This window comes from Patiria miniata, unplaced genomic scaffold (genome assembly GCF_015706575.1).
Source record: "Patiria miniata isolate m_02_andy unplaced genomic scaffold, ASM1570657v1 HiC_scaffold_22, whole genome shotgun sequence".
NCBI classification, from domain to species: Eukaryota; Metazoa; Echinodermata; class Asteroidea; order Valvatida; family Asterinidae; genus Patiria; species Patiria miniata.
In genome coordinates this window covers 14641704-14752048 of record NW_024037061.1, presented here as the reverse complement: position 1 = coordinate 14752048, position 110345 = coordinate 14641704, and the positions used below count along the sequence as shown (strand labels likewise).

At 41.7% G+C, this 110345-nt stretch overlaps 6 protein-coding genes and 1 pseudogene across 7 annotated transcripts; 1 reads left to right on the top strand and 6 right to left on the bottom strand.

Moving 5' to 3' along the window:
* Positions 1-1011: 1011 nt before the first annotated feature.
* On the bottom strand, positions 1012-4987 carry LOC119730257 (annotated as a pseudogene).
* Positions 4988-8331: 3344 nt separating this feature from the next.
* LOC119730256 (retinol dehydrogenase 12-like) lies at positions 8332-11907 on the bottom strand. Its single transcript, XM_038203063.1, has 4 exons — positions 11482-11907; positions 10655-10897; positions 9701-10097; positions 8332-9059 (listed from the first exon to the last, which is right to left on the bottom strand). Exons 1-4 carry the CDS (start codon positions 11639-11641, stop codon positions 8864-8866), a joined length of 996 nt encoding a protein of 331 aa, XP_038058991.1. The 5' UTR covers positions 11642-11907; the 3' UTR covers positions 8332-8863.
* A 4952-nt stretch (positions 11908-16859) lies between these two features.
* On the bottom strand, positions 16860-63054 carry LOC119730255 (ATP-dependent RNA helicase DDX55-like). Its single transcript, XM_038203062.1, has 18 exons — positions 62921-63054; positions 62259-62309; positions 59337-59423; positions 59093-59244; positions 57463-57612; positions 56980-57127; positions 55683-55724; positions 55421-55477; positions 54844-55001; positions 41884-41976; positions 41091-41205; positions 39956-40041; positions 39618-39706; positions 37771-37897; positions 36620-36707; positions 34924-35019; positions 33702-33770; positions 16860-18707 (listed from the first exon to the last, which is right to left on the bottom strand). Exons 1-18 carry the CDS (start codon positions 63014-63016, stop codon positions 18636-18638), a joined length of 1776 nt encoding a protein of 591 aa, XP_038058990.1. The 5' UTR covers positions 63017-63054; the 3' UTR covers positions 16860-18635.
* On the top strand, positions 21908-24492 carry LOC119730254 (E3 ubiquitin-protein ligase TRIM56-like). Its single transcript, XM_038203061.1, has one exon. It carries the CDS (start codon positions 21946-21948, stop codon positions 24292-24294), a length of 2349 nt encoding a protein of 782 aa, XP_038058989.1. The 5' UTR covers positions 21908-21945; the 3' UTR covers positions 24295-24492.
* Positions 63055-64605: 1551 nt separating the features above from the next.
* On the bottom strand, positions 64606-69997 carry LOC119730907 (60S acidic ribosomal protein P2-like). The gene is made up of 3 exons (XM_038203972.1): positions 69878-69997; positions 66284-66456; positions 64606-65227 (listed from the first exon to the last, which is right to left on the bottom strand). Exons 2-3 carry the CDS (start codon positions 66453-66455, stop codon positions 65064-65066), a joined length of 336 nt encoding a protein of 111 aa, XP_038059900.1. The 5' UTR covers position 66456; positions 69878-69997; the 3' UTR covers positions 64606-65063.
* A 6231-nt stretch (positions 69998-76228) lies between these two features.
* On the bottom strand, positions 76229-80328 carry LOC119730906 (elongation of very long chain fatty acids protein 6-like). Its single transcript, XM_038203970.1, has one exon. The coding sequence runs from the start codon at positions 79640-79642 to the stop codon at positions 78716-78718; it is 927 nt and encodes a 308-aa protein (XP_038059898.1). The 5' UTR covers positions 79643-80328; the 3' UTR covers positions 76229-78715.
* Positions 80329-83819: 3491 nt separating this feature from the next.
* LOC119730905 (TRAF-type zinc finger domain-containing protein 1-like) lies at positions 83820-104325 on the bottom strand. 2 transcript variants are annotated; one of them, XM_038203969.1, is made up of 15 exons: positions 103949-104325; positions 102089-102181; positions 100466-100601; positions 98412-98465; positions 96916-97399; positions 95825-96073; positions 93971-94044; positions 92980-93119; positions 91904-92021; positions 90891-91077; positions 88878-89165; positions 87980-88183; positions 86279-86567; positions 85253-85367; positions 83820-84841 (listed from the first exon to the last, which is right to left on the bottom strand). In XM_038203969.1, the coding sequence occupies exons 2-15, from the start codon at positions 102136-102138 to the stop codon at positions 84788-84790; spliced, it is 2442 nt and encodes an 813-aa protein (XP_038059897.1). In that variant the 5' UTR covers positions 102139-102181; positions 103949-104325; the 3' UTR covers positions 83820-84787. The 2 variants fall into 2 exon arrangements, with proteins under 2 accessions (XP_038059897.1, XP_038059896.1); XM_038203968.1 differs by having other exon boundaries at positions 104181-104325.
* Between the last annotated feature and the right edge of the window lie 6020 nt (positions 104326-110345).

Sequence of the window (110345 nt, the reverse complement as noted above, 5' to 3'; positions counted from 1 at the left end):
TGCTTAAGTTGTTATTGATTAGATCTGTATCCTTAGCCAGTACTGTATTTGTTTGTCAATGGATGAGAGCTGATTGAAGAGCAATAAAATGTTATCCCCGGGATAAAAAAACAAAAAACAAAAAACATAACCATGATAACGCATAGCACAATATCTTTAGCTTTAAGATGAACAATGAAATGTCGCTTTTGTTTCATCGGTTCGGCATCCTATCTCTCTAAAACTTTTTAATAAAAGCCTAATTAAAAACGAAATTTGGGTAAACGGTGTTCTCCTCGAAATTTGACGTTTATTTCCCGGGTAAATACTTCATCTATGACGACAAAAACTGCACAATACCATCCGTTATATCCTGAAGTATTTTTTTTTAAAATAATTTGGAACAATTATATCTTAAATAAGGAGTAGTTTTGCTTACAGTTTTATGAATATTTCCGTTTTAGATGTCATGCAAAAAAAAACCCGACAAAATGGCACTCGTGAAAATTCGCGATTGCAAGCCAACGGTATTAATGCCGGTTATCACGCGTATAATATAACCAATTAAGGCAAGTCCGCTCGGTGCATTTTGTACTGGAGCTCAAAACATTTGTTTATCCTCGTTTGTAGGATCCGTGGTCTAACCATGATCTGCAGCAGTATTGCTTATGGCACAAAGGGCACCAGGTTGCCGAATGTGCCATTGTATCACACCAACAGCCACAACGACCATGGTCAGTTGTTTTGCTGCCTTTTGCAATTGCAGCATCGCCAGTGCATGGTCAAGCTCTTTCCAATTCTTAGCAAGCTTTTCTACTCTTTCATCGGAGCCTTAATGGCTCTTCGGGTTCTGCGATACTGTTATCCTGATTTTTGCTTGCTTGACGAGTGCACGTCTTTTGGGAGTGCCGTCAGATTCCCCAGTTAATATCTTGGTTTATTAAATAGCCCTTCCCAATTTTCTTTTTCGGGGGGGGGGGGGGATGTCTGGCACCTTATTACATATCTGTTGCCGGGGTGTAGCAGGGGGGTTGGTTATTATTATTTATTCACACATTTACAACGAAAGCCTTGAAGTTTTAATTATCACATTACACTTTCACAATTAACTTCAAAGGTACGTCATGGAACACAAAGCAAATTAACATTTTTTTTTAATTCTTTCGAAGCTTAAAATGGACTTATGACGAAATTTGTCTTTCGACCCTCTCCAAACCATCCCTTGCCATCGGTTGCACAGCCCTGTTTGGGCCACAGGACTTTCGGCATTCTGTTCAAAATAAGTATACAATTAAAAAAAATGCCCACCCCACACAAACAGTCTTACTGGCTGCATTTTAGTTTTAAAATGACTGACTTATTTGACTTGTCTGGCCAGCTCTCAAAACTGCAGAAATGTTCCACCGCTGCACGCTGCGCACCCCATGGACACATTTCTACCCAAGTTTCAAACGCCAGCGGTAAATTTCATGAGAAGACGTGCACAGTATTGGTCGCAATTGCATTCACATAATAGCTTGGGAAACATGAGATTAACACATTATCATCATCGTCACATGACCAGAATTAATGTTTGGTAGATGATCACTTTAACACCGGTTTGCCCCCTTTTCAACATTTCAATCCCGTGGCCTGGCAGCTAACCTCCCACAGTCGTTTGGCGAGATGGTCGTCCTGAGCCAGCGCTGCCGGTTCCGCCACTGCACAGTTGTCGAAATAACCGCCTGAGAATTGTTGGACCGACTCATCCAGTGCGCAGTGGATTGTAGTCTGAGCTCCACCCTCTTCGTCCAAAAGGAACAACCTTGAAAAATATTGAAAATTGATAAAGAAACAATCGAATCAGTAAAATGTCCATGACTCGAGGCGATGGCACGACTTGAGTCCAACTCGAGTTGTCCATTTGGTGCACATCTCTAGTTGTCTCTAGGAGGGCCTGGCCTTGTAGCCGAGCGGTTAGAACGTGGAGCTAAGGAGTGGAAGGTTGGCGGTTCCATTCGGACCAAAAACGGGACAACTCTCTCTGACGACCCAACAGTAAAAAGGTATCTGATTCGTTAAGGGAAGGTAAGACGGCGAGAGGAGAGGAGATGGGCACTGCCACTCATATGCCGACACAGTGGACCTCTAACATCCCACTGCCCCTTCGGCCAGTAATCGCTATGGGACCTTAACCTTTACCTCTAGTTGTGCATCCTCCGTTCGTACCAAACAGCAAAAGCTCACGGGCCTCTAAAAGCAAAATGGGCATTCTGGCCCAAGAAAGGATAGGCCCAGTAACTTACCGCATGGCGCCTGGTGTTAAGAAGGTAGTGATGCACAGTGGCCGTGATGAGGGAAAGGTGCCGGTGTGCACGGTTCACCTCCCTTGCCTACAATTTTGGGAAAGCAAATTATCGACAACAAATAACTCACCACAACAAGGGAGACAAAACGTAGTAAATCTTGTCCCATACTGGAGAGAGCGTCATGGATTTATGCCATATCGGCGTGTAGATGAACCCGGGGTGAAGGGAGACCGAGACGACACCGGCCGGCCCGGCTCGCCTGGCCAGCTCCCGCCCGAAGAGGATGTTGGCTACTTTGCTGGTGTGGTACTCCTGGAGGCTCGGGTAGAGGACGGGGGAGGCCCCCGAGGGGTCAACCCGGGTCATGTCCATCTCCGTCTCGTTGGTCACGTGGTGCGCGATGGACGAGACGGTGACCACCCGGCCGGGGGCGCTCTTCTTCAGCAGGTCCAGGAGGAGATTGGTAAGCAGGAAGTGGGCGAAGTGGTTGATGCCGAAGACGGGATGGAAGTTGTCCTCGGTGGTCGAGCCGGGCACTGCAAACCCGATACCTGTTGCGAGGGATTTTATCATTTTAGCATGGAATTTAATTGTTAAAGATATAAACACAAACTGTCCCCGCCACTGACATACGTGTATCACACAGAGCTACATAGTGCGTGCTTAGTACTGTGGTTCTGGCTGGCTAGTGCACTTCATTCCAATAATTATTACAGTGCCAAGGACTAGTATGCCAAGCTCCGTTCTAAAGAAGTTCTAGTGTACCAGACGGGCCAGGCATCTTCATGGATGGGCAATGCAGAAACCAGTGCTTTGCAAATTTGTATTTGAAGTGATTTAAGAGTACATGGGCACGCCCTCTGTACGTCTTTGGTTGGTCATGCGACAGTCCCGCCATACAAGGCTAATGCTGTTCCAGTTCAGGGAGCTCTAAGGACTATTCATTTGATTCAGAAAATTGGCTATTCACTGGACGATTTATCATGCATGTGGCATAGACATTCAATGACGCTAGTGGTTAATCCTATATTTCATACTTTAGGGCAAGGGTGAGACTAGCAACATGAACCCACAAGTGACAGTGAATGAGTGAGTCAGTGAGTGAGGCCGTGTCCGAAACGGGCTTCCAGAGCTACGGCTACGTCTATTGTCAGCGCGTCCCCGCGTATTTTCAATGGGCGCAGACCTAGACCTAGCTCTAGACAACTGATTCGGATGCAGCCTCAGTCAGACAATTCGGGCGATTCACAATGCAGAGCGGCACCAATAGTTTGCCACGGAGAGTTCATTTTTCCCAGTGCATTGTGGGAGATGGTCGACAAATTCGCAGCGCGGGACATTTGAAATTGTTCGTTTTTTCCGGTCAGTAGTTTCGTAAGCGTATGATTCGAGTATATGTTTGCCCTTTTCTTTTCTTTGTAGCAATAATGGTGATTTTTGGTAAGGCGGCAGAACGCTCTGCCCCAATCTATAACAAATTAGCTCAAGTGTCTACTGACACTCATTCAAATGGGCCATATTTTGTCGACCGTAATCTTTAAAAGTTGACTCTCCATGGCAAACTCTTGGTGGCGCACTGCATTGTGAATCGTCCGAATTACAGGACTATAGGCCGGCCGCTGATGGACCAGCAAAAGTCTTCTTTTTTTTGGCTTATTAGTTACAATTGGAAGACGTTAAACGCTCTCTGTACCTGCATTGTTAACCAGAATGTCTAGCCTTTTCTCTTCTTCGGTGATCTGTTGAGCGAAGTCCCTGACAGAACGCAAGCTGGATAGCTCCAGCTTACGCGCCACAACCTCCGAGTTGCCCGTGCGCGTCTTGATCTCCTTGGCGGCGTCTTCACCCTTCTGGAGATTGCGACAGGCGAGGATGACTCGGGCACCTCGCCGGGCAAAGTCCAGGGCCGTTACTTTGCCGATGCCAGAGTTTCCTCCTGTTTATCATTATACAAAATTGGTTAAGTATTATTAACTTGTAAATAAGCAATTTAAGAATGACCAAAATTATTGTGATAATCATTGTAGAAAGTTACCGTCTATAACATTACGATAAGTCACAAAATGGCGCCTTAAGTCACGTGACATTCTATTGTCCAATCACGTTCAGTATCCTGATACCTTTTTATTTCCTTTAGGGCGGGGGTGGGAGGATCAGTTTAAAATTAATTATTAACTTGGGGTCTTACGCTGTGATGTTGAAATTGGGACGAATGTTTTTGGACCAAATTTCGAGCGGGGGCACACGGGGCGGGGGCAATAGCCCTATCTGAATTGAAGGAGGGCTAGAATGCTCCCTCCGTGTCCGCCCACATCCGGTTATCCTTGGTTTAGGCATATAGGCAGCATTACAAGTGAATTCTCTGGACCCAAGTTTCAAGATTCGAAATTGTTTGTAAAGTCTCAGTATTCAAAACATGTGAGCTTTTACCTGTAATGATGGCGGTCTTGCCATGTAGTTTCACGTCTCCAGTGTACACGCATTGCTTATGGAAGAACGACCAGTAGTACACCGCATACAATGCCACCAGGACCGTCGCGACCCATTTCAACTTTCCCATACGTGAACCGTTATTGGACTCAATTTAGTCGACTCCTTTCAATGAATGAATGAATGAATGTATTGATGCAAGAGCTACGAAACCTCCACGGTAATTTTGAGGTCAGTATCATAGGTTACAATGTCTGTCAGAATAGAACTTGGACCGACACCCTTTCAGAAAAGATTTTTCTAGCCTTCAGATTTTTGCATGATATAGACTACAATGCCCGTATAGACTAGGCTATAAATAAACATCCAGTTTTTCATAATCTGTCAAAGATTAGTGATTTGCCCTTTGGAGTTGTCGTCCCACGTGGCCTTGTGAACGTATCCTGCGAAATTCGGCGAGGGACTACGAGATCTAAAAACATGGTGTCTTTTTTGACACCCCTGTTTGTTTATAGTCTGGTTCCCACACCAAAAGATTCTGACTATTCCTGATGAATCTTAGGTCAGGCAGCCTCCGTGGCTAAAAATAAACATGACGACATTGATGGCCCTTTTCAAAGCTTGGCTTCGTTTCCGATTTCGCTTCATCGCTTGTAGCTTTTAATGTTCTGATCGAATTTTTAAATAAATCACTTGCTTCGTAATATCATACAGTTATGATAATACAGTTTGATGTTTCTGTAAGATAACATTGACTAATGTTGATCTGGAATCTTTAAAATTAGGCACCTAAATAGCACTGTTATAGCAGGCGGAGCCGAAGGAAGACCGAGTTTTGGAAAATCTTGGTAACGGTTGTCAAATTTAAAATTGTACATGACGCAGCAAAAAGTTCCCCCATACGATCCAAGTATATTTGATGCACATAATCGGCGTTGAATTTCAAGTTTTCTAAATGAAAGCAATGAACATTAATTATCAACTCATTTGAAATAAAATTAATAAGCAATTAGCAGTTAATTAAACCTATATTATATACTCGGAAATACTCGGGCGCTATCCGATTGTCGACGAAACGACTTCGGCAAGCTTCGGAAATTTTCGGAAAAAGGAGGAATTCCTCCCGTTTTAGTTGCACGCTCAACATTTTGGATACGTATGTGCAAATTATGAATAGTCTGGTGCCGTCCTGTGCTTTACTACAGCGTTTTGGGGTTTTTTTTGGTGGTGTCTGGGGTAAAAAAAGAATAAATTCGTCGCGGCTTGAGTTACGAAAACACGATGCTTTTCAAAGTTTAAATGTTACAGTTTTAATGTTCTCCAGCCAATATGCAGTATCATATTTCATATTAATATGAGCAAATTAGAGAGGAAAGGATTATTTTAGGTGTGAACGTAATAATTACAATGAACGTGAAAACACGTTATACACGTTGGAAATAACCACACTTCAGACTAACGTTCATTTATTTGCACGTGACCTCCTACCGGTATACAATGCATTATGGAGATCCATTTTGGTAACATTACTTTTTTGAGTACAAGATGTGTTTTTTTAGAACATTTGTTTTATTTATTTGATTGTTTGATCGAGTTTGAATATAGACACTTGTTTTGATCATATGCAGCAGGACATTATGGTGGGCTTGTTATTGTGTAAAACAAATTTTGAAAAATGGACACATTACGTTTAATGAATAACGCTTCACGGCAGCTTTTATTTCTTTTCGTAAGTGAAAACAGGAAAACTACTCTGCAGTCTTATTAAGAAGGGATTAGCATTAATTAAAACATTCTAATGACAGAGATATTTCGACAAAAGTGCCTGCACTTGTACTTGAAATGTATGTATATACAAAAACTGTGAAATAACATTTCTTACAGCAACAATCAAGATTTAATCGTCCTATTTAACAAGTATTATGTTATTGAGTATGCGAACTTGTCCAAAGCATCTAAACTTTGAATACAACACACACTTATTTGCGTCAGTTCTCTTCGGCTTTCTAAACCTACTTTTGTTATTTACACTTTTTACATACAAAATAACTTTCGGCTAACAAAGAAAATTGAGTACTGATAAAAGTGAGATTTCCCTTGCAGTTCACTAGGTACCAGATACCGACCTGGCCGTCTTCACAAGTTCCTCAAGTAGTCTCTAAGATTTAGAATCGAGCTTGAGACAAACTTGAGACCTCAGACAACACAGATGCTGTATCACTGTGGATGGCTACACTGGTCCACGTTACACTCTTAAAACTCACACCCTTTGAACATTGTGACTTGGTCCCGCATTCGACTTACTATTATAGCAGCCATTTTGAGCCAAGACTACATAGTGTAGTCTCCTCTTAATTCGCCTTGCACGGTTCAAATCAAATTAATGTTAAACTTCAAAGTCAAGGTGGCCTTGTTGAAAGACCACTGTCTGCAACTCGTGTTAAAGTACATCCGCGTGACAGAAATTGCACAATACATGTATCCCGCCATGCGCTTCTTTGAACTTTCAAAGGCAATTATTAACACATCTCCCTTGATAGGTTGTATAAAGTGACTGTCGACTTTGGAATGATGTGTGATTTACACAAACTTTTCAATAAGTTCGTGTCAGGTTGATAGTAGTGCAAGTCCATATCCGAAAGGTCGAAGGTCAAAATATATATAAAATCCTTCAAACAATCTCTAAATGTGAAACATGCCTTTTTACAATGTGTCTATCATTCTATAGTGCCACCGTTTGACAAAACAAATGGTAGATGAATGTTCAGCAACTGGTGTAATTTCTGATCTGTTTGTTTTTAGGAACTTACGTTTCTCAATAATTGCATAAACTTCATGGGTTTAAGAATAAGGCAGACAAGGCACTTCCATTTGCAAAAACAATTGCCAAGAAATGTTTCTAATTTGGGTTCTTTTCAATTTTCAAACGGAAGCAATCCCTTTTCTAAGACTGATTAGCATACAATCAGATTAAAAACAGATGTTGCTTTAAGGAATGAAATGAAGATGTTTTGTTATACAGGTGTACAAAATAAGAACTTATTATAAACACGGAATTTGCCATTATTTTGCACAGGGCGTCCCAAAATACCTGCAACATTTTTTTGCGAGGCTCGAGTTAGCGTCGCCGCGGAAACACGTATACGCCATTATTTTTACTTCATTTTAAAGCTTGGTATCTTAACTTTATCCCTGGTAATTATCGGTTGGATTTTCAAAGGGTTTTGAAATGATTCGTGTTCTAACAAAGGCATGTCAAAAACAAACTCAACCGAATTCAAGGAAAATCAATCATGCACATTTTTTCTAACGTGGAAATGCTTCATCATGTTCATGATGTGACGATCTCGTCGCCTTTTACTTTCTGTGTTTTCTATTCTTTTCGATTCACGCCGCGGACAACACCTTAAATGAATTCACAATATAGTTCTTTGTTTCAAGTTCAATTTTTAAATTCACGTGCAAGTATATACATGTTGTATGTACCTATTCAAAAAGCGCGCTCCAGTTTGCATCTGATGTACCGCATCATCGATTTTCCTTGAAAACTGTTTAGTTTGTTTTCGACATGCCTTTATTTGAACACGAACAATTTTAAAACTCTTTTAAATATCAAACCAATACTTACCAGGGATAAAGTTCAAATTCCAAGCTTTAAAATGATATAAAAATAATGGCGGTACGTGTTTCCGCGCCGACACTAGCGCCTCGCAAAAACAAGTTGCGGGTATTTGGGACGCGCTGTATATAAAGAGGGCCATCACAACATTATACAGTAAGATTGTTTTAACTGGAAAAACATTAGTGCAATAGTCCGTTATTTTATTAAACATTATCAGTGACGTATCCAGGAACAGAAAGCGCAGTCAAACACCCTCGTCCCGCTTTTAACAACATTTTTTACGGACGAAAATATCCAATGGACCCTTAAAAGTCTTGATTTAGTATGTTAAATCAGAGACTCAGTCAGTCAATGACTCAGGGTTAGTCAGGAAACACATGATGACCTTCCGGTCTATCCAAATTATTGTTCCTGTATACCCCCAAAACCTGGACAGGCCACTGAACACAATGTGCATCACATTATACAGGAAGTTCCCATCAGAGGTCCTAGACCTATTAAGGCTACTGCTGGTTTTTGTTTTCAGTACTAATAACGTGAATTCTCAGTAATTCTCGATGCCAGTGGCTTTACAGCTGATATCCCAGAGCTGTGAGGCGACCTTCTCGTCCTGGGCCAGCTTGCTCGGCTTGGCCAGCTTGCAGTTGGCGAAGTAACGGCCCGAGTAGGATGTGATAGACTCCTCCAGCGCGCAGTAAAGAGTCGTCTGGGCACCGGCTTCTAGTGAGATGCAGAACGGTCTGGAAAGTAATAGATCAAATAAAAAGTTAGAAAAAAGAAAACAAACTTCTGAACACAACTTTTGAAAAAAAAATCATCAATAAACTCGAAATATTGACTGATTTCTCTAGTTCTTGAGAACTGACTGTGATTCTAATCATTGCGGAAACAAACACACGCAAGTGTGTATTTGCCTGCAATCTGGGACTCCCTGTTGTCCCTCTTTGTTCTTTGTAAAACTTTTTAGGAAGACCTACCATAGTTTTTGTATACGATCGCCAACTAACTTTTTTTGTAACAGGTCTCATTGGTTTTGTACACGTTTTCTAATCGAGATCGTCCTCAATTTGGTTCCTGTCCTCCATTCATCGCTGATGTTGCACGTGTGTTTCCTCGATTTACACCATAAACACTGACATATTGTTTGAAACTTCGCCTCCACTCACCATAAAATGATCAGTTGGTAATCAAGACATCCAAATAAACAAATACGTAGCTCAAAACACAATAAGATTCATTAAAAACAAAAGGTGACAATGCACCTTATTATAAGCTACATTTTGTTTGCAAAATAAACCAAAAACAAATTCAAAAGGTCTGATGATGCACCAAGCACTGCAAAGAGACTGACTCTTAAAAAACAATCCACAACAAATCCTACCTCAAAATGTTTCGGGAGAAGAAAAGCAGCAACTCCCCGTGCAGTCTGCTGGAGCGCGGATGCAAGATACTGGTGTCGACCATGCCAGGGTGCAGCGAGTACGCCGTCACGCCCCGGCCTTCCACCTGGCGGGCCAGCTCGGCAGCGAAGAGGATGTTGGACAACTTGCAGGTGGCGTAGGCCACGGTCTCCTCCCACGCCTGCTTGGACTGCAGGTAGCAGAGAGTGTTGACCATCTTGTGGGCGATGGAGGAGACGACCAGGACCCGGCTGGGGGCGCTCTTCTCCAGCAGGGGTAGCAGCAGGTGGGTCAGGAGGAAGGGGCTGAGGTGGTTGATGCCGAACTGCAGGTCGTAACCGGACTCTGTCTTCTCGTCACCATGGCAACGGGAAACTCCTAGGATAAACAGACGAAATTCGAAAACCTCATCATCGATACTTTCATCGCTGAATACTGCAAATGAAAAAGCTCTGGTAAAAAAACTCCTAAAAGAGGCGAATAATTTCAAAACAAGATTTACATTTCACGGAGCTACCTCTTATCAGTAAATTAAAATGGCTTGTCGAAGTTTGACTACTTAGAAAGAAAAACAAATCCGTGTTTTAAAAAAAAGGTGCCATTCCGCTCTCTAAAAAAAATACTGATCTACATTACCTGTTTTACTGAATCCACAAGCGAAAGGATACACTTCCAAGTTGATCAAGTACAGGTATACTGAATTTCCGAGACTGACAAACTCGAAATATCCACTTAATAAATATAATGTATCTAACACATGACACTCGATAGTGTAACTAAGACAAATAATGATGGGGCAAGCTCGCTCCCACCCCCGCCTTTACCACCCCGAGGCCTGTTCAAAATTAGTTGGGCCCCCACCCCTTCCCCGAAACTGAGGCACCCCTAACTCCCCCTTGCATAATGGACCCTGAGTTACGCTGCTCTATACTCACCGGCGTTGTGGACGAGGATATCCAGCCGCGATTCCTCACGGAGTATCACCTCAGCGAACTGCCTCACGGACTCCTGCTTGGCGTTGTCGAGCAGACGGAAGACCGCCTGATCGTTCCCCGTCAGCTCTCTGATCTTAGCGGCCGCTTCCTCCCCCTTGGACGGGTTGCGGCAGGCCAGGATGACCCGGGCGCCGCGACGGGCGAAGTTGAGTGCCGACTCGAAGCCGATGCCCGTGTTAGAACCTATGACACCAAGCAAAAAAATGTCCAGAAATTGGGCCCTTTTTGCATTAAGTGAAATTCAACGTCCAACAAAAAAATGTCCGGGATTGGGTCGCCTTTAAACCTACATTATTTCAACAAATACGAACTTACATCACGTTCATTTGAAAAGCCTCTAGGAGCATGACATTATTTTGAGGCCCTTGTTCTTTCAAAAAGAAGGTAACATTGTGGTTTCGAGATCTGCTGAATTTAGAAAAAAATTATCCACAACCTTGCAGGATTTTAAGTGGTAGCGACAAACTTCAATACCGACTAAAAAAAACGAAGAAATGTTAATCAGGCCCAGAACCATGAATATTTATTATTACGAACAAGAATCACAAATAAATAATTTTCAAGTTTTAAAAGAACATTTGCCTATATCAACTAGAGACACCATTCATCCTGTTACTGGTTAAAAAAATCATTGCATGATCGTGTCTATGTATTTCGTTAATGAAAAAAGAGAAACTCATTATGGTACCTTTTGACCACAATCTCCGAGATTCCAGGCAGACCTACAAGCTCACGATCATTTAAAGAGTGGACATGTTTCCCCTTACCTGTTACGATGACGGTTTTCCCGTTCAGTGTCGCTGTGCCCCGGTAGAACGCAGGCGTGTTCCACCGCCTGAACGAGTAGACAGCCAGACAGACGACCGCAGCGAGTCCCACGTAAACCTTCCAAGTGACATCCTCGTACAGCTGCCAGTAAAAAGCCATCTCAACACGATCTCAAGACACTCAGTGATGCTGTCAGGATACGCCGCAAGTAGTAATGTACTGCTCATGTGGTTTTCTTCTCTCTCGAATCTCCTTGAACTCTTCTTGAGATATCCTTGAGAGTTTTTGGCTCTTTGTTCTCAAGATACCGTTTTAGTTGCTCAGATTTTTGTTGTTCTCCGAAGTTACTTGAGCACCACACTGCAATCGACGCTATCGGGTTCAGACTCCAATCTGCACCTCAAGTTTTTAACACAATGATGCTTTCGTTCTGTCGGAGTGCATTTGACCAATATTTTTTCCGTGTTTTCAGGCCTAAAAATAAGCGTCTATCTGTCTTATCGTTACCAACAGCACTGAGCAAACATACCGTGCTATTTTAAGTGCGCTATGCCGTGGCTAGCGGGTTGAATCAACCTTAGAGGTAAAGTTGAGAACGCCCTAAAAAAAATTATTCAAAAGTGCACGAACAGAAGTATTTTAAATGAGGCCCGCGGGAGGACGTGAATTTTTTTTTTTTACCGTTTTACACTGAAAAGTCCGGGTCAGTTTTGACACGGAATCATATCCCGTCATATTTGACCTGATACTTTTTAGGGTCAAATGGACACTTTTCTGGGTCAAATATGACACAATTTGCCAAGGTATGGCGTGTCAAAATGACCAGAAAATTTTTGCCCGGAAAAAGTGTCAATTTGACCCAGACGAGTATCAGATCAAATCGGAACCGGATTCTGGTTCCAGTCTGATCCGGGACTTTTGAGAGTGTTGACGTATAAACTATCTTTGAGGCGAATGCAAAAGGGGTCTGATGCTTTGTGAATCCCCGTGTGAACCAAAAGCACTGTGCCCCAAAGACGACTGCCATGCAAAAGGTCTGTGGCGTGGCAGGAAATCAAAAGCGAGGTAGACCTACCTTTGGAATGACATTCCAAGAGCAATAGAAATTGCAAAACACAAGCAAATTGTAATCGGTTATTTAACAGTCTTCCCTTGCCGTACTGTGCCTTTAAAGCAGTATTAATCAAGTGCTTCTGGTGACAACGTCAGCTGATGAAACAGAATGGCAAAAAGTTTCTTGAACTTGACCCGCGCTGACCGCCGCTTTGGTGCACCTGCATGCACGGCCCGAGAAAGTTCGTGGACCTAATCTCTTTCGTCAGCGCAAATTTCCCCAAAAGTTTCTTCGCCCATACATACCTACTGCACATAACTTCCTTCAGTATTCCATGACGAACTTGGCCGTCGTTCTACGGGTTTGCACTTCAAGATAAAAAGCGTTCTATAAATATCGACCACTGATATGAAATCTAAACACATCGGAGTCCACAGGAGCACAAACAATAGGACACTATAGAAAAGCGCACATCAGGGGTTAGAAAGTTCGCAAAGTTTGGCCGCTTGTTGGCCAAATATAGCTCATAATCTCTACGCGCAGATAGCAGAATACGTGGAGCTGTCAAAGATTCAGCATCGCTAGATCGCGTTAAAAGATGTGGGCCACAACATAAACGGATGCATTATTACACGACCAGATAACCTTCAAAATGTCCTCATGTATTCAGAAAATCAAAAATGGTACCCTTTTTAGAGAGATAATATAACGTCCCCCTAAATGACCAATGTCTCCCTACTGTTAAATAATTTACTAGACAGTGTCTCCCTAAATTGCCATTTTGGTAATATTACTCTAATTGAACTTCGAGCTAAAACAGGACCGTTTACACATCGGGTTGTTTTTCCCGAAGGCAATAACACTCAAAATTTGACACACAATCTAATGATGTTAAAATAGTGTCCAAAGTCCAAGTTCACGTTTATGGATTCTCAGAGTTCGTTGAACCTGAACCTGAAATTGTAGCGCAGCAAACTTTTCTTCTACGCGGTACTGTATGAAAACTGTCAATCAAAAATGTGCAACTATTTATGTGGCATTATTGTTGATGACCATGAAGCACTGTATATGCCATTTGCAGGTTTCCCACACAAATCTTAAAATGAAATTCCATGACTTTTTCCAGTACAAAATTGGGGTTTCCATCTTAGGAGCCTATATATGTACAATACATTGGCCAATCATCACACTAAGGCAACTGAAGACCACCACAAAAGCATCACAATTATGGTGCACTGAGCATGCGACTAGTATAATACATTCATAATGAAACATGTCTTGGTAGAGTCAACTTGAATGAAAACTGTCACAAGTCCCTCAAATGCACCACTTGTTTCCTTATAATTATAGCTATACGAATGTTCGATAATTCAAAAATGTTCGAATTTCCCTGTTCTGTTTGTGTCTATTAAATCATTCCAATTTTGATTTCTATACGTTTGATATCATTACAGTAGCCAGTCACCTGCCACAAAGACACTATGAGAGAACACAAGGTAAAATGGATCATTGTCAGATTTGAGGCTTTGCATGGTGGAGATACTAAATGATGAAAGGTTTGCGGAAACACCATGTGCAAATAATTTCTCAACGAAGAGAACTGAAAAGAACCAGAGGTATCAACTCGACGTTCCGGTCAGTATACTCTGACCGTCTTCAGGAGAGTGCCTAAACTCTAAATCCCATCTACTTGGCATCCACACAGGATGCAACTTCACATTTCATCGATTTCGCTTTTGCTACTTAAGTATTTACTTTCTTAGAGTTTAGGCACTCTCCTGAAGACGGTCAGAGCATACTGACCGGAACGTCGAGTTTATACCTCTGGTTCTTTTCAGAACCATTCTCTTAGTTGAGAAATTATTCGCACATGGTGTTTCCGCAAACCTTTCATCATTTGGATCAATGTCCATCGTTTATTTCGTGTAATCCTGTACTTCGACAAAATTCTGCTTCTTCTGTTCTCCGGTATTGTCGACTTGCCTCTATCAGTCCATGAAATAAAATCTTATTTACAAACTAGAAAATTTCAAACGAACTGAGGTATGTGCAAACTGAAAAGCACTGAAATGCTCACAACTGTGTGACAAACTGTATTGTAGAGTCAAATCAACATGGCCAGATGGGGGCGCTGTGCATGTTGCCATTAATGACCCGTCGTCAGCTAGTCAGTCGCCATGTAAATTATTCAGTTAAAAAGCATCGAGTTACTGTATTAAAGTATTAATTGAACTCTACTGTAAAATGGCACATAAAGTAGTCCTTGGATGTTGAAAAGACAGTCAAATAATTATATTATTTCATTTTTTTTTCTTAAAAAAAGGTTTTTGTTTCAAATTTATAGGACTCGTGAGAAATGTATACATTATATCTTGGAATATATTTAACATCAAAGTTGAACAGGCGGGGGGGGGGGGGGGTAACCTGAGACTTTCGGATTTGTTGGAGTACCTCAAATTTCACAGTAAGTAAAATTTCATTAAGCTCTTAACAGTCCCGTCGAATTAGTGCGTCACGTTATATAGGGGACTCCATTATATACCACGCACATAGCAAGGGAACACGCCCAAAGTCACGTGCTAGCAAATATCACACACGGAAATCCCTCAGATTGCATCAGGTTATATAGGGGACTCCATTATATACCACGCACATAGCAAGGGAACACGCCCAAAGTCACGTGCTAGCAAATATCACACACGGAAATCCCTCAGATTGCGTCAGGATATAGGGGACTCCATTATATACCACGCACGTAGCAAGGGAATACACCCAAAGTCACGTGCTAGGAACATGAGCAACGCTAGCTGCAAACCTAGGAAATATCACACACGGAAATCCCTCAGATTGGACTACCGCGTGTTATTCAGGGGGTAGCAAAGTGGTGCGTAGGGATATCAACGGGTTGTACACGCGGCAGCTATAAGCGAGAAAGTCCCTTCTCTCTTCAAAGTTTTGCCCGGTGAACACTCATTTTGGATTCCTTTGGATACCCGGAGAAAAAGAATGCGCTTCAGAGAAGAGGAAATAATGCCCGAGTAAAGGAAAGTTGTGCTACATCGACTGATGAGTGTACATTTGGGATTGAGGTTATTTAGGAGGTATTTTAAGGCTGCAATTTTCATTTTAAAAGTGCACCTTGAATATTTGTGACTGGTTGACTGGAAGGGTTAGACCCACTAACTGGGGTGCTGGAACTCCTTTTTTCGAATTTGGGATATGACCAGTCGTACTGTTTGGTCTGTCATACTAGCTAGTGCGACAGACCAAATCCCAAATGAAATGTTTTGCCTCGCAGCGTTTAAAGCCCGCAGCACACAAAATGTACAAAAATTACGAATTTGTTTTATTTGATTACATTAAATGGAATAATTGTGTAGCCTGTGTTTCATGTTTAAAAACACCTCAACGGGTCTTTTCTTTATTGAGAAAGAACATGGTAAAGAAAGAAAATCAAGTTGACAAGTTGTTTGGAGAGTCCCGATCGGGTCTCAACATGGTGCCACCCGCCCACTCTTTCCTTCTCATTACTGAGGCCCAGCTGTAAAATTCATCAACTATGCAATTTAAATTGAACCATAAAATGTGCAAATTTGATATTTATAGATCAGTATGTGGCGGTCTTGTCACATTTAACTTTGCACAGATGACTACAAAAAAATGCATACTCGTATAAGATAACAGTGCTAAGTCATTAAAGACACGAAGCTGTAGCAAGCCTACAGTGTAGGCCATAATAAATCGAAAACTGTAATCCCCCCCCCCCCAAAAAAAGCAACAATTAGGCCAAAAAAGAACAATATTCGGTCTCTGGTCAGACCAAAGTTCCGGAATTGACGCGGCCTTTTTGGTGCTTTTTGGGTGTCCTCATGTACATTGGTGTCCTCCATAATTTGCCTTGATGCTTTCGATCATTTGCCTTGGTACAATTTCCCATTCCTTGGTGCTCTTTGGTAAAAAAAAATTGAGGTGCGGAAATAGAGGGCGCTGTTGGAGCTACCGCGGAACATTTTGAGGAAAAAAAAAACGACGCGCATGCTTAAAATCGACGCGCGCGCTGACCAGAGGCCGACTTATTTTTTTTTTGGCCTTAGGCCGAGTAAAACTAAATGGGCACACACGTCAACTTTGAGATACAAGAATGCGAGCACAGTGACGTATTGTAATGACATTTTTTTAATGCAGTCCTTGTAACTGCACATTTGTAACCCATTTAACCTTATTTTCGAAGTTCATTTTGCCATTTTTTTAGGGCATTTTGGTGCCTATTTGGTATTTACACTAATGCAAATGTGCATATTCATGATCAAAAGTGGGATGTCATTTAAAGCAGAAACCTTTAATAATGTTAAAAAACTTGCCAGAATTTTGGATATTTGGCTGTCGTAAATTTTCTTTTCTTTGTTGATTTGTTGTTGTTTCAGTGTATGACAGTAGGCCAATGAGCAACGTTTTCTCACAAATGTTTTCAATGAGCAAATTTTGGGTTCACAATTGGAACAGAAAACCCTGAAACTAAACAGAGTCTTCCTGAAATGACATCACAGCAACAACGCCCTCAGTTGTCATGAAAAGAATTGGACATCCTTCGCAACATAAGTATTCCTGCATTAACCATAATCACCCAACCCTTCAAAATCCAACTGCATGTTTTGTTTGATTCTGTTGGAGTGAGGACTGCACAAGTAAACTGATTATGCTTTTATACATGGGGGTCAGGCAATACCAACAGTTTAGGTGCTGGGTTACCATAATGCATGTAGGTGTTGGATTTTACAAGAGTGAGGAAGATTCCTAGTAAATCACTCATCATGAGAGTTAGGGTTATGCAAGCCCTTTTATACATGAACAGGCTCTGTGCATGGGAAACAGGTGTACATATGTATGTATGTATTCTATTTTCAATGACAAGACTATAATTAAATCAGTAACATAATTTTTAAATTGAAAACTTGCAATGCTTCAGATCTATGTAAAGACTGGGAGTGTACTCAAAAATCAATCCTTCAGTTTAACAGGTTATTAATATTATTATTATTATCTTTTATTTTACCAAGAAAACCCATTCACATTAACTTGTGGTCTTCCATGGGGTCCTGGGAAATATATAATTAAAATTAAATAAAACATAAATAGAAGTTCTAATATACTAAATGTATAAAATAAGTGCACTTTTCAATAAATTTAACCAAAAACGGATGTCAAATAGTTTTCACACATTTAAGTGGAGTAGAAAGTTGCACAAAATATGTTCCCAAGTACAATTCATGTCATGGGCCCTTTCAAATTATGTTCGACGGATTAATTTATCATCCAGGTGATGGTATTTGTAAAATATAAACTCGATTTGGACCATGCTGGATCTGTTTGACCATAAAGCACCATAAGTGACACTCAAGGGTATCTAAAATGAAACCGAACCCTCAAAAGCGCCCTCTTCTTCACAGTTTGAAAAATAAAGTACATTGCAAATATCTATACATATATAGAGAGTATTGTCCATTAGCTTTTCAACAACGAAAAAGATTTCCAATGGGGGAAATATTGATTGAGTTATGGCCAATTGAACACTTGAAAACAAATACCGCTGTTTCATTTTGTCCACGGCGACTGATATTTTGACTGCCGCAATAAGAACATGGGCCCAAACTTGCCGAGTAGAGGGCAGAGACAAAGCAACACAGTAAACATCTAAGAAGTTAATCAAACAGTCCTTTTCAGTTTTACCATTACTTCAAAAAGGATAAATGACCATTGTTGTAAAAAATATAAAATAAACTGAGCCAAATAAAGAAAGAAAGATTAAAACATTAAAGAAAGCAAAACTACCCTTCATTACATTCCTAACAAAATGACAATTGAGACCGTGGACAGATTGAAAAATCGGCACTTATTTTGAATTGGCCATAGCTCAATAAATATTTACCCGATTGGAAAGATTTTTTTCGCTGTTGAAAAGCTCATGAACTATACTCTCTAAATATGTAAAGATATTTGCAATGTATCTATTAAAAGCTGTGAAAAAGAGGGCGGGGATGAGGTGGTTTTTTTCAGACACCCTGTACATGTACAAGATGATGACTATCCACAGTTCACATCCTACTCAAGGGTTTCTGCTTCTGGCTTGTCGTCCTCCAGCCCCATTTCTTTGTCAAAATCAGCATCCGTTATCTGCAAAACATCACAAAGACAATAAAAACTTTTAAACTTTCTTACAAAATGTGTTAAATTTTCAGGCTAATACTGATAAGGCAAAACAGTCATATTTTGTTGCCATGTAACTATGGTTACATGTCGCTATCAAAGCAGAGAGATAAATTGTGGTCCGACATTGGACGTTTTCCTGAATGTTTACCAAAGTTTGCACTGTAAATTTAAGTTGCAGCACACTTAAAATGGTTCTACCTGATCATTCTTAAAATTTTGTCCAGGGATTATTTGTGTCTTGCTTCATCCTCTGCAAAACTATCATGCAACTAACAGAAACACCAAATAGTCCATGGACTATTCATCCTGTTTTTGATCTTACTGAAACATTTGGATTGGTTTACTCCTTTTTGTAATTTAAGTTTTTCTTCAGATTTTAAAAATTACTGGACAGCAGTGTCGAATTAAAATGTTCAGAATGGCATTTAACTTGTCCAGACCACACAACTAACTGTTGGTGAAACATGTTCGACCAGTTTCTTTTATGCAAAGACTCCCACTATTCACAGCTATTTCAATAGCATTGTATAAGGTCAAGTGCCTTTGGGAATATCACTACATTATAGGTCACGTTAGCAAACCATATTGACCTTTTTATGAACTACCAGACTGTAAGGTATGGTCCTTTCAACTGGAGCTGCACACAAACAGCACCATATGTTTAGTTTGGTACATGTATACACGTACACCCAAAAGGGAAGCAATGGTATTATTCAAACGTTTTTGTAAGTGCAGTTTCTAACCACATACATGTACACGTACATAAAAGGGGGGAAAAAATGTATTCGGACTAGCTATACCCATTCAATATACATGTAGCTCAAGTCAGCCAAAAATACACAGATTTACAATAAAATACAAACATGTACACTTTAATGTCTTTCAAATGCTTCTGCTCAAAATCTGGTTGAAACTCCGCTCCATACAACGTCATCCTTCGCAACATAAGTATTCCTGCATTAACCATAATCACCCAACCCTTCAAAATCCATCTGCATGTTTTGTTTGACTCTGTTGGAGTGAGGACTGCACTAGTAAACTGATTATGCTTTTATACATGGGGTCAGGCAATATACCAACAGTTTAGGTGTTGGGTTACCATAATGCATGTAGGTGTTGGATTTTACAAGAGTGAGGAAGATTCCTAGTAAATCACTCATCATGAGAGTTGGGGTTATGCAAGCCCTTTTTATACATAAACAGGCTCTGTGCATGGGAAACAGGTGTACATGTATGTATAACGTGTATTCTATTTTCAATGACAAGACTAATTAAATCAATAACATACTTTTTTTTAATTTAAAACTTGCAATGCTTCAGATCTATGTAAAGACTGGGAGTGTACTCAAGATCAATCCTTCAGTTTAACAGGAGATGGAGACATATGCTATTAACAACCATTATGGATTGTATAGTGCAGCATGTTTGTTTTGTCCCAGTTGAACACTGCATGTGCATTGCAAATTTAATTATTTACTTAAAATGCGTGGGCAGTAATTTATGATTGTACACTACAGTGACACATCATATCCGTTCAAACTCAAGAAAATAAGGAACAGGTCATTTAAAGGGCATGTACATGTAATAGACTATTTATTACATGGGTAATTTTTAACTTTTTAAATGCAAGCCTTTTAATTAATGCACACTTATGTCCTTATTTATAATTATTCTTATTTAATATTTAATGTTAATGCAATTTGCATATTCATGAGCAGAATCAACTTCAACTTCGTGATAACAAACATCATGATATTTTAAGTTCTGCATGTTATTTTTTTCTGTAAAATGTGAACCTTTCTCGCTGCATTTTACATTTGAAAACAAGATTCCAAAATAACTACCTAAAATTTAGAATTTATCCCCCAAACCAGGTATTTTTAAAGCAAATTTCGTGCTTTTATCTACTTTCTATCTCACTGGGACACCACCCAAATAAAGGTCTTGTTGTCTCCTTTTATTTGATACCACATTTGAACTTGTGATGCTTCTAGTTTTGAAGATTTCATAAATTGTCCACTTTTCAGCCACGCCCACTCTCCGTGGAATGGCCCGCATCTAGCATGTCTAGAAGCTTAATAACATTTTTTTAAAGGTAAGTTCAGTCATAGTACATTGTATTCCTGTACTGAGGACTGTACTTTGCAGGCAGGGTCCATAAAAAAAATGTTTTGAAGACACATCTTGTCATTAGAGAACAGGAGCCGACCGAGCCGTTGGTGACTGCTCTATGTTCCGACACCCCTATGTTCCGACAACCTAGATTGTGTTACTCCTGGTTAGGGTTAGGGTTAGGGTTAGGAATAGGAATATGTGCAGTCGGAACATAGGGGTGTCGGAACATAGAGGTGTAACCGAGCCGTTCACAATATACCGGTAGCCCCAATCAAGAGGTTTAGGCCTACCACTATACGAAGGAGAGGTCAATTTAACAAGGCTTGATGTGAAAACGTTAACAAACGTATGCTAAATGGCACTCCTTTTAAACAAAGCACAGAAGTTTTTATACATTTTTCTTAAATTGGCTTTTTTCTTTTAAATTGACATTTTTCTTAAAATTGGCTTTCTTGTGTAAATAACAAGTGTCTTTACATGGCCTCCTAATTAAATTGTGCTTGTGTGGTATCACACAAAAACAGTGAAGGGTGAATGACTAACTGCAGCATAGAATAAGAAGGTTGTCAATTGTACATTAACCCTAACCCCTTGAGCACTTTTCATAGACAGTACCCTGAATCCGCCAACATCCACCTATTTTGTCACGCAAAAACAAATGTTGGTGTCCTGAGTCCATCAGAATCCACCAACGAGTCCATCAGAATCCACTGGTGTAGTACACACCAAACATATAGCCAAGGAGTTGAACTGTTGAGATCCTGAATCCATCAAAGTCCCCCAACTGCTCAATATGAAGCTGTCCTGAATCCATAAAAATCCTGCAGTGTACCGCTAGGCTTACTATCCTGAATCCATCAAAATCCCCCAACTTTATTAATATGGCAGTATCCTGAATCTGCCGAAATCCTCCAAAACAGGGGTGTTGATTTTGATGGAGTCAGGTATTTTAGGGTTAATAAAGGGACCTCACCAACGATTCTTGACAAACGGCATTGTGAATTGTTCTTGTTAAGTTGCACTGCTTTTGATGGTTCATATTTATTTTTCTTGTGATTTACAGGTCTGAAAGATAGGAAGGTTTAATATGGCATCTAGTTGTGTAGCTCAAACTGCTTGTTGCGAAGCAACCAAGGATCGTCTGCAATGCTCCATCTGTAATGACTATTTCAGAGAGCCAAGAGCCCTTGACTGTATGCACAAGTTCTGCCTAAAATGTCTCCAAGAGCTTTGCAACCAGCAAATATCCAACGGCTCCAAGATTATCTGCCCGCTATGTTCAAAAGAGACCAGAACAAAAGATGTTGCCGACCTGCCTCAATGTCACATGTTGAGCGCCCTCGTGGAGGAATTTAATATGCAGACACTGCTCCTGGAAGGTCGAGGGTCAGAGATTGCATGTCAAGCCTGTGTGGAAGAGAACCAGGCTGTTTCCAGGTGTGAGGACTGCGACAAATTCCTCTGTAAAGCATGCCAAAAGGCACATCAACGTTTAACGTTAATGAAGTCACACAAGATCTCCTCCCTGGATCAATTTCGATCAGGGAAGGTTGTCTACAAGAGTAAACTGAGGGACCACGTTCAAAAGTGCAAGAAGCATCCAGCTGAGAATGTCAGCATCTTCTGCAACAAATGTGAGCAGCTCATCTGCTCAACGTGCTTGGTTCAAGCCCACGCACAGCACTCTTTCTCTGGTGCAGATGAGGCACTAGAAAAATGCAAACAAGACTTAAAGAAACTCATTGCAGAGGTGGAGAAGACTAAAGGAGGACTGTACACTGCGATGGCAAAAACAGGCACGTCATTGAAGAAGCTTCAGTCTAGGTTTGCAGACTCCAACAGGAAAATCTCTCAGAAGGCTGCGGATGAGATTGCCAAGATCAAAGAGAAGGAGCAGCAGCTGAGACACGACTTGGAGAAGGTGTATCTAGACAGCTTCAAGATATTTGAAGCTGCTCAAGCCTCTAACCGCCAAGACGTATGTCTGGTGGAGCGCATGCTTCAAGAATCTAACCAACTCACTGGCCAAGACAGTTGCTACGAGATTCTTCGTCTCAAAAAGATGCTCTTTCCAAATCTCAAGGAACTGATACAGACATGCAAGCAGCCAGTGGAGTTATCTGACAGGTTGTATCTTATGGACTTTGAAGGTGATCAATCCTTCGGGAAGCTGGTGTTTGACGACGAAGACAAATCAGAGCCAGAGGGTGTGCAAGCTACCGGTATAGCCGGTGGGCAGATGGAATTAAGAGATACATCTCTATTTCAAAACTTCTCACAGGCTGAAGAAGTCATGACAGAGATTATTGAAGACAAGCAGCAAAAAACTACCCCAAAAAGCAAGCAAAAGAAGAAACTTAACGGGAGTGACCCAGGGTCAGTTGAAAGCCTGATTGCAGAAGTCAACACAAAATCTGAATCCACTGAAGATGTGAAAGAGATTAACGAAGACAAGCCGCAAACATCGACCAAAAAATGCAAGACAAAGAACAAACTTAAAAAGACTGACTCAGGGTTAGATGAAAGCCTGATTCTAGAAGACAAAACGAAATCCGAATCCAGGCCAGAGGTGGCTAGTGATTCAGAAACGGCCAGGAGTGCAGATTCAATCGAACACTGGATATTCACAAAGCATATAAAGACCATCGGTTCAGACCAAAAAACATTTGGCTGTGCCTTTGATGTCGCAGTGTTCTCAAACAACGAAATTGTCATCGTAGACACCAAATTAAAAAGACTGATTCGGTACTCTCTCACAAGCGAACCTCGGTCCGACAAAGTTTCAAGCGTACTCAAAATCAAAGGTCTCACTGATCCCAGACAAGTATCAGTCAACAAGCATGATCACCTTATTGTTCTGGACAATCACACATCAACAGTCAACACCTACGACAAGAAATACAAGCCCCTCCATCAGTTTATACCAGGGAGAAGGACAAACCAGAAACCAACGTGCCTTGCGGTGGATGAATGCAATCAGATAGCAGTGGGTTATAAATACCAGAAGCAGATATTTCTTCACAGCTCAGAGGGATCCTTTATCAAAGCTGTGCATGCCACAATGATCGACAACCGTCTGGTAACCTACAAACAGAAGTTCATCTACACCAACTACTGGAACAAGACCCTGTACGCACAGAAATACACAGGAGACATGGTGTTCTGTGTGAATGTCCCAAGCAGCAGTACTGGGTACTGGGGTCCAAATTGCCTGTGTTGCGACAAGACTGGTAACATTTATGTTGCTGTGCGTGCATTTGGGACTAACATGCCGGCAGATGAAGTAATACGTTTCAGTCCTGATGGCACTTATCTAGGCACGGTAATCACTGGATGTGGCTTGCCTCATGGCATCACATTAACACCAGATGATAACCATCTCATAGTGGCAACAAACACTTCTGTTTCCATATTTAGACAAGTTATTTTCACATAAGTTCAGCCACAAAAATATATTTTAAACAATCAGTTTTTTGCACATTCTTCACACTTCAACTTTTAAGCAGCGAATAGTTTTTTTTTAAATAGAAATTCTGCAAATTTATATCATGTGTAGAATAAGTTTAAACAGTTTAGAGAATCAAAACTAAATTTTCTTTTGGGCTGCCATGCCCAAACGTACTTCTAGAACCTAGAGAACCATCAAAAAAGTTGAATGTCAGTTAATTTGTTAAATTGTTTCCGTTGCATATTTTGATTATTGAATATTTGCTTTAAAACAACTTGAACACACACGTACAAAACACTAGGAATCTCAATTACGCAGCCTTGCTAAAACGCTTGTCCTGAGTTTAAAAAGCATTACAAATTTGGAACAGTGTATGATTTTTCTGAGATATTTTGAGGAGGGGGCAGTATCCAGCCTTGATGATGATTTGTTTTAAATAATGTTATATTTTTTATTTGTGTGGAGTTTGATAGAATTTGAAACCAGACAAGCGAGCATAGCTAGCTTAGCTATGAGTGAGAGAATTTTGCTAAGCTAGGATGTGTACTCATCAGAGCTCCATTCAGCAGGAATTACACAGCGCTTCTTTAAATGCAAATAGTATCATTTACATTGTTGTTATTTCATGAATTGGACGATTTAAAGGGTCCATGCGATGAACTATTCTTAGGAACACATTCTGTGCAATTTCTACTCCTTTAAATGTATTGGAAAACTATTTGACTTTGATTTTGTTGAAAAGTGCACTTCGTGAAACCATTCTCCATGCTTTTCCACACAACTGAGGGCACTGTTGCTGAGATGTCATTTCAGGAAGACATTGTTTCAGTTTACGGGTTTTCTGTTCAACTTGTAAACCCAAAATTTGCTCATTAAGGTGAGAAAGGGCTGCTCATTGGGTAACTGCCATGCATAAATACAATGAATCATCAAAGAAAAGAAAATTCATGACAGCTAAATAACCAAAATTCAAGCAACTTTTTCTGCTGGAACATTGAGGTTTCTGCCCAGAATGACATCACAGTTCACGAACATGAAAATTCGCATTAGCACAAACCAAAGACAGCAAAGTACCGGTACCCTTCATAAATTGGAAAAAATTGAAAAATAAAACGAAAATTGAAAATGAGGTTAAATGGGACACAAAGGTGCATTTTCACTGATAGCATAAAAAAAAATACATTGCATGGGCCAGTTCATGGGCTATTAATTTATAGCAGACATCGTTCCACTGATGAGCTGTTGCATGCTTTGTGTTCACTGGCGCTGGAAAAACACGAAAAAATGCTGTTCATTTCCAACCGTCAAAGTGCAGCTTGCAGAATCTGTAGTACATAGAACACATACATGTACACGTATGTATGTAATGTAGGTCACAGGGCGTGCTTCCAGATGATGTGGGAAAATATACCCAGCATACCCAAGCATAGTGAAGAAAACAGCTGGCTAGGTCTTAACCCTGATTAGGCCACACAAAAAATAGTTCTGCTTCCGGTTTCCCTACTTACCCTATTCTGACAGCCCCTACCCTAATTTCTTTATTGGAAAAATGAGAAAAAAAACACCCAAAACCATCACTTTATACCTTTTACCCTTGACTACACGCAGACGCCGCCATATGATTGTACACACAAAAAAATTGGCAAAAAAAAATTTAAAAAAATTCCTACCCTATTTTCAAATGCCATGTAATCGGAAGCAGAACATTTTTTTTTGGCCTTAGTACTAATACAAAATTCCTCTTTTCTTGAGAATGACAGCATACCCGGCTCAAAGGTTTCATACGATGTATGTTTCATGCTGTTATGTACTAACAATCCTGTGGGCTTTTTCATAACATTTTGGCAGTTTGGTGTTTCAGTCTTTGCAAATGACCCTACATGTATATCTAGTATACATTTACATAGCGTCGCAGAGCTGACATACCGGCGAATCTTAAATCTTGTCTGCATTTTAAGATTCGGAGCCCCATCACTCACAATAACAAATCCATAATTGACATAGTGACGAATACAGAGTTTCGCTGGTAACCAGCTAATGTAAGGTGTGCGTTCCAATACGGTACCAACCGGCTATGGGTCATTCCATGTCAGACCAACGCACTTTTTTACCTCATGTCTTCCGATTTTGATAAAAATTGCTGTGCTTGTAGGTCCTGATGAGCAATGAATGCACACCAATATTTAGCCCGAACCGACCTACCATGTGGTCAGGGCAGAAACCACAAAAAATTGACATTTTTAAAGTAAAATACCACCCTTTTGGTAGAAATGTCAAAACCATGTCAGTTTTCATTGAATGTATGCGAATTTGGTATTAAAGTAATAAGAATTGCATGCTCAAATCAACTCTTTTGTCAAAATTTAATTTTGTGAAAAGTAGGTCACGTGACCTTTAACATGTTATCGTGACCTTTGACCCAATTTATGTAATAGTGTGTCATTCCGAAAATCAACGAAATGAAAATGACTGGATAGAACATGTCTTCCTCTGTCAGAATCCACTAAAAATTAATTGGGGTCTTCAAAATTTACAACTTTATGACTATTTTTGTACAGTTGCAACTGTTGGTAGGTTACAAATGAGTCAATTTATAGACATAACATTGGAAATCCACCAACTTACTATTCTGTTTCTAAAGGTACTTAAATTAATCTTGGTCTTGGAATTTCTCATGTTTAGGGCTGAACTTCAAACGCGAGTTACTTGAAACAGGGTTTCCACGGTGTGTCAGCTCTGTGACGATATTGGGGGCATGCCAGACATCACCCAAATCCTGTTGTAAAGTTTATTTAATATTTAGGTAATTTTGTATGAAATCTGTATAGTGTAAAAGTGGATCTCTGTTTTAATTAACTTAAAAACCAAAAACTGTGTTAGGCCTATTTAAATTTGGAGAAAAATATCAATTCTTGTTTTGGAGAATTTCATGATCTGTTAGGCCTATAGCTGTAAATGATAAACATGCTAGATGTAAGTTTTATACATTTGGGCAATTCCAGAAATTATGAAAATAAGTGTAATGCCTGTGACAGATCCAATGAATCATGATATCTAATTTACAGGAACACAATCGAGAAGAAACAAAAAATAGAAATACATTGTAGATTAATTCCAAGCTTGACAAGACTTTATACAATCATTGTTCAATTTTTAATGGTAGGCCTATCGGCCTACTAGTGTGAAAAAGTGAAAAAACAAGGAAATCGGCTGATCCGAGAAAAAGTTGCATGCATGCACTCAATGATTCAGAGAAATGACCCGAAACATTGTCTGCACATTAATCTCCTTCACCATAAATGTAATCAATTGTCAGGTTTATTCGCTGACCCCCTAAAAGCTCTGTCACTGACATTCTGGAACTGCCCATTCGGAATGTGTTGGAGAAACATTGTGAGTAGGAGTGGCAATTAAGGCCAGACCTCAGTGGCAGACTGTAAGACCAAGTGATACCATGGCCATGGGGGACACACATGGCACAGAAACTACCGGGAAGAGTATACAGACACACATCTACTATTGCGGGAGATATCATTAAACTGTATAATTTGTAAATATTTGTGATTTGAAGGTTTGCTCTGAAAGGAGAAAAAAAAAACACTCAGAAAACCCTGATTTGTGTAAATAATTTGTGAACATGTATGTATTCAGAAGTACAACATCACAGACCATTTTGTTTTCTTAGCACTGATCAGCCGTTTGCATAATTGGTGGGGACTACCAAGGATCTATCTCACATGGTTGGCAAATTACATCTCTTTGAGATAAATCACAGGGTTGGTCAATTTGGCCGATTCACAATGCAGTGCGCCTGCAAGATTATAATAATAATAATAATTTGGGAGGCTAATCATCCTTACTGGCAGCTGGGATGCTGAATTGCGAAGGACGCGGCTACAACGTGGTCGGGCCGCTGGCACGTAAAGGCGCCTATGGCTGCCGGCCACATCGACCCATATACATGTATGACCACGGAGCACAGCCTGAGATCGAAAGTGTTTGATTTTTCCGGAGGGAGGAAAACCGGAGGGCCCGGAGAAAAACCCTCGTGGCACAGGAGAGAACCAACGCACAACTCTACTCACATGTGTCCCACGGCTGGGATTCGAATCGGGGTCACCTTGCGCTTTACGCACAAGCCACCCATGCCACCCAAGAGTTTGTCATTGAGAGTCCATTTTCAAGTTAATGGTCGACAAAACCGCGGCCCATTTGAAATCAGTGTCAGTAGACAACTTCAGCTAATTTGTTATACATGTACCTGTAGATTGTGGCATGGCGTTCTGCCGCCTTTATACCAACTAACACCATATTGATGAAAATAAAAATAAAAGGGCAAACGTATTCTTGAGTCACACGCTTACGAAACTACAGACCGGAAAACTACCAATTTCAAACGTCCCGTGCTGCGAATTCGTCGACCATCTCGCACAATGCACTGGGAAAAGCAACTCTCCGTGGCAAATTCTTGGTGGCGCACTGCATTGTGAAACGCCTAAATTGAATCTCTTTGAATTTAACAATATGTAGGGCATGTGTAACGTCAGCATTCTACACTCAATCCAAGAAATTAATTACAAACGAAAGTCAAGATCTAATTTCAGGGAGGTAACAAGCCCCTCCCCTCTTCTATACCAGTGCTGTGATGTAAAAAAAAAAATGTATGCAATCTGCTATTTATACATACACATACACACTTTAAATGATTGTTTAGATTAGAGGGCTAAATAAGAATTGTTTCCGGGGAAATAAGAATAATAATAAAAAGAACGGAGGAGGTAGCTGGATAGTTGGAGTTCATGTAGGAGTTTCAAAGAGTGGTTTCCTTGTTTTGTTTGTCTCACGACAAAAGTCTTATCAGATTTACTTCCACCAAACTCCAATATTTTACAGTTACATGTATATACATTTTTTTAAATTTTTAAACCTGAAACAGTCAATCACCTGGGTCTCATCATGTGTTGAGCAAAATCCAAGGTCCTCTAGGGTTTCAATTCACCAAATATGTGCCCATTGGAAACAATGCAAAATCGGACATAAAGAGCGCCCTCTACTGACGCTCACTCAGGAGCAAGGTGGCAATGTGGTTTTTTTTACTGGGAATTAAAGATAACGACTTCTAGGACAATTCTCTGTTCAATTTTACCAGAGGTAGCCACGTCATTTTTGTTTCATATTCCCTCTCCCAAAACGCCCCTAAAATGATTGCCAAACCCTGGGACCAAGTCTAAGTGAAACCCCCAACTCTATGCGAAGTAAATTGTTTCTTTTTTTTTCTGAACAAAAACGTTCGAGTTTGAAGCCACAAGTCACAAATGCTTGATTTCCATAACTACCGGTACAAGTATTTCTATGATCAATCCCAAACATAAAGGCCGCAAGGACCTCTTATTCAAAATAATAAATGTGATCACAATTCACAAAATATCACGCGCAGTCATTTAAAGTGATTTGTCGGTGAGTACTAGGAATTCAGTGGGCAGAATTTTTTTTTTCCTCTGCATAGCTTCCAATTCCTAAACGTCTGGAACAACTGTGCAAGTAAGTAGGAAAAATGTGACCTATAAATCTGAATTTGATATTAGAAACCCTGCATAAAATGCAAGTGTACCATAAATATATTATTCAGATAATCCGTACTGGTGCAGAAGCTGTGCACAATTCGCTCTTTTCACGCTCCGCTATTGGGCATGCACAGCCTCGATTTGGCAACTTTACACAATAAAAATAGCTGGTTCAGTGATCTGAACCCCGACACGGGAATCACTGAACCGGCTGTATTCATTGTGTAAAGTTGCCAGATCGAGGCTCTGCATGCCCATGGCGGAAGTGTGAAAAGAGCGAATGGGCTCCGAGCGCCAACAAAAGAGGCCGCGTTTTTACCTCTTTTGAGAGACCCGTGGATGAAAACACAATGTTACGCGTACTGTACAGGTTCACGCGCAAGTACCCACGACTTCCTGAATGTGCAAAAGCTATTAACCACATTGTCTTCGGGTGAGCGTCAGGCGTCAGCGGCACGCGAATACGTTCAAATTCAACTTGCAATGGTTTCCGAGACTAATCCCCGCCTCCAATAACTTTCTTCGATACATTCGAAATACGCAGTGGATGGATCGGGAACCAGTCTAGGTCACCCCCAACTCTCCTTTTCTGGCCCTTGATGGGGTACTTGTGCATGGAGCCCATAGAGGGTATGCACTGCCGTTTTCCCACAGTATGCGAGATTTGACCTCAGTGAGGTCAAGTTGTGCATCTTTGTATAGGACTAATGACGTCATATGCAGTAACCTTTTAAAGATCATTTGCCCAGATTTATCTTTAGTCAGATGGTGTCCCGCCATCTGCCCACTCCCCGTCATCACCTCCTCATTTTTCAAATTTCCCATGGACAAAACGTTTCAACTGCTTCATTGATTTTCCCCTCCCCATCAAAAAAAAGGGGGAAAATTCAGTCAGGATTGATGAAGCGCCTACCCAGAAATATGACAACTTAATCGATTTGCTGCTACAACATGCATAATAGCAACATGTGTTCTGTTCCCATGATGATCCGTTTAACGATGCATTCTTTCCATTGATGAAAAATTCGCAAACTTGAATCTTCATTTATCACATTCAAAAACAATCCGCCATATGCAGCATACATTCAACAAACTAATCAAACAATTTACACAGGATATACAAAATCCCCCCCCCCCCCCACACACACACCGTATGGCATTACAAACAACTTCATAACTGTTGATTTTGTCTGTCTCAATGCAAAAACATGTACTATGTAAAAAACAAACAACAGATATCATGGTAATTTGACTATTTTTTTATGAGGGACGAAATGTTGTTAATACACTGTACGGAACTGTGATCTGATTTTATAATATCAACGGTGTAAACGTCCCATTTTACGTCAATGTGCAGTTATGCAGGTGCCAATTTGCAGATCTATAACTGATGGAGATTGGATTACATGTATATTGTTCTCTCTCACTGCAGGTTGATATTTTTTAATCTTGTACTCGGTGTGACAATACAAATCAACGATGGAAAAATCCAGAAGCCCAGCCCAAAGTGATCTGCGATGCTCCATCTGCAGCAACTTCATCAGGGAACCTAGAGTGCTGGACTGTTTGCACAGTTTTTGCTTGAAATGCCTCAAAACGTTACGACAGAAAGAACGTCCTCATGTCATGAAGTTGTCATGTCCCTCCTGCGACCGAGAAACCCTAGTCAAAGACGTTGATAAGCTACCTCACTTCTACACATTGGGCGCCCTGGTGGTGGAGGCTGAAATACTAGAACAGTTACAGGCTAAACGCCAAGGGTCAGGGGTCATCTGCCAAGCCTGTGATGAGGCTAACATGGCAATTTCGAGATGCATCGATTGCGACGCTTTCCTGTGCAGAGAATGCCAATGGGCACATGCTCGTCTTTCCATGATCAAATCTCACGAAATCTGCTCGCTTGATAAGCTACGTTCCGGAGAGATTGTCTTCAAGAGCAGATTGAGGGAGTATATTCCAAAATGTGGCAAGCATCTGGACCAAAACTTAACTCTCTACTGCATCCCTTGTCAGCAGCTCGTCTGCGTAACTTGCTCTGTTCAAGACCACAGCAGCTCCAAACATTCTCTCACCGACCCATCTCGAGCTTCAGAACAATGCAAGCAAATGGTAGCAGAAAAGATTTCAGCTGCTGAACTGATAAAGAAAAGATACAGTGATGCTGCAGATACAACAGGGGAGTCCCTGAAGAAGCTGAAAACCAAGTTCGCTGAGACTGCGAGAAATATCGGCAAGAAGGCAGATGAGAACGTTGCCAAGATCAGAGAGGAGGAACATAAACTAAAGCAAGAGCTGGAGGAGATTTATCAAGACAGAATCAAGACGATCAAAACTGTTCAGGCCATCAATGGCAAAGGGGCAACAAAGGTAGAGCAAAAGCTGGAACAGGTTAAGCAAGTGACGACGCAGGCCAACTGCTTTGAGATTCTGAATCTCAGTCAGAAGCTTCTGCAGAACCTCAAGGAACTTGAAATGACACTCAAGCAGCCTGTGGAGGCACCCGAAAAGCTGTACTTTGTTGACTTTGAAGAACATGAGAGCTCACTTGGACTGCTAATCCTGGGAGGTGAACAAAGATCTGAATCTGAGGACAAGGATGGGAAGTCACCCCAAGCAGAACCACTGCAAGCAAAAGAACAGTGGAAGCTGAAGACCCATATCAAGAGCTTTGGATTGGAAAAGACGAAATTCAAATGTGCTTATGATGTGGCCGTGTTCTCAACTGAGGAAATGGTCATAGTGGACATCAAACTTCAACAGCTGATCCTGAACAAGTCTCTAAGCAAACCCCCTAGATCCCCTCCACTCTCGCAAGCAACTCTGATCCCGGATCTCACAGATCCAAGTCATGTATCTGTTAACAAGAAGGACCAGTTAATTGTACTTGACAATTCGGAAGTCAAGATCTTCAGCTGGGAGCTACAACTCCTCAAGAAGTTTGTATCAGGTGGAGGGGCAGACAACAAGCCCACATGCCTGGCAGTGGCCGACAACAATCAGATAGCAGTGGGATTCAAGTATGAAGAAAAGATCCGTCTGCATGACCCAGATGGAACCTTGATCAAGACATTACAGGCTCCGACGATTGGTGAACACTTAACCACCAGCACGAAGCAGTTTATCTACACAAATCATCCTCATAAAATGCTACACGCAGTAGACTACAACGGAGACTCGGTTTCCTCAGTGAACATAACCAGCGACATTGACAGCGACTGGGGCCCGACTGGAGTGTGTTGTGACCGCGAGGGCAGCATCTACGTTGCTTTGAACGGATGGTCACACAGTGAACTTCAACAATTCAGTCCCAAAGGCAAATTCCTGAGACGCATTTTCGATGGGTGTGGTTTTCCATGGGGCATTGTACTCACCCCTGAATGCGACAATCTCGTGGTGGCCGCACATGACTGTGTGGCTATCTTCAACCGTGCACAGAGTGGCAATTAATAGCCGACAACAAAGCGACATTGTATTGGCAGTGTGTCTAACCCGCGACACATAACATTAACTGCTTGTTTTGTTACAAATTCATCGGCTACAATTTCATTTCCTAATATCCTAACTGTAACTTTTTTTATCAACACAACTTAAACAATAAATGTTTTTACTAAAGTCAAATTTAACTTTATAATGACGACTTTTTTAGAGCACATAACAAAATGTTGGTAACGAAGGAAGGTCAAGTATTCCTGCCATACTAAAAAAGGCAATGCTTTGGGGATGGTGGAGTCAACAACCAATGAAATTTTAGAAGTCAAGTCAAACATATTTTTCTAAATCTGGAAATGCAGCTAAGACGTTTTTTTATGTTTATTTTTTTAATGTACTTACCTTTCCCGCTCGGAGTTTCTTGACTAGCCTTGCATCCTTGATCAGTTCATCCAAGTCGTCATCTTCAAGCTAAAAAAAACCCCCCAAAACAAATGATGTCAGTAACAAAAAGCTGCTCTCTGTGATTGCCACCTATCAAGGGTCTCTAGGATTAGCCTTCCCAATGCTGCTTTCTAATGCTGAATACATTTGTCTGTAAAGTGTTCAAAAAACAATGGACTTAACAAACTCAGCTGTCAAAAAAAGTTTATCTAATGTATACTTTCCTTACCACTGGTTTTTAATTCTTAATGCTTAATTTTTTATTTACACACCTAACGTCTCTTTCTTCTTTCTCTCGATCAATTTTCTTAAGCGCAAAATTGGGGACCACTTTTAACCCTAACCCTCAATTCTCCAAAGTCCTGGCAATTATGGAGGATTGAGGATGAATGCATTTTGAGAGGCAGGACTGTCGGAGGATTTTGAAGGATTGAGGCGCTGGGTATCCTTCATTTGAATTCAAGTGCAAAATTTCTGAGGATTATGGAGGATCGAGGATGGTTCCTAGCAAAAAGGGCCTGGGGGTTAGAGTTAATGACCCTGCTTACCAAAATATAATGCACTACGTACCAAGCACAATAAGCCATTTGCGTGTAACCTATACCCTTTGGGATTTACATTTGAAAAACGTCTGGTACAATGACTTGCTCAGAATGCTTGGCACATTTTAACTGTGAATTCTCCAGACCAAAGACACTGTTGCTAATCACATGATTCGGGGCAAGCTCTTGCATAGTTACGTAAGAGACGCTCAGCACCAATACATCGTTCACAATGGGTGAGAATGGCACAAAGACACCAGACCATGCCAGAGCTGGGGGTTGCTAGCATAAGGCTTGCCCCGAATCACGTGATATAGTAACAGTCTCTTTGGTCGGGAGAATGCTAGGTTAAAACGTGCAAAGCATTGTATTAAGTCAGCGTTCCAGATTTTATTCAAATTTAACACGCAAGTGGCTTATTCTGTGCTAACAACACTACCGCAAACAATTCAGTGGAAATTATGTCAGCACAGAACACTCCCTGACCGAATGAGCACATGCACGGAAACCGAACTGCTTGCTAACCCGTGAAACTTACTGACAGCAAGCATGAAATTTCCTGCTCAGGTCAGCAGAGATTCTTTGCTAAGCAGAGCCGTGAAATTGGGACCTGAGGATAACAAATGTTTTTTTCTCACTTGTCTTTTCTTTTTGTTGGAGTTCTCTTTTCGTTGTTTTCTGTCCTGTCTCTTCTCCTTCACCTCCTGTTTTTTGGACCACGGTTGGACTTTTTTCTACGTGGGCAAAAAGAAAGGTGCAGAGAACAAAGTTTTTTCGAAAAACGAATAGCCATTATCCAAATATAAAAATAGCACAAAGTCAGTCTATTTAAGGCCAAAAAAAAAAACATTCGGTCTCTGGTCAGACCAAATAAAGTTCCAGAATTGACGTTTTGACTTTTTTTTTTTTTTTTGCTTTTTTTTTTTTTTCTTCAAGCTTGGATTGTACAGAAAAGGTGGGTACTACATGTATTTTGCTTTTTTGGTGTCCTCATGTACATTGGTGTCCTCCATAATTTGCCTTGGTGCTTACGATCATTTGCCTCGGTGCAATTTCCCATTCCTTGGTGCTCTTTGGTAAAAAAAATTGAGGAGGTGCGGAAATAGAGGGTGCTGTTGGAGCTACCGCGGAACATTTTGGAAAAAACAAAGATCGACGCGCGCGCTGACCAGAGACCGACTTATTTTTTTTTTGGCCTAAGCATAATTATAGCATTTGGAAATACCCAAAACAAATTGATAATAAACAAACAAGTTATGATGGTGTGGTACAACTTACATTGAATGATTTCAATTGCTATGAATTTCGTTGTAGAAGTAAAGATTCAGAAATAGTCCTATTCCACATCCCATTCACGTTAAGATATTTTACTTTTAATTGTAATTTTTTTAAATTGTTTTCTAAGTATAATTTTCTTTTTGTAAAGTGGGTGTTAACTTTGAAGTCTAAAGGTTACATACAACACTTGCTTTTGCTGTAATTTTCAGAAATGGATGGATTTGGGGGTTAGTATTTTATGGCAGATATCGTTACGCTGATCTGTTTAAGTTGTGTGTTCATAGACACAGGAAAAACCAAGAAAAAAATGCTGTTCTTGTAGTCTGGTTCCCTGACCCCACTTCAGACAAAACAAAGCAAATTATAGACTTCGCGGAATTGTCAGGTAAGGGAACCAGACTAGCTGGCTTGCACCCGTTCACGGATGTGTAACCGATTGCAAACAAAATGTGGACTAACCAAATTTGGTAAATTGGTGGCAGTATTTGAATAAAAAAAAATCAGTTATTTCAAAACGATGATCAGCCAACCATCGTTGGAAATTGAAACAAAAGGTCCAGTTTTCTTCAAAATGACAGCCCACCAGGTGCTAGATTTCACAGGATGCTGAAGACTATTATTCACTTACAGTCCAGTAAGGTATTTCATAACAATTTGGTAGTTTTGTTTTTAGATGTTTGCAAAGGTTGTATTTTACCTTTAACAATAAACCTGTTCAATCCAATTCCATAAGTTTTTTGTAAGTCCTTGTGGGCAATTCCACCATTATGGAAAAAAAATGTAATGTCCCTGACAGAGCTTTAAGAGCTCCGCCTTTTACACCTGAAAATGTATTTATCAAATCTTATGCATCCATCATCTAGTAATGGTCAAGGAGATTACAGAATGGGACATTTAGATAATGTCTCAGATTTGTTAATTAGATATAATTAATTGGCTCCATCATGGACATTACATTTTCTTCAATACAGACGGAATTTGCCTCCTGCAGAAAGGAAGAGGAGGGTTTTTCCCCGTTCCATTTCAGCTTGTTTTATTTTTTTCAGTCTGTCGTACCTTGGGACCTTTCTTCTTTGAGGAAGCCACATCACCCTCTTGTTTACGTTTAATGTTGGTCTGTCTCTGTTTCTCTCTGGCTTTTTCCCTGAAATGCCAAGACGAAGAATGGTTTTTCAAAAGAAAGTTTAACAGTTGCAAAGTATCTCTTAATGCAACCAATGACAATTTTGTATTATAACACCTCACCCACAGATTCTGTGTCTTGATTGGCCGAGAGCGAGTCACATGGTACTTTCTATTTTTGCTATCTTTCAGTGCATGGCCAAAAGTACTATACCTGTAGCAACCAAAGTACTATACCATTAGCAACCCAAGTACTATACCCATGGCGCGGTATTTGTGTGCAAATGAATGCTGCTGTGCATGTTGAGCATTGCGCGTAGCGTGTACTGTTCACAAGAGAGTGCGCAACAGAGTTGGGTTCAAACATTTTGTGAAGGCGTGCTTTGGAAGAGAGAACTACGTTTCCCACCAATTTTGTATTGAAATAGAAGTTTATTTTAACTGTGTTCAGATTTAAATAATTTAAAATATTAAAAACCGAGCAGAATCTGTGGGTGAAGTGTTATAAAACAAATATTGAATGCTTTATCTCGTGGTGTAGTAAAACTAGCCTCCCTCGGTGATCCATGGAGCATTCTATTTTCGCTACTCGGGAATGACCATGGATCACCTCGGGAGGCTAGTTTTACTGCACCACTCGAAGCATTCCATATTTGTATATTAGGCCAAAAAAAAAAGTCTCTGGTTTCTGGTATGCGCGCGCGTCGCCGTAGCCATGCGCGTCGGCAAAATGAAAAAGTTTTTTTTTCAATGAAAGATGATGTCTCAAAACCGCCAAACTCACTGGTTTGACTGGAATCCTGCTACTGCACAATTTTAACGTGTTTTTAGATTGGTTTATGATCGAGAATAAGCTTTATGTGGCCTCTCTGGACTCCCATATATTTGCAATAAGTTTAGTCGCGCACCATTTGCAGTCATCAGCCGACATTTGAAGCAAAAAAGTCAGGTAAAAAAAAAAAAAAGCCGCGTCGCCGCACCACTTTTTGGACAAGCTCCATACCAGAAACCGGAGACTTATTTTTTTTGGCCTTATGCAAGCCTGCCTGAATATCCAGAGTGATGAAGTACTGCAGAACACCTACCTGTAGGGGATGGCACTGTAGTCAATGTCTATTGTCTGGAAGTCAGGAAAGCTTTTGCCCTTGAGTTCAGGCATCCTGGGCATGCGCAGCAAGGCAAAGCCCCTGGCTAACCGGGCAAAGTCCAGGTCTGTTAACAGAACACAGGCGGTAGATGTGCCTTAGAAGGGTACTGGGGTCAGGCTTTGCTTATTAGCATATATCGAGAATGACCCCTGGGAGATGTCGTTTTCAATTTTTCAGATATGAAATAAAACGGATTTTGAAATCGTGGCTCAAAAAAAAAAATGTTTGACACATTTTGCCTATGAAATCTGAAATATTCAATAAACAACACAGGAAACTGACAAGGTTAACCTTTAAGTTACACATGTGTCAGGTAAACCTGTCACCAAGTATTTATTTAGTCCTCAAAAGTCTGTAATAGCAAGTCATCCAGTCTCAAGTCAAGTCACAAACTTTTTTAATGAACTGTGATATAGGAATCCTTTTTTACTGTTAAATCTCTGTTACTTGTGAGCAGAGTTGTGACATTTCTTGTGACTTACTTGTGCGAGCAAGTTAAGTGATCTGCCAACTCAGCTATCCAGCTCTATGCGTATGTGGGTGGTCTCTCAAATTGTTAATATAGCAAACTCTCGATAAGTCCAATCTCAAGGGAATGGATACAAACTTCAGGTGTCCAGAGTTGGAGTTGAGCAAGGTTCCCGACTCCACAGTCAGGAATCTTCACGTACATGCATGTACAAGAGTGGCTTCCACGGTAAGTCACTATGCCCAGCTAAGAAATGGACACGTTATTTGGATTTCCTTTTTTTTCGCATTCCAATGGTGTATTTCTTTTTAGTCGAAAATCATTGTTTTACTCAGATTTCATATTGTTCTACCTAAAAGTTTTTGCTCTATAGATAAACATAACAATAAACCACTGAAATTGTGTAAACAGCATGTAGCAAATCTTTCTTTCGTGTCGTTTGTCTAATTACCAACCACTTGCGGGGTTTTCCGATGTGCGGTCACATGACCAGTCTTATGCAATTGATAGAGTGCGCACCAGCATTGGAGTTGCAACAGTAGCAATGAGGCTAAATCGAAAGCTAGACGCACGCATCCTCTTGGGTTTCCAATGCAGTCACATTATGGCCACCGCCATGGGCGTCGCGAGGGGGGGGGGGGCAAGGGGGGCACTTGCCCCCCCCTGGAAAAGCAAAAAAAAAAAAAAAAAAGTGGTGTGACAAAGTGGTGTAAATTTAATGAGTTGGGGGGAGGGAGCAAAATGTCCCTGCCCCCCTCTAAAACTGATAAATCGAGAATGTGTTGAGAAATACAAGCATTTTTTTGGCAAAAAAAATGTTTGCCCCCCTCTAGAAAAAATCCTGGCGACGCCCATGGCCACCGCGAAGATCGATTGGACTGCCGGCGTGCGGCCTACAATTGGGCCAGCAGTGGCGGTCAGGCTAACTCAAAAGCCAGGATTTGTTGGGATGACAGGCTGGAGTGCGATCACAATGGCAGCATGCATGGCGTTGCATCCCCCTTGCCCCCACGTGAGAAGATGAAGTGCATTGGGCAGAAATGACTCGTGAACAAAATTTTACATTTTGTTACACTTTTTGTGACTGTTTTTGCAGTGGTTTCTTATGGACTGGCCGAACAAAGGTTCAAGATAAACGGAGGTACCAGTGCAGGCATTTCGAGTTACAGGGGGTGTTCATGTACATAATATCTTATTCTCTTGACGGGAATGGAGTATTACTTCGAGATAAACGGAGTTTGAGTTGTCCGAATTTGAGTTATCAGGATTTTACTGTAACTTTGTTCCATACACAGAAATGACAAAGAGGATGTACCTTTTATTCTGAAGATTAGACTGCACTCATGTTTGGAGTAAGCCTGCACGAAGGATACAAACGCTCTGGTCCCACCTTCAAATAATGCCCTGTGTGAAAATGTACATTAACATTACTACTTCAAAACAAGAACCTTAGAAAAGTTTTAGTACGAAGCACAGTTAAAATCACACCTACTAGAAGATACTCCTCCAATAAATGCCCACACCTCAAGGGATTTTTGATAACATCAGTTCATTTCCAAACTTTCAATGGTTTGAAACAACGCCAATGGTGGATTTTTAATGTCATATTTTTGAAATGTTTCCAATTGGGCAAGATTTCTTGGCCCTAATTACCTGTCTTTCTGTGCTATCTTTCTCAGCCTTGGCAGTACATCTGTGGTCTCTACCTCATCCTGAACGTGGTATCTCTCAAGTGGTGTCTAACACAGGTGTGAGAATTCAAGATCAAAGTGGTCAGCATGAAAATCAACATCAATGTACTGCGTATATTCTCTACAACACCATCCCTTGCCCTCAATATTGATTTAACCAGTTGGCGTCAGAGGACATGATAACACGCACTGGCTGTTTTTATACACAGGCAAGTCTGACGGGTAGACGTCAAGATTGCCTAATGCCTTTTTTGCACACACACAAAGTCTGTGAAGTCTGTGGAGGCGGACCGTGTGTTGATCTTGAATTGGCCGTTGTGCACGGCCTATTGTTGTACAATTTACACTCCAGTACACATATGAGGTTTTGGCAAGAAATATCGTACAAATACTGTTGAAATGACTCTTGCGAATCAGTATTTGTGGCGTTTGGCTGTATATCAGAAATTGGCTGGAAAATTTGGCATTTTGCGGAAATCAGAATTTTCGGCAAAAATAGTCCCGGGGCGAGAAATAGAGGACTCATATTAATAGTTCCTACTGAATTTCATTGTGCGAGATATGTGTAAGAGCTTTTAAAAAAATTAATTTCATGTTCATGATCTGGAGACTTCTGAATCATTAGAGAGGTTTCACAAGCAAATGGTTACGGTTAGCGCCACAGATAAGCCTGCCATCAGATTGTGTGGTGGTCTGCTGTGCGTGTACATGGCACGGATATGTTGTGCGCTACTTGAGAGTGAAACGCATAGTGAATTGCTGATTTTCACCCCTTTACTTTATCATGTCTGATTTAATTAAAAGAGGATGAACTGCTAAACATGTATGTTTCATTTGTCTGTGTTTCCAAGCAGGATCAGCCGCAGATACAAGGCTTCCAATGGAGGCTGCTATTTTATTAGTAACGCTGCTTTTATTGGTAACAGTTCCGATAACTAAACATGTGCACACAGTGCGAAACAACGGAATGGTCGATAACAGTTGCGGATAGCTAAACGAATGCATACACAAATCTGGTATGATGCAACACCTCACTATTGTGTTGGGTTGGGTCAGATTTGGAATACTTTCTAATGTCATTTTCTGTGTTAACTTACCTTTTGATTGAGCTTGATAAAATCCACGTAGGCATCTTCAGTTGGCAGCAAGAAAACCAATGCATTGCCTGTGTTACCTATCCTGGCTGTCCTCCCGCAACGATGAACAAAGGCACTGATCATGAAAAATGGGAACTTTGTCAAAACTACAGCTCAGTTGGTAGAGCACTGATATGGTAATCCGAAGGTCGTGGGTTCAAACCCCGCTCCAGTCAATTTCATTGTTCAACTTTTACAAACAAAACAGTGGCATTTTTACTTCACCACTGTAATAAGCGAAAGCTAGTACATCCCGAGACGCATACCCTATAGCCGGCAATGGCATTTAAGATGTCTGTATTCAAGCGGAGTCAGGTTGGCGTAGCGGTACTTTCCTCGCCTTCCACTGCTGTGACAAGGGTTCGATTCCTGCCCGGGCCAATATGTGGATTGGGTTTTCAGTCCCTACTTGATTCCGTGGGTTTTCCTCACAATACTTTTCTTGGGTTTTCCTCCACATCTAAAACTGTAATTTCGTCACATTGTCTTCTCTTTAATACTGGGCCCCATGGGAGACCAGTGGACTCCACTGAATGGGCTACCCAGTTTTATAAAATAAAAAATTAATAAAAGTACATGGATAATCTCTCTTTTGTCATCATTTTTGAGATCTTGTTAAACAGGGAAGCATCTTAAAACCTTGCTGGGACTTTTTTTTTTAACTGTTATACATGCAAACACTCTTTTTTGAATGGGAGGAATTTTGAAGAAAAAAAGGGCTATTTTGATAGAATCGGCTTTATTAAGTGTGTACCTTGCATTGCTGGGTGGGTCGTACTGCAGCACCCAATGGACTTCAGGAATGTCGACTCCTCTGGCCATGACGTCTGTACATACAAGCACACCACTGGCAACAAATTGTAAACAATCAAATAATTATCAATAAAGGATGCCTCTAGGTAATTTTATTGATCCTGACTTGGTCAACCAGTCACAAGACCATTAACGTTGAATGCACGTGCAATCCACAAGCTAATAATTGGTTGCAGTTGAAAATGCAATTCTCTTTGTTTTTAAGTAAGATTTGAGGCTTTGCATGGTGAAGATACTAAATAATGAAAGGTTTGCGGAAACACCATGTGCGAATAATTTCTCAACTAAGAGAATGGTTCTGAAAAGAACCAGAGGTATAAACTCGACGTTCCGGTCAGTATGCTCTGACCGTCTTCAGGAGAGTGCCTAAACTCTAAGAAAGTGAATACTTAAGTAGCGAAAGGTGAAATCAATGGAGTGTGAAGTTGCATCCTGTGAGGATGCCAAGTAGACAGGATCCCTGAGCAAGCTTAGTGCCCACTGAAGTGGAACAGTAGGGTTGCAGTGTCAGTGGAGGGAGGACCTAGGGTATAGGAGACCCATCAGTCTAAGGTGGTAGCTGAGGACCTAGGGTATAGGAGACCCATCAGTCTGGAGAAGTGGGAGCCAGATGTCGTTGAGATGAAACCCGATGTCTTGCGGAACTGTGTTGTGCTTGCGGATCTCGATGGCTTCCCGTATGCGTCTTGGATGCCAGAACTGGATTGGTGCGATGAGTTCGGCCGCATCCCAATCAACTTCGTGGTCGTTGATGTGGGAATGTTTGACAATGGCCGATTTGTCAAAATCCCCTCGCCGTCCATGTGCTCTGTGTTCCTTGAGCCTAGTGGGAAGGTTCCGACCGGTTTCGCCGATGTAGACTTTGCCGCATTCGCATGGAATGCGGTAGACTCCCGGCTTGGAAGAGGAGTCCTGCTTGTCCTTGTGAGTATGGAGGCTGCCTTGGAGCTTGTTGCCAGATGAGTGGTACACCTTGGGATCTCCTTTATCCCCGGTCCTAGCCGACATCTTCATGGAGGAGTTCGAGTCTTCCTCCCTACTCACAGCGGATCTTCGGCCGAGCCTGTGGCTACGCTACGTTGATGACACCTTCGTAGTGTGGCCCCATGGCCCGGACACACTCCAAGACTTCCTCCAGTACCTCAACAAGCAACACACCAGCATCAGCTTCACCATGGAACAAGAACAGCATGGCACCATTCCTTTCCTGGACGTCAAGATCTCCAGGAATCCGGATGGCACCCTGGGACACAGCGTCTACAGGAAACCCACCCACACCGACCGCTATCTCCACCAGCGGTCGTTCCATCACCCCAGCATCAAGTCATCGGTCAACCGCACCCTAGTACAGAGAGCCTTCGAGGTCTGCGACCAAGACAACCTCAAGCGTGAACTCCAGCACATCCAGACGTCACTACAACGGAACGGCTACAAACCCAACCGCATCAAGATCAGCAAACCTGACCAACGGGTCCCCTATACCCAAGGTCCTCCCACTGTATCTCCCTCAGTCACTCTTCCTTACATAGGTCCAGCTTCTCATCATCTGCAACGCATCCTCCGACAAGCCGGCGTCAAGGTGTACCACTCATCTGGCAACAAGCTCCAAGGCAGCCTCCATACTCACAAGGACAAGCAGGACTCCTCTTCCAAGCCGGGAGTCTACCGCATTCCATGCGAATGCGGCAAAGTCTACATCGGCGAAACCGGTCGGAACCTTCCCACTAGGCTCAAGGAACACAGAGCACATGGACGGCGAGGGGATTTTGACAAATCGGCCATTGTCAAACATTCCCACATCAACGACCACAAAGTTGATTGGGATGCGGCCGAACTCATCGCACCAATCCAGTTCTGGCATCCAAGACGCATACGGGAAGCCATCGAGATCCGCAAGCACAACACAGTTCCGCAAGACATCGGGTTTCATCTCAACGACATCTGGCTCCCACTTCTCCAGACTGATGGGTCTCCTATACCCTAGGTCCTCAGCTACCACCTTAGACTGATGGGTCTCCTATACCCTAGGTCCTCCCTCCACTGACACTGCAACCCTACTGTTCCACTTCAGTGGGCACTAAGCTTGCTCAGGGATCCTGTCTACTTGGCATCCTCACAGGATGCAACTTCACACTCCATTGATTTCACCTTTCGCTACTTAAGTATTCACTTTCTTAGAGTTTAGGCACTCTCCTGAAGACGGTCAGAGCATACTGACCGGAACGTCGAGCTCTTTGTTTTTGCAAAGAACAAACAGATTGTTTGTACGTACGGCAGCCATCTTTGAGGTGTGAGCTATTGTTCAACGGGGATAAAGTAAACCTCTTGTGCGTTTATCATTAATGAATTAACATTACAAAACACACTGAAAGATGAATACAATAAATCTATAGACAAATCTAGGCAGGTGATCACTGAGAGATGCGAACATTCGAAATTGAAAAAGTGTAATTTTCCATCTGACACCTGCTGAAAACAAAAAAATTCCCTACATAACATGAAACCTGATGAAAATTTTTTTAAAATGTCATGGCGACATATGTTGCAGAATGCATATTTTCCCCCCCTGAACAAATTTCACCACAAAGTCCCATTTTTTTGTTCATTGTACTCATTTTTAAACTTCTGGTGAAATGAAGCCATCGTTGTTTTTACTTCGATCGGCAAAATGAAAAAAATATTAAGTTCAATTGCCACAGAAAAATGTGCGCGTTGCAATTTCCGTGAATTGCACCGTAGAGCACGGGGTGCACTTCACCGCCCCCAGGGCACGCGCATAACGTTGGGGCGCTTTGGTTTTACTGTCCGTAACTGGTTTCCAACCTGCTTCCACGTATTGCCTATGTGTACACTTGGGAAACCAGACTATCATTTATTACGCCCAATTGGGATCTTTACTTTGAGTGATATCATTCTTGTGAACACACTACATGTTGGTCTTTTTACGCGCTAAAAATCGCAAACCCAATAGTCTGATACCAAATTCCCATTTTATTAAAGGGAATAAACATCATTTGCTTTTGCTGTAATTTTCAGAAATGGATGGAATTGGGGGGTTTGGAAATATATAGCAAATATAGTTACACTTACTTTTTTGAGGTTTTGGGTTCGAAAATGCTATAAAAACCAAGAAAAACAATCAGTTTCCTGTAGTCTGGTTCCCTGACTCCATTCAAGAAGAAACAGAGCAGTTTACATATATTGGGGAATTGTAAGGTCAGAGAACCAGTCTAGCTGGCTTGTACCCGTTCATAGGTGTGTAATCAATTGCAAACAAGTGCGATGGTCAACTGGGGCCAGTATTTGAAAAAAAGCCAGTTTTTTCCAATGCTGATCGGCCGATCAGCATTGGAAATTGATACAAAAATACCACTTTTCTTGAAAATGACAGTATACCAGGTGCCATGATTTTACAGGATGCTTTACACTGTCATTCTCTAACAGTCCAGCAAGGTATTTCAAAATGATTTGGTAGTTTTATTTTTTTGATGTTTGCAAATGTTGTATTTTCTCTTTAATACGCGCTATGCAAACACAGGAGTCAAGATACTACATGTAATTCAAATTGTGCACACACTACTTTATTCGTGTAAATCTTGGAAAATCGTCAATCGTAATCAGGGTGAATATATTGTAGCGGACTTTACCAGGCGGCGTCTGCCGCTGACTAAATAATGGGCTTCGGCCTCCACGACGAGCGGTAACCGCAGAGGCCTGAGGGGCGGACTCGTTTGGGGGAAGTCTACCTCCAGGCGCCTAGGTCTGCACACCACGCACACACGCTCACCACACAAGGGTAGACACGTCAACGATTATGCACCACACCAGGCTTATATACTTGAACTGGTTGATTTATTCAAAGTAATACACAGGTTCCTATATAGGCGCTAATTACAGGGTTGATTCGTACACCAATGACGATTATCTCTTGGGGACTTTATAATTAAGAATCACAAACAATCACCACTCGGGTAACTACAATAGACATCGGGACCGATAAGCCTAAGACGCAGCTACTCACCCCGCAACTAGGGTTCACGGGGTACAGCCTAATCCCACCAATCCAACAGCCAGCGAGCAACGGCAGAGCGTACTTGCTTTCGTCCGCACGGAGCAAGAGCAAGCAGCGGAAAGACGCCCGCGACGCACGTGCAGCGCGCTTATATACACTACACGCAGAGCACCAGCGACGCGCACTGCCGCACGGAACGCAGCCTGCGCACCAGCGCTCAGCAGCTACGGAAGCCCAGTGCGCGAAGCAATATTTCGTTACACAGCCGCACCTCAAGGCTGGTCAGTCCCCTTGACCATTCAGCTTAGCAAAACTTTAAAAGAAATATTGCGCCTTAAGTAAGGTGTCCTAAAGTCTCTTAGGTGTTTGTTTAAACAAGAACAATACTGACCTAATTTCAAAAAGTCTTTAAACTTCAGAAAACTACGTAAGGCTTTCTTATACAAAAATAAAAGGCTACAAATCTCTTTCATAAAACTTTAGTTAAATAACATTAAGACCCTATCCTCAAGAGCCTATACAGGTTTAACTTTAAACCTAAGGTCTTTTACAAAAACTCCTTCATAAAACTTAAGTTAAACAACAATAAAACCTTATCCTTATAAGAGCCTTTACAGGTTTGACTTTAAACCTGAGATCTTTTATCAGAAACATTGACGCCTAACGCTAAAATACCTAGAAGGTCGAACTCGGCAACACTAAAAAAGTCCTTCAAGGTGTTAACATCAAACTTAAAAGTTTAAACGTCCCTGTACAGCTATGGTTTTCTGTTCACTGCAACTCCCGCCTGGAAACTGCAGTCGAAGACCCGCTTTGTCTTGTCCTTCGTTACTCTCTCTCCATCCACGTAGACTTCCCGTACGTCAGTCTCTGCCACACGCCGAACATTGCCGATCATGGCGTCAACTAGGTCGTTATCCTTGTAGGGTGCTCCTGCTTGGTCACCCTCCGTCCTCACCAGCCTGCACAGGTGTCTACTCTGACCAGGTGGTGCGGTGCCCGGCTCTTTCCCCTTGGACTCCACTTGCTCAGCATAGGGCCGTAAGTAAACAACATCGAATTCTCGAGACGTTTCACCTTTGATTACCTTGTCGTCGCCCTTGTATAGGTAGGTCTCCTTTACCTCCCTCCAGCGGACCATTTGTCCAGGCAGCAGCTTGTTGATCTGGAAGGGTGTGGATGGCATGCGCAGGCCCTCCGTCTCTGCGGCGCCTTCCTCGTGATTTTCTCCCAGACCACGAATCAACCTCATCATGCTTAACGGTTTTCCTCCTGGCCTGACAGGTCGCCATTCTCGCTGTGGGCTCCCGGACCCCTCATTCTCCCACATACTCGGTGATGCAGACACCATTATCTCCGGTACAATCTCATCCTCACCATCCGCTGCAGTTGTGGGTATCTCGACCTCTGTGGCCGCTTGCGGCACGTCCGTGCCCAGCAAATCACCTCCTGAGGTGTTTTCTGCTGCTACAGATACCACCACCTGTGTAGGTGACTCAGCTTTCTCCTTTGCTTTCTCAGAGCTGGAGAGCTCCATCGCCTCGTCGTCGGGGGCACGAGAGATCGTGGAAGGAGCCTTCACCCTGCGCGCCCTTGTGGCCGGTCGCTCCTCCTCAACCTGGCGTTCATTTGGTGCTCTTGACACTGTTGCTGGGGCACTTTCACCTCGAAGGCGCTTCTTTGATGGCTTGTCCCCGGCATCAGTCGCTCGGCTACGCTTTCTCTCGTTGTTACCGGCGTCCGGGTGGTCACTGCCCCGTCCAGAAGAGCCTGACTTTGTCTCTGCCTTGCGTCTGGCTTCATTATCCCTCTCGGCTGTGGTAGGGTGGTCCTCGTGAGAGCGGTGGCCTGACTCTTCGATGTTAGAGCGCCTAGCACGCTCTCTGGATTCGTACGTCTCAGCTCTAATCTGGCTTACTTCTCTCTGTGCCGATGGGTGACAGTCGCGATAGTGGGCCCGTAGGTTATCCCGTCTGTTGTTTCTGTGCTCACATTGCCCACACCAATAATATTCTTGCGGGCCATGCTCCACCTTGATGTGTCGCTCCAAACTGCGCTTGTGCAGAAACACATCATGGCAGGTGGGGCACTCCACTGTCGCTGCTTCATCAAGGTCCCTTGGTGTCTTCTTCGGCGGTGATTTTCTCATGATGATGACTCTGTCGACAAATTACAGAATGAAATTACGGTTAATCCTCACTGCTATCTTAAACCTTTAGGGTGTCTACTTTTCACAACTCATTCACTCTCTTCTCACACATCCACGCCTCAGAGGAGGTGATTCCCTGGGTTAACCCTACGTAGGTCCCTCTTTCTATGTGTGATGTTACAAGTAACGTTGTGGTTTACGGCGATGCCTAAGTGGATTTCTTCTCCCGGCTACAGGTTCAAGAGTCTCTCTTTGGCTTTCTTCTTGTACTTCTAGGGTTTCTGGTATTTCTTGCCCTGGTTCACTAAGCTCCCTAGCTTCTTCCGCTTCTACTTCCTCATATACAGTCTCTTCTACCGCCTCAGCGTTTTCCACTCCTACTATCTCTGATTCTCCTTCTTGTCTCTGTGGTTGACGAGGTGTTCCATGTGGTTCTGTCCCATCCCAAGGCACGAGTGGGCGACCTTCATAGGGCTTTAGTCGGTCGAAATGAACAACTTTCTTCTTGCCCCGTCGGTTCCTCTGAATTCTGAAAGTGACCTCCGATAGCTTCTTCAGAATAAGGTAAGGTCCCTCCCACCTCCGTTGCAACTTAGGTGACAGGCCTTTTTTCTTACTCGGGTTGTGTAACCAAACAAACTGCCCGGTCCTTAGCGTCGTTGAACTTGTCTTGTGGTCGTAGTATTTCTTCTGCCGCCTTGCACTGTTTTTTAGGTGCTCCCTAGCCTTTTCGTGCGCAAATCGCATTCCTTCCCTTAAGTCGTAAGCATAATCGCTTCTGACATCTCCCTCGTCCTTGTCTGAGGAAACCCTAGTGGTCAAGTCTAGAGGCAAGAGCACCTCTCGGCCTAACATTAGCATGTTAGGTGTTTCCCCTGTAGATTCGTGTGGTGTTGCCCGATAGGCGAACGTTGCAAGTGCCACCTTCTCATCCCAATCGCGTTGACGTCGATGGGGTTCTATCATCACAGCAACCATACTGAGCAAGGTCCGGTTGAAGCGCTCTATCATCCCATCCGATTTTGGGTTGTATGGTGTCGTACGCGTCTTTTTAATCCCCAGAACCTTGCACATCTCTCCAAACACCTGGGATTCAAAGTTCCTTCCCTGGTCTGAATGTAGCTCGACGGGGACTCCGAACCTACACACAAATTCCATAACTAACTTCTGAGCCACAGTCACTGCTCTCTCGTCAGGCACTGGATACGCTTCTATCCATTTGCTAAAGTAGTCGCCAACGACTAACACATATTTGTTGCCACGTTCAGTTTCTGGAAGAGGTCCAAGGATGTCCAGTGCCACACGCTGCATTGGGGCACCAACTACGTACTGTTGCAGTGGGGCTCTTCGACGTTTAGTAGGCGACTTCTTTGAGGCGCAGGTGTCGCACTGCCTGACAAAGGACCTAACATCGGCATTCATCCCAGACCAAAAAAATCTTTGGCGCACCTTTGCCAGTGTTTTCTTCTGACCAAGGTGTCCTCCTGTCAGTCCCCCATGAAGTTCGTCCACTACCTCCTGTCGATGTGGTTTTGGCACAATAACCTGGTATCTTATCTGCCCGCCATCATCCGACTCCCACCTCTTACACAAGAGTCCTTTTCTAATTTCTATCTGGTCCCACCGCAGCCAATACGACTTCACTGAAGGCGAACTTGATGTAATCTCTGACCACTCTGGTCTAGGTGTGGCAGCAGCCTTCGCCCTTAGGATCCAACCAAGTGTTTGATCGTCCTCCTGTTCCCGTCTCCACGATTCGTGTGCTACTGTTGGTTCTATTGTCACAATTCGTACTGTAGGTTCTTCCACGGGTTTTGTCTCGTCTCCTCTTTGGTTCACGTCGCCTGGATAGGTCTTTGCTGTTATATCTCTGTCATCCATACCACACTGTGGACACGGCCGGCGCGAGAGACCATCCGCGTTTCCATGGGAACGTCCTGCCCTGTGAACTATGGTGATATCGTACTCGCTGAGTACTTGTAGCCAACGTGCTATTTGGCCCAGTGGATCACGGAAGTTGAGTATCCACCGGAGTGCCCCGTGGTCAGTTCTTATGGTGATTTTCTGTCCGTAAATGTAAGGCCTATACTGCTTCAAAAAGACCACAACTGCCAAAAGCTCTTTGCGTGTAACGCAATAGTTCTTCTCTGGTTTGCTCAGGGCCCTGCTTCCATAGGCAATGACTCTTTCCTGTCCATCCACCAACTGAGAAAGAACAGCACCTATGCCTACGTTGCTGGCGTCTGTATCAAGGATGTAATCTTCTTCAGGGTTAGGGTAAGCCAATATAGGTGCCGCTTGGAGCAGTCCCTTGAGCCGTTGAAACGATGTTTCACAATCGTCGTCCCACATAAACTGCCTTCCTTTCTCCGTCAAGCGATGCAGGGGTCGGGCTATGTCGGCGAATCCCTTTACGAAACGCCTATAATATGACGCCAATCCTATGAAACTTTGCACCTCGGTTACAGTTGTTGGAGTCGGCCAGTCGCGTACTACCCGTATCTTCTCTGGATCCGTAGCAACGCCCTCGCTTGATACGACATGCCCTAGGTACAACACCTGCTGCTTGAACAACTCACACTTTTTTGGCTTAAGTTTCAAACCCGCGCCACGAAGGCGTTGAAAGACCACCTCAAGGCGTCTTAGCTCTTCTTCTACAGTCTTGGCAAAGATGATTACGTCATCGAGATACACTAGGAGCATGTCCCATTGGAGGCCCGCCAAAACCCGCTCCATTAACCTCTCAAATGTGGAGGGGGCATTGCAGAGGCCGAATGGCATGACCCGCCAGCAGTACAGACCACCGCGGACCACAAATGCAGATTTCTTCTTGGCCTCATCGTCCAGCTCTACCTGCCAATACCCCGCAGCGAGATCCAAAGTGGAAAACCACTTGGCCCCTGCCAAGGTGTCTAGTGTATCATCGATACGCGGTATTGGGTATGCGTCCTTTATTGTCAATGAGTTCAGGCGGCGATAGTCAATACAGAATCTCTTTGTCCCGTCTTTCTTGTTTACAAGCACGACGTTTGATGCCCATGGACTGTCTGATTGTTCTATCTGTCCACCAGCAAGCAACTTCTGCACTTGACGTGTTATCTCATCTTGTTCTTTTGGCGAATATCTTCTCGGTCTTTGCTTCACAGGCGCTGCATCGCCCGTTTCAATGTGATGCTTGACACAGTCTGTCCTACCAATGTCCTCATCGCCTCTGGAGAACACATCTTGGTTTTTCTGCAATAACTTAGCAATGTCGTTGTGGTATTTTTGGTCCACTCCCTGCTTGCATCTGCTAAATAAATCTGCAAGGTGATCAGGAACGTCTTGTGATCCAGCCGCTAGAGAATGTGCGCCTTGTGTCTCCTCTATCTCGTCCACCTCTACAGGCGTAAGGTAGCCAGCCATAGTCCCTCTACGGACTACGCATTCACGCCTACCCGGGTTAAACACACGGATCGGCAGAACACCCTGTTCTGCAGTCACGACTGTCCGTGCCACAAGCATTCCCCTGTCGGAAATATCATTCCGGTCAGCCGGTTCGATTACTCCAATGCCGTTAACCTGCACCTTTCCAGTTACGTGCCCTTGCAAAATTGCTTCGTGTCCAGCAGGCACCCTTGTAGTCCGTCCAATGACGATTCTTGCACAAAAAGCTGACCCCATTCCATCACTACACTGCACCCGCTCGCCATTGACGGATAGTTCTAGTGTTCTGAAGTTAAGTGTTCCACACGTCGGTAGCAAAAAATCCATGCCCAAGATGCCATCCATTGTCGGACAGGCTCCAAATGTTGCATATACAGCGTGCGTCGTCTTTCCTACCTGCACCTCCATCCAGGCGCTGCCCAGTGTCGCTATAACTGACCCATCAGCATTCTTAATGTGCGTTCCATCTGCTTGAAGGTGGGGTCTTCGTTCGGGTGAGATTTTGTAGTACAATGCGGATGAAAGGAATGTGTCCGTGGCTCCGGTGTCTATCAGCAGTTTCGCATGCTGCCCCCGTATCACTGCAGGAACATACATGCCTCCCTTTGCGCTCGCCTTTGGCAATATTGTGTTTTTGTCTGCGCGCTCGCCTGTTACTGGTCGTGCGTCTTGTTGTTTTGGCCCTCGTCTCCAGGCAGCTTTCCCTCGGGCCTCTGGGTCGGCTGCAGCCCGTTTCCCGACTTCTTCCCCTCTTCCGCAGTGGCTCTGCAATTTCGTGCGAAGTGCCCGTTTCTACCACACCTGTAGCACACTATGTCCGCCATAAATCGCCGTCTATGATAAGTGTTACTGTCTTTGTCTTGTTTCTCCTTCCGTAGTCCGTCCGTAGATGTTGCCTTGGCAAGCTGGTGTGTCACCCAAGCTCTTGTTGCGACTTGCGCCTCTTGTATGGCCTGAGTTGTTCTCCGGTAAATGTCATCGGCAATCCCCTCCAGCCCATGCTGCAGCGTGTCTGTCTCCCCACCGAGAACTCGAGCGTGTTTCTGTCTATGACCACTCCGTTGTTCCTCTATTTTCAAGAAACTCTCCGTCGCCATGGCCGCTCTGATTGCCTCATCGAGCGTATTCGGCCTCGCCCGAAAAATCCCCTCCCGTATGGCTTGGTCCTCAATTGCATCGGAAAAATGGCCTCTCGCTAGGCGGTCTTTCCCCTCATCTGCAATCTCTGGATAGGCTAGTGTAGCCAGCTCCCTTATCGCCTGACCAAGTTCCCTTAAGGTCTCTCTCGGGCCTTGTCGCCTACAACGAAGTTCCATCAGATGATTTTCGGACAACTGCCCCGGACCAAATCTCCTTTCTAGTCTGTCTTTCATGTCTTCATATGTCATTTCTTCACCAGCCGGTCCGTTACTCAGCACCTTTACGGCTGTCCCCTGCAGACTGGCAGCTAAGAAAACTTTCGCCTGTTTGTCATCCCATTGATTAGCAAGTTTGCAAGCCTCAAAGTGGTGCAAAAAATCTCTCCATGAGGTTTTCCCGTTGTATCTATCCGGCACAATATTTGGGCGGCGAATTGTCGTAGTCGTCCGGCTCTCATCTTTCCCCTGATTTCCCTCGTGTCTCCCTTCAAGCTTCAAATCTTTTCTAACTAAAGGCTTCTCTAATTGGTCGGTCGTTCTTTCTGTTAGCTGCAAGGAAGAACTCCTCTCCATCGACGAACCAATGTTCATGATGTCTTCACAGCCTACTCCGTCGACATCAATTACTGCGCCCATCGCTGTAGATGATGAAACTGGTGAATTAACTGGCGCCATCATCACCAATGAAGGTACACGACGACTTGTTCTCGGTTTAGGTGTCGGCCTGCTCCTTGGCACAGGTGTAGGTGATGAACTGCTCCCCGTGTCTCCATAGTTCGCCAGCGTCGAGGCCCTTCCGGTATAATCATCATTATACCCTCCTCTTGAAGGTGGTGATTCAAACTTCATCGTCCCTTCCGGTACTCGTGGCCTCTTGACATCTATTTCACCTAACTGCACCCGTAGTTGGTCTAACTCTGAGTGGAGCTGGGCATACAACTTCTCCAACTGCCGTCTCTCTTCAAGGGACCGTTGGCTAATCTCCAACCCCTCAGCCCGTCGCCTCTCATCCAGCGACGCCGTCAGTGGTCCTTCCGCCCTCTGCTGCTGCTGCTGCTGTTGTTCCATAACTCGCTAGTGTCTAATGTAGGTCCTTAACAGGCGATTGATTTAATTTGTCCTATGCAGGTGAAGTAATATTGTGTGTCCTATACAGGTGAAAATGATTGTGTCCTATGCAGGTGAAGTAAAATGTGTCCTATGCAGGTGAAGTAAACCCAACGCCTATCCCACTTCTGACACCAATTTGTAGCGGACTTTACCAGGCGGCGTCTGCCGCTGACTAAATAATGGGCTTCGGCCTCCACGACGAGCGGTAACCGCAGAGGCCTGAGGGGCGGACTCGTTTGGGGGAAGTCTACCTCCAGGCGCCTAGGTCTGCACACCACGCACACACGCTCACCACACAAGGGTAGACACGTCAACGATTATGCACCACACCAGGCTTATATACTTGAACTGGTTGATTTATTCAAAGTAATACACAGGTTCCTATATAGGCGCTAATTACAGGGTTGATTCGTACACCAATGACGATTATCTCTTGGGGACTTTATAATTAAGAATCACAAACAATCACCACTCGGGTAACTACAATAGACATCGGGACCGATAAGCCTAAGACGCAGCTACTCACCCCGCAACTAGGGTTCACGGGGTACAGCCTAATCCCACCAATCCAACAGCCAGCGAGCAACGGCAGAGCGTACTTGCTTTCGTCCGCACGGAGCAAGAGCAAGCAGCGGAAAGACGCCCGCGACGCACGTGCAGCGCGCTTATATACACTACACGCAGAGCACCAGCGACGCGCACTGCCGCACGGAACGCAGCCTGCGCACCAGCGCTCAGCAGCTACGGAAGCCCAGTGCGCGAAGCAATATTTCGTTACAATATCGTATAAATTAGGCCTAAATCGTAAATGTTGGCATCTCTGGATCGATGTGCACTCACAAGGTCCCCTTCAATGGTGAAAGCATTGTGTATGCTATTGTGAAAAGCTACTGCCCCGTGAAGGATTATCTGAACAATAGATACTTTCACCATTGAGCCTTCATGATAGAATTGATAGCATGTCGGATTGGTCTACAGACACCTCCATTCACATTCCTATAACAGTGGCAAGCGATGAGATGTTGCTCGTTACGTTTTGGTCAATCTTGTATTTTATTTTCCCACCTGTTGAGTTTTCTAAAGTCTGAGAATATGGCATTCCGTCGCCGTTTCATCTTCCCGTGCAGGGAGAGTATGGTGGTCTTCTTGAGTATCTCACTCAGTGCCTTGGAGAAATAGTCCACGCAGTGGCAGGTACTGAAGAAGATCATGTGCTTCTCATCCTATTCAATATCAAGAGACAAAAAAACACAAATTCAAGTCCATCACACATAAATCATAAATTGTCTAATCCCAATTCAAGTCCCAAGCTATTGAAACGTACTCTGAAAAAGATATTCCTTTGGACCAAAGATGTGATATTCGACGACTGATTGACTTGTTAATGGACTGACTTCAACTCCGGAAACAAGGAGTCTGTTTCATTAAACACAACAACTGAAGGACCTTCAAAAGTAGATTTTATCACTTTACTACACATTTTTGTAAGTTTATATCAGTTTTTATGGTATTAATGGTAATAAACAAAACAAACGATCGCAAACAAATAACGAAAAGGATGCACATTTTTCTCTTTGCTTAAATCTTTTAAAAAAAATTCAATTTCATTTTCTCTGATCATGAGCAACGAAAGCATACCTACCCTATGTTTTCGTAGGAATGCTACCAACAAGTTGAATTTCTCGTCACTCTCACATATCTGCAATAGTGGAAAGTCACATGAATAACGAGAAACACAACATGGGGGACAAAAGAACAGTCCATGCAAACAATAGCAAGATTGTTAATTTTATTTTGCATAACTGACAAAATGCATATTATAACTAATTATGTTTTTGAAATGTGGGTTATGCGCATATAATTTTCAAAAGATGAGCTTACCGGTGTATTTTTTAAAAACTTACCAGATAGTAATTTTTCAGTGTTATAGGTGTTCTCTGAACAGCCTGAAGAGGAATGAGACCGAAAAAAATCATGACTAACAGCAATGGACAGAAATTGTCATGCTAAGTTTACATTAAATGTTAACTCTTTCACTATGGCGAACCGCTGACGGCGGCACACAAAAATTGTACATGTCGTACGGCAAGCCGCTGGCAGCGGCTCGGTGACGTCGCTGTGAATAAACAGGGTATCCCATGACGTGTGCCTTATCTACATAATTTATATTGTATAACCTCTGACCCTAGTTTGAGCCGCTGCCAGCGGCTCTCTGTCTCGCCAGGGTCTGTTGCAGGTTATTGTGAGCAGTTTGTTTACAGAGAGACATTTAAAGATGGCGGCGTCCACATCGACACACGGCGGAATTTCAAGCGATTTATTACATCCAAACGTGAGTAAATCGGGAAATTAAATTCCGTAGTGAAAGAGTTAAAGAGTAACCATTCATTTCTCAAAATGCATCGGTACAGGAGCAAGATTTTTAATCACTTATTTTTTTTAAATCATCTGTTATTTCTTGAACTTGTTCATTGGAGGGGTGACCACTGCCTCAATCCTTCAAAATCAATTAGCAATTACCAGGGGTGTGAGTGACCACTGATAAAAATAGCTGAAAACAGCTGAAAAAGGTGTAAAATAGCTGAACTTTGGAAATCTCCTATACTTTTGTACACAGCCAGTGAGGGTAAAAAGCTGAATTCCAAAACAAAAACAGCTGAAATCAGCTTTAAAGCTGAGATTTCACACCCCTGAATTACTATTCATACCTTGAGGCAGTGCCGATGATATCCAGAAGCAGTGCGGATGATTTCAAGTATAATCCAGGCCTAAATGTATGCACGGCAAAGCATAAACAACACAAGGTATACAGCCTGAAACCTTGACACGCTATTTGCTTCCTTCAAAATTAACTGACACATTTGTAATACATCCTCAATCCTTTAAAATCCTCCACTTGTGCAAAGAGGATTTTGGAGGACTTTGGAGGAGTTTGGAAGGTTAGGGTTAAAGAAAGCCTTAACCCTAACCGAACCCAACCCATCAAAGTTCAACAGCAGGTTTTGTTTAAATCTGTTGGGATAGGTACAGTACCCCTAAACTGATGGTCTTTTACACTGGGGATGCATACCTCCAGAAACTAAGTCCAACAGCGTGTGTGTACAATTTCCCATGTGGGTGTTGGAATTTGCCTGAATGGGTATGGTTCCTAATCAATTATGCTGGGGAGTTGGGGTTAAGTGAGAAACTTGTCTGACTCACATTAGCCGACGTCTTCTTTTCCTTGACCGTGATACGGACTGGATTTCTCAATCCAGCACGGATCAACGCCTCCACTTCGTCAGTCTGTGTCGCTGAGAAGAGACCCGTCCTGCGCTGCTTGGGCAAGTAGCTCAGGATCATATTGATGCTGAAATACACAATTATTTAATTGTGAAAAATGTGGTTATTATTTCATTTACATTCGCTTTTCTAGCACTCATTGCTAACATATTTGCTCTCTGCTATCTTCTACCAGTGTGTATCACTATAACGCTCATTTTCTAGTGCTGAGGTATTTTGAAAGGAATTTTAATTTTTTTGCTGTCAGAGAATAAAATGAGAAGGATCACATTTTGGCAAAAACACTGTAGACAACCCTGATATATTGAAATTAAACATGTAATTTTAACAATTTTAATTTTCAGGGCATGGACACTGCGGACAGAGGGGGCCAAATTTTTGAAAATAAAAACCAGTGTGTACCTAGTTTTGAAGCCCATGTCTAGTAGTCTATCAGCCTCGTCCAGCACCAGAACCTCTAGGGATCTGACCATGGATGGAAGATTCAGACCAAAATCCTTACGTTGGAAGAGATCCTCCAAGCGACCGGGGGTAGCAACGAGAATGTTGGCTCTAGGTGGTGGAAAGTAAAGTAACACAGTCATGACAATCACAAGAATGAATATTGCAGCTAGGTATAATCAAGACCATCAAGTCAAATCACATGAATTACAAGTCACACCACAAGCCCATCACAAGTCAAATCATAAGCCCATCACAAGTCAAATCATAAGCCCATCACAAGTCAAATCATAAGCCCATCACAAGTCAAATCACAATCTATTGCAAGTCAAACCATAAGCCCATCACAAGTCAACTCAATCGTCCATCACAAGTCAAATCACAAACCCATCACAAGTCAAATCACAAGCCCATCACAAGTCAAATCATAAGCCCATCACAAGTCAAATCAGAAGTCTGTCACAAGTCAGATCACAAGTCCGTCACAAGTCAAATCACAAGTCCATCACAAGTCAAATCACAAGTCAGTCACAAGTCAAATCACAAGTCCGTCACAAGTCAAATCACAAGTCTGTCGCGTACGAGTTAAATCACAACTCAAATCACAGGCCCATCACAAGTCAAATCTCAAGCCCATCGCAAGTCAAATCATAAACCCATCACAAGTCTAATCATAAGCCCATCACAAGTCCAATCAGAAGTCTATCGCAAGTCAAATCACAGGCCCATCACAAGTCAAATCACAAATGTATCAATCACAGGTAATGTCACAAATGACAAGTGAGTGAACTAAAAAAAATGTCTTTGTCACTGTCCCTTTTAAATAGCCTTGACTTGACTTAAAAGACCAAAATCATAACGACATCATGCTTTGCGTTTACATGTGAGCTTCCTTTCTTTAAATTCCTATGGGAGCCAGGTGGGACGAGAGCCACCGAGCTCCCATACAAAGGCGCACATATAAACAAAGCACGACGTCATTGCGTGTCAGGTCTGCTGAGAGTAAATGACTAGTGATTGACTTGTGATGACCTGTGCGAACTTGAATACAACTGTGACTGGCACTACCAGCCACTTTGAAGAGAACCACAAAAATATCCTAGGACCGAAATGATAAAACACAAGAGTACCAGCATGACCAGTGCCTTAAAACTGACCACATTTTGAGCAGGGATGAATTTACTTGCGTCACCATGGGCAACCAGCTTGGTTAATGTTGTCGAGCTGAACAACAAATACATCCAAAATTTATCAAGTCCTGAGGTCGCAGGTTCAAACCCCGCTCCAGTCAATTTCTTTGTTCAACTTTAGAATTATTATAATGCACCTAGTCAATTTCCCTTTGTGGTTTGTTCGAAAATTTGCAATAAAAAAACCATATACTCTCAAAAAAATAAAGAGATCGACAAAATGGGGTACAGCCAACATAGGTCTGGACAGCTCAGTTGGTAGAGCACTGGAACGGCAATCAGGAGGTCACGGGTTCAAACTCTGTTCCAGTCAATTTCTAGGTTAAACTTCACAACTGCAGTCACAGACTGATGAAAAATGTTTGAGAAATGGCCCCAGTTCAAACAAACAGCTATCTCACCCTTTTTCTTGTATTTGTTTGATGTCGTTGGTCAGGTTGCTTCCACCGATCACTAACTGCTGGGTAAACGGCAGCAAGGCCGTAAAGTCTGACAAGACTTCATCTATCTGCAAGGCCAGCTCCCTGGTAGGGGTTAAAATAATGGCACCAACCTGGACAAAAATTGCAAAGTGAAGTCATTAAATCCTTTATAAAGTTGAAGAACCATTCTAAATCTAAATCTTATAGAAGTCTTTCCAGTCACCTCTTTTTTCTTGAGCGGCGTTTCTTGTCTCAGCAGAATTTCCAAGATGGGAATGACGAAAGCCAACGTCTTGCCACTTCCAGTCACCTGAAAGGAATGTTTTGGATGTAATTTTTTCCAGGATGAACACTGAAATTCAGTTCCCATTCATCAATAAAATGCTAAAAGTACAACAAAATGTGTGCACAAAAAGTGAAAAATCATTTTAAACCAGTTCACGCCGGGATTATTTTGATATGACCGGACCGAGGCACGGGATTATTTTTCACTCGACTTCAATGCTAGGCGGGTTGAAGCCATCACCCTCGGGCAGGACACTCATATTTCTGGCCTCAGTCGTTGTCTACGGGTCGCTGACAGATATCTTCCGGCCTCGCTCGTTACGTGTTTTAGGGCTGTGCCGAATATTCGGATATTCGGTTATTCGATCGATAAACGAATATTCGAATATTTATTTTCGAATAAGAATATTCGGTGGTGATATGCAATGAAATAAAAAGGTGGAAAAAACTTTTTTTTTAACAACAAAAGTGTATTCTCAAAGTTAAGTTTCAAGTTGCTGCCAAAAACCCCATAAAAGTAGCTTGTATATATGCCAAGCAATAATGCCATACATATATTACTTCTGCTTTGGGAGTGCTTGCAGTAAAGCCAACCCATTTTTTTAACGCCGGACTGCAACACCAATCGCTGATGCTTCCGACAAGATAAACAAGATTTTGTCTTCACAAAACACTTCCTGACACCTTTTCATATCAAACTTCTAGCATGAGTTGTAACGTTTCCGTTGTCCGTATTTTTGTTTGTTGTTGTCCTACTTACAATCCCTACTTTCAAAAGAAAACCGCCGCTGTTTTTCCCCGATGCGATCCTGGCAAGTTTCTCCGCGCGTTGGTGTTACATGTACATGTGTGCAGCATAGGAAAATGCAGCGTGGCATTGGAGAGGAGCACGTGCTAATTTGCCCACGTGCGCAGTGGGAGGGGCTTACTGGATCGGCTATTGACATCGCGAAAATGGCATGCCAACATCGATGTAGGAGACCTCTGCAATCTCATGCAAAGAACTTGATTTCTTTTTTTCTGTGTGGGCCTTTGTATTTTCCGTTTTCATGTACTTATTTTGAGGACGTACTGCTCGCACAGGGTCGCACAAGAAGCGGTACATTACACTGATACAGCGAAGCCAATTCCCCCCAAAGTTTTCCATCGCCTGTTCAATCGTGTCGAATGCACGTGGTTATAGGGAATCGCCATGCACGCAGTATGCTGCTCACAGCACATGGCGGTGTTGTAGAAAATTTGTCATGAACCCCAACATTACATTAAAACGTTTTGAAAACCTTGGTTCATTTACATTACGGACTCTGGGATTTTTCTAAAAGAATTTCTTGTTTACTTTTAGGGGTAAATTTATTATGGCTGTTAGATGTTCGCCTCAATGCCTCCGTAATTATATACAGTTCTCTCAACTGATCAGAGCACCCTTTTATCGAACACATTTTCGTTCGCTGTCCGTCAGCTTTGTTCGCTGGGTTAGTCTGCTAATTGCACCCAATATTTGCACAAATAAAACATACATAAACACTTCAAAAAGTAGTTCAGCAATTATACACTCAGTAATAATAGCGGGAAACTCTGGCTTATGTCCTCCAAGTCGAGCAAAACGCACGAAAAAGGGCAGACAACAGAGAGGATTTCAAACTCAAAAGAGCTCTCATTTATTTCGCCAGACAGACTTTGCGGTCAACTCACCGCACCGTACCCCTGATTCCCAGCATAGAAAACCACAGCTAGACAAAACGTATCAAAATGTTGCAAGTTGGAATATCCAAACCTTTTAGTGGCCTATTTGTTAGAAAGTTATCTCCAGAGCACGCACTTAGCCAGACAAAAGAACCGGGTCAGCGCACCTGTGCCCTAATTAGCCCGCCAACAATGCGCCCGCCGGAGCTCGGCTGGCGATTTTTTTTTTTTTTTTGGCTGAAATGTCACCCTTCATGTTTTGGGTACACAGCTTATAATACATCCCCTGTGGGCAAACAAGGAAATACTGCTTTGCACGTGTCAAGCTGGGGCGTGTGTATGCCGCGCCCACGCCCATTATTTGCATAAACTTAAATATGCATTTACAATTCAAAGACCCATATTTCATTGAATAAAGACATTAAATATCATAGGTTTTTTTCTTGGAGTTTTTGGTTGTTGAGAATAAGTTTATTTAAAATGATATAAAATCATTTCCTCAATTCTTGGTGACAAAAGTGCGAGTTATTATTATAAAAGTGATTTTTTTCCCCTCAATACTGTGACTAGGAAGTACACCATTTTGTAGACTTCAAGAAGCTTCCAGTAATAGATATGCTCGGTTCCTGTTTGCGAGTTAAGGGTCGGAGAGTCACAATAGCTGACGCCACCCGCTGTGTTTGGGGTTCACGGCTTAATACATTGTACGTCCCCCATGCAAACAAGGAATCCTTCACTCTAGCTTCTCTGGTTATTGTTAATCTTTAAATTACTGACGACTGAAGAACAACTGATTGTTGTCAAATACCTGACTTACATGTGAAGAAATCATGCATGGCATGCTGACGTGCGCACGTACGTTGACTACATGTACATGTATGGCATATTTTTGCTTTTGAGGGAATTTGGAATGGCCAAATAACCGAATATTCGATCGATTTGAAGGTCGAATATTCGAATATTCAATTATTCGAATTGACTCAGCCCTAACGTGTTTACCAATCATCCGTTCCGAATACCGCAAAACCTTTGCGTGTATTCATGTCATCCGACGCGAGCTGGTTTACAAATATCAGAAGAATAAATAGCAAAGGTACTGGAGGAAGAAAAGATGTACGTGCAAATATGTACAATATTCCAGTCAACATCTCTGAATCAACTGAAAGGTTTCGCTCACCGCCTCAGCTGCCACATCCTTGTTGTTCATGAAGAGAGGGATCGCTGCTGCCTGAAAATCAAATCATGTGAACAAACGGTAAATAACAACAACAAAAGAAATGGTAAACAGAGTAGTTCTGACCTTGCATTATTGCCTGCCATTCAGTATTGGTCAAAAGTGCATGCATGCGGGTGCATGACAGGCAACAGCCATGGGCAAGTTTGTGCAACAACTATTGTCGACCATTGGTTAACCATAGTTTAACTAAAGTTAGCCCGAAACTCTGTATCGACCGGGCTGGTTGCAATAGCCGCGCGCATTCATAACGTACAGCGGGGAGCCAGGATCCAGAAGTTTTGCAATGACATTTTGACCAGCGTTTGACTAGAGACGTTCGCACGTTGCTAGTGCGCAGGCGTAAGGTACGTCACAAATCAACCACTACTAGTCGACTAATGGTCCTTGCCCGAACTTGGCCCACACTGATACACTTTGTCAAAATTTGACGCAAGGTAGACGACATCGAGTGATGAACATGACTAGGCCTACACAAACATGACAAACACAATGACAATCATGACAATCATGACAATCCCCCACAAACGAAAATCAAGCCTACCCTAACCACAATTAATTCTTTCCGCTAATTCCATCGATAACATGAGTAAGTAGTAAGTTACCTGCACAGGTGTCATGCGATCAAAGCCCATTTTCTCCAGCGATTTGTGGGTTGATTTGCTGAGAGAAACGGGAAGCGTTTCCCACTTGTCCTCCATCTTGACTACACGTGCAATCTGTTTTGGTTACAGCGCCCTCTTCTGACACGGGGTTTCCAAACATCGGCTTCGTTCTGTTCCTTGCTCTAGCTCTATGGTTCTGGCATTCACTTCATTTTTGCCTCCGGGGTTCAAAAATAAATTCAGAGCCTCACCTAATGCCCATAACTCTAAAATCTTGGCTAATAGTTATGAAGACTTGATGTTCATTAGCAGGAAAATAAACCGTAGACTCGGCATTTGTGTACAACGTTGTTTGGGGGGGGGGGGGGGGGGGGGGGGGCGCAATTATGATTTTGGGGCTTGAACCCTACCGCAACTATAAATCCGGGGATTGGGTTGAACTCCATCCACTGATTCCAGGTGAGGGGTGGGGGCACAACTTTTTGGTTTAATTTGGGCAGTTATTTTGGGTATCTTCAGTGGTGAATTGAAACAATTTGTCATCTTTTAACAAGGAGTGCCATTTGGGTTTTCCTGCTTTTCTGTACACATGTGCAGCCCCCACAAACCAACTACCCATTCCGAGTGCTTTGTGAAATCCAGGCATTTCAAATTCCTGATTAAAATATCCCCCCCCCCAAATAAAAAAAATTCAAAAAAACATCATCAATTCACACCACCTCTCCCCCCCCCCCCCCCCCCCCTTGTGCACCGTTTTTAAAAAAAACTTCCATACAAATTCTATGTACTGATTTTCAAAACGATCCTCCATTTCCACATTGTAACCCTAACCTCCTCAACTCCATCCCCCCATTTTTGTGGTTTTGGTCTTGCGGGCTAGGTCTGGTTTGAATATTGATGGATTATGTAGGATTTGGGCCTAGCTGGAGGCCTGAAGCATGCAGTGCTAGGGGTATCCGATAGATTTTGCGTTGCATCCTGCACTGCTGTTCTATAAGCCATGTGTACCTAGTCCATGAATATCCACCAGTACTTCAGTGGTGGATTCCATATGTACTGGAAGCAGTGCAAGATTTGGCGGACGAGGCCCAGGGCCAATTTCATAGAGCTGCTGAAGCACAAAATTTGCTTAAAATGTCTTGCTTAATAAAATCAGGTTACCGGCCAAAACTCCATGCGATTGTTATGCTCAGTAAACAACAGCTAAATACCAGTCACAAGCAATGTACATCAAAATGGAGTTTTGGCCGGTAACCTAGTTTTACTAAGCAATGTTTTTTCGTACTTAAGCAAATTTTCTGCTTAAGCAGCTCTATGAATTTGGGCCCAGTACTCCAAGACATTAGGGAGGTAGGGTTAACCCTAACAGAACTCAACCCATCAAACCACAACGGCATGTTTTGTTGAAATCTGCCAGGATGGGTACAGTACCCCTAAACTGACAGTCTTTTACATTGGGTTGGTACACCCCCAGAATCAAAGTCAGAAATATGTGTGTGCAGTTTTCCATATGGCGTTGGAATTTGCCCAGATGGGTATAGTTCCTAGTAAATCATGCTAGGGAGTTGGGGTTAATATATTTGATTCATTCATACACACCCTGGGTAAGTTACATGTCAACTGGATCCTATGGTTGATTATAAACAGAAACATTGAAGAAAAAAAAAACACATCACACATCAACATTTGTTTTACTTAAAAATCAACAGATGATTTTTGTTGTTTTATTTTTGTCCTGTTTTTTTTGCCACACTTGCTAGAAATGCACGGAAAAGCTGCACAACCTAGATTGGAATTTATGAAGAAAAGGTGTTCTTTTTCAGTTTTTTCCTCTTAAAGGGGGATCATTTTGACCCCAAAAATGCTCATCTCTGATAAAATTGTTGTAGAACAACATGATAAAGCTTTTAAAAACTAAAAATAATACCCCATGGTGTTGAGAAAGGTTTTCTATGACCAGTTGCTAGTTTTCACCAAAAAGAAAAAAAATCAAAATTGAAAGGGATGGCATCCCATTTCAAGTCATCTTTTGCGTTGATGAAATGAACAGGCCATAAGCAACGACAGGGGTTTTGTTTTGAACTTCCACGGCAGCGTGATGTAGCAGTGATAGTGGGTTTTTTTCAGGAGTGCGGGCCCGTCTTTAGTCAAAGAGACCGAAGCCCATATCGTCGTCAGATTCCTCCTCCGACTCTTCTTTCTTCTTCTCTTCCTCCTCGGCTGCTGCTCCTGCTGCCTCCCCGCCTCCGCCACCTCCAGCTGCTGCTGCCACGCCTCCTGTGGGTACAGAGGCCAACAAGGATTGGCCTGTGGAATGGAGACAAAATACAAAGAGGAAGTGAACAAACGCAGCACTTTAAAACTACCGTTCAGCACCCAAACTGGTTCAAAAACATGAAACATTGGAATTATAAGCTTCTTAATCTTATTTTGTATTGGGATTTTGGGAAGATGTGCATTGAGTTGTTAGCCTAAAGCCCAGTGCGCACTTTTCTGATTTCACCGGTTTACCGGATCATTGGGCCATCGTACAGAGGTGTTCACTGAAAATCTGGACAGATCTGACTGTATACCAGGCTATCGGATGAAATCAAACATGGACCCGATGTCAATTTAAAGGTGTGCGGGCAACAATTCCATTTCACCAGACGCGATGAAACCAATCAGATTGGTTTGCCAATCACTATCAGATTCACGAAGGAAGTCACATGATTCAAAAGTTGACGGCTGCCATTTTGTCAACATGTGACTGGTCATCATAAGACCGATTATGGATTGGAATCGGGCATGTGTGCGGGTAACGTGATGGGTACCAGTGAACCAGTAAAATCGGGAAGGTGTGCTCAGGAGCAGTAAGCCTGCACATTATTCAAACTCTTAGACTATCGTCTAATGACAGACAAATATTTGTGTTCTCAGTCAAAATAACAATATAATCACTGCTTTTCAGCCGAAAGATGGTGTTGTTTTGATCATCACAGAACACAACTCATATTTATGCTTTCCAATTCAGTTCCTGAATGTGTAATTAAATTTTGTTTTGTTCACAACTCACAAAGATCCTAATTCCACAAGGGCGGTTCAGAAGATTTTGGAGGATTGAAAAAAAAGTTCAAGGAAACATTCCGAGAATGATTGGTTCAATAAAGTTTTGAGATTTTCAATGCACAGCAATGAGAGTCCCGAATGTTAAAACTAGTGTAAAAAAAATGTTGGCAATTCTGAGGTACATCACTAGTTCTACGAATCATGAAAACAAAACAAAACAAAACAACTGAGTTTCAAGAACTCTTGGAGACAAACACCAATGCATGAAACATCCAAAATGCAATCAGAGATGGCACGCATGAGCTTTGCTGGTACCTTCGGCAACGACTTCGTCAATGTTCTTGCCAGACAGCTGTTCGATGACCTTGTTCAGCTGCTCGTCCTCGACTCCAACAGCCACTGTCTCAAGGATCTTCTTGATGTCTTTGGCAGAGGGGGATGCATTGCCGCCCAAGACGGCCAGCAGGTAAGCGGCCACGTAACGCATTCTGATAAAATACATTAAAAAAGACATGGGTAAAGTAAAGCACAAGTTAACCCTGCCTCTCTGGCTGGCAATTTTAGCTACCCCATCACGGCAGTCAAAATCTACCAAGGGACATTTTTTAACCCCAACTCCCTACGGCTTTTTGCTAGGATGTAGCCTCAATCCTGCAAAATCCTCCAATTGGCCTCATGGCAAAAAAGCATATAGTCCTCAATCCTGCAAATTCCTGCATTATTTCTTGAATATGGTCCGTGGAGGGGTGACCACTGCCTGAATCCTGCAAAATCCTGCAGCAGTGACTGTCAGTATGTGGAGGCTTGGCCAGTGACATCCTGGAGCAGTGCGGAGGATTTCAAGCATAATCCAGGCCTATATCTATGCATGGCTGAGCAAACACAACACAAGGTCCGGCCCAAGACCTTGACAAAGTGCATCCTACGAAATCAGTAACGCACTTTTGCCATGTAACCTCAATCCTCCAAATTCCTCCACTTTGGCAGAGAGGATTTTGAAGGATTCAGGGCAGTTAGGGTTAAAAGTTAAGAATTCCATTGTGAATTCGATAAAAATGTAGCCATGCTTTAAATGGAGGACAGCTTTTCTTGCCAGTTACCTCCTATGTCTATCGATGGAATTTGACTAGTCGCAGTGTTTGCCTAATATTTTCACGAATGCTCCTCTCTTCATTTTTACTGCAAAAAAAGTGCAAGGCAAGTCTGGATTTTATTTCTCACAGTAAAAAGGCAATTTTTCAAGTACCCCCAAGGAATACACAAAATGTAACAATTTTAATTTTGTTTTTTTGTCTGAACTTGCATGAGGCTTGTGTTCTCAGGCCAATGTGTCCAATCGTCACAGCTTTTTCAGCCGAAAGATGGTGTTGGGTATTTGAGATCATCATAGAACACAAAACACTCAAGATGGAAAAACACACAGCAAATAATGAACACCTTTACGGATTGTGTCATACATGCCGAAAGATGTGTAAAGTTAGTCACGACAATACCAAAACATGTTTATTGTTTACTGTCAAGGTAAAATATTATATAATAGTTAATGACGGAATAATTACTCAAAAGGCAACCTTCCTATGTGTTCAGATATCTGTCAATGATTTATTGGGTTACCCAGGTGGATTACAATAAACTTGACCGTTTGCCGTTTGTCAACTTGACCGTTTGCCAACTGGTCAGTTGTTGCAACTTGACCACTGTGATTGTGAACTTAACTGGAGAGTCAAGTCATTTTGCCCCAAATAAATATAAGGCCTTATTCCATTTCAACTGAAATGAAACAAATGGGCATGATAGGGAAAAACACCCGGAAATAGGTAAATTGGGTTGAAACGGGCATAAAGGGCCAAGGCCTACAGCTTGAACTCGGCACAATTACTATTGTCTATCCACCTAGTATCCGGATACACGAATAGGATGTATCATTATCAAGGTTGATTGCCCACATACACAATGAATGTACACCCTCACAATAACGTCCCGACTCAATCATCTCTCTGTAGATTATCCACATATCCCTGTATCCACTTCGTGGGACCTGCATTGGTTTTTGGACTTGGACTTTTTTACGACGATCCTCCCCATTCAATTTACAGGAAAAATTTTTGCAACCTGACGCCACTTCTGTGATTTTGTACAAAGTTTATGGAGAGTCCGGAAAATTGTCTAAGAGTAAGACCAGTAGTCTAAGTTAAAAAGTATGCCTATTTCCTAACAAAATTGGAAATGTTTCTCAGTCCCAGATTCATGTCTCAAGTCGGTACAACTATAGAATGCAGGGCCACTTCACTCTACATCCGCGCCTCTGTACGGCTGCGTGGAGGCATGGAGCCGCAGTCGACCTACCTCCGAGAATTGCGCCCTCTATCGGCGCGCGTCTCTGCGAATCCCCGACTCCAGTGCCCCGCGTCTCCGCGACTCCAGTGCCCCGTCGCCCTCCTCCCTTCCTTTGCGAGGAAATTAAAAATGGATATGGATGCTTCTTCTCAAAAAAATACCGCCGAGAATTGCGCCCTCTATCGGCGCGCGTCTCCGCGACTCCATGCCCCGACACATTTACAAGCGCGACCTCCCTTCCGATCCTTGATGAGAAGACAAGTGCATTCGCTGTACATAGCACTTTTTGCAGGTTTGCATATTATTATATTGTAGCCTAGTATTACTCCTATCCTCACATCGCCAGCCTCGTCTCGATCCACGCCTCCAAGCAGAAACAGGTAATCCTTACTTTTAGGACCCCGTTCCTATATAGGAAGGGAAAGACTCACCAAAACAGTTGACTAAATGACACTCAAAATTGACATTCTGATACTTCTTGGCACATCTGAACAATTGGCAATGACACCTTCTTGAATATCAGCAGGTTTAATTTTGTGGAAAGAGGGCAGGGCTTTGATATATGAGGGAAATTCAGGGGTAAAAGACGACGATGACAACCAGAAAACAGACTCAAAAACCAAGATGGCAAATGTGAAAGCTCCATGCGATGAAAGCTCGATGCTGATTGGCTGATAAAAAATAAACATCTTATTTATTTTTAGTCTGGTTCTCAGACCAAAATATTCAGGAATAGTCAGAATCTTTTGGTCTGAGAACCAGACTAATACATTTATTTTTAGTCTGGTTCCCAGACCAAAAGATTCAGGAGTAGTCAGAATCTTTTGGTCTGGGAACCAGACTAATTAATTTTGTTAGCAGCCAATCAGCATCGGGCTTTCATTATGTAGGGCTTTCACGCGTGTGAGAACTACAACATGCACGTCTGACTGCAAAAAAAGGTAGGAAAGTCACATTTTCTTCGAAAGTGCTTTCAAAACTACAACTAACATGAGTTTATATGAAGAAAAAAGACTGCTTCAGCCTGCAAAAGTCACTTTGGTACTGGACAGTCATCTGCAAAAGTCAGTTTTGAACAGAACTTGTAAAAAATAGAGGTGTCCTAAAAGTAAGGATTACCCAGAAACAAAACCCTTGCCTTGGCCTTGCTCCGGCGTGGTCCTGCATTCTATAGTTGCTCCCTCAAGTCTTAATCATCATTTTTGCAATGAATTGAATGACCTTCATTGAGATGATGTATGAAAAAAAAAGTGGCGTCAGGTTGCAACATTTTTTCCATGGATAAATTTTATTCAGTTCACTGTGGCGCAAAACACGTGCGGTTCCCTTTCCAACATTTAATTGCCGCGCACAAAACACTCGTGTTATTTCACACACGCGTTAGCGCACCAGCCTAATTTTCTACACGACCGTGTTCAGGGTTTTTCAATTGCTGTTCCCACCACAAAATAATGATTTGAACAATTTGATCAAAGAAAAACGGCATTTTAAAAGAGTATATCATAATGACAAGTGATTACAGATAATATTACTTGAATAACAAAAGCAATAACTCGTTTCGAACATACTTACTTTAAGTCTTTTTTAGACACGAAACGAAGTGCTCGCTTTCCTCAAAATGTGTAACTTCTCGAAAGGCAGAGGTCACGGTGACGGGTCACCACCGGGTTTCCGGATGTATTTTCAGGGGCTTAAAGGAGCACACGCACACCAATCTTTTTAGCTAAATTCAGGTTTTATGATTCGGGAGGAAGAACATTTTCCAACCTTTATCGTCTGCAACAGGTTTTGGAACCGTGAGTGGATTGGGGGTGGGGGTGAGGGGGTGGGGGGGGGGGGGGGGGGGGGGGGGGGGGGTGGGGGTGGCGACGAGGTACAGTGTTTTGTATGATTGTATGGGGGCGAGGAAAGCTGTCTTCAAGTCCCCCCCCCCCCCCCCCCCCACCCCCACCCCACCATGGCCCCATGTATGGACAAATCGAACCAAAATAAAATATGCTCTGCTTGTGGTCTTTGTCGGGTTGAAAATTATTTCTTTTCTTTTTTCCTTAAAACTCGTAACAGGCCATGCGGTCAAACTCTAAGAAAGTGCTATTTTCTAGGTCTTTTAAAATAAGAACAAGTAGGGGGACGCAGCTGAAGCTGCTCGAATCGACAGTTTGGGAAAAGATCTGAATGTCATTATTTCAGACTCTGTCGGTTTGATGGACGAGCGCCCTCTTGTGTCGTTTCATGATCATTTCCTGTAAAGGAACACTGCGAGCACAAGTTATCCGTATTTCTGTGAAAATGTTATGAAATTTGGGCCCTAAAATTGCTCTGAGACGGGTAGTTAGCAGTGAATCATAAATACATTATCTCCAAATGCTGCAAATTATGCATGGGTCAGGTCGTGCATGTTCGGAACCAGCCTACAGTAAAATGGCAATTGCAAAATAAACCGTTAATAAAATGCTGCGCACGTGCAGAGCTAGAGGTGATCCAATCAATGGCTCAAATGGGAGCTAGCTACCTGTCCCCATATTTTAGGGTGGGGGTGTACAGTATATATCGTGGTTATATCTATTGTGTCCTCCGTAACGCAGGCGCGAGAACCTTGAAACCGGAATCGCCTAGTCCCCAGTTCCCGAAACTAACACTTAAATCTCAGACAGCCAAAAAGAGAAATAAGGGAAAATGTAAGACAACTCTACAGCACTGCAAACAAACATGACCGTGTACAAAACTGCTAAATGAAAGGCATGAGACACTTCACAATCCCACTTATAAAAATCAGTTGCATTTTATTTCTCAAAAGTCGGCGCATTTGACGGACACTATGATTATTTACACACATTTTGTGAATCATCGTTTATAATAGAAATTCCATTTAACTGAAAAATACATTGATCATGGCATTGAACCATCAGGTCTGATTTTCTTCATTATAAATGTCAGACCATCATGACTTTGTATGTCATTCTATGCCATGGATAACTTAAAAATAACACACTGCATTCCACCTTAGAAACATCTAAAACACAGAATTCTAGGTACTACAAACCATTACAATGACAAGGGCGGATCGAGAACAAATTTTTGGGGGGGAGGTTCAAAAAAATATTGGTCCCACAAAATGTGGGTCCAAAAATTACATCGAGGGGTTCGGGGCCCGCTTAAGGGCCCCGAAAAGTTGTTGGATTCTAGATGCACAATGGTGCGATCTGAGGCAATTTCTGACCACTTTAACCATTTTTTTTAAAGAAAAAGATGGTGGTGTACGTAGTGCCTGCCTTTATTGCGACGTCACTAATAATAATAAAAAAAAGGTTCTTTTTTTGGGGGGGGGGGGGCATGGCCCCCCGTTCCCCCTCCCCTGGATCCGCCCTTGTACAATGAAACTTAAAACGATCATAATAGTTGAAGGGCACACATGATTAAGAATATGGGAACTTGAAAGCTCACTATGATCTACATGATTATCTATCTACCATCTGACCATAAAAAGGCAAAGCGTCAACGTGGACATGTAGTCCACAAATCATCCGCTTTATTTACATATATAGCCTACGTGCAGACCTACATTTCTATAATCACGCAAATCCTTATTGTTTACTTTTGCACAAACAAAAGATCACACACAAGGCCACAAAACGGTTTGCAATGCAAGGTCATCTTCAAAGTATAATAATGCACAATACATATTGTGATGAGCCGAGCTCCGCATGCATCAGCTCGCCGGCGGCATGCAGGCCAGCCGCTATTAAAAGTTGGGACCAAGTTTGGCAGGGACCGTCCCACTTGGGTCTATTGGTATGGGGTGAAACAACATTGGCACTTCGCTGGTGCCCATGGCCAGTTACCATGTAACGGTTTAATACACTGGTGCCAAATCCCTCCATCATCCATTCTGATTTATATTTCGAATGTGGGGATTGGGAACAAGTCTAACAGTTAAACTCCTCACACGATTATTGTGAAGGAAACGCAAAGGTTTCTGGGTATACCTTATCGCGAACCTCAGAATTGACCCCGGCGGGTCCTCGTCGGTTCATCTATCCAATAAACTTTTATCATGCTGCCACCATTTCAGTCATGTTCCCTGTATCCAATAACATCATTGAATGACAATGTTTTTTGTGCAAGAATGAACCAGACTATTTTTCCTTCCAGCCTCGCTTTAGTTACGTTGATTTGAATGGGAAAACATCAAGATGGCCGCAACATGATAATGGTCTATAGACTTTTTTCACGAGTCGGCCATATTAAATTGCAAGCGATGTAAAATATCCATTTTTTGAAAACTTTCAAATAGAAATGAAAGAAATGACGTCGTCTGCTCTGATGAACAATTCAAAATTTGTGATTTTCTAATGTTTTAAGCCACATTAAAAAAATGACAGTGAGGCTTGTTACGCACTAGTAGTCTGGCACCACCATCCCAGTCAACAGATTACAATTTAGAAAATAGGCCTACATTTAGGGAACACGATCAAATATGGCTTCCTCGTGACGTCTATGGAGGGCAGTTTTATGAGCGAACAATATTATTTTGACTGTGCATGGCTCCCTGATTACCATAACATGACTGCATAAAACACTATACATAGAGGTTGATGCATGAATAATGGTAACGATCTAATATTATTAATACATAAAACAAAAATATGTACATGGTAGATAATTCTACTGCAGTATATATTTAAGTGCGCCTATTGAAAATACCGCACAAAATAATAAATAAAACTTCTCAAAATCTCACGGGGAGACATTTACGAAAAGTGATTTCAATTTGAATAAGGCAACAGCACGCAACACTAAGTCTTCAATAAACGATGCGGGATTGAATTACACAGTTTAAAAATTGTAGATGATCATTTGGTCATGAATTTAACATTATCAATGACAAGATGAAGAACGAAATCGTATTTTGTATTGACGGTCACAACCAGAACTCAATATACATACACTTGACTTATTTGATAATCAAGTTTTAATTGGTTACGACTGGGTCACAGACTTAACCCAGAAACGTCACAATCACTGACTTATCAATTATGACCTGGAATCATCGTGCACTATTGACCGGCACCCTGAGATATATTTTTTTTCACAATAGTAGGCATATAAAATTATGTTAGTCACCGTGCTTCTGACAGCTGCTAGGAGTGTTATACTAGGTTATCTCTTGAGCAATTATGTAGGATCACGTGGCAACATGCATGAGTCAGAATTAATAATTATGTGCATTGTGGCCAAACCTTGAGCATACAAAAAAAAAATTAATGCAAAACAGAGACTACTTCTTAGGTTTTGACTTCTCAATTCAAGAAGACATCTTCAATTAAGAGGTTTAACCTTTAAAGGCAAGGCATCAAACTATCGAAGCATAATAGCACCGCTGACCTCAATGGTATAATGTTGTACTTCTTCAAGTTTAATTCAGCTTTATGAGACAAGACATGACATCAAGCAAACAAATCCCGTGTCTTCGTGTGTTGCAGGTATCACAGAGAATCTTATTTGTTATTTTATTTAGTTAACACGATTAACAAACGGTTAATCATGCTATCCCCGCAATACAAAACCAATACCCCATGACCTCATGTGTTGCAGGTATCACAGGGAATCTGGTTTATTTTAATTTAGTTAACATGATTAACAAACGGTTAATCATGCCTATCCCCACAATACAAAACCATTGCCCTCTGACTTCGGTTAACGCATTAGGTCTTGGGGCGCAGCAAAACGATCAACATGTAACGGTACATGCATACAGCTTAAACCGAAACGGTTTCACGTCACAGGCTCATTATCAGCGATTAACACGCAATCCGATTAATGCCTAAACACTTTAGTTAAAGATTAACCTCAGCGCAGTGTGCCGAGAAGTTAGAACGACCAGGTGTACATACATTTAAAAAGAGGTGCTCAAATTTGTATCCTTGTGGAGACACGCACACAATAGGGAACAAAACATTGTAAAGGTCTCCACCAGGGCAATTTCTATAGATGAATAGGTCTCCACAAGGTTTTCACGAAATAGATATATGGATTAGTTACTCAAAAACTAGGAATTTTCAAGGTGGGTTGATCTGTCGCAAATGGAAGAGTTTTAGAAAAGGGATATTAAGTCCGAATTTCAACCAAGGAAATTAATTCTGGTTAAAATAACAGCATTTTGAAACTTCACTTTTAAAATCGAAAACTTTACTACACGAGAACAAAGAAATGTTTCCACAAGGATACAAATTCGAGAGTGTGTGATCTCACAATCTTGAATAGAACTGTTACTTGCAATTCCCAATTTGAATTTGCTAATGCCTAAAATGCCAAATCCAATTTTAAGGCAGTTTTGAATCAATGTAAAGTGCACAATGCTAATTATGATCCAGCGGGACAATACCAATTTTTTAATAGCAGGAATAAAAACTTGTCTTTTCGAGTCCGCTCCAACTTCTTGGCTGATCATATATGAGTTTTCAAATAAAACGCTGACTAAAATATCATTTTATTCAGTCGTCGATTATTACTGCAAATCGTTTTGTCTTTCACGAGACAAAATGTGACAATACATTTGGTGAACCTGAAAAAGTTTCTTGACCCTTGATATCCAAACTCAGGGCTGTTGACAAATCTACATCACATTGTTACGTAATCGGGTGGGTGCATATTAACTTTGTGTGTCCGCAAGATAATACGCTGTCAAATCGTGTTGTTTAGAAGATGCGGCTATCATTGTTTGCACTGATGATGTGCCAGCATTTGCATTTGGACAGAAATAAAGCTTTTCTCTCCAGTTTCGGGAACTCCGGCAGCGCTACCCAGGAAATTTCCAGCATACCTCATGCGCGAGCGTTAGCTCGATTACAGTGTGCGTAAGGTATAAAATGCTCGGAATTTCTCGGGACGTCGGCGGGCCAAAGTTCACATAACACTGGGTTGGATTCGCATCCCGTTCGGTTGAGAGCCCCTTCTACCGTACCACCGAAGCGACTTGACCGTGCTTGTTACAGGGACTGGCTGATAGTAGTCTGAGGATCATGCATTCAAGTGTTCAGAGCCATGGTCGAACGCAACATGCAAATTTTATGCGACCCCGCGCGTGATCAATCGACTTTACAAACTGTGACGTTATTTCGATCAAAAATATGGACTAAGCTGTGGATTGGTCAATTTGGATGCCATGTTTTTGTAGTGTTTTGCATAATCGCTGAATCCGCTCGCATCATGAGCTTTGCTGTGCAAGGGGATATTCCATAGTCTAGTGTTCTAGGGGAATAAGTCCAAATCCAGTCTTTGACCCAGAAAAAAATGACTCAAAACGCAACTTAAAACCGAGTTAAAATCGTTACTTGTCTTAGTCCGTCTACTGGTGACCCCCCCCCCCCCCTCAAGCAATGACAAGGAAAGATTATTTGGGGCTATATCAGAAGCCAACACTCTTCTGAACGGTGCGTACATTCAGTTACAGATTCGCCTTAATAACGCACCCTGCTGACCCACTGACTAAAGTTTACATATATTTATAAGGAATTATATTGACCTAGGGGATTGACATCTTAAATTATCACCATTTGGTTTCCGCAGCGACTATAGTAATTATGTCAGACAAGATGCGAGGCGGCACCTTGACTAAAAAAAGCCGCCTTTCCATATTGAGTGCGTTTCCAGTCCCTTTTTGTGTACGTTGCGTAGGTTTGGGCCTTATTTTAATAAGGGCCATGAGTATGCGTGCGAAGTCCACAACACGGACTCCGATAGACCATTATCATGTTGCGGCTATTTAGATTTTTCGGTTTTTCCCCATTCAAATCAACGTAACCAAAGCGACGCTGGAAGGAAAAAATAGTCTGGTTCCTTTTTGCACAAAACCCATTATTATTCAGAACTGTTACTGGATGCGGGGAACATGACTGAAATGGAGACAGCATGATAAAGGTCTATGGAGTGGGGACTTTTATTGTGAATGTGAAGAACTATGCAAAGTCCAGTGTGCATGCATAATGAGGTTGACCAACAAGAACCAGTTCCCATCAGAACACTAAGATTGTAATAGCTATGAAGGTCATGTGACTCTGATGAGTCAGATGCCGTTACCATCCCGCCGGAAGGTTGAAGTCCGCAACTTCAGATCGTTTGGCGGTATCGTGATTTCGAAATTAATGCCCAAAAAATCTACAAAAAAAAATTGGCTGGTTGATCACAAATGGGGCAAGGTCGGATAAGAACCCGCTTCATCGCGCGATCTTCGTGATAAATCATGCAGACCACCCCAGCGTCCCTTGACGAAAACCTCCTTTACATTTATCATTTTATCCAGCCACTGTTCAACCCAAAAACAAATCTTACAATCAGTTCTTCCTAAACGACAAAACTACAGCTCCTTCGGTTATCATTATTAAGCACCTGTAGAGTGTTTGACGAATCAAAGTACAAGTCCACTCTTAAGTCAACATCCCAGACATACCCGGCGTACGCTAAAATGAAGGCATAAGTTGCTCCTTTTTTAATGTGTGATCAAAAATCTAACTACACAATATGTCCCCCTTTTTCCCCCATTGTAATCCGTGTTGATATGGCAACACTTTTTATCAGTGCAGAATATACGAATCATCGTCCTTGGCAGATGTCTAATATAATCATGTGAAATAACTTTGATATTATTTTTTTAACCCAATTATTAAACCCCCAAATCCATCTACATCAGGTTTCGAAAGGCTTACACTTGACATGATTGAAGTAGCTATAGAATTAGACTGATCATAGTTACTACATGTATGACTTTATTTTCTTTTAAAATATGGCTTCTTGCCTTTTTCTGTACAAAGAAAGTGCCGTTTGGTACATGCAAGAGTTGTATATTTATAAAAATTCAGAATCATGCTCCTAGATAAACGTGAATATAAGACCCAGAATTAATTTATACTCCCGTATTATCACTGTATCATCCCAGAATATCCCACTTTTGAGGGCGGGACCTGGTCCACATACAAAACGGTAGAGAATAATGTTCTAGTTATAACTAAACTTAGTTTGTAATACATGTAGTAGTTTAGTTATACATGTAGTAGTTTAGTTATACATTCAGCCATCTCGGAGCAAAGCCACAAACTAAGTTGAAAGTATAATCATATCTATACCGATAGCCCAGTTAATTAACGCTCGGTCGTCGCCAAGGAAACAAATTCCTAGGTTCGGCATTGGCGTGAGAAGTTCACTTCATACGTCAGTGCGTCCCAATGACTCACGACACGCGGGTTTACCATTCACAAATAAACGTTTGATAATTAACTCCACATCGATTAGACCTCGGTTGATGTTTAACAGCCGAGATTATCCATTCAGTGGAGCATCATTTTACCATATAGGGGCACGCACCGACAATATATGTCGTTACATTTTACATTTGTATTTTTTATAGCACCTACAATAATACAAAGTTGGCCATAACCATAAAAAATATTTGAACGAAAGGAATTTCCCTAAAATTCACACTGAAACTAGTAATGAGAAAATACATGTAGTTTCATAATTAAGCTATATTATGGGCACTTAATTTATAAAGGGTAATTTATAAAGGCAACATAAGATGAAAAACAAATTCCTACTCACTAATAAATAAAGAAGTAAATGAATATTTTAAGATGACTTGATGGTCACTCTTAAACCGACTTAAAGCTTATATGCTTTAAAAATGTCATTAAGTGCCGTGAAATGTTTTTTTGCGTACTTGACTAAACCTTTCATAATATGAAAAAATAAGCTATATTTAAAAAGTTATCCTTGTTTTTGAAATTCAGCTGCGGTGATTGTCAGAATTATTTAAATGAAGGAATTGTGCTTACAAACAACTTTTCCCCCAGAATTTAGGCCAATTAATCAATTAACCCAATTAATTTTGACCGAATATACCTTTTTGTACACACAACTGTTTTTGTTAAACCTTCCTCAACAACCCCATGTATACAGTTATTCACAATAACTTTTTAATCAAGATATAGTAAACCGATTCAATGTTCTTTTACAGACTAACAATAATTATTTTAATTTTTCATTTTGTATATTTTTGTTTTTACAAAACTGACATTTCTTCTTCATATTTATATTTCCCCCTTTTTGCATACGGTGTAAGAACCCCAACACAGTTGCGATTATTGAAGCCCTTACAAGAATGTTTCCTATAGATAATTTCAAAAATCTATTTTTTTTCTTAGAAAAAAAATTAAGGCAGAATCTTTACACAGTAAGGTATCAATATTTCAATTATTATTTTGCACCCAGTTGCAGAGCCACACTTTGGGAACATCTGATTGTTGGGGTAATCGTCATCTTTATGCTTTTTTAATCCCACCGACAATTATTCGTCCAAAGGTGGGGAGAAAACGCCCCCATCTTCCAAAGCATGGATCCGCCACTGAGATAATTGTATTAATCAATTTTGAATGTATTCACCCCGTTGGCGTGTACCCCATTCGAGTGCTTAGCTCCGTTGGCGTGGACCCCGTTGGAGTACGCCACCCCATTGCTCTCCTTCTCCAGGGCCGGTTTAGGCGACGGCTTGGCCGGGGCCCGGACGAAGTAGGCTTGGTAGAAATAGTGAGCGAAGAGGAAGAAGTAGCTGGAGTACATCAGCAGGGCGACGTGGAGGTTGCGATCCGTGGTGGAGCAGAAGTCTCCATGGGAGCGGTAGTAGTAAGCCAAGGTGTTGACCACGACGCCCACGATCATCTGCGACATCTGGATGAGGGTGATGCTCACGTTGATAAAACGGGGTATACGAACCAGACGGGAGGCCCGCAGGGCGTAGTAGGTGTACATGATGGCGTGGACGGAGCAGTTGACGAGGATGAAGTACCTCCCCGGGGCGACCAGTAGCGGGTAGCTGTACCACGAGAAGACCATGACGGTGATGTGGTGGTACCAGTGAAGGAAGATGAGCTTCTGCTTACGCAGCACGATGAACAGGGTATCGCCGAGCTCAGGCAGCTTGGACAAGACGAAGAGTAGGGACCAGAATCCGTTGACGCCCGAGTAGCCAATGTCGGCCTCGCACATGGTGGACTTCCAGCCGTACAGGTTCTTGTAGAGAAAGAGCTCCTGCCATAATCTGAAGGCGCAGAGGTTGCTGAAGATGGCCAGGCCCAGGGACCATAGCACCAAGGGGCGGCGCAGGTCCAGCTTGGCCCGGTCTCTCATGAACCACTGGAGACCGAAGATGACCACCACGTAGATCATACTGGCGTAGATGGAGTCCACCCAGTGGGTCTCCATGATTTTGACCCATGGCCGGTGGTCGAAGTCTTCCTCGAAGGAGAAGACGGCTTGCTGGAAAACGGGATCAATATGGTCCAGCATGTTTGATACCACTTCCTCCCACGCCAAGAAAAAAACCCCCAGCAACCGTGCAGCCAACGAAATGAGCAACCGTAGATAGAGTCAAACGTGCTCGGCTGGATACGATGGCACACAGCCAACTCGAGAATAATTGGATCGGGTGAATTCAGTTTCACAGCACACAGTTGCCGCCAATTTATAGGGTCATATGCCTATTTTAATAGCAAAGTCCATTCAATATGTTCATTCATACACTGCCACTGCGCTGGTACGCATAGATTATGCAGTATAAAGTCCAAATCACGCGTGCTGCGGCTGCCAACGCCCTTCTCCTGGTGCTATAATGCCAAAAGCCTTTGAAATATTATCCCTCGGAATCCTTCACACAAAATGTGCGCGCTGTAAATGCCAAATCTTTGTCCTATAGCCAACAGTCCGTTTATGCAGTCCTTCCAGTTAAATTGTCTGGCCTAGTTTCGATCGGCTCCGAGTTAACAATTGGACCACCAACAGAAATAAAGAGCTTACGGTTGTCTATTTATCCAACCTGCCACACACAATCGTTCCATGGAAGCAGTGATGCGTGTTTGCATAATAATGCTCGCACTTGGGGCAGCCCTAGCGACAGTGAATCGAAGACGGGTTCAAAGGTCGGGCAAACGACGCATGGTATGCAGGCGGCTGAATAAAAACGGTAAAAGTACACTGGCTTGTGTTACCTCGATACCGAGGGGAATAAATATAGAATTTTGAGGAATAGAAACAAATTGCGAGAAAAAATGGCGCCAACGTTACATGTAAACTGATCAAGTCATGAGGTCAAAGATGTTTTGTGTGTACGTGTGTCTCTGACTCGTAAAATAGAAAAAGCATGCTGGTGTCTTGATTTAAAAAAATAGATAAAAATAAACATTGATTATTTCTAATAAAACATTGATTAATTTTTGCTTTACTCATTGTATTCAGATATTTATTCTTCCAATTGTTTCAACTAAACCACTTGTATTAAGTTCTATAAAATAGTGAGATCTTGATTGAAATTTGCTACCACGTAACTTTCTCCAAGCGCACGTTTTTCCGCAAAATCACGCGCACGTTTTTCCGCAAAATAGCGTAACTTTCCAAAGATTTTAATCGCCCGGCCCCTCCCCTAACCCCCAATAAAAACACTAGGGGTAAAAGCCTCAACGTAATAGCCGAATGTCGCCGAACAAATTATCCGCGGTTTTTTGTAGCCCAAAAGTCCACCAAAAACGTACTAGACCGAGAAAAGAAATCAGTCATAAATTAGCATGACAAAACGACAATTCATTATGTATATATTGTATCATCTTTATTAGATAGCGTTAGCTGTATATCATGCAATATTGGGGAAAAATGCTCATAGGCAGCGAAAGTAGAGCAGGAATACTGGGAACCACAACTGAAACTTGGTTGGCAAGCGTCTGACTAGTTGAGAATCCAGGAAACGTCTATGATTTTAAGTAAGATTTGAGGCTTTGCATGGCGGAGCCGATACTAAATGATGAAAGGTTTGCGGAAATACCATGTGCGAATAATTTCTCAACTAAGAGAATGGTTCTAAAAAGAACGAGAGGTATATGATTTCAATAGATAAATGATATCTTCTGAAAGGCCAGGTTTACATTTCGTTTAGATTTTGAAGTATAGCTAAGAACAATACCATCATTATTTAATAACGCAACCACGCTTTCCTGCAACTGGTTTTAACTGCATATACAATTTCTATCGTTTAATTATGTTTACTCAAAGGCATATAAGATCATTTTGCATGAGTCCCAAAAGTAACTACCTATATACCGACTTATTATCCAGAAGCTTACTTGAATTAAAGATCGTAGTGGTGCTAATTGGCACCCCGTGAAATTATTCCGTCTGTTTTGCTGTCATTTAGAAGATATCAAGGAATGTATGTAGGTGGTTTCCAACTCGGTCAAAATTATGACTGATTTTACCAGTGCTATGGACGAAATCGTATTTCGTGACTAATGGTTGTGCATTTTCTTCACTGTTTTCTCGAAAATTATAATATTCACTGAGTTGAAACTTCTTTGGATTTTGAGTGGTGTCACTGAAAGCGAACAAAATGCATGAAAGGCAAATGATCCTATATGCCTTTAATGAGAAACCACAAAAACCACTCGCCACGGATATACATTCCTGTCAGAATACTATATGCAGTACACACTTTATGTGAAATATTTACAATATTGTTTTCAAAGACAGCATTTAATATGGCATACTATATTCTCTTCATTAAATATTGTTTTCCAATTTGTAATTAGGATTGCTTTATTCAAATCAAGATTTGCATAAATAGTTAAAGAGTTTTTTGTCAGCATCTTACATATGAAGTACTTCCTCTTCGGTTGATTATATATTTAACCATGGAACACAGTTTTCAGTTCAGGTAATTAAAGTTCACTTAAAAATGTAACTATTTTTAAAGGTGCTTTCTTAATTATTCTTGACGTAAGATGACATTCTAAGTTGGAAAATGTTCAAAATTAATTAAATGAACAAAATATATGTCATGATTGAGCAAATTACAATATTTAATTTTGCTGTAATTTTCAGAAATGGATTGAATTGGGGGTTAGTATTTTATAGCAAATATTGTTACGCTGACTTGTTTAAAGTTTTGTTTTCATAGATGCTGGCAAAACCAAGAAAAAAATGCTGTTCTTATAGTCTGGTTCCCTGACCCTACTTCAGATGAAATTTACTTAGCAATTTATAGACATCATGAAATTGTCAGGTAAGGGGACCCGCCTAGTTGGCTTGCAACCATTCACGGATGTGCAACCGATTGCAAACAAATGTGGTCTAACTAAATTTGGTACATTGGGGGTTTTATTTGAAAAAAAGTGTCAGTTTTTTTTTCAATGATGGTTGGCCGACCATCATTGGAAATGGATACAAAAATACGAATTTTGTTAAACATGACAGCACACCAGGTGCCCTTATTTCACAGGATGCTTGAGACTATTATATTCACTTACAGTCAGGTAAGGTATTTCAAAATAATTTGGTAGTTTTGTTTTTTGATGTTTGCAAATGTTGTATATTACCTTTAACATGGGTTATAGGATGACGAGTGTACATGTTTCTTCTTGACAAGAGGGGTGATGGGAACTCAAATGAAATACTTTTCAAGGACCAGACACTGCAAATATTTAAGGACAAGATATTCAGAATTCACTAACCACACAGGAGGATATAAAATCACCCTGGCCCATGTTTGTCTGTGATATCAATACAGCGATAGGCACCTTCATTAGAATACAAAAACAATCTGAACAAAATCTGAGCCACAGGCAGAACAAAAAATTTGAGGAATCCAGGGTAAGCCGTCCTAGGCTAGGTTCAAAGATGATGTTTGCGCATGATAATAAGGCCTGCTTGTCCTATGCTAATGTGTGCGTCAAGGTTAATTTGTAAACTATCTCTTCAGGGAATGCTGGCTATCGGAGTAGCTGATACTTGTATTAATTCAAATCTCATTTATTTATCTTATCTGTTTTATTTGTGAGGTCCTTGTGGATTTTGCAATCACGTTTGTGGACTAGGGTGCTAGAGTGGCAGGCTTGACTTATGCAATAGTATACCACGCTATTTGGGAGCCTTTTGGTGTGGCTATTTGCTACTGTAAGGAGCGGCAGAGTCATCCTAGGGGGCAAGGTGGGGGCGGGGGGCTGGATGTTACAAGGGGAGGGGTTAGTTTTTTTTGACAATCATGGTCAATGTCAGACAATAGGTGTAGCTATTCTGGCGCAGGACCTTAAAACAAACAGCCAATTGCCAAAAACAGGATTTTAGTGAAAAAAAATTAATAGAAAACGTGAAAAAAGGCACCTTATGTTAAAACCGCTAATCACGTTAACTTATAGAAATGTGCTTTTCTCAAAGTTACCAAATTTCCGGTGGGGGGGGGGGGGGGGGGGCACTCGGGGGTTGACAATTTTTTTATGAGGGGGGGGGGCACACAGTTGTTTATCATATAAACTGGGTAAAACCATTTTGCTGCTATGAGGGGCTTTGGGATGTCTTTAAGAAGCAAGACCAGAACGCGGCCTTTAAAAAACAAGTCTCAAGGATTGTTTTAAAGGATTTATGACTCTGTAACACATTGACAGCCAGTGTATCACTCCAATTCAAGGTTCCCACAGAAAATCTCAAAATGAAAACCCATAACTTTTCCATGATTGCTTTAAGTTCCAGGATTTTCCGGGATTTTCCCATTGCTGTGGGAACCCTGAAATTGGCGCCTGCCGGAGAAAATGGGCTGACAATCATTGCAACGTGTTGCTGCGCATGGTTTTATTCTTTCTAATCCAGGCAATTAATTTTACATAAAAGTAGTCACGGAGTTAAATTTACATTGGAAAGAGCAGAATTAGGAATTCTTTTTTTAAACCACTCAGATCCCCACAATGTCAATGGAGGACATTATGGGCTCCGTACAGAAGTACCCCCTCACCGGCAAGAAAGGGGGAGTTGGGGGAGCCCATCAGGAGAGACAATCAAACGCATCGCCGAGACACCTAACGCTGTCACTAAGACGCTATGGCTTTGCGCACATTCAGAGTATAATCAGTCGTGTGTACTTCACGAGCCAGGACGCACACGCGGTGTGTTCCGTCCACAGGGCTCTCAAAAGTGGTAAAAAAGCGCCCTCTTTGTTGGCGCACGGAGCCCATATGGTGGTGAAAACTGAGACAGTTGATGTTGCGTGGCATTATAGACGAAATGGTTTAGACCTTTTAACTTGCAATTTAGCACAGATAATTTCAGACACACTTGAATTTCAGACTAATAGAAAGTGGGTCAGTTGGTAGTAGTGTCCAGCTCCAAGTCTGGGTAAAAACATTGCTCAGAGATTTTTCTAGCTCAGCTGAAACAGAATCAGCTGAGAACACAAGTGTAGATAGAAATCTCCAGGCGCGCACATCCACGCTATGAAATAGTACTCTTAGCACAATTTTTTGCTATAGTAAGCACAACTTTTCTGCTAACCGTTAAGCAGCGCCATGAAATTGGGCCCAGGTATATGCTCTTGGCCCTTTTTGGGAAATCTGGAATTAAAATATTCTACATTTTATGACACACTTTTGGTCCTGTTTACATGTCTACCAACAGTCCTCCTCATAGCACAGGATCTTCACGTAATCTGGTGTTTCTCTGCGCTGGTGTTCGCCTCTGTAGGACAAAAAAATCGAGAGCATAAATTTGAAAACTGTGGGCTCAGTTCAGTGAAAATAACTGATTTTTTTATGGACAAACTTTCTGGCTAGGACTGGCTTTAAATTGCTGTAAAACTAAAACTTGCATTGACTAGTTTTTTAAGCTTAACTTATCAATAGTACAGTATACTTTTCAGGCTTTGAAAAGGAGTCGACTGCATTACTGGTTTGTCGGTACATTGAAATCTATCTGGGTCTTCTACGAGTATTTTAGCCATATATGTATAGATAATGACAAAATGGGCTCCAAGCCTTTGGGGGATGGGTGAACAGGGGAGGGGTGAGCGGCGCAGGGGTGAGCGGGGGAGGGATGAGCGAGACCATTCCAACATCAACAGTCCCGTCAATTTACTGAATGCATACATACCCTCTGCCCCTGTTTCTGATTGGACGTCCTATGTGTATTGGGTTCCTCCTTGACCCGCAGAGGAGAAACCAGGCCATCAGGGTCAAGGGTCACGGTGGTAGATGCTGATGGTTGCCTGTCAATCAAGAGCACAACACTTTACATGAAAAAGTAAACATAGTGTTGCAGACAGCAGCCCTTGTAAATTGCTCGCTAATAACAGTGAGTGATAATTTCATTTCACATTTTCCAAATTAAACGTGGATACCCATTCCCAAACAGGATCCCCTTAACCTCAAATAGGGTTCCCACAGAAATCTTGAAAGGGAATTTCATGACTTTTCTGGACAAAATTAAGGTTTTCCAAGGCAAATTCTTGTTCTGGCATCTTAGGAGCCTGTTGCTCTGGAGGCTATAAGGGACACCACTGAGCACCACAAAAGCATCACAATGGTGCATTGAACGAACAAGTATAGAGCATACATGCATAAAGAGGAAGTATAATTAACTGGAATGCAAACTGGAAGACTGCCATAGCCAAACATTACACATCTTCATGTATAAGTTGTGCAGGATGTCTTGGCTTTTCCATGACCTTTCCATGATAGCTTTAAAATTTCAGGAATTTAGGAAACCCATCAACCTAGATCCGCCCAGGTCACGGCAAACATAATTGTTATATCAAGTGCTTGGATACCGTAATTTCACTGGTCTTGGACGAGCACGTGTCTGGACAATAAAAAGGCATGTCACACACACTAAGGGTGATAGCGCACTGCTTTCATCGGGCACGTTGCGTGTGGAACGTGCCAGTGCGCTAGCTTCGCGAAATGAGAACTGCACCATCAAATGCTCAGTCTCATGTCCGGCGGGACAAAACCTTCAGTCTTCAAGGGTTACATCGCAGTGATTTTATTTATTTCTCACACAGTGTTACAACATTTTATCTTTTAGAGTTATTGGCACGATTATCGGGGCGCATAGCACCAGAGGCGAAAAACGTCATATCCCACATCACAGCAGCCAACAATTGGTCACTATACTCACTTTGGTCTCCGTGTTCCACCGCTGTTGCCCCTCCTTTCTGAGTCCCCGCCCTTGCGTGGATTGGCCGCGTTGGGGAAGCTGGGATGGTAAGCCCCACCGTTCCCCCTGTTGCCGTCTTTGTGTTGATGGCGATCATGTCGGACCTTCTGCCTGGCACCAGAGCTTTGGTGTTGGTGCGGTGGGGGTCTGTCCTGGGCCACGGCTGGGTTGAATTGTGGCAGGAGGGCAGAGGGATGGTCGTCCATTTCCAATCCTGATGGTTGAGGGAAATTGGTCGTCTTTGGCTTACCTGTGGGAAAGGAGGTTTTTGAGCAGTTTTGACTAAAATCTGTACAGTCTTTTGTGCGGGATCTATCAAGAGGTTTGAATCACACAAATGGATATTTTTTACTTGAACTTTCAAACTCAATTTCAAGTAAAAACTCAATCCCATCACCAAGGGTCTAGTAATTTTTACACCATTTCCCCCCTCCAAAAAAAAAATAAAAAAAATTTGCATTAGTTTTCTTTAGGGATGCCAGTGGGTTTTTGCTCCAGGGCTGGAAAAATTTGACATGTGAAAGAAATGCACAAACGATTGCAATACACCATAAACACATTACAATACCACTAAACACATTACAATATGTTTACTCTGAATTAATACATTCGTGTATAGAGCTAGCATGGTAACTACCATTGAGCATTGCATGCACAATTTTGTTTCTGTGCGTGCTACAAGAGGATTTGCGTGCTGATGTCAGGATCCAGTTGCAGATTATGGAATTGAGTACCCGTAATTAACTATTTTGAATTTTCAAATTGAAAACCAGGCTACATGGAAAAACAAAACAGATTCACGTTCACGACACTTGCGAAAATGCATTTTTCACTGTCAAGCTAAAGAGCCCATATATACACTTGTACCGATGTGATAGTATTATCGCGGGGACCTTTATGAACAATATGAAAAGCAACTCCTGAGATTTAAATTTTTGGGGTTGGGTTTCTCCAACGGTTACCCGTGTCGTTTTTCAATTGGTTACTCGATTACCATAGCCCTTCAGGATAAGAACCCAGCCTATTGCAGGGAGCCAGAAAATTGAGGTTTTCTGATGAAATTTGATCCCATTTCAATAAGGGATCAAGCACACTTTGATATCAGAGAGCGCAGGTCATGGCATATATCAAACCACCAGACCTGAATATCGACCTACACTCAACCAAAAAGAGAAAGTCCCCCTTCCAATACTTTTTTGTCTAACTCAAAAACTACTGAGCACCTCTGGCTTAAATACAACTAATTAGTACAGGAATTCCTTAGCAATCCAGCCATACTCTTTGTTCGGCCTTAAGCAGTGATAATGTGTACGAATTTATGCAATTTGTAACAAATGATACCGAAAACAGTTGCACTTTTGTATACGTGCAAGTTGTGGTTCACACTCACCTTGCACGTATACAAAAGTGCAACTTTTTTTTAGGTACCATTTGTCATAAGTTGTTTATTTTTGTACACATTATCACTGTTTTGGGTCAAACAAAGAGTGTGGCTGGATTGCTGAGGAATTTCTGTACTGATCAGTCGTAATTTGAGCAAGATGTACCCAGTAGTTAGACAAAAAAGTATTAAGGGGGGACTTTCTTTTTTAGGTTGAGTGTAGTAAGCAATGACCCTTGATCAAATTCAATCACAAATTGACTGGAAGAATCCCCACTCACTAAAAGGATTGTACTTGACTTGCGTGTACGCGTACGTCTCCCCATCCGGCCCGGTCAACAGTTTGGTTCCCAGTAGCTTCTTCAGTCCCTCCTCGCTGTAGTCGTCAGGAGGTGCATCTTGGAGCCCCTGCAACGTCTCCTGCACCCTGGCGCTGCTCTTGCTCTGAGGACGCTCTTCGCGGTACCTGCTCTGACCTGAAGCAGCTGGGGGTCAATTGCGAAACAGAATATCGATTTCAGTCGCTAGCCCAGGTGGATTCAGGTCATTCGGGAGGGAAGCTTACCTTCTTGGAAGAGTACACCATTTGTCACTGGTGCATTTTTTTCTTTTTTGAAGCAACAAAAGCGCTCAAATCTAAAGTCGGTTGTCTAAAAACTAACCTGATGAAGCATTAGCTCTGTGAATGCTGTATATTTCGAGAAAACACAATATTCTGTATCTCGATTTCAATTCAAAAGTTGATAAGTCACGACATAATCCCGAAATCAGCATTCAGGACATGATTCTCATTCAGCCGATAGTTGCTACGTGATGCCACACACTGAACCGATGATTCTCCCTAATTATTGCAACAGCGCGCGAGTGTGTGTCGTGTCAACATGCTTCCACCCATTCACGAATTTGCCCAATGCAAACCAACTGCTAACGGAAATGTCCAAAAACGCGTCACTTGACACATCTTTAGGAATGTCTTTCTTTTATTGTTTTTTTTCTTCAAAATGACAGCATGCCAGAGGGAAAAATGTCACAGGGAGTTGAGTGCCATTACTATCTTTAAACCTTTTTAAATCTTTTTTTGTGTGATTGAGTTACAAATCTGGAAGAGAAATTTGGTATAGCAAAGCTAGGCACAACGATGTGACATCAACATGCCAACGATTACTTTCACAGCCATACCTGTGTTTTTGATCTTCGTTTCACGAACAGCGCCCCCGCTTGGCATGCTGGAGACAGTGGCAGTCGGCCTGGGGTTCCTGCTGGTGCCGTGTAGGTACTTCTCTGATGTCGACCGGGCAAACGAGGGCTGTTGGCCGGTTCCCTGTTGGCTGGCGTCCGATGGGAATTGAGGCGCCAGGGGGACGGTGTTCCTGGGGTGGCGAGACTTGGGCTGGGGCGGGTTTCTGGGCTTGGGCACTGGAGCTGGTATCGCGTCAACATCAATGTCATCATCGTCAATGCTGGGATCTAGTGGTAGGCAATTTCAGGACAAAAATGGGGGAAAATGTATTTACGTAGTTTCTGTTAGCAATACCAGAGTTACTCTCTTTTAAATGAGGCTTCAAATGGAAAATTTCACCCATGTTTAGTTACAGAAAAGTTTCAATTATTTGCAGCATGACAATTATAAGAGCTGTTTGTTAAGGTTGTAGACACCAAAAGTAAAACACAAAGAAGCGGTTTTTTTCATTTGATAAAACATAAAACTTGAAAATTTATACACGCACAAAAAAATTAAAATTTGTTGAAAAAGGATAGAATAGTGTCTTTAACTAGAGCCAAAAGATTCAATTACCAGTTCAATAAGTCTCTGTACTGATGATGTCACACTTTGTTTAAAGAGGTTGTGGAATGCTCAAAGACATTTCCGTCATTTTTCGGGTATATGTAGCCTAAGGTGTGATGAAATAAAAACGACTATTGTGTCTGTCATGAAATGAGTACAAAAGGTACTTTTGAGAGCTGTTTTTCAGGTCCTGTTTTGACCCGACTGTGCAATTTGTGTAAAAGTCGTTGTTGGGGCAGCAAACAAAACATAGTAAATCGTGACGTAATAAACAGGACTCGTTTATACTACGCTGCATCGGGAGTCCTGTTTATTACGTCACGATTTACTATGTTTTGTTTGCTGCCCCCAACGACGACTTTTACACAAATTGCACGTTCGGGTCGAAACAGGACCTGAAAAACAGCCCTCAAAAGTACCTTTTGTACTCATTTCATGACAGACACAATAGTCGTTTTTATTTCATCACACCTTAGGCTACATATACCCGAAAAATGACGGAAATATCTTCGAGCATTCCACAACCTCTTTAAGTGTGCGCTTTTCTATGGAGCTACGAAACCGTCGTCCCCACCAGGCTCCCATAAGAAAGCACATGTGTATAAAACAAAGTGTGACGTCATCAGTGCAGAGGCTTATTGTCCCTTTACTGACTGAATAACTGACTAGTCTGACTGTGAATAAATTATGTCCTAAACTGTGACTTCCTGTTCTAGTTCACCTAGGCAAGCCTACTCTGGTTTTTGTACAGGGTGAGTAAAAAAACCCCAAAAACCAAGATGTCAGGACCATTGTTTTAGTGATGTTCTAAATGTAGCACTTTCAAAATCTAGGATATGAAAGTTCTATTCATAAGCTTTCTTTTAGAACAAGAATCATTCAAATCACTTATGTACTTTTCAAGTTATGGACTTTTAACACAACAACAGTTTTAAAGCTCTGTCCACGAATCACAAAACAGTAAGTGTTCTTTTAGCAAAACGAAAACAAATCACATAGGGATGTGTGTGAATCGTTTTCGTTTTGCTGAAAGAACGCACACCTTTTGTGTGATCCGTGGACAGAACTTTAAAACGGTGGTTGTGTTTAAAAGTCCGTAACTTGAAAAGTACATAAGTGATTTGAATGATTCTTGCTCTAAAAGAAAGCTTATGAATAGAACTTTCATATCCTAGATTTTGAAAGTGCTACATTTAGAACATCACTAAAACAATAGTCCCGACATTTGAGTTTCATGTTTTTTGACTCACCCTGTATACACTGCATTGACATTTGCATAGAAAAAAGTAAGATGTTTATACTTGAATGCGAAAAAAAGAACCATGAAATGCCATCTATCCAGTTGGGTTTTCAAAGACAGCCTCTGGATTTCATCAGAATGAACGCACTCTACTTTTTGTCCATACCAGCAAAAGCCTGTTCGTCCTGATGCTTCCTCGGTCTGACAGGGAAGTCTTGAGGTCGTTGAACCCTGTGCGGTTTGGGTCTGATGGGACTCTCGTTTGACCCGCCCCTTCTGGTGGGGTACGACCCTGGGCTGGGGTCAAAGGTCGTGGGTGCTGGGGTCACGGTGCGGTTCTCACTACAGTTGACCTGGGTGAAGCGATAAAATAACTGAAATATATAGGGCTCAGGAAATTTTGGAAACAGTCAGAGATTAACCACTGGCATGTATTTGGTACCTTTAGATGAAGTTTTGATTTAAAACTCAGATGTTGTATCCGATCATTCCTTTCAGGGATTAACCCTAACCCTCCTCAATCCTCCAAAATCTTCCAGACAGTTTTGGAGGATTTTGGAGGATTGAGGCCAAAAGGCAAAAAAGTGTTGATTTTGGAGGATGCATTGTGTCGAGTTCGTAGGCTGTACCCAGCATTGTTCATGTTCAGTCATGCATAAGTGAGCCCTGCATTATGCCTGATATCATCCGCACTGCTTCTGAATGTCATCGGCACTGCCTCAACCTATAACAGTGATTGTTGGGGAATCTTGAAAGATTGAGGCAATTATGGTCACTCCTCTCCTGAACAAATTCAAGACATAACAGATGATTTTGGAGGATTGAGGCTGAATCCAATTTTTACATGGTGGCAATTGGAGGATGCTGCAGGATTGAGGATGGTTCCTAGCCAAAAGGGCCTAGGGGTTAGGATTAAGGTTTCAAAAACGTTCCTGATTTTATGAATTGTTACTTCAAGAAAAGAGAATAGTATACAGCTGAACAAATAATTCATCACAGTTTCCCTGTAAAAAACATTTGATAAACAATACTTTGAATTTAAGTAAAAAGGCTTATTCAAGTTTCATTCCTCTTCCGTTATCACCCATCAACAGCAGGTATTCCTTTATTAGAGACAGAAGAAACAACTGTTTACAACGTCTAGAGGGAGAAGTCATTTTATGAAGCTAGTGCACATACCTGATGCATTGGCAGGGCATCTGCTGGGAGAAGTATCTCACAGAATTCGCAGGGTAGCATCAGGAGATTGTCTTCGTCATAGTTATGAGGGCTGTCTGACCGGTCCAGAGAACTGTACCTGGTGATCAAAGACAGTTTGTGGTGTTGTGGTGTACATTGTGGAATATTACATTGACCTTCTAGTTTTTAAATGAAAAAGGAAAGTCAAGTCTGTCACGAGCCAATGTGGCCCATCAGGCTGGCGTTTATCTCTGGCTTCAGTGGCATGAAACGACTGAGAATATTTCTACTCCTCCTGGATGGGATGCTAGTCCATCGCAGGTTACTCCCCAGCTAATGCCGGTACCCATTTATACTCCTGGGTGGAGAGAGGCAAGTGAGGGTTAAGTGGCTTGCCCATGGACATAACGTATGGTCGGCGGTTGGATTCGAACCCCCGACTCTCTGATCATGACTCATGTATCGTAACCACTAGGTCACACTCCCCAAATTGAAATGAAATGCCACGTATTATATTTGTGCCAAATGACAAACATCCAGTCAAGCCACCCTCAGTTCGACCTTTTGACAACTCTGAACGGTTGGCGACTGACTTTTCAGGATCAAGCTGCGCCTGAGCTGCGACCATCGGCAACATATCATTCATTTGCGACCTGAGTGTAACTGCGACGATATTAAGACGATCGGCATCAGTCGGCACTCAAAAAAAAATCAACAGTCGCAAGAGTAGAAAAATCTCAACTTCTGCGCCACGATGGAACGGGTTCCCGAAAGGCAGGAATCAATCGCAGTCGACTTGGGTGAAGTGTCGCGACATCGGTAATGTGAGCAGGGTTGCGATTATGCTGCATCGAGATGCCACTTGTTCCACGATAATCTCACAATTTCTCAGTTTTTTTTTAACTTGAGCTTGAACTTTTGTGCTTGATGCCGACGGTACTGTTGCTGTGCAAGTAAATTGCAGGTTGACCGAGGCCGGCTTAATGCAATATATACAACACATGTAGACATTAAAAAGAGTACTGGACTCCAAGTTCAACAAAATGGCTTATTTTTTTTGGTAGACTGTGCCTTACCCTGGAAATGTTGAACCATAGTTGAAATTATTCAGTACTTCAGATGGTGGCTGTGGGTGGCTGGGACCTCTTGGCCTGCTGTTGTTGGTTTGAGCTGTCTCCTCCTTTGGATGGCATGCAAGGTCAGGACGGCAACCAGACTAGAGGTAGAAAGAAAAGGAATACACATGTATACACAATATCCAAGATGCTTCAACACATGCCCAATGAAAATGTTCCACATTTATTGAATGGACCTCCACCATCTGGTACATGATACGTAGGGGAAATTGCCACGCACTCCAGGAAATGCCCATTTTTATTTTATTTTATTTTACTGAACCAGACGGCTTATTCTGTCAAACAAAACAACAACAGACATCCTCTGATAATGCCTAATGCTCCATTTTGGTGTCTTTGCTGAGTCCAGTCCATGTGTGGGGTGCAAGAACAAACTTCCATTAAAATGCTCTCAGAAAGACAAAGGCTGTACAAAATGACATAATCGTCTCATTACCCCACCGATATATACCTTAATTAACAATTCAATAAACATTGGCAGCAAAATATATGGGAATCGTTCATCACAAGGCAAGAGGGCCACTTCAAGGTGTTTAGATTTAAGTTGGTTGAAAACAGGATTCAGGTATAAAGTTCCAAAGTGCAGCAGTACGAGGAAAAAAGCTAGAAGAACATCTCACAGTACTGGCCTATGGAACAGATACATTGAAGGGTTGAGTGGAGATTGCACAACGTGTGCTGCGAGTGAAGGTGCGAACAGAAGGGACAACAAGTGAGGGACCTTCTGAGCCCATGTAGAACAAGCTAAGAGAAGCAGCTGAACGTCTAACAGAAAGAGGTTCTAGAGATGATGCTGGGTCCAGTCCTCCCAAATGAATAGCCCGCTGTTGTATTCTGTCAAGAAGGGACAAGTAGGTACAAGGAGCAACGGCCCAGATATGACTGTGCAGTATTTGGAAATATCTAGTCATAGTCAGACCGATATCATTACCTGATGCTGTATAAGTGTCTCAGCTGGAATGGGTCGCTGGCAGAATTCACACGGTAATGTTAAGTCACCCAATGCTGTGTGGAAATAAAAGAAAATGAGGGGTATGTTGGTTTTCTCATCAGTGAAGTCACACATTATGCTAACAGCATGATCTATTGTCTCGGATATCACTTTCCCCCTAACCCTCCTCAATCATCCAAAGTCCTCCGGGCGGTTTTGGATGAATGCAACATACAATTTTGGAGGATTGTAGAGGATTGGGAGCACATGGACATTCGGTACCAGCTGATTTTGGAAGATCGAGGATGAATGGTGTTAGAAGAAGAGGAGGATTTTGGAGGATTGAGGTTGAAGGCATTTTGAAAGGCAGGGCTGTTGGAGAATTTTGAAGGATTGAGGCAGTGGGTAATTTTTGTATCCTTCATTTGAACATACATGTCAAGTGCAAAATTTTGGAGGATTTTGGAAGATTGAGGTTGGGTCCTAGCAAAAAGGGCATAGGGGGTTCAGGTTAATACCAGAGAATTCAATGGGACGAAACAAACTAGCGGCATCAATTTTGAGTTTATATTCAGCGTGCAGGCTTCTGCAATATTGGATTTTGTGAGTCTACGATTTACCGCCACAAGAACACGATGGTGTTCGGTGTTATAGGGTACTTTTCTGGGCAGGCTACTATGTTGTCCAAGTACAATGAGACAAGCAGTATTAGGGGAACTGCAAACAGGCAGCATGCATGGGCAGGACTTCAAAGGCTTTTCTGGATGACTAGTAAGCACAATTTTCACCTTATCTAGACAACTTGACCACAAGGAATTTTAACAATATACATGTACAGTGCAGTGCAGATCTCAGCCACTTGTTTCTGTCATCTTTTTTTTTTTTACAGGGCTTTTGTACAAATCTGGCCACATTTAAGAGAAAAATGGCACTATTGAAATTCCACACCGAGATTGTCAATATGTCGGTATTTTGACAACATCATTTGTTATTCCATATCAGGTTTTGCCCTTCACCGACGTATGAAGGGCAAAATGAAAATCTGTATGGAGAATATTTACCTGTACATAAATTTGCATTTTTACCGATAGTACTATTTCTGGTATATATGTCGGTGAAGGGCAAAACCTAAAATTAAATTTACATCACTCCAACGCAAACGTCCATCTTATCATTCCTTATTGTTTGGTACCAAAACAATACAGGGTGAGTCAAAAAAATGAAACCCCAATGTCAAGACCATTGTTTAGTGAAGTTCTAAATGTAACACTTTCAAAATCTAGGATATGAAAACTCAATTTATAAGCTTTCTTTTAGTACAAGAATCATTCAAATCACTCATGTACTTTTCAAGTTACGGACTTTTAAACACAACCACCGTTTTAAAGTTCTGTCCACGGATCACAAAACGGTATAAGTGTTTTTTCAGCAAAACGAAAAGAAATCACATAGGGATGTGTGTGAATTGTTTTCATTTTGCTGAAAGAACACACACCTTTTGTGTGATCCGTGGACCTAACTTTAAAACGGTGGTTGTGTTTAAAATTCCATAACTTGAAAAGTACTTGAGTGATTTGAATGATTCTTGTACTAAAAGAAAGCTTATGAACTGGGCTTTTATATTCTAGATTTTGAAAGTGCAACATGCAGAACTTCACTGAAACAACAGTCCAGACTTTTTGGGCTTCGTGTTTTTCGTCTCACCCTGTATTGTCACTACACACATGCTGTACTTTTTTGAAATTGAATTATAGCCTAGCCTAACAGAGCATCTGTTCCCCTCACTAGCCATTTTTGTTACGAAAATGACCAATTCCCATCTGTCACCCAACCTGTAGTCCCATTGTCTCTCACCTGTGCCCTGTTCTTGGAAGGTGTTGATGGCTGGAATGCTGTAGGAGTCTTTGATTAATTCCTGGATGGCAATATCGTCCTGGAACTCATCGTAAGCAGGAGGGGGCCCACTGCTTGGGTGAGCCACATCTTCGGAGAGGTCATCAGAATCATACCAAGAGTCATCGGGTAGGTCTTGGGCCAGGTGCTGGGCCAGGCGATGGTCTAGTTCTTCCTGGCTGGTAGCCGACTGAAGTAGGGCTCTCTCCTCTGTGAAATAAAAAGTTTACATTGATGGTCAATGGTAACAGTTGAAACAACTGGCAAACAATTAAGCCAATGAAAATTTGTATAAATGCATTTTTACCGGTAGTTTTATTTCTGGTATGTTGCGTAGTTAGACCTACAGTTTACAGTATATGTACAAATAATGAATGTTTATGTGTGCAATGGTAAGAATAATTTTATGAGGTGACAAATGGAATGTTCCATTCCATGAGGCGAAAATGGAACATTCCACCTGTCATTCTTTCCTTTCCATTGAACAAATGTGAGACATACATGATTTGTTTCATACAACACCTGAATAAATCCTCATCATCTGATTGGTTACAAACGAGGTCCCATTGTCATGCAAAGTTTGCAGTACACATTTGAATATGGTCCCAACCCACACCTGTGATTTTGGAATGTTACATTGGTCACACGACTGCAAATAGCCATCACTTGAGCTTGTGATTTGCTTGTTGACGGGACGATTGATTATGCATGCCCCAGGGCGAGGCTGGCTAGACTCACTAGGCTTTTTATGCGGTTCTTGTCAGAGGAGCTGGGTTTGGCTAGGATTTTCAGGGTCAATAGTTCCACCCATATAACTCATGTTATTTGGCTACAGGAGGAACTTCATGACATTTTTTGACCACAAATGTCAAGCTAACTAAAAATTAAGGTTTTAAGACTTCATTTTTAAGTACAATCCTTCAGCAAAGGGTTCACAAAAACTAAGTTGACTTAAGAAGCATTAAAGGGACCCCACATGAAATTTCATCTGAATTCATCAAAACCAATCCTCTTTCTTTAATCATACAGATTGTCATTTGAAGAAGCTTTACCGTTTTTCTCTCTTCCTCTGGCTGGGTTCCTTGTCATCACGTTCTGGACCCTGTCTTGGTTCTTCCGTTGTTTCCTGTCTCCGAATCCCCCATCAAACAAGCCCCTCCTGCCCTCCCCGGCCCCAAGGCCGCTCGGATAACCCTTCGTCCCCGGTCTCAGTAACGGGGGACCAGTGAACTGCCCTAGCAAGCCCGACGGCAACCGGTTGGACTTTGCCGACCGAAACAAGAGGTCGTTCTGGAGGTATGGGTCCCTAACGGCAGCGGTGGACTGGAAGGGGTTCGGCTTGACAGGCTTGACTTCTGGGTACTTGCAGTCTGTGGCCTCGTGGCGGACCTTGTCGCGGAAGTAGATGTAGCGGCTGCATTTGGGGCAGGGCTCAGTCCGGCTGCCGCAGAAATCCTTGTGCTCGGCGTGGTTTTTGAAGTCCATTCCCATCTCGCAGTATTCGCATGTGACTTGGCGCTGCGGGCAGTGCTCAGCCTAGTAGAAAGAAATGGAAGTCAATGGTTGTTGTACTCATTGCTTATCCCTCCTGCTATTTAAACAGTCGCAGACAGTCACAATTTTTCTTTGACTTCCCCTGCTATACGTTTAAAGCTACAGTCCATCATTTGTAATTTGTGCATTTTGTTCGTTTGAAGCAACAAAAGGGTTCAAAATCTAATGAAGGATACTGAGCAACTAACCTGATGAAGTTTCAGCTAAGCTTAAGCTGTACATTCCGAGAAAAACAGCATTCTAAGATCTCAATTTCAGATCAAAAGTTACTGAATCATGTTTTGAATTGTTTTGAATTGCAGCTATACGCGACGTAGCGCACTGATCCGACGAATTATAACAACCGCGTGCGCGTGTGCGTCGTTCCAATACTTGTGCGCGCTGCGCTGAATAACAAAACGAACTACTAATTTAAATTTTCCTACGGTGATTCTTAACAATCACCGTTGGAAATGCCTTCTTTCGTTGATTACTTCAAAATGACAGCTTGCCAGAACGAATGATTTCACAGGGAGTTTAGTTCCCTTACTATCTTTCAACCAAGTATGCTTTTCAACAATAATTACGCCAGTTACTTTTCGGATGGCTGCAAATGATGGACTATAGCTTTAACACAGGCTAGTCACCAGCAGTCAGATCTGATGTCAGGCAAGCACTGTGACTACTAGTCAAACTCAGTCCACAGACCATGAACAAACAATGCAGGCCAAGTTGTGGGCAGCTTATAGATTACCCACAGTCAAAGCCAAGCTGCGTCAAGTTACATGGGCTGTCACGGCCAGTCAATCCTGCTTTATGTAGGCTGGGAATTCGTAACTGTTTAAAACAATCACTTGATTGATTTGACTGACAGGACAACTTGGCACAAAATGTATGTTCGCATAGGAGGGTGAATGGCATTTTCATTTGCCAGCTGACCATGGCTAGTGTGATGGTTAAGTGGATCGATGCCTGTACTACTTTGCACATGGCTTTGTCTATCCACTGAACTTACGTCATGTTCTTCTTGTTGGCACTTCTCGACAGCCTCTCCACATTTGCAAGTCACCTGGTGAAACCAAAATTCCATAGAATGTGTATGGAGTGAGTACGATGCTCTGAAGTTTTTTCTAATAAATGGCAAGCAAATGTTCCCTTTTACAAAGAATTCAGAATTGTAAATTGTGACTTTCCACAGGAATTTGGCAACAATTCAAGTTTATCGAGACACGCGTTTTGTTCTGAATACTTTAAGTAAGATTTGAGGCTTTGCACGGTGGAGATACTTATGAATGAAAGGTTTGCGGAAACACCATGTGTGAATAATTTCTCAACTAAGAGAATGGTTCTACAGTCCTTCATTTTTAAGGAGCGCGATCGCGCAGGCGCTCCTACTGCGCTCCTCGACTGTCTCGAAGGAGCGCTAAAAATAGCGCTCCTCAGAAATCCAAAAGAGGGCTCGTCAAACACGGGAAGTTTAAAAATAAGAAGTGATAAAAACGCAAAGGATTTTAAGTCTTAAGCTACACGTATTTTTCGTTGGTATAATGCCCAAACTCACGTTAATATGCCGCTGGACATCGCTAAAAATGAACGAACACCGAGCTCGTACGTACTGTATAAGATCGTGTGTGTACAGCGGTTGTATACTGTGCGTGCACAATCTGCATATCGCGTAGAGCTGCATGAAAACACGTGGTCCCGTACGTGCAAGTGCAGCAATGACTGGTTCCCGCTGCGCCGCGCACTAAGTCCCAATGAAGGCATGATGAAAATGCGGTAACCAGTCAATGTAATAGTCCTGCGCGGTGCAATGCACTGCCTGCCGTACAGTGTTTTGCGTGCAGGCTGGACGGAATAGACGTCGTAAAAATGCCAAGAAAACAACGATTGAGAAGGACGATCTTTGCAAGCTTATTCACAAAACTTGATCTCTCTTGTCTGTGTATGTATTTCCCGTGTTCATGAATTTATTTTGAGGAAGTTTTACTGGTATGTGAAGTGAAACGATGCAGCGTGTTTCACCGAAATCCTATACCGTGAAACGAGTCTCATTGCCGGCCCACCACACACAGTGCATCACAAACGCTCGTACTAGTGCGAAGTTCAGATGTTGTTAGCCAGTTTCTCGTCGTGACTAGCATTGTGTATATGGCATACTTGACCTGCATTTTCCGTTATTTTTAAGATTATCGACGGCAGATATTTTCGATAAAACTTAAGGCAAGTTTGTGTCATTTTGAGGCCCTTTTTGTGAAGCTTTCGTAGAGCAATTGAAATAGTTCAGGCTGAAAATTTCATACAATTTTAACGAATCTGAAAGCAATTTTTCAGTTGCTTTATGTGCCGTTTATTAACTCTCCATTTTCCAAGTATAATCAAGTGATGAACCAACTGACACCTGTATTAAAAAATGAAAGCCTGAGCAGTAGTCAAACCTTTTATTAATCTCCATTTAGTTAGTTTTTTAAAATAAATTTTACCTTGTCTTACAGTTACAAAAACGAAAAAAGTAACGCAACTTGAGCATATGTTATTATGCAAAAACTAATAATAATGCAGCCCCTTGAATAAATCCTTATATTCAAATAAAACAAAAACAATGGTAACCCGTCGTTTTACCGCTGTTCATCCGTAGATTTTAAGGAGAGCGATTTGCTCTCCTCGAATATTTGAGGAGAGCGATTTATAGCTCTCCTGCATTTTCTTTAAATGAAGGACTGGTTCTAGAAAGAACGATAGGTATAAACTCGACGTTCCGGTCAGTATGCTCCGCGTCTCCTGAAGACGGTCAGAGCATACTGAATGGAACGTCGAGTTTTTACCTCTGGTTCTTTTCAGAACCATTCTCTTAGTTGAGAAATTATTCACACATGGTGTTTCTGCAAACCTGAATAACTTTAAGTTCATGAAGATACTAGAAAATGATGTAGGGAGTTATGGTCGAGGTAAATGACTGTACAGACAATCTGGTAGCCCTTTCCAGTAAAAGTTCAGTTTGTGATTGTCCACACATCTTAAGTCCCTTGCCCAGCCCAAGTTTCACTTTTCATCCCTGGTCCCACCCACCTTGACGTGATTCTCTTCATTGTGTTGGTCCATCTCCGTGCGGGGAACCGGCTCCTCGCATTTACTGCATAGCACGATGTTACGGCTGCAGTGGTTCTGATGCATGAGGTAGTTCACCGACGGAATGTCCCGTTTGCTAGGAAAACAATTATGCATGAATAGTAGCGACGAAACATAATGGGGAAAAAGTGCAGAACTTGTCAAACATTCATCAAATCCCACACATTTCACAATGCAAGCAAATTCACGTCATAAAATTGTGGGTGATGATCAGTGCAACAAGTAGCAGGGGGGAGTGTGAGTGACCACTGATCAAAATACCTGAAAACAGCTGAAAAAGGTGTAAAAAAGCTGAACTTTGCAAATCTCCTATTTTGTACACAGCAAATGAGGGGGAAAAAAGCTGAAATCCCCCCCTCCAAAAGAAGCTAAAATAAACTTTAAAGCTGAGATTTCACACCCCTGAAGTAGGGTTCTGTGATGTATTGATGTTACTCGATTATTCGATATTATCGATTTCGCTAATATTAATTTTTTAATCATATCAAAATATCGAGCCTCATTGATGAATGATATCAAAAATATCACAAAGGGTGTCTGGGTGTACTCAAAACAATGATCCAAAGACTGTATTTCTGTTGGCTTGTAGACATCAGAAATTCAGGAAACTTTTTGAAATACAGTTCAAATGTTTAATTTTGCCACCGAGTTTCCATTGAATGCACGATCTCTTTCGCACTTATTTTCATTTTCATAAATTTGATTTTGACATCGTGCACATTTACAAAAATGGCCGACCAATGTGCAACTCACACACAAAGTTTATCGGAAATTTCCAAATAAAAATGAAGTCACACGGTTGGTTTTTAAACCAATCATTATGCATGGAATCAGGAAATCAATTCTTTGGTTCTTTTCGTTTGTATTGCAATAGTCTGCGTGCTGTTCAGTGATTCCCACACAGAGGTAATGCGCTACAAATCTAGCGCCTTGTGTACTGCAGTGCATTTGTACAGGGGTGTGAGTGACCACTGATAAAAATAGCTGAAAACATCGGAACAAGGTGTAAAAAGCTGAACTTTAGAAATCTTCTATATTTTTGTACACAGCAAGTGAGGGAAAAAGCTGAAAAAAAACGCTGAATCCAAAACCAAAAAATCGCTGAAATCAGCTTTAAAGCTGAGATTTCACACCCCTGATTTGTAGCAATGATTTTAGAACATACTGTCCAATTTCGTTGATATTTTGGGGTTTTCTTTGGGGGGGGGGGGGAGATTACCCAGAGATATCAGAAATTATGACAGGTAAATTTCATTTTATAACTTGTGTAGTTTTTGAGTTACGATTTTATAAATTTTGGTGTCATGTTGCGATCCGTCGGTGTCTGCGGTTTTTGTCCAGCGGGAAGTCTCGTGACTGAACTGTCTTATTCATTCAGGCTTCCTTGATATCAAGCATGATCTTTAACGTTTTATGTTGTACATGGGGGATAACTGATATATCAAATATTCTCAACAATTGAGTTTTGATATATATTGATTATTGAAAAATCTGATATCGACAGACCCTAGCAACAAGAAACAAGATCATAAAGCAGTGTTATATTCAATACTGTCGACTTACCAGTTGCTGCAAAACTCAGTGGCCGAGGGATCTTGATCCTTTGCCATCATTATCAATTAGTGTGAATCTTTCTATGTAGCTCTGAAATTAGTTCTGTATGATTAAACATATTACAAAGAATATAATTTCGCAATCAATTAATTTAATATAGTTTCATGTCACTGTCAATAATAATTATCACTTATCAATTTAGCCCCAGTCTAGGCCCAGTCTACTGGACTAAAGTGTGTATCCAAAACACTAGCCTGAAAATTTGGGACTCTCAATACTGTGTATGAGAGTCCCAAAACTTAAAGCTATAGTCCATCATTTGCAGCCATCCGAAAAAGTAACTGGCGTATTATTGTTGAAAAACATACTTTTATTCTTTCTGGCAAGCTGTCATTTTGAAGTAATCAACGAAAGAAGGCCTTTCCAATTGTGCGTCTTAAGACGCACCGTAGGACAATTTAAATTAGTAGTTCGTTTTGTTATTCAGCGCAGCGCGCGCAAGCATTGGCACGACGCACAGGCGCGCGCATTTGCTATAAATTGACGGATCAGTGCGCGACATCGCGTATAGCTGCAATTCAAAACATGATTCAGAAACTTTTGATTTGAAATTGAGATCCTAGAATGCTGTTTTTCTCAGAATATACAGCTGAAGCTGAGCTGAAACTTCATCAGGTTAGTTGTTCAGTATCCTTCATTAGATTTTGAACACTTTTATTGCTTCAAACGAACAAAATGCACAAATTACAAATGATGGACTGTATCTTTAAGGTATTGAAAACATGGAACACAAAAAAATAGACTGGCACATGAAACAACCGATCCCCCTTCAGTATTGCATCAATCAACCTGTCAAATGTGTCAACAGAAGCATCAGTTACATAATCTCTATTTTTACAAATTCTCTCCACAGTCATGCTGCAGGACTAATTAAATAGTCAATCCTTTCAAAAATAATCTTGCTCAAAGTCGGTTGCAAATTCGCTACATGTACATCAGTTTCAGGCATCCAGGGGACGTTTGCTGCTCTGGCCGTACTAGAGCTTATGATAGTGTAAGGCCAGAGGCATCCAGGCTAATCATATGCCTGGATTAGCATGATTTAAGTGAAACTGCATGACCCATATGCAGAATAAAAGTGAACAAGAGAAGGGCAAACAAAGATGGAAAGAAATATTTGCATCTAATGCAGGCTAAAAACAAGCTCGAGTAAAGCAGGCAGCATCACAAAAAAACACCTTATTTAAGTTATTATTCTGTACTTAATAATGCCTAACCAACCATGTAACGTAACTTACATTTTTCGAAGTGGCTATCGTTACGGCACTCGTTGTTTAGCGCCCTCTACGATATTTTTTTGATACGCACGCAGGTATATAATTATTTGTTTCCACTCGTTTTATCGAGCAGTGCGCCAGCTCAGCCGATAGAGGGTAGGATTTTGCACCGCGAGGTTGCGGGTTCATATCTCAGTTTTGCACTCAAATTTTTTTCCTTTTCTAACCTGAGGCTTTGGAGGATTTTTTTTAAAAGGGAAATAAAGTCCGAATTTCATAAAGTTCAAATTCACTTTTTTCCTTCTAATTTTATATTTTCTTGTCATGTTTTTTTTATAAAAGTTGCCAGGTTGCAGTCTACCGTAACGATAGAAAATGGGAAATGCGTTACGGCTGCCGTAACAATAGCCACTGCGTACATTTTTCTGATGCTGACAAACTTGTCCAAAACATGACAATTGCTAGCAAACTTACCGAGAACATTACTAATAATACTTGATCATGCCAACCCATTTGCAAATAGACCTAAAAAGTACTATTATTAGTAATTATTAGTCATAGAAAAATCCCGTCCAAAACTGACGACACCCACCTATACAAAGCTATATTTCGTCTTCGGGGATTTCCCTCTCTGTGCAATGTGGCTGTGGCCTGCGCCTGTGCAGTGTGCGATCGCAAGACAAGAAACGGCAAGTGATTTCAACGCCAGTTAGATTCAACTGCGTGAACTTGGCAGAGAATTTTGACTACCCAGAAAATGACCAGAGCAGAAGTGGGGTTTACTACAACGATTACATCACCAGATTACTGAAATCAACGTTTACCGGTATTAAGCAACGACACCGAAATCAGGAAATCTGACCTGCTGCTGTCACTTTTCAAGTTGCTTGTAATCAAATAAAAATCAGGTTCTGTTTTTGTACAAAAATAACTCAACCTGAAAACGCAACACAAATGTCACTCACAGTCCAGGTACCACACTTGCATAGAGGGCGCTATTTAACGCCACCGGCGGCAAAAACTCCTGGTCTCTATCTCCAGCCGTCCTGCTACTTGAATGCGTGAATTGATAGGTACGGTGCCCTTGAAATGACAACTATAATATACAACGGTGGTATCGTCAACCAGAATAGCACCATTTCTCAGAATAATGAAATTTTACTAAATTCAAATTTCGCAAGCATGGAGAAAGTTTAAAAAGAGACAATACGTTTGGGGGGATTTTTTTTTTTGGGGGGGGGGGGTATCGAAAGACAATGTGGCGGAATTAAAACGAATTCTGACACCCATCCATAACCAGCCTCGTTCCCAGGGTTTACTGTATTTTCAACCTCGTTTCCCAATAGTAAGTGAGAGAGCAGGTAGTGGTGGGAGCGTACTGCTCGACACCGTGGGAACGAGGTTGATCTATAACGTCATGACACTGTTTAAAAAAAGGAATAACCAGACCTGAATTAAAAAAAGGGAAAAACAATTTACAAAATAATTATGTTTCAATATTTATTTCTTTATAAAAGCGTTCGCCAAACAGAAAAGAAGGCTTCCATTGCACCATCATTGAATATAAAAAAAAAATCGAAGCAGTTTGCAGCAGTTTTACTTTTTTTCATGTTTCAACTTCTCTGTTGCAGTATCCCTTCGTGGTGATCCTCCTTGCTGACATGTAAGTTTCATTGTGTTTTGTTTTGTTCCTTCTTTTGATCGTTTTACTGCTTTTGTTACATCAGTTATGTATACATGTACCTGTTTATGTTTATAGTCTTGTCATTTAGCCATCGAGAAAGACTCTGCTAGGGTCGAAACGTCAGGCCACATTAATTTTAAGAATTATATATTTCAGGTCCATCCAGTCAGTAAGCAGTTTGCAGCAGTTTTACTTTTTTTCATGTTTCAACTTCTCTGTTGCAGTATCCCTTCGTGGTGATCCTCCTTGCTGACATGTAAGTTTCATTGTGTTTTGTTTTGTTCCTTCTTTTGATCGTTTTACTGCTTTTGTTACATCAGTAATGTATACATGTACCTGTTTATGTTTATAGTCTTGTCATTTAGCCTTCGAGAAAGACTCTGCTAGGGTCGAAACGTCAGGCCACATTAATTTTAAGATTTATATATTTCAGGTCCATCCAGTCAGTAAGCAGTTTGCAGCAGTTTTACTATTTTTCATGTTTCAACTTCTCTGTTGCAGTATCCCTTCGTGGTGATCCTCCTTGCTGACATGTAAGTTTCATTGTGTTTTGTTTTGTTCCTTCTTTTGATCGTTTTACTGCTTTTGTTACATCAGTAATGTATACATGTACCTGTTTATGTTTATAGTCTTGTCATTTAGCCTTCGTGAAAGACTCTGCTAGGGTCGAAACGTCAGGCCACATTAATTTTAAGATTTATAAAAAAAAATCGTTACGATAAAAATGCGTTCACTGTGCACATAGCTTAAAAGTTCGTCTGCAGCCATACTGGATGTTTCTTTGGGCGGGAAATAAGTCTCTTTCTTACGAATCCGTTCGTGTTGTAAGGAAGAGATTTCCATTTTATCCAAGTTGAGATCACTGATCTCCACGTACACAAATCTGGATATCGTTGGCCATTTCGAACTGTACAAAACAGTGAAGCAACGCACTGGTTCCCGATGCCTCCATTCGAGTGTAATGGGGAAACCAGCCTCTACCAATCCCATTGTTCAAAATAATTAAAATAGAGTCGAGTAAAAATATACGAAACTGGTTTTTTTTCTAAACAGAAATGTATATAAAATAAATTTTGTTGCCAATTTTAATTATATTGAAAATACAACATAATAATTTGTTGAGTAAAAAGGGTACGCGTCAAGTAAATTAGATTATTATCTTTCTTAATCAAATGTTGTTTTGGCAGTAGTAACGTTTACAAGGCGGACGCGTGACGGTGACTTCACATCAGCCAATGGGCTATCAGATATTTCTATGGAGATCAGTGGTTTATAAACTTGGCAAACTGTATTTTTGCCAACCACGGGTTGCAAAACTATGGAAGGTCCAACACTGCAAAAATGAAGAAGAGTTATTACAGATAACCCAAATATTATTTGATAGTTGGAAATACAACATTGTCAACAAACATACAACATATTTTCTACACCTGCCTTTTGACTATGTTTTGAAGGCGTTATGAGGACGTTTTCTGGTAAAAAATAATGGTCAACCCTGGCTTCGATTTATGCGCTTGCGGCAGTCCATATAAAATGGTGTCAATGTTTACAAACAAAAGAAAGGTCTTATTACTCGCAAATGGCTGATGAAACTCGGTTTGTCTTGGTGTTGTTCCGTATCAACCAAGCGTAGAAAGGTCTATACCCTATGGGATTTACATTTGAACAACATCTGGTACACTGACTTGCTCAGAATGCTTGGCACATTTAACTTTGAATTCTCCAGACCAAAGACACATGATTGGGGGGGGGGGGGGGGCAAGCTCTTGCATAGTTACGTAAGAGACGCTCAGAAAAGTGGAGCTGCTAAGCGAAAAATTGTGCACTTTGTGGTAAAAGCATGAAATTCGGCATTTGGGGTCAAAATGGGCTAAAAATCATTTTAAGATCGGGACCCATCCTGGATCTTGCCCATTTTGGGGGCGGAGCTTGATTTTTCAAAAAAGGGGGTGCAAACAATACAAACTCATGAAAACTGTATTTAACATCAAATTTCCTTGGTTTTTTACGCTTTGAAATAAACTTAAACATGAAATAAGACATTCTAGCATTCTAACACCTGTTAATTTTCCACCCATTTTGTGGGCGTGGTCTAAATGGTAAAAGAGGCGGTATATATTAGCAGTTTGGTTCTAATATGGAAAACATCATCAATGAAAATTGGCATGTCCAATTGAAATGGGCGAACATAATTTTTAGAGGTGAACGCATCTTGGATCTTGCCCATTTGGGGGCGGAGCTTGATTTTTCAAAAAGGGGAGTGCAAAAAAAGAAAACTCAGAAAACTGTATTTTACATTCACTTTGTTTCTCATGCTTTGAAACAAAGTGGATGTAAATTTTAACATTCTAACGTGTTATTTTCACCCTTTTGCGGGCGTGGCCTAAATATGTAAAGAGGCGGTACATTGGAGCAGCTTGATTCAAACGAGGGAAAATCATCATTTTTGCTGGTAAAAACACAACTTTTCCATCGGTTAACTATGTTCACCATACACTATAAAGATAAGTTTAAACGGTTGCAAGACTAATTGTTGCCCTTTAGGGGTGGAGCTACATTTTAAAGTAGGCGGCTATAAAAAAAAATCATATCTAAATTGTTATGATTGTCTACAAGTAACTTACACAGGGTGAGTCAAAAAAAGGAAACCCAAATGGCAGGACAATTTTTTTTAATGAAGTTCTGCATGTAGCACTATCAAAATCATATGAACTTCAAATTTGGTTTGTGTATTTTTCTTGGTAATCCTAAGAAGCCTATTGCATTTGGGGCCGAAAGGTCAAGGGTCAAGGTCACAGTGGCTGAAACAATAGAAATTTTGTCAGCGCGATAACTTGAGAAATACTTTACATATGAACTTCAAATTTGGTTTGTGGATTGTCCTTGGCAATCCTAAGAAGCCTATTGCATTTTGGGCTAAAAGGTCAAGGGTCAAGGTCACAGTGGCTAAAACAACAGAAGTTTTGTCAGCGTGATAACTTGAGATATACTTTACATATGAACTTCAAATTTGGTTTGTAGATTGTCCTTGCAATCCAAAGAAGCCTATTGCATTTGGGGCCAAGAGGTCAAGGGTCAAGGTCACAGTGGCTAAAACAAAAGAAATTTTGTCAGCGCGATAACTTGAGAAATACTTTACATGTGAACTTCAAATTTGGTTTGTAGTGGATCGTTCTTAATCAAGGGTCAAGGTCACAGTGGCTAAACAATAGAAATCTTGTATTTATTCTGAGATCATAGGGATTAGGGATTAATTCATATAAAACCTACACGAACGTGTTTGCTTAATTTTCATGCATACAGATGCTAGTAAATGCTTCAAAATTGGAAGTAAAAGCAAATGCCATGTTTTATTCATACGAACATGGTATCATTTGTACACTATGAACTTTGTTAATATTAATTTTTCGCGATTAACATATAATAAATGCTGTAGCTTTTGCGCAGAATTATTTGCTTTATAATTTCAAGGTTGCCCCAACCCAGCCTTGTGAATGACAAGTGCATATTTGAAATCTGAAGCATTTACTCCTTTATATTCATACGAAACGTACAGATGGGAGTAATGCAAATGCCAGTTTTTATTCATACGAACTACCGTATGGTATTATTTGTACTTTTTCGCGATTAACATTAATAAATGCAGTAATTTTTGCGCAGAATTATGTGCTTTTATATTTTCAAGGTAGCCCCAACCCAACCTTGAAATATGACTAGTAAATATTTAAAATTTGTAGCATTTACTCCTTTTTATTCATAAGAAACGAAGTAAACGCTTATAGTGTAGCAAAAGCTTTAAAAAAGTAATTATTTTCAGAATTTAGCAAATGGTTTTTAGTAAAAGTGTTTGCTTAATTTTCATTCATACAGATGCGAGTAAATGCTTCAAAATGGTAGCAAAAGCAAATGCCATGTTTTATTCATACGAACATGGTATCATTTGTACTTTATGAACTTTAATAAATGCAGTAATTTTTGCGCAGAAGTATTTTACTTTATAATTTCAAGGTTGCCCCAAACCAGCCTTGTAAATGACAAGTGCATATTTAAAATCTGAAGCATTTACTCCTTTATATTCATACGAAACGAAGTAAACGATAAATATTTTTTTTTTCTGGTAATGAAACCAAGGATCCTCAAAAGTGCATGCCCCAGGCACTGTAGCTCGCAAACCCCGAAAAAAAAACGTAGAGAGAAGACAATGAGAAGAAATTACAGTTTTAGAGGTGGGAGGAAAACCCCAAAAGAATAGTCTGGGGAAAACCCACGGAATCAGGTAGGGACTGAAAACCCAATCCACATGTTGACCATGGGTGCCGATGCACAGCGCATTGTGCACGTAAACGGCATTGCGTTCGTCGCGTTTGATGCACTTTTTTTGTATCTGTCCTCCAGCACGTGACCCTCCCCGGTGCCGCTTTCCGTTTCGGTTACGATAGTTTTATTTTCTGCAAACTTATAAACGTGTAAAGCTTTACATTTTGCAGGCCATTTACTCAAGAGCAAATGGTTTTTAGTAAAAGTGTTTGCTTAATTTTCATTCATACAGATGCGAGTAAATGCTTCGAAAGTGGTAGAAAAAGCAAATGCCATGCTTTATTCATATCAATATCATTTGTACTTTATGAACTTTAATAAATGCAGTAGTTTTTGCGCAGAATTATTTTGCTTTATAATTTCAAGGTTGCCCCAACCCAGCCTTGTAAATGACAAGTGCATATTTGAAATCTGAAGCATTTACTCCTTTTTATTCATACGAAACGAAGAAAACGATTATTAGGCCAAAAAAGGCTCTGGTTTCTGGTATGCGCGCGCGTCGCCATAGCCATGCGCGTCGGCAATGTAAGATGATGTCTTTCAATGTAAGATGATGTCTCAAACCACCAAACTCACTGGTTCGACTGGAATCCTGCTGCTGCACAATTTTAACGTGTTATTTCTCATAAAGTTATTTCTCATGTCTAAGTTTATTTCAAGCATGAAGAACAAAGGAAAATGGATGTTAAATACAGTTTTTCTGAGTTTTTTTTTTTTTTGCACTCCCCTTTTTGAAAAATCAAGCTCCGCCCCCCAAAATTGTGCAAGATCCAAGATGTGTTCACCTCTTAAAATTATTTTCAGCCCATTTTAACTGGCCAATTTTCAGGATTTTACTACCAACCCGAATAATGTTTTCCATATTAGAACCAAACTGCTAATGTATACCGCCTTTTTTGTACATTTAGGCCACGCCCACAAAATGGTTGGAAATTAACTGGTGTTCGAATGCTAGAATGTTATATTTTATGTTTAAGTTTATTTCAAG

Excerpts from the sequence above, each read along its gene's own strand:
- LOC119730256 (XM_038203063.1), bottom strand. The coding sequence starts at position 11,641 with ATGGCTTTTTACTGGCAGCTGTACGAGGATGTCACTTGGAAGGTTTAC. Across the intron at positions 10,898-11,481 it reads GAAAACCGTCATCGTAACAG|GTTCTAACACGGGCATCGGC; the intron begins GTAAGGGGAAAC and ends TTGGTGTCATAG. Across the intron at positions 10,098-10,654 it reads TATCCTCGTCCACAACGCCG|GAGTTTCCCGTTGCCATGGT; the intron begins GTGAGTATAGAG and ends TGTTTATCCTAG.
- LOC119730254 (XM_038203061.1), top strand. The coding sequence starts at position 21,946 with ATGGCATCTAGTTGTGTAGCTCAAACTGCTTGTTGCGAAGCAACCAAG.
- LOC119730255 (XM_038203062.1), bottom strand. The coding sequence starts at position 63,016 with ATGGAGGACAAGTGGGAAACGCTTCCCGTTTCTCTCAGCAAATCAACC. Across the intron at positions 59,424-62,258 it reads AGGATGTGGCAGCTGAGGCG|GTGACTGGAAGTGGCAAGAC; the intron begins GTGAGCGAAACC and ends CATTCCTTTCAG. Across the intron at positions 55,725-56,979 it reads AAAAGAAGACGTCGGCTAAT|GCTGTTCAGAGAACACCTAT; the intron begins GTGAGTCAGACA and ends ATTCCTCTTCAG.
- LOC119730907 (XM_038203972.1), bottom strand. The coding sequence starts at position 66,455 with ATGCGTTACGTGGCCGCTTACCTGCTGGCCGTCTTGGGCGGCAATGCA. Across the intron at positions 65,228-66,283 it reads TGACGAAGTCGTTGCCGAAG|GCCAATCCTTGTTGGCCTCT; the intron begins GTACCAGCAAAG and ends TCCATTCCACAG.
- LOC119730906 (XM_038203970.1), bottom strand. The coding sequence starts at position 79,642 with ATGCTGGACCATATTGATCCCGTTTTCCAGCAAGCCGTCTTCTCCTTC.
- LOC119730905 (XM_038203969.1), bottom strand. The coding sequence starts at position 102,138 with ATGATGGCAAAGGATCAAGATCCCTCGGCCACTGAGTTTTGCAGCAAC. Across the intron at positions 96,074-96,915 it reads CAGAGGAAGAGAGAAAAACG|AGGAGAGAGCCCTACTTCAG; the intron begins GTAAAGCTTCTT and ends TTTATTTCACAG. Across the intron at positions 84,842-85,252 it reads ATCAGAAACAGGGGCAGAGG|AGGCGAACACCAGCGCAGAG; the intron begins GTATGTATGCAT and ends TTTGTCCTACAG.